Raw genomic sequence first — 144,179 nt, 5'->3', positions numbered from 1 at the left:
ATTTTGTGTGTATGGTATTGGGGATGGAACCCAAGGGCATTCTACCTCTGAGCTACACCCCCAGCCCTATCCTTTATTTTGAAACAGGGTCACACTGAGTTGCAAAGGGCTTCATGAAGCAGCTGAGGCTGTCTGCGAACCATGATCCTCCTGTCTCAGCCTCCCTAATGCTGGGATTACAAATGTGCATCACCACACCCGGCTATTCTTTATTTTGAAACAGGGTCTCACTAAGTTGCAGAGGGCCTCACTAAGTAGCTGAGGCTGGCCACGAACCTGCGATCCTCCTGTCTCAGCCTCCCGAGTACTGAGATTACAAGCATGTGCTAACCCCAGCCCTTTTAACTTTTTCTTTTTAAGCAGCATCCCCCTAAGTTACTGCGCATGGGCTAGAAGCTGAGTTCCTGCTGTCTCGGCCTCCCGAATGCTGGGCTTATAGGAATGCTCATAGCTTATCATCTTGCTCCTGTCTTCCTATAACTTAGTGCCCATCAATCGACCTTTCCTTTCTTCCCTCTCTACATCCCCAGCCTCTAGGAGCCATAATTCTACTCTCAACTTCTAAGAGATCAACTTTTAAGATTCCATTTATGAGAGGATGCAATTTTTGTCTTTCTGTGCCCGGTTTATTTCCCATAAGACAATGATTTCCAGTTCCATCCATGTTGTCTCAAATGGCAGGATTCCATCCTTTCTTCCAGCTGAAGAATAGCATTCCATTATGTATTTATAGCACATTTTCTTTATTTATTCCTCAGTTGATAGACACTTGGCTTGTTTCCAATTTTTTGGCTATTGTATATAATGCTGAAATAAATATGGGAGTACCGATGTCTCTAACAGACTGATGCCATTTTCTCTGGATATCTACCCACAGTAGGATGGCTGGATCACATGATAGTCCTATTTTTAATTTTTGAGGAACCTCCATATTGTTTTCCATAATCACTACACTAACTTACATTCCCACCGACAGGGATCAAGTGTTCCCTTTTGTTCACATTCTCTCCAGCATTTGTTAGCTTTATACATGATTTATACTCCAATTAAAAATAAAACAAGAGCTGGACATTGTAACACACAACTGTAATCTTAGTAGTTGGGAGGCTGAGACAGGAGGATTGCAAGTTTGAGGCCAGCTTCAGCAATTTAACAAGACACTGTAACCTAGGGAGAACCTGTATCAAAAATAATAAATAAAGCCAGGTGTGGTGGCGCACGCTTGTAATCCCCGCGCTTGGGAGGCTGAGATAGGAGGATTGCGCAGATTCGAAGCCAGCCTCAGCTACTTAGTGAGGCTCTCAGCAATTTAGTGAGACCCTGTTTCCAAATAAAATATAAAATGGGTCTGGGAGTATAGCCCGGAGGTAGAAAGCCTCTGGGTTCCACCCCCAGTACCACCAAAGAATAAAATAATAATAATAATAATAATAATAATAATAATAATAATAAAGAAATAAAGCTGGGTGTGGTGGCACACTCTTGTAATCCCAGCATTTGGGAGGCTGAGACAGGAGGATTACAGTTCATGGATAGTCTCAGCTATTTAGTGGGGCCCTTTGCAACTCAGTGAGACCCTGCTTCAAACTAAATAATTTAAAAAATAGGGTTGAGGGTGTAGCTTGGAGGTAGAATACCCCTGGGTTCCATCCCCAGTACTGCAAAAATAAATAAATAAGCTGGGCGTGGTGACACACACTTGTAATCCCAGCACTTGGGAGGCTGAGACAGGAGGATCACACAGGTTCGAAGCCAGCCTCAGCTACTGATTGAGGCTCTCAGCAACTTAGTGAGTCCTTGTTTCCAAATAAAGTATGAAATAGGTCTGGGAGTGTAGCCCAGAGATAGAAAAGCCCCTGGGTTTCACCCTTGGTACCACAAAAATAAATAAATGAGTAAATAGACAGACAGATGGACAGACAAATAGGCTGGGGTATAGTTCAGAGATAGAATGCCTCTGCATTCAATCCTCAGTAGCACAAAAATAAATAATACATACATACATACATACATACATACATACAATAAGGAATATTTATCAGCAGAACATTCTAGGCAGAAACTACTATTGGAATTTTCATCCTGAACTAAGTTGGAGTGTAGCTATGGGAGGAAGACAGTACTATGATAAGTCTATTATGATTTTGTATTAGGAAGAGTGGGGTTGGAGCAGGTAGAAGGAGTGAACTTAGCTGGATGTGGTGATGCACGCTTGTGATCTCAGTACTTGGGAGGCTGAGACAGTAGGACTGCAGGTTTGCAGCCAGACTCAGCACTTTGTGAGGCCCTCTGCAACTTAGTGAGACCCTATTTCAAAATAAAGAATAAAATAGGGCTAGGGGTATACCTCAGAGGTAGAATGCCCCTGAGTTCAATTTCCAGTCACACACACACACACACACACACACACACACACACACACACACACACAGTCTTGTGCTGAATGCGGTGCTGTGAATGAACTGTGTCTACAGTCAAGGTTTGGATGTTCTGAGTGATCAATGGCAGAGCCAATACTAGTGTGGGCTCCCCCTGCTAAGACCACACACAGCCAATTGTTGTGGTGGAACAGGATACCCACCAGGTCGTGGTACCTTTAGGAGCAGGCTCAGGTAGCTCAGGGCCTTAGGAGATGTGCTTCTATCTAGATGTTTGCCAGTTATCCTTTTTCAGTTCTAGAAAGATACAACTGATGGAGGATGGCTACAAAATTCCTGGGCAATAGGATGCTGGAGGTAAGATGGTTTATGCTGTCCAACACTCTAACATAGATCTTCTCTGAGGTTAGTAGCCCTGGTGGAACTTGCTGCTAACAAATGTGTGGAGAGTGTAGAAGCAACCCTGTGGAAGAAGAGACCCCATAGGCTGTTGAGCTGGAACTTCCAGATTTGCCTCCTCTGCTCTAGGCAACAATGTTCAGATTCTCCAGGCTAAACAAAGTGCTGGCTCCAGATATTCTCTTCCAACACCTGGGGGGCAGCTTGAAAACCAACAAATATTATTTCTTCCTGGAGCAAGATGACTTCAGCTAAAGCTAAGTAGAAAATGAATGAGGTGCTTAGGAGGAAATGAAGTGATTTTGTTTTTTTGGCTTCTAGAACAGCAAGGCTAATGTTAGATAAATGTATTACTTCTGACCTGCGCAGTGGCTCACGCTGGTAATCTCAGCATTCAGGAGGCTGAAACAGGAGGATTATGTTTCACAGCCAGCCTCAGCTACTTAGTGAGGCCCTTTGCAACTCATTGAGACCTGTTTCCAAATAAAGAATAAAAAATAGGGTCAGGTGTGGTGGCACACACTTTAATCCCAGAACTTGGGAGGCTGAGACAGGAGGATCATATAGGCTCGAAGTCAGCCTCAACTACTGAGTGAGGCTCTCAACAACTCAGTGAGACCCTGTTTCTGAATAAAATAAAAAATAGGTCTGGGAGTGTAGCCCGGAGGTAGAAAACCTCTGGATTCCATCCCTGGTAACACACACACACACACACACACACACACACACACACACACACACTAAGGGCTGGGGGTGTAGCTCAGAGGTAGAATGCCCCTGGGTTCCATTCTCAGTACTGGAAAAAAGAAAGAAAGAAAGAAAGAAAGAAAGAAAGAAAGAAAGAAAGAAAGAAAGAAAGAAAGAAAGAAAGGGAGAAAGAGAGAAAGGGAGAAAGAAAGAAAGAGTATTACTTCTGAAAGTCAGATATAGGTGGTCAGGCTAGTAATATGTGGGCAAACCATGATTGATTCTAAGAACCTTGGGCATACTTTTTGTGTGTGTATGTGGTACTAGGGACTGAATTCAGGGACATTTTACCTTTGAACTGTACTCCCAGCCTTATTCTATTGATTGAATGATTGATTGATTGATTGTGATACTGGGGATTGAACCTAGGGTCATTCTACCTCTAAGCTACACTGCCAGTTCTATTTTATGAAACATGGGTTATCTAGGTTGACAAAAGTCTCACTGCTTTCTTTCTTTCTCTCGTTTCCTTCCTTCCTTCCTTCCTTCCTTCCTTCCTTCCTTCCTTCCTTCCTTCCCTTCTTTCCCTCCATCCTTCCTTCCTCCCTCCCTCTTTCTTTTCTTTCTTTCTTCTTTCTTTCTTTCTTTCTTTCTTTCTTTCTTTCTTTCTTTCTTTCTTTCTTTCTCTCTTTCTTTTCTGTGGTACTAGGGATGGAACCCAAGGACTTTTCTACCTTCAGGCTCTATCCCAGACCTATTTTATACTTTATTTAGAAACAGGGTCTCACTGAGTTTCTGAGAGCCTCACTAAGTAGCTGAGGCTGGCTTCAAACCTGTGCGATCCTCCTGTCTCAGCCTCCCAAACGCTGAGATTACAAGTGTGCACCACCACGCCTGGAGAGTCTCACTGCTTTCTAAGGCTGTCCTGGAACCTGTGATCCCCTGTACTGAGATTACACGTGTGTGCCACCACGCCTTGCTGCCCTGAGGCTCAAGTGATCCTCTTGCTTCTGTTTCCTGAGTAGCTAGGACTACAAGTACAGGTACATGACTGCATCCAACATGCATACTGCACTTCTCACTTTACAGTATATTATAAACAGTTTCAACATTCTTCATACAAATCTTTTTTATTGGCTGCATAATCATCCATCATTATATGTTAGAGTCAAGCATAGTGGCGCATGCTTGTAATTCCCAGCTTTTGGGAGGCTGAGACTGGAGGATCGTGGTTCATGACAGCCTTAGCTACTTAGTGAGGCCCTCTGCAACTCAGTGAGACCCTGTTTTAAAATAAAGAATAAAAAATTGGACAGGGGATGTAGCTCGAAGGTCAAATGCCTCGGGGTTCCATCCCCAGACCCGCAAAAAAAAAAAAAAAAAAAAAAAAAAGATAGGGCTGGTGGTGTAGCTTGGAGGTATAATGGCCCTGGCTTCCAGCTCCAGTACCACACACACACTCAAAAAGTTAGAATTGATATAAGCAGCCGGGCGTGGTTGTGCACGCTTGTAATCCCCGTGCTTGGAAGGCGGAGACAGGAGGATCGCGTAGGTTTGAAGCCAGCCGTGCTGGTTTAAGAGACCCTGTTTCCAATTATATATATATATATATATATATATATATATATATATATATATTAGGTCTGGGAGTGTAGCCTGGAGGTAGAAGGGTTTACAGGAACCCCTGTACCACAAAAAAATAAAAGTAAAAAAAAATTGATATAAGCATTCTTCTATATTGGATATTTCTATTATTCCCAGCTTTTTGCTATTATAAACAATGTAGTAAGGAAACTTCTGATATTGTCATTAGGATTGATTCCTAAACCTGAAGTGCCCACATCAAGGGTTAGGAAAATTTTAAATATCTTGATAGCCAGGTGTGCGGTTCCATCCCCAGTACCACCAAATAAATAGTAATAATAATAATAATAATAATAGAATAATATATATAATATAGAATAATAATAAAATAAAGAATAATAAAGAATAAAAAATACGGCTGGGGTGTAGCTTGGAGGTAGAATGTCCCTGTGTTCCATCCCTAGTACTGCATCAATCAATAAATAAATAAATAAACCCTGGGAGTGGCCCTAGCAAAAGCATGCAGGCTCAGCCAAGAACCCGCAAGCTGGGCCCTGTGGCCTGCTGGGGGCTGGAGTCTCAAAGGCGTGCACAAGAATGAAGAGAAGGCGGGCAGGGTCTGCACATGCCCCTCAGGCACCCGTTTGCTAGGACTGGCGGAGATAAATCTGGCTTTTTTTTTTTTTTTTTTTTTTTTTGGTGCTACTGGGGTTCTTGGAAGCCTTTCTACCTCCGGGCTACACTCCCAGACCTATTTCTTATATTTTTATTTGGAAACAGGGTCTCTTAAGCCAGTGTGGCTGGCTTCAGACCTGAGTGATCCTCCTGTCTCCACCTCCCAAGCACGGGGATTACAAGCATGTGCCACCACGCCCGGCTTCATGTGGCCTTTTTAATGATTAAATAATGATGGAAATGAATCCAGAATAATAAGTGACTTCTCTACCAAAGCAGTAGAAGATTCTTCATAACCACTTTCCAGTAGCTCAATTCAGTTTTGGGAAAAGAACAGAACAAGTGAAATATAGAAAACTGAAGAGAAGAAAACCTTATTTTGGAACTGTCTTTCTTCTGGACTACCCTTCACCCCTCATCTTTCTATTTGTTTTGATTTTGCTCTGAATTTATAAATAGTGAAAATCAAAGAAATAGAATATACATTTAGGAGCTTTATACCATGCAATTTGTTTTGAAAGCTGCTATTCTATAGAGGAAAAAGAATATATCAAGTTCCTCTCTGATTCTGTTTGTTTTTAGGCAAGATTACTTTTATTTATTTAGATTTTTTTCTTTTCTTTTTTTTTTTTTTTTTTTTGGTGGCACTGGGGCTCATGGAAGCCCTTCTACTGCCGGGCTATACTCCCAGACCTATTTTATATTTTTTATTTGGAAACAGGGTCCCTTAAGCCAGTAAGGCTGGCTTTGAACTTGCACAATCCTCCTGTCTCCGCCTCCCAAGCGTGGGAATTACAAGTGTGTACTGTACCAGTATTGGGAATGGCCTAGGAAGATTTGAGAAAGCTATGATTATTAATATATTTCAAAAATTGGGTGAGGGGCAAATCTGTGCAAAGACTTGGTTTCTGCCTAAAAGCAGGCAACTATTCCAATGTAAATTAACATAGCTAAAACTAATTAACAAGTCAATAGGAGAGGAGAACTAGGCCTTTCTCTATCTAAAGACAGATCTACATGATTAGATAAGCTAGCTAAGATGGTAGGAGGGGTCGACCTTCATGAAAGGAGATACCTTGTCCCACCTTGTTGGGGGAGGTACCTTACAGAGATGTTTACTATGTCAGAATTACGCAAACAAGATGGAGGTCATGGGTATAAAAAGTCCAGTCCATGTGTGATCCCTTTGGTGTATTCATTTGAGTTACCCCTCCATGCCAGTCTGGTATGGAGCTGTACCTATCCTCTGTATTTCTATCTTTTAATAAACTTCTTTAAATCTTCAGCAACTGTCCAAGCTATGCATATTTATTCTTAGCTTAGGACAAGAACCCGCGGTAATTTTCTGTTTTTGGTCGTTTTGGGTTTTGTTGTGGTTTGAGGAAAATTGTGTCCGGGACCGTAACAGGGGTCCCCGGGACCAGTTTCCCCATAACCATATTCTCCCAAATCCGTAACAGGCATGACGGCATAAGACAGTGTAGTGAAGGTGGCACAGGGAACCATCGATCCTGGAATGGCAGCTTCCACTCCTGGAAAGGCTGTACCTTTCAGGAAACACCACCTACAGAGATTAGGGAAGAAAAGAAAGAAGAAAAGGTGGAAAAGTTGCAGTTTGAAGAGAAAGACTTTTCTTTGAATCCAGAAGCTGGCAAACAGAATCAGCTATGCAGACCTATTAGGACCCCTTTTGGAGCATGGAAAAACCCACCTAGTGCCAAGGAACTCTCCAAGATGCTAGTTATCAAAAAAAAAGTCTCCAAAGAGGATCCTGCTGCTGCCTTCTCTGCTGCGTTCACCTCACCAGGGTCTCACCGTGCAAATGGGCACAAATCATCAACCATGGATCCAAGTGTCTACAAGAAATGGCTCCTAAGCCTGCACCACCTCCTTCCAAGCCCAACGCATGGGAAGCTAACAGAATGGAACACAAATCAGGATCTTTTCTTCTAGCGGAGAGTCCGCACTTACCAATCCAGTCTCTGTTACCGCACCAGTGGTACTGACTGGTGGTGCAATTCTGCGCTCCCCTAAAGAGAGTCCCTCCAGTGCTATCCCGCCAATTGAGATCTTGTCTGACCAAGCTGACCCGCCGAACTACCGACAGGAAGAGCAAGTTCCTGAAGACGCTGAAGGATGACCAGAATGGAGACTGCTCAGAGAATAGAGACTGGCAAGCTGGAGGATTTGGAGGGCAAGAGCACACCCGAACCAAAGGAAAATGGGAAGGAAGACTGTCTCCAGAAAGGCCCCTCCATCCCTGTCGTGGAGGAACTCACACTCTTTGGAAGCAGAGCACAGGTTATTGAAAGCAATGGGATGGCAGAGATATCCAGAAAATGATGAGAACTGCCTTCCTCTCACAGAGAACGAGCTCAAAGATTCCACATGAAGACAGAGTAGCTGGGAAGAAATGGCTTTAGAAAGAATGGCTTCTTGCAGAGCCGCAATTCCAGCCTGTTCTCCCCATGGAGAATCATTTGCAAAGCAGAGTCTGAGGACTCAGACACAGAAACAAGCAGCAGAGGAACGTCAGATGATGATGCCTGGAAGTAGGCACCTCAATGCTCTGCTCACAGGTAATCAGACCCAGGGAACTCATTTGTGTGTTTAGGAAACGAACAAACAAACAAGCCTGGGAGTATAACTCAGAGCTCAATCCCTAGTACTAAAAATAAAACAAAGTATTTCGATACTGGTTATTTATCAGCAATGTTATTTGTACCAATAACTCCAGTTAGCCCACCCTCCTGGACACAGTGATTTATGTAGGTGATTTAGCCAGGCTGAAGCCAAGCACTCCTCTGGCAAGCCCCTCCCTGCTAAAGTCCCACATATTTACTGCTAATTTTTTTTTTTTTTTAGGAGCCAGGGTTGTGGCATCAGATAGACTTCAGGTCAAATATCTACTTTTCCAGGTCTTGGATGTGTATCCTTGGGTCTCAGTTGTCCTCTGCAAAGCAGGAATAATAAGGTGAAGTTATTATTACTAGATTGTTTGTAGTCTTTTTGCTGTAACATGTACAGTTACATCCATAGGAAAACAAAAAATGTTTCAGTGGTATGTGTGTGTATGTGTGTATGTGTAATATTGGAGATTGAACCCAAAGGTACTCTAACAATGGGCTATACATTTATATAAATAAATAAATATAATATAATAAAATATATTTATTTATATATTTATATTTATATTTATTTATTATTATATATTTTATTATTTATATATTTATATATATAAATATATATATAAATATATATATATATAATATATTATTATATATTTATTATTATTTATTTATTATTATATATTTATATTTATTATATAAAATATAATAAATAAATATAAATAAAGGGCTATACATTTAGCCCTTTATTTTTTTATTTTGAGACATGGTCTCCCTAAATTGTCCAGGTTGACTTAAACTTTTAATCTGCTGTCTCAACCTCCCAAGTACTGTGATTATAGGTGTGTGCCACTGGGCCCAGCTTCTTGCTGACATTCTGTCTACTTGTACTTAATTACTAAGGAATGTAGAAGGCTACAACTATAATTATGCATTTGTCCATTTCTGCTTTCAGTTCTTTTAGTTTTGCTTCCTTTTTGAAACTCTGCTGTTAGGTACATATACCATTAGAAATATTTTATCTTCTTAGTGAATTGATTTTTTTTTTTTTATCACTGTGTGAGATCCCTGTTTATACCTGATCAGGAAATTTTAGACTTTTTTTTTTTTTTTTTTTTTGCAGGTCTGGGGATGGAATCCAGGGACATTCGTCCTCTGAGCTATACCCCCTGCCCTATTTTTTATTCTTTATTTTGAATCAGGGTCTCACTAACTTATGGAGGGCCTCACTAAGTAGCTGAGGCTGTCTGCAAACTGTGATCCTTCTGTCTCAGCCTCCCAAATGCTGGGATTACAAGCATGTGCCACCAGGCCCGGCTCTAGACTATTTCATAGAGCGTAATTATTAATATATTTGGACTTAGTTCTATGATTTTACTTTTTCCCCCTTATGTATTTATTCTCCTATTTTTCCTTTCCTCGCTTCTTTATGGATTACCTAATTTGTTTTCTTTTAGAATTCCATTTTAACTAAATCCATTAAGTTTATGGCCACTTCTCTTTGTACAGTTTTTCTTTTAGTGGTTGTTTTAGGGATTGCGATATATACTTCAGTTTTAACAATCTTAAAATTAATGCTTTGTCATTTTAACCAACATGTAGAAAACTTACCATTCTCCATCTCTTTACCTCCCCACTTTGCGTTAGTTGTCATATGTAATACATTTGCGTACATAGAAAATCCTACCAATGTTAGAATTTTTGCTTTCAACCATCATACATACTTAGCAAAGAGAAGAAAATAATTTGCTATATTTACTCAGCTTTACTATTTTTGTTGCTCTTCCTCAGTTCCTGAAGTTTAAAGTTTCCATCCAGTATCATCTCACTTATACCTAAAGAACCTTTAATAATTTTTTATTTTTATTTTTATTTATTTTTATTTTTATTTTTGGTGGTACTGGGGGTGGAACCCAGAGGCTTTCTACCTCCGGGCTACACTCCCAGACCTATTTTATATTTTATTTGGAAACAGGGTCTCACTAAGTTGCTGAGAGCCTCACTAAGCAGCTGAGGCTGGCTTCGAACCTGCATGATCCTCCTGTCTCAGCCTCCCAAACGCAGGGATTACAAGCATGTGCCACCACGCCCGGCTTTATTTTTATTTTTATTTTTTAGTACTGGGGATTGAACCCAGGGGCATTCTATGTTTGAGCCACATCCCCAGCCGTGTGTGTGTGTGTGTGTGTGTGTGTGTGTGTGTGTGTGTGTGTGTGTTACTAGGGGTGGAACCCAGGGGCTTTCTACCTCTGGGCTATACTCCCAGACATACTTTATTTTGAAACAGGGTCTCACTAAGTTGCTGGGAGCCTCTAAGTAACCGAGGCTGGCTTCGAACCTGTGCGATTCTCCTGTCTCAGCCTCCCAAGTGCTGGCATTACAAGTGTGTGCCACATCGCCTGGTTTTTATTCTTTATTTTGAAACAGGGTCTCACTGAGTTGCAAAGGGCCTCACTAAGTAGTAGCTGAGGCTGTCCTCAAACCATAATCTTTCTGCCTTAGTCTCCCAAATGCTGGAATTACAAGTGTGTACCACCACGCCCAGCTCCCCAGCCATTTTTAAATTTTTATTTTTATTTTATTTTATTTTTTGTGGTACTGGAGATGGAAACCAGGGGCATTCTACCTCCGAGCCCTATTATTTATTTATTTATTTATTTATTTATTTATTTATTTATTTATTGTGAGCCTGGGGCTGGAACCCAGAGACATTTGACCTCCGAGCTACACCCCCTACCCTATTTTTTATTTTTTATTTTGAAACAGGGTCTCACTGAGTTGCAAAGGGCTTCTCTAAGTAGCTGAGGCTGTCCCTGAACCAAGATTCTCCTCTCTCAGCCTTCTAAATGCTGTGATTACAAGTGTGTGCCACCACACCCGGCTCTTCTACCTTTTAGTATCAAATATTCAATTTCAATAAAAACAGACAAAAAAACTGTTATTATCAATCTTGATTCTTCCAATCCATGAACATTGAATATTTTCCTGTTTCTTTGGGTCCTCTGACTTTTCTCAGACTTATTTTTAGGGATCAGTGTAAAGGTCTTGACATAGTTTTTTAAACTTATACCTAACTCTTTTTTCTGGTTTGGATGCTATTGTAAATGGTTTTTTTTAGGGCACTGCCTCTAAGCAGTGCTTCACCCCAGTCCTGTGCACCATGACTGGAAAGTTTCTGTTACCATGTATCCAAGTTCACTGGCCTTTCTTCTGTATGTCTAATGTGCTGTTAAAACTATCCAGTGACATTTCTAATTCATATATTTTACTTTGCGACTGTAGAATTTTCATTTAATTCATTCTTGCAGTTTCTAATTTTAACTAATATTTTCCAATTTGTTCCTCATTGTAATCGTGTTTTCCTTACAACAGTTAAACATGTTTATAACACTGGTTTAAAGTTCTTATTGACAATAACATAACTTGCATCATTTAGAAATATACATTGGAGTAATTTTCCTCCTGTTTATAGATCACACATTCCTGCTTCTTCCCTTATCTAGTGATTTTAAAATTATATACTAGACATTTTGGAGCTACTTGTTGAACATCTTTTTTGTGTGTGTGTGTGTGTGGTACTGGGGTTCCTGGAAGCCCTTCTACCTCCGGGCTACACTCCCAGACCTATTTTGTTATATATATTTTTATTTGGAAACAGGGTCTCTTAAGCCAGCGCGGCTGGCTTTGAACCTGCGCAATCCTCCTGTCTCCGCCTCCCAAGCGCGGGGATTACAAGTGTGCGCCACCATGCCCAGCGAACATCTATTTTTTAACTTTCTTTTTTTTTGTGTGTGTGTGGTACTGGGGATGAAACCCAGGGCATTCTACCTCTGAGCAACACACCCAGCCCTATTTTTTATTCTTTATTTTGAAGTAGGGTCTCACTAAATTATGGAGTGCCTCACTAAGTAGCTGAGGCTGGGCACAAACCATGATCCTCCTGTCTTAGCCTCCCAAATGCTAGGATTACAAACATGCACCACCGTGCCTTGCTTCTTTTCTTTTTCTTTTTTTCTTTTGAGACAGGGTTTCCTTATGTTTCCCAGGATGGCCTCAAAGTCTTGGGCTCAAGTGATCCTATTTTCCCAGCCTCCTGAGTAGTTGGGCCCACAGATGTGCACCTTAGCAGGCTTTATCTCTTCTAATAGAGTTTTGGACTTTGTTTTATCAGGAAGTAAGTTGCTGAGGACCTCACTGAGTAGCTGAGGCTGGCTGTGAACTCTGATTCTCCTGTCTTAGCCTGCCAAGTACTGGTATTCCTCACAGGTGTGCACCACCAGCCCTACTGAGGCTTCATATTTTGTAAAGTACTTCTACTTGTGTTGGTTGAGAATGAACCTCTCACAGTTGATTGGTGTGTGTGTGTGTGTGTGTGTGTGTGTGTGTGTGTGTGTGTGTATGTGTGTGTATGTGTAATGTGTGTGTGTGTGTGTGTGTGTGTGTGTGTTACTAGGGATTGAACCCAGGGGCCTTCTACCTCTGAGCTACATCCCAGCCCTCTTTTTTTTATTCTTTATTTTGAAATAGGGTCTCACTAAGTTGTGAGGGCCTCACTAAGTACCTGAGGCTGGCCACGAACCTGGATCCTCCAGTCTCAGCCTCCCAAGTACTGGAATTACAAGCCTGTGCCACCAAACCTAGCTTGATTGTTTTTTCTAATAGTTGTTCTTAATTGGTCCAGCCTCTTGGAGTCTTGTCTTCTGCATGTAGTTTTGTATTTAGATGGGCTCAAAGGGGCCCTAAACTGGGCATGGTGGCCCATGCTTGCAATCCCAGCATTTGGGGGCTGAGACAGGAGGATCACAGTTCACAGACAGCCTCAGATACTTAGTGTGGCCCTTTGCAACTCAGTGAGACCCTGTTTCAAAATATAGAATTAAAAATAGGGCTGGGGATGTAACTTGGAGGTAGAAGGCCCCTGGGTTCCATCCCCAGTACCACAGAAACAAAATAATAATAATAATAATAATAATAATAATAATAATAATACTAAAAAATAGGGCTGGGGGTGTAGCTCAGGGGTACAATACCCCTGGGTTCCATCCCTAGTACTGCAAAAATTAAAAAAAAAAAGAATAAAAAATAGGGCTAGGGGGCCAGACATGGTGATGCATGCCTGTAATCCCAGAATTCAGGAGGTGGAGACAAGCCTCAGCTACTTAGTGAGACCCCTTGCAACTCAGTGAGACCCTGTTTCAAAAATAAAGAATTGCCGGGCAGGTGTGGTGGTGCAGGCTTGTAATTCCCACGCTTGGGAGGCAGAGACAGGAGGATCGCGCAGGTTCGAAGCCAGCCGCGCTGGGATAAGAGACCCTGTTTCCAAATAAAAAGTATAAAATAGGTCTGGGAGTATAGCCTGGAGGTAGAAGGGCTTCCAGGAACCCCAGTATCATTACAAAAAACAATAAATAAAATAAAATAAAGAATAAAAAATTAGGGCTGGGGATGTGTCTCAGAGGTAGAAGGCCCCTGGATTCCATCCCCAGTACCCCCCCCCAAAAGGAGGGGGCGGGGCTAAGCAGTGTTCTGGAGCTTCTCCTTGGCATTATTCCTTTTTATTTGGTAATCTTCCCACAAATTGCAGAGAACTAAGTTGACCTGAGTGCTGATCTCTGTCTTGTAAAGTCAGGGAGATGGTGGCTGTTAAGGCTGTTAAGGCTGGTAAGGCTACACCACCTGACACCACAGGCCAGAAACCGGCTCCAGCTGTTACCCGGGCATATGGGCTTGCCGCATCTCTTTCCCTTTCTCAAGCCCACAGTTCTGTATTGCTGGTAGAACAATAGTTATTTAATGTATTTTATCCAATTTCATAGTTATTTACTATGAGAGCTAATTGAATATCAATTTCTATCATGACTAAAAGTACAATACCTTTAGGCTGATTTTGTTTTGTTTCTTACTTTACTGGAGATTGAACCAAGGCATATTCTACCTCTGAGCTACACCTTCAGCCATATATATATATATATGTGTGTGTGTGTGTGTGTGTGTGTGTGTGTGTGTGTATGTGTATATGTGTGTGTGTATATGTGTATGTGTATATGTATATGTGTGTGTGTGTGTGTGTGTGTGTGTGTGTGTGTGTGTGTATGTATATATTTGGTACTGGGGATTTAACTCAGAGGAGTTCTGCCTATGAGACACACCCCAGCCTTATTTTTCACAATTTCAAACAAATTCTCACTAGGTTCCTCTCACTACATTGTCGAGGCTGTCCTCGAACCTGCGATTCTCCTGTCTCAGCCTCCCAAGTACTGAGATTACAAGTGTGTGCCACCATGCCCTCCAGCCCTATTTTTTATTTTTGTCTTTTTATTTTTGAAACAGGGTCTCACTGAGTTGTGAAGGATCTCACTAATTAGCTGAGGTTCTCTGCGAAACGCAATTTTCCAGTCTCTGTCTCCCAAATCCTAGGATTACAAGCGTGCCACCACCCCCAGCCTATTTTTTATTTTGAAACAGGGTCACACTAAGTGTCAGAGGGCGTCATTATATAGCTGAGGCTGACTGTGAACCTGGGATCCTACTGTCTCAGCCTCCCACATACTGGGATTACAAGCATCTACTACCATGCCCGGCCTCAGCTAATTTTGTATTTTTAATTTTAGGGGGTGACAGAAATGTTCTAAATTACAATTTTTAATGGTACTGCCTTTTTTTTATTTTTTGCGGGTCTGGGGATGGAACCTAGAGGCATTTGACCCCTGAGCTACACCCCCCTGCCCTATTTTTTATTCTTTATTTTGAAATAGCATCTCACCAAGTTGCAAAGGGCCTCACTAGGTAGCTGAGGCTGTCTGCGAACTGCGATCCTCTGGTCTCAGCCACCACACCTGGCTCCCAGCCCTATTTTTTTATTTTTAAAAAGTTTTAGAGCCAGGCGTGGTGGCACACACTTGTAATCCCTGAGCTTGGGAGGCTGAGACAGGAGGATTGCACAGGTTCAAAGCCAGCCTCAGCTACTCAGCAACTTAGTGAGACCGTTTCCAAATAAAGTATAAGATAGGTCTGGGAGTATAGCCCGGAGGTAGAAAAGCTCCTGAGTTCCACCCCCAGTACCACACACATACAAAAAAAAATTGAAACTGGGTCTCACGAAGGTCTTCACAAAGTTGCTGCGGCTAGCTGAGAACCTATAATTCTACTGCCTCACTCTTCCAAGTACTGGGATTACAAGTATGTGCCACCATACTTGGCTTAAATTATGAATTTTAGAGGTGGTTACATGACTATACACGTGTCACGACTCTGAACTGTGTACGAAAACTCAGAACTTTGTGTGCATGTGTGTGACACCGGGAATCAAATTCAGGGATTAGTGAATGCCAGGCAAGTGCTCCACCACGTAGCCACATGCCAGTCCAAAATCAGAACATTTTATTGTGTGTAAATTATACCTCATTAAGCTTGTAAAAAAAAAAAGGCAAAGTAAAGACTTTTTGAAAGGAAGCAATAATATTAAATATTTTAAGCGCACAAAAACATATGGGGACAAATACAGGAAGTGCCTGTATGATTATCACTCAGACTATAAAATGAAACAATACAACCAGAAACTCCCTGGGCTTGCTTTTCTTCTCTGAAGACATAACCACTATCTTGGACTTTGTATTTATTACCCTTATGCTTGTTTCTATCATTTTACTCATACATATGTATCATCTTACTTTATATGTATGCATCTCAACAAATATGGTATTGTTTTCAAACTTTACATAAACCTTTCATCCATCTAGCTCTTTTTAAATGATGCGATAATAAATAGGCAAACCCACAAACATAATTATATTTATACAACTTCTAGCCTTGGGGCTGTACAGCAATGCAACATTTACCAGACTCTCTGTATTTTGAACTAACTACACTTCCCTCAGGAGAGAACGCCAAGGAAATCACTGTCATTTATTCCTCTGCCCAAGGGAAAAAAATTAGCGAACACTCGCTCTTGGCAAGTGGCATGAAAGGCAATCTGCAAGCCTGGCCCTGCTCCAGCGGCTGCAGTGGAGACTCCTGCATGGGAGTCGGCAAAGGTTCGATGTGCCCGTCAGCCTGAGTCGGTGGGTCAACCAGTGCTTGGCCTTAACAGTTTCTGGCAGGAGAGTAACTTGCTGGTCACCCTCTTAGCATCTGGATGGAAGTGTGTCAGGAAAGTTGCTTCCAGCTTTCATATCCATGCTAGACTATTATTAACTCTGTACATCACATAGGAAGTGTCAGACACATCTGTAATTCCTTTTCTGTGGGCTCTTTTTAACTGAGGTCTAAGCCGGGCGTGGTGGCTCATGCTTGTAATCCCAGTGCTTGGGAGTCTGAGACAGGAGGATCGTGCAGTTTGAAGCCAGCCTCAGCTGATTTAAAAGACCCTGATTCCAAATAAAATATAAAATAGGTCTGGGAGTGTAGCCCGGAAGTAGAAGGCCCCTGGGTTCCATTCCCAGTACCACTGGAAAAAAATTTTTTTTTAAATTGAGGTCCAGCCTGATAAGTTGGGTCCTGCACTCCTGTGACTTTGTGTCACGTGACCTCTGCAGGGCAAGGGAGGGGCCGAAACCCCTTCGAGAATTGGGCTTTCCCGTGAGTAAAACCCCCATCTCCCGAGACGCATACCTTGAAAAGGAGAGCCGCGTCCTCCACGCGGGCCCCACGGTGCCTCGCCCTGATCCCCCGGAGAGCCGTGCCATTAAAACTTTACATGCCACGTGTACTGGACCTCTCGTGTTTTTCACATTCCGCCGTACTCACATTATTTTTTATTTTACTCGCATAATTTTTCATTTTACTTAACACAGCCCACACTCGCTGCCCATTCCCCAACATACAAGCTAAGTCACATCCTGATACTAGCGCTGATCCCCCCAATTCAAAATGATGGCTGCCGCTGTTTTTTTCCTTTCTTTCTTTCTTTCTTTCTTTCTTTCTTTCTTTCTTTCTTTTGTTTTGTTTGTGGTACTGGGGTTTGTTTATTTGTTTGTTTGTTTGTTTTGGTGGTACTGGAGGTGAAACCTAGAGGCTTTCTACCTCCGGGCTATACTCCCAGACCTGTTTTATACTTTTTTTGGAAACAGGGTCTCACTAAGTTGCTGAGAGCCTCACTAAGTAGCTGAGGCTGGCTTTGAACCTGTGTGATCCTCCTGTCTCACTTCCCAAGTGCAGGGATTACAAGCATGTGCCACCACGCCCGGCTGTGGTACTGGGGTTTGAACCCAGGGGCATTCTACCTCCAAGCCACATCCCCAGCCCTATTTTTTGGTTTTAATCCGAAACACAGTTTTGCTAGATTGATGAGAGTCTTCCTACTTGTTGAGGCTGTCCTTGAACATGCCATCGTCTTGTCTCAGCCTCCCAAGTACTGAGATTACAGGTGTGCATCGCCGCGCCCGGCTATGGCTGCTTCTTTTGACTTTTACCTGTGTGGCTTTTGTCATTTTTTGTTTGTTTTAGAGGGAGTAGTACTGGGGATTGAACCCAGGAATGTTCTATCTCCGAGCTATGCTACACGCTTAGCCCTATTTATTTATTTTGGTTCTGGGGACTGAAGCTAGGGGCATTTTACCTCTAAGCCACACCCTTACCCCCATTTGTTGTTGTTTGAAACGGGCCTCACAATGTTGCTGACAGCCTTGATAACTACTGAGGCTGGCCCCTACCCTGCACTACTGCTCAGGCTCCCAAGGACTGGTATTATATGTGGGAGCCCATGCCTTGCTTGTACTGTCTTTGATGTAGTACCTGCTTTGTCCCTGCATTAGGTAGAATACGCGCCTGTAAAGCTGGGCACTGTACATGCCAGTTTTGTTTTGTATCCTTCTGGCCTCTCCTCTTACTCTTGGCCTCAGTACCTAGCAAAATGTCTAACACGTAACCAAGTGCTTATTGAATAAATGAGTGAACGATTCTGAAAGATACTGATTTTTGTTTCACCAAATTTGAAACAATAGAAATATTCTGCTCATAGAACTAATATGTAAATAGTATAAAATGTGTATTCCCCCGTTTTTAATTCCAGCCTGGAGGTCTCAACTTTTGGTTCATGTAAATTCTAGAGGGCGAGCCAGGCGTAGCGTCACTAGCACACCACGAGCAGCTTGCAAACAGAGCGGGTCCTTCAGACTCCGTTGTGTTTTCTCAGATCCTTTGCTTATTCTAAGTAGAGTTTCGTTTTCTTTCCATTGTTCTTCTGAGCTCTGAGAAGCCCCTCCTCTGTTCCTTTCTTGATTTCCCAACAGGTCACTTTTGATTACGAGGCTGGTAAATTTCCTGAAATGCCCTGTGGCTGAGCCAAAAGGCACGTAAAGTTCTTAAGCAGAAACAAGAGGGACATCAAACAAAAGAGAGTGTTTTCAAAGTTCACAGACCATGTGAAATTAAGAAATAGTCCCTCAGCCTCCCCCCTTTTTTTTCAATGCTGGAGATTTAAGTGAGGACCCCACCCTGGCTAGGCAGATGCTCTGCACTGAGCAATGCCCTCAGCCCTTTAACTAGCTCCTTCTAAGTCCAGGAGAAAACTTTAAGCAAAATAGGTGATGGGAAGCATACCGACGTCAGCAAACACTCACACGCTTTGTTTTGCATACTGTTCTTTTTATCTCAAGTCAAGCGTAATAAATTTCTGTATCTTTCAGTGAAATCAGTTTCTTCTGTTGGAATCTATGACATTCGCATTAATAAGCAAAGAAGAGAAACATGGTTAATTTGTTTATAATTTCCTTTTTTTAGTATGGGAAATTGAACCCAGAGGTGTTCTACACCCAGCTATACTCCTAGCCTTATTTATTTATTTATTTATTTATTTATTTATTTATTTATTTATTTATGGCACTGGGGATGGAACCCAGGGGCATTCTACCTCCGAGTTACACCCCTAGCCCAATTTTTATTCTTTTATTCTTTATTTTATTTTATTTTATTGCGGATCTAGGGATGAAACCCAGGGATATTCAACCTCTGAGCTACAACCCCTCCCCTATCTTTTATTCTTTATTTTGAAACAGGGTCTCACTAAGTTGCAGAGGGTCTCACTAAGTAGCTGAGGCTGTCTGTGAACCGTGATCCTCTGGTCTCAGCCTCCCAAAATGCTGGGATTACAGGCGTGGTCACCATGACCAGCTTTTATTATTATTGTTGTTGTTGTTGTTGCTGTTGTTGTTGTTGTTGTTGCTGTTGTTGTTATTTGCAGTACCGGGAGTGGAACCAAGGAGAATCCTACCTTGCAGCTACACCCCAGCCCATTTTTTATTCTTTATTTTGAAACACGGTCTCACTGAGTTGCAAAGAGCCTTTTTTTTTTTTTTTTTTTTTGGTGGTACTGGGGGTGGAACCCAGAGGCTTTCTACCTCTGGGCTATACTCCCAGACATTTTTTATATTTTATTTGGAAGCAGGTTCTCACTAAGTTGCTGAAAGCCTCACTAAGTAGCTGAGGCTGGCTTCAAACCCGTGAGATTCTCCTGTCTCAGCCTCCCAAGCGCAGAGATTACAAACGTGCGCCACCACACCCAGCTAACAAAGAGCCTTCTAAGTAGCTGATACTGGCCGTGAACCACAATCCTCCTGTCTCAGCCTCCCAAATTCTGGGATTACAAGCATGAGCCACTATGCCCGCCATAAATTGAGTTTTTCCAAATAAATATTTTATAAGGTATAAAAGATAAATTGATTATATACTTGATGATATACATGATGATTTATGTATAAAGATGATCTCTTCAAATTCTTCAAATTTTGTTTACAGAAGGAGGAAGATTCCAGCCGGGCGTGGTGGCACAGGCTTGTAATCCCAGCATTCGGGAGGCTGAGACCAGAGGATCATGGTTCGCAGACAGCCTCAGCTACTTAGTGAGGCCCTTTGCAACTCAGTGAGACTGGTTTCAAAATAAAGAATAAAAAATAGGGTAGGTCCCCTTTGCAACTCAGTGAGACTGGTTTCTAAATAAAGAATAAAAAATAGGCTGGGTTCTGGGCGGGGGTCGCGGGCTGGGCACGCCAGATGGGGCCCGGGTCGCGGGACTCTGGGCTCCGGCCGAACTGTGCATAGCACGCCAGACCCCTGGAGAAACCAGACCCAGTAAGACGCTGGGTTCTGGGCGGGGGTCACGGGCTGGGCACGCCAGATGGGGCCCGGGTCGTGGGACTCTGGGCCCCAGGCAGAACTGCGAGTAGCACGCCAGACCCCTGGAGAAACCAGGCCAAGTAAGATGCTGGGTTCTGGGCGGGGGTCTAGCACAGGGCACGCCAGCTGGGGCCCGGATCGCGGGACTCTGGGTCCCGGCTGAACTGCGAGTAGCACGTCAGACCCCTGGAGAAACCGGGCCCAGAACAGAAAAAGATAAAGAAAAACATCGGAGAGGTGGTAAGAAAGCCGTCATGGATGCCAGGACACTGGAGATGCAGAAAAAACTTATCTAAATGCACTGGAACTTATGGAAAAATTCGCCATGAAAGAGGACTGCTATTTCTCTATATTGTTAAGAATCTCAGACATCACATATAAGGAGAGAGTTTAGCGGAGACCAAGGAGAAATGCGGTGTTGAAAGAGTTCTTCGCTATGGTGGTGGAGACTTGTATTCAGGAGAAGCAGAAACCGGATCTTACCAACTTTATTTTTTTGGAGAAATTACACCAAATGTCGAATGCTACCATCACGCATGCTTAGGAACACTGGACAACATTCAGAGTGGAAAAAGAGCCTGGGAAGGATTTGAAACGGTGGAGGCAGTGGCAATGCCAGTGGCCAATACTCAGGGGAGGCAGAGATCTGATACATTACACCTGGAACCTTTGAAATAATAACCACAGAGACAGTGATCGGAACCTGCTGAGGGGTTAGGCGGGCGCCGGGGCCAGTGGCCGACATCGGAGCTTGCTGTGAGGCAAGGCCACTACTGAGGCCTCCGTGGCCGGGATTGGAACCTGCAGAGGGGTTAGACCGATGCTGGGGCCAGCGAGGCCGGCATTGGAGCCTGCCATGATGCAAGGCTTGTGCTAGGGCCTCCGAGGTCGGGTCCGGAACTTGCTGAGGGGTTAGGCCGGTGCTGGGGTCAGCGAGGCCGGCATCGGAGCCTGCCGTGAGGCAAGGCCAGTGTTGGGGCCCCCGAGGACGGGACCGGAGCCTGCTGAGGGGTTAGGCCGGTGCTGGGGCCAGCGAGGCTGGCATCAGAGCCTGCCATGAGGCAAGGCTGGTACTTGGGCCTCTGAGGCCAGGATAAGAGCCTGCCGAGGGGTTAGGCCGGTGCTGGGGCTACCAAGGCCGGCATCGGAGCCTGCCTTGAGGCAAGGCCGGTACTGGGGCCTCCGAGGCCAGGATAAGAGCCTGCCGAGGGGTTAGGCTGGTGCTGGGGCTAGCGAGGCCGGCATCGGAGCCTGCCATGAGGCAAGGCCGGTACTGGGACCTCCGAGGCCGGGATAAGAGCCTGCCAAGGGGTTAGGCCGGTGCTGGGGCCAGCGAGGCCGGCATCGGAGCCTGCCGAGGGATTAGGCCGGTCCTGGGGCCAGCGAGGCCGGCATCGGAGTCTGCCGTGAGGCAAGGCCGGTACTGGGGCCTCCGAGGCCAGGATAAGAGCCTGCTGAGGGGTTAGGCCGGTGCTGGGGCCAGCGAGGCAGGCATCGGAGCCTGCCTTGATGCAAAGCCAGTGCTGGGGCCTCCAAATCCGGGATCGGAGCCTGCCAAGGGGTTAGGCCGGTGCTGGGGCCAGCGAGGCCGGCATCGGAGCCTGCCTTGAGGCAAGGCTGTACTGGGGCCTCTGAGGCCGGGATCGGAGCCTGCCGAGGGGTTAGGCCGCTGCTGGGGCCAGTGAGGCCGGCATCGGAGCCTGCCGTGAGGCAAGGCCGGTACTGGGGCCTCCGAGGCCAGGATAAGAGCCTGCCGAGGGGTTAGGCCGGTGCTGGGGCCAGCGAGGCCGGCATCGGAGCCTGCCTTGAGGCAAGGCCGGTACTGGGGCCTCGAGGCCAGGATAAGAGCCTGCCGAGGGGTTAGGCCGGTGCTGGGGCCAGCGAGGCCGGCATCGGAGCCTGCCTTGAGGCAAGGCCGGTACTGGGGCCTCGAGGCCAGGATAAGAGCCTGCCGAGGGGTTAGGCCGGTGCTGGGGCCAGCGAGGCCGGCATCGGAGCCTGCCGTGAGGCAAGGCCAGTACTGGGGCCTCCAAGGCCAGGATAAGAGCTTGCCGAGGGGTTAGGCTGGTGCTGGGGCCAGCGAGGCCGGCATCGGAGCCTGCCGTGAGGCATGACCAGTGCTGGGGCCTCGAGGCTGGAATCGGAGCATGCCGAGGGGTTAGGCCGGTGCTGGGGCCAGCGAGGCCGGCATCGGAGCCTGCCGTGAGGCAAGGCCGGTACTGGGGCCTCCGAGGCCAGGATAAGAGCCTGCTGAGGGGTTAGGCCGGTGCTGGGGCCAGCGAGGCCGGCATCGGAGCCTGCCTTGAGGCATGACCAGTGCTGGGGCCTCTGAGGCCGGGATCGGAGCCTGCCGAGGGGTTAGGCCGGTGCTGGGGCCAGCGAGGCCGGCATCGGAGCCTGCCTTGAGGCAAGGCCGGTACTGGGGCCTCAGAGGCCGGGATCGGAGCCTGCCGAGGGGTTAGGCCGCTGCTGGGGCCAGTGAGGCCGGCATTGGAGCCTGCCGTGAGGCAAGGCCGGTACTGGGGCCTCCGAGGCCAGGATAAGAGCCTGCCGAGGGGTTAGGCCGGTGCTGGGGCCAGCGAGGCCGGCATCGGAGCCTGCCTTGAGGCAAGGCCGGTACTGGGGCCTCGAGGCCAGGATAAGAGCCTGCCAAGGGGTTAGGCCGCTGCTGGGGCCAGCGAGGCTGGCATCGTAGCCTGCCGTGAGGCAAGGCCGGTACTGGGGCCGCCAAGGCCAGGATAAGAGCTTGCCGAGGGGTTAGGCCGGTGCTGGGGCCAGCGAGGCCGGCATCGGAGCCTGCCGTGAGGCAAGGCCGGGACTGGGGCCTCCGAGGCCAGGATAAGAGCCTGCTGAGGGGTTAGGCCAGTGCTGGGGCCAGCGAGGCCGGCATCGGAGCCTGCCTTGAGGCATGACCAGTGCTGGGGCCTCCGAGGCCGGGATCGGAGCCTGCCAAGGGGTTAGGCTGGTGCTGGGACCAGCGAGGCCGGCATCGGAGCCTGCCGTGGGGCAAGGCCGGTACTGGGGCCTCCGAGGCCAGGATAAGAGCCTGCCGAGGGGTTAGGCCAGTGCTGGGGCCAGTGAGGCCGGCATCGGAGCCTGCCTTGAGGCAAGGCCGGTACTGGGGCCTCTAGGCCAGGATAAGAGCCTGCCGAGGGGTTAGGCCGGTGCTGGGGCCAGCGAGGCCGGCAGCGGAGCCTGCCATGAGGCATGACCAGTGCTGGGGCCTCCGAGGCCGGGATCGGAGCATGCCGAGGGGTTAGGCCGGTGCTGGGGCCAGCGAGGCCGGCATCGGAGCCTGCCGTGAGGCAAGGCCGGTACTGGGGCCTCTGAGGCCAGGATATGAGCCTGCCTAGGGGTTAGGCCGGTGCTGGGGCCAGCGAGGCCGGCATCGGAGCCTGCCTTGAGGCATGACCAGTGCTGGGGCCTCCGAGGCCGGGATCGGAGCCTGCCGAGGGATTAGGCTGGTGCTGGGGCCAGCTAGGCCGGCATCGGAGCCTGCCTTTAGGCAAGGCCGGTACTGGGGCCTCTGAGGCCAGGATAAGAGCCTGCCAAGGGGTTAAGCCGGTGCTGGGGCCAGTGAGGCCGTCATCGGAGCCTGCTGTGAGACATTACCAGTGTTGGGGCCTCCAAGGTCGGGACCAAAGCCAGCTTAGGGGTTTGACCGGTTCAGGGGCCAGCGAGACCAGAACTGGGTCCTCCCATGAGGCAAGGCCGCTGCTTGAGCCAGCGAGGTCTGGATCAGTCCACTGAGTAGCCAGGCCACTACTGGGACCATCAAGAGTGGGATTGGTACTTGCAACGCAGCATGCACAGAGAAATATCGCAGAAAATATAAATCAGACGCTTCTCTTAATCAGCAATAACTAGGAGGAAAAGGGCAACAGGAAGAGGTTGAGCTATAGAAAGGGCCCTATAGTGAAGCAACTAATGTGACCAATCAGAGGGTATGTAATACTGGAGGACGGAGCCTCTTTAAAACGCAGGAGGTACATAAACGAATGTATCAAAGTAAATCACCAAAGAAGTGTGGGACGGAGGGAGGGGGAGGGAATGGGACGGGGGCTGGAGGAGGGCTAATTGGATGATGTGTGCTTGTATATCCTCTCAAGTCTTGTACTCCAATGTGATTGATATATGACTACAATGCACCAATTTAAAAAATAAATTAATTAAAAAAAAAGAAAAAAAAAACAAAATAAAGAATAAAAAACAGGTCTTGGGGTGTCACTCAGAGGTAGAATGCCCCTGGGTTCTATCCCCTGTACTGCAAAAAAAAAAAAAATAGATATTGAATAAATAGGTAAAATGGGACATATTATTACAATTTTAATGCTATCACCAATTATAATGTTAATAATATAAGACTTGTATAAAATAAACTATGTATACTAAAGTATTTAATATAAATTGTAGCCCACAAAAAAAAAAAAAAAGAAGAATAAAAAATAGTCAGGGCGCATATCTCGGAGGTCGAATGCCCAGAAAAGTTTCCTCACTTTTTCTGATTGACAGATGATTTCTACTTATCGGAATTGAGATAACTTCTCTCTCTCTCTCTCTCTCTCTCTCTCTCTCTCTCTCTCTCTCTCTCTCTCTCTCTCTCTCTCTCTCTTGCGGTACTGGGAATGGAACCCAGGGGCATTGTACCTCTGAGCTATACCCCCAGCTCTATTTTTTATTCTTTATTTTGAGACAGGGTCTCACTGAGTTGCAGAGGGCCTCACTAAGTAGCTGAGGCTGGCTGTGAACCACAATCCTCCTGTCTCAGTCTCCCAAATTCTGGGATTACAAGGGTGCACCACCATGCCGGGCAGACTTGAGATGATTTGATTCACTTAAATTATATGTCAAGTATACATTCTTTAAGTCTACCAGTTCTTTCTTCATTCTCTGACATATATAATGACTTTATTTGCACTAATACAAATGGATTTTGAATGCAATACAAATTTTCATGACAAGTATTTCAAAATTCTTAGTAAGGTGGCACATGCTTATAATCCCAGTACTTGGGTGACTCAGATAGAAGGATTGAAGATTCGAAGCCAGCCTCAGCTACTTAGTGAGGCTCTCAGCAACTTAGTGAGACCTTGTTTCCAAATAAAATATAAAATAGGTCTGGGAGTATAGCCCAGAGGTAGAAAGCCCCTGGGTTCCACCCACAGTACAAAAAAAAAAAAAAAAAAAAAAAGGAATAAAGTATGGCTTAGGGTATAGCTCTAAGGTAGAATGCCCCTGGGTTCAATCCCCAGTACCACAGGGAGGAAAAAAATCTGTAGGAGCTGAGGTTGGTGGACATACTTGTAACCTCAGAATTTGGAGGTTGAGAAAGGGAGGATCACAGGTTTGTGGGTAGTCTTAGCAATTTAATGAGGCCCTCAGCAACTTAGTAAGACCCTGTTTCAGAATAAAAAATTAAAAGGCTGGGAGCAGGACATGGTTGGGCTAGTACTTGAGAGGCTAAGTTAGGAAGATCATGGTTCGCGGACAGCCTCAGCTACTTAGTGAGGCCCTCTGCAACTTACCTTGTTTCAAAATAAATAACAAAAAGTAAAAGTTGGGCATGGTGGTGCACACTTGTAATCCCTGCATTGGGAGGCTGAGACAGGTTTGAAGCCATCCTCAGCTACTTAGTGAGGCTGTCAGCAACTTAGTGAGACCCTGTTTCCAAATAAAATAGAAAATAGGTCTGGGAGTATAGCCTGGAGTTAGATAGTCCCTGGGTTCCACCCCCAGTACCACCAAAAAAAAAAAAAAAAAAAAAAATAGGGCTGAGGTGCAATGGACCAGCTTGGCCGGAGCAACGGGACCGTTGGGACTGGGTCTTGGAAAGTAGGCAAAGATTCGTTTTTTTCTGTTGCTTCTGCGGCGGACCCCTCTGCTTGTTTTCTGGATTCTCCTCTAAGGGAGATCCGTCTTTATGAAACTTTGATCTACATTCATTTTTCCAATGATTTCCCTTTTTACAGTGAGGGCATAATCCTGGTGCTCTCTCAGCACTACGATTATTAGTTTTCTTATGATTATCTTCACAATCTTTACTCATGTGTCCTGATTGGCTACATGGGAAACACACACCTTTTCCGGCCCGAGGTGTTCCTTTATGAATCTGCTTTATATATGAATTAAATGTTTGTCCCTTCATGACTGCAGCATATGCCATTCCCTGAATGACCACTGGTGAGGCATCTGAAGAATGCCCCATGACTATCTAGTCCTTCTCGCCTTCTTAACCTGGTGAGCCTTTACCAGTGAGTCTGCAGCGCTCTGGCGAGGACCTATCTTTTGCCTGAAAATTAAAGAAATTAAGAAGAGAGATAGCTTACCTTCCAATACTCAGTCTGAGAAGACCACCGGGGGGTCTCGAGCCACCACGTTTGGGCGCCACTTGTGACGGACCAGCTCGGCCAGAGCAACGGGACCGTTGGGACTAGATCTTGGAAAGTGGGCAAGGATTCGGTTTTTTCTGCTGCTTCTGCAGCGGACCTCTCCCTCTTTTGTACAGGGTTTGCTTCAAGTCCCTGTTTACGGTGCTAATGTGGAGATTCATCTCTGGGACTTGGGAGGGAGAGACCTGAAATGATGGACTCAGACAATTGCCTCTCGTGCAACTGACAGTTTATTCTCTAAAACCAAAATCTATACCATTTACCAGTGAAATTCCTAGTAGAAAAGTGTAAACACCAAAGAACCATAGTGGGGTATTAAGTGAAGGACATGTAAATCACCAATCATAAGCAAGACAAAGGAAGGCCTGTGACATAACTGGTCTTGTGATTAAGATCAGCCCCAGATCTTGTGATTAAGGTCAGCCCCCTGGCCTTGTAACTTCCTGACACCTGCCAGGACAAAGGTGAACATAGAAAATACATTTTGACTTTTACAATTTTACGAACAGTTAGCATGAGCTAATTTCTCCTCAATTTTCTCCCATTACCATTACATACATGTACCCATAGCAAAGGAATAAGGGCGATGAATCCATCTTCATCAAATATACAAACAAAATACCACAAACATTCTGCAATTTGCTTTAACCCTCTGATTTTTATCCTGGTCCTTTCTTTTCCATTTGTGATAATCTTAGGATAAACCTTACTTCATACAAAATACTTTCTTATTCTCTCAAGATTTCCTTTCTTTATATCTATCAAAACTTTATACCTGCACACTTATTATATCTGCCTTTTGTTTTGACCTACTAGCTAAACAAAAAAATACCATTTTATAATGTACCAGCAATTAAAAAACCCATTTAAAAAGACTTAAGTATTACTTTAAACCTTATGAAGTTAAGAGCACTTTAAAGCATTGCATTCTGCATTTCCCCAATTTAATAATTGAATTATAAGACATTAGGTAAATATCACTAGCACCTTAAAACCTTAGTTCTGCAAAAGGAATAAAATTTATTTTTTTTATTTATTTTTTTTGGATATTTTTTTTATTGGTGCACTGTATTCATATATCATAGTAGGATACATACTTTTGTAGACATACATGCACACTTTTCCCAGTCAGCCTCCACCCAATCCCCACCCCATTCTCTCTCTATCCCTCCCTCCCATGCTTGGCTTAGTAGTTGACATCTAGTATTATGGCAGTTTATCTAAAATTAAAAATGATAATCTCACATAACAGTTTCATTTGTCTGATACCAAGCTTTTGATGACTTAAAGATAACATTTCAATATTTCTTTTTGCTTTCTTTCTTACCAGAGAATATTTTTTTCTATTTTTTAGGTGAAACTATCATGTATTTATATATTTATTTTTCAGAAAAAAATCTATCCTAATATGGAATATGGACTCTAGATACCCAAAACGATCTTGAAAAAGAACAAAGCTAGAAGATGTATATTTTCTGATTTCAAACCATATAAAGCTACAATAATTGAAACAGTGTAGTACTGTTCTAAAGGCAGATATATAAACAGTTGGAGTTAAATAAAAGCCTAGAGCTAAATTCTTCCATATATTGTCAAGTTATTTTTGACAAAGTTTCCACGAACATTTGGTGGAGGAAATAATAATCTTTTAACTAAATATTGTTAAAAAATAATAATTACATGAAAAAGAATAAAATTGGACCCTTACCTAATCCCATATACAAATATTCACTCAAAATAGATAATAGACCTAAATACAACTCTTAAGACTATAAACTTTTAGGAGAAAATCTGGATCATAAAACCTCACAACATTGAAATTGGCAGTGATTTCTTGGTTATGATTTCAATGACACAGGCAACAGAGGAGTATACAGACTCCCTAAAAAATAAAACAATAAAAAAATTGTATATCCAAAGACAATGTAAACAGAGTTAACAGTTACTAATAGAATGGGATAAAATATTTCCAATTGCTATATCTGAAGGTATATTAATATTCCAACTAGAAATCCTAAAAATTAACAACAATAAAGGCAAACAATACCATTTAGAGATAGGTAAAAGACTAACATAAATAATGAATCTCCACAGATAACCAATCTTAATTGTCTGTTGGATGGAAACTCTTGTTTCTCTGGTTCTGGTGTGTGTTACCTATTTCTTCTTTGTAGTTAATCTCTTTGAGTATTTTCTCTAGTGCTGGTTTTGAAGACATAAATTCCTTCAGTTTCTGTTTGTCATGGAAGCTTCTTATTTCTCCATCTAATTTGATAGAAAGTTTTGCTGGGTAGGAGATTTTTGGCTGGAAGTTGTTTTCTTTCAGAGTTTGGAATATGTTACTCCAAGCCCTTCTGGCTCTCATAACTTGGTTTGGGAAGTCTGGAGTGATTCTAATTGGTTTGCCTCTGAATGTCACTTGGCCCTTTGCTTTTGTTGCCTTTAAGATTCTCTGCTTGGCTTCCACATTGGTCATTTTGACAATTATGTGGCGTGGGGATCCTTTTCTCCGATCCTGTCTAAAGGGAGTTCTATAAGTTTCCTGGACCTTTGTATCAACCTCTTGCTCTATGTTTGGAAAATTTTCTGCTATTACTTCCTTGAAGAGATTGTTGATCCCTTTGGTTTCACTTTCTTTTCCCTCCTCTATTCCAATTATTCTTAGGTTAGCTCTCTTAAAATGGGCCAATATTTCTTCAATATCAGATTCCTGCTGTCGGATATTTTTTTCTAGATTAGAAACTATGAGTTCATTTTTGGATTGCTCATCTTCTAAGAGCGAGATTCTGTTCTCCATGTGTTCTAATCGGTTGTTTGTGCTTTGAATTGAGGCCTTTACTTCATTAATTGCATCCTTTATCTCTTTTTGGCTCTCTCTGAGTTCTTTTCGAAGCACCTCTATTATTTCTACAGTTATTTTCCTGATTTGATCTTCTAGAAATCTCTGATTTTCTGTTTTATCGGGTTCTGATGTTGTGGGGTTGTGAGCATTAATTGCTCCAGTATTATTCCTCTTTCCCATGATTTCCGATGTTTGTGCCTTCTCTGGGTTCTTCCCTTGGGTCACTATGACTTCCCTTAAGGTGTTCTGGATCTCGAGTCAATAGTATCTCAGACCCCACTACTCCTTTACTGGGTTTTATCACAGAGTCTCCGACCCAGAGAGTCGATAGAGGCTGCTTTAGACTGTGGGGGGTGCCAGGTTGCACGTTCTCCTATAGTGTGATATCTCTGCCACCGCCCCTCCCCCACTGGGTCAAGTCCCAGTGAGTACAGTACTGGGATTTCTCCTCTGTGGCCCGCAATTTGACTCACTGTTCTTGAGTACGCAGATGTAGCTGTACCGGCCTCGCTGAATTCTCTGCTGCTGCCGCCCGTGGCAATATAGTGCCGCTGCTACGCCCCCGGCTATGGGGCTGGCGTTTTTCTTCTTGATTTTGATTTCTACTCTGAATCCCTGCAGCGTGTGCTGAGCTCGACCACTGGGAGCTTTAGATGCTCTCTGCGCAGAGAAATCCCGCCTAGCTGTTCCGCAGTGGCTCACCTCGGCTTGCTGTAGTCGTCCCGTGAATTTGCCGGTGCCTCCGGCAGTATGGCGCTGCTGCCGCGTCTGCCGCGTCCTCGGGCGCGAGGCCGGTGTATCTCCTCTGTGGCTCTGTTCTCAGTCTGCTTTCTCTCTGGAGCCTGGTGATTTTTTGTTTCACTGGTGATGGTGTTTTCTGGCTATGAGAGGCGCTGATTTTGTGGTAATGGAAATTTGTTGTTAGCGGGGCTCTTAAGCCCCGCTTTTCTCGGTCGCCATCTTCCCGGAAGTCCAATAAAATTTAAAAGACAATGTATATCACATTTGATCATAACTTAATAAATGTATAATAGATTACTACAGAAATCCACAACATCATAAGCATCACGAGTGTCTTAAAACATTCATTTTGTCAAAGGAAAAAGAACTTTAAAAGCAATGTATATTGTATTTAATCACATCTCATATAGGTCTAATAAAGAAATCTGGGTGGTCTCTGAAGTTAAAGAACAGCTGAAAATAAGCTACTTAAAACCTCCCTGATCTTGCTAACCAAGTACAATATTCTCATAATTAATCTAAAACAAGAAGCAAAAATGATTGGCGGGTTTGCCTGCCATAGTAATTGGTAAAAGAAAAACTATTTGCCAATCAGGATGGGAAAGGGGAGTTAATTTTATTATAGCATGGAGCAAGGCAGGGGCATCTGAGAGCTCAAACATATTACCAGAAAATTTTTCTTCCATGGAATCAGTTTCGCCCACAGTCCTGACTGGGACCTCATTCTACATCACCGGAGCCATTTGTGTGAAAAGTTAATAGAATCATTACCAAAAGAACAATAGCTATGAAAGAACATCCAAGAACAGGGATTAGTCTGACCAGGAACCATCCTTCCTCAGGGCTGCTTTCCTTGAAGCGTGCCACGTCATGCGTGCAGGGTCACGCAGACTCCAAAGGAGGCAAGGTTGTGGCACTGAGGGTGTACCTCGGAGGTAGAATGTCCATGGGTTCAATCTCCACTACCTCAATAATAAATAAATAAATAAATAAATTTAATTAATTAAAATTAAACCGGGCATGGCAGTGCACGCTTGTAATCCCAGCATTTGGGAGGCTGAGACTGGAGGATTGCAGTTCGCAGACAGCCTCACCTACTTAGTGAGGCCCTTTGCAACTCAGTGAGACCCGGTTTCAAAATAAAGAATAAAATATAAGGCAGGGGGTGTAGCTCGGAGGTCAAATGCCCCTGGGCTCCATCCCCAGACCCGCAAAAAAAAAAAAAAAAAAAAAACTGGGCGTATAACTCAGACATAGAATACCATTGGGTTCAATCCCTAGTATCACACAAATATATATACACATACACACCTATAGGATTTAAATTATAACACTGACTTGACATCCTATTAATACATTTTTTTTTCAGTTAAAACTTTTTTACACGATTTCCGGGAAGATGGTGGTGGTCATGGTCACATTGGCGACCCCGGCCGCAGCAACAATAGCTGGCAGTGGCCAAATAGGACAGGTATTCCTCTAAGAAAACCCGGACATCAAATTTTGGTTTAATATCTGGTTGGGACAATATAGAGAGACATTTATAGCTATGACTTCCTAACTAAAATAGAAGAAAGAAGAGGCGGACCAAGATGGTGGAGCCAGCGGCGGCAGTGGCCAGCATTCAGGAGAGGTAGATAAAACCAATCCAACCCGCCTTGAACTGTTGGAGAAATCTCCCCCCAAAAAGACTGCTCCTGCCCCACATGGTCAGGAATTCTGGACATCATACTATGTAAGAAAAATGCTTGGGAGGAGGGCCAAGATGGCAGCGGCGGCAGCGGCCAGTATTGGGGAGAGGCAGGTAGATTCATTCTAATCCACCCTGAACTTTTGAGAAAATCTCCCTGAAAGTAGATTATATCTGCCCTGCATGCTCAGGAACTCTGGACAACATACTATGTGAATGGTTGAAAATAGAATTAAGGAGTTTAGGAGGGAGGTAAAAACACCAACCGGGGTATCAGAGACCGCTGCTTTATTTGGACCCGGCCCCTCTGGAGAGTCAGCCGGCCGTGGGGGAAGGGACTGATGGGCCATGAGTCTGGAGAGTTGCGCATAGTCCTGATCATGTGGTGGATCGGAGGCACCGATGTTTTATAGGCATGCCGATTCTCTCGTGACACCTGTAGTCTCGTGATGTTTGGAGTCTCGAGGCACCTGGATTCTCACAATATCTCCACCTCTGGCTTCTGGGGTTCTGCTTCCTGTTGCCACTGGGAGATCACTTGTGGGGGGGACCCAACTTATCACTATGTAAGAAAAAATGTTCGGGGCATGTTAGATGGAGCCCCTCATAGTTGGGTCAGCTGGCGCCTCAAGTCCCGGGAGCCAAGGGCGCTCCTGGCTGCCATGCTCCTCTGTGTAGCGCTGGGGCTGGGTGTGCTCGGAGCAACAGAACCCGCTCTCTGTGGTGAAGCTGTGGGCCTCTGCTCTTGGAGGGGAGATAAAACACATTACTACTAAGTACTTGGGCCCCCAACTCCTGCAAAAGACACGGACTATTTTCTTTTCTTTTCTTTTTTTTTGGTGGTACTGGTGTTCTTGGAAACCCTTCTACCTCCGGGCTACAGTCCCAGACCTATTTTTATACTTTTTATTTGGAAACAGGGTCTCTTAAGCCAGTATGGCTGGCTTCGAACCTGTGCGATCCTCCTGTCTCCACCTTCCAAGCACGGGGATTACAAGCGTGTGCCACCACGCCCAGCAACTGTTTTCTTTTATTAAAAAATATTAAAGAGGGAGGAAGATGACGGCGGGTGGAGTTGCAGCTGCAGCGGCAACCACGACCACAGGGGTGATGGTTAGCAGCAGCTGAATAGGATATGCATCCTCCTGAGAAACCCTGGACAACAGATTTTTATTTAATAGCTGATTGGGGCAACACACAGAAACATTTCCAGTCATGACTTCCTATTTGAAATATAGGAGATAGAGTGGAAAATGGCGGAATTAGAGGCAAGGCTGCAGCACGGCACGCGCCACCGCAAGAAGTGATTTTTGGAGGGATATCCCAGAAGAGATCAGAAAGCAGACTGCTCCTGCCACCCATGCACAGGAATACTTAACAACAACATACTCTAGAAGAGACCAAGAAGGTAGCAGCTGCGGCCAGTATTCAGGAGAGGCAGACAGATCCAACCAAATCCACCTTGAATTTTTGAAGAAATCTTTCCAAAAGTAGACTGTTCCTGCCCCACATGCTCAAGAACTCTGAACAACATACTATGTAAGAAAAAGGTTTGCAGAGATGAACCAAAATGGTGTTAGCGGCGGCAGCCAGTATTCGGGAGAGGCAGACAGATCCAATCCACCTTAAATTTTTGAAAATATCTCCCCAAAAGTAGACCGCTCTTGCAGCACATATGCAGGAATTCTAGACCACACACTATGTAAGAAAAATGTCCAGGGCAAGTCGGAGGGAGCCCTGCCCGTATTGCCTGGCCGATTCGCTGCGCCGAGGTCTCTGCCCCCAGTTCCTGGCACAAAGGTCCTAAAACACTTCAATTTCTAAGTGTCAGTGATAGGAACATCATTTGTTATAATACTGAGTCTTAGTCTACAGTTTCAGACACCAGACCTCCTAAGGTCCTAAGGCTCCTAAGTTCCTTCAGAGCTCCTAAGATCTCAGAAATCTCCAGAGTAATAAGAATGCCGCTTTGTTTTTTGTTTTTGTTTTTGCAGTACTGGGGATGGAACCCAGGGGCATTCTACCTCTGAGATACACCCCCCAGGTCTATTTTTTATTTTTTATTTTGAAACAGGGTCTAACTGAGTTGCAAAGGGCCTCACTGAGTAGCTGAGGCTGTCTGTGAACCGTGATCCTCTTGTCTCAATCTCCCAAATGCTGGGATTACAAGCGTGCACCACCACGCCTGGCTAAGAATGCCTCTTTGTATACTGATGAGGTGACTGGTGGCTTGCCCCTAGGTACCCAGAATAGCCAAAGCAATTCTCAGCAATAAGAACCATGCAGGAGGCATCACCATTCCTGACTTCAAATTATACTGCTGAGCTATATAGTAACAATGACAGCATGGTATTGACACAAAAACCGGCATATAGATGAGTGGAATTGAATAAAAGATACAGAAACAAATTCACCACACTTACAGCCAACTGATTTTTAACAAAGGTGTGAAACATATACGTTGGGGGAAAAGACAGCCTTTTCAACAAATGATGTCGGGAAAACTGGTTATCCATTTGTAGAAAAATGGAACTAAATTATTGCTTCTCATCCTGCTTAGGAGTCAACTCGAGATGAATCAAAGACCTGGAAGTTAGACCAGAGACTTTGAAGCTGTGAGAGACCTATCACCAACATATAGGTGATAGGTCATGTCCCTCCCTTTCCCCATGGGACCCTTTCAACATGGACAGGAGACAGAACCCCGGAAGTCAGAGTGGAGATGCCGCAAGGCTCCCAACATCATCGTGGGGCAGACTCCAGATGTTGCGAGACTCCAGACATTGAGAGAGGATGGGCATCTCCATGCTGCTAGCTCTACCCCAAGACCCCCTACTGCTGTAAATACCCTTACCTCCTCTCTGCTGAGCGACTCTGCAGACCAGTTGCAATATTAGTCTCCAGGCTTCAACCAGGAAAGACATTTTCTTTTAATAAAGAGGCCTAATCCCACACTCCTTTGCTGGATTTATCTCCTTTGTGACCCCTGACTCAATTTCAACATTACAATAGGCACAGGTAGAAACTTCCTCAATAAGACTCCTGAAGCTCAAAAAATTAAAATATGAATTAATAAGTGAGATGACATTAAACTAAAAAGTTTCTGTTCATCAAAGGAAATCATCAAGAAATGGGATACAGGGGCGGGGCACACCTAATGGGGCCCGGGTCGCGGGACTCTGGGCCCCGGCCGAACTGCGCGTAGCACGCCAGACCCCTGGAGAAACCAGACCCAGTAAGACGCTGGGTTCTGGGCGGGGGTCGCGGGCTGGGCACGCCAGATGGGGCCCGGGTCGCGGGACTCTGGGCCCCAGACCGAACTGCGCATAGCACGCCAGACCCCTGGAGAAACCAGGCCCAGTAAGACGCTGGGTTCTGGGCTGGGGTCGCGGGCTGGGCACGCCAGATGGGGCCCAGGTCGCGGGACTCTGGGCCCCAGGCAGAACTGCGAGTAGCACGCCAGATCCCTGGAGAAACCAGGCCCAGTAAGACGCTGGGTTCTGGGCAGGGGTCGCGCACAGCGCACAAAAGCCGGGGCCTGGGTCGCGGGACCCTGGGCCCCGGGCCGAACTGCGCGTAGCACGCCAGACCCCTGGAGAAACCAGGCCCAGTAAGACGCTGGGTTCTGGGCGGGGGTCGCGGGCGGGGCACGCCTAATGGGGCCCGGGTCGCGGGACTCTGGGCCCCTGCCGAACTGCGCGTAGCACGCCAGACCCCTGGAGAAACCAGACCCAGTAAGACGCTGGGTTCTGGGCAGGGGTTGCGGGCTGGGCACGCCAGATGGGGCCCGGGTCGCGGGACTCTGGGCCCCAGGCCGAACTGCGAGTAGCACGCCAGACCCCTGGAGAAACAAGGCCCAGTAAGACGCTGGGTTCTGGGCGGGGGTCGAGCACAGGGCACGCCAGCTGGGGCCCGGATCGCGGGACTCTGGGTCCCGGCCGAACTGCGAGTAGCACGCCAGACCCCTGGAGAAACCGGGCCCAGAACAGAAAAAGATAAAGAAAAATATCGGAGAGGTGGTAAGAAAGCCGTTATGGATGCCAGGACACTGGAGATGCAGAAAAAACTTATCTAAATGCACTGGAACTTATGGAAAAATTCGCCGTGAAAGAGGACTGCTATTTCTCTATATTGTTAAGAATCTCAGACATCACATATAAGGAGAGAGTTTAGCGGAGACCAAGGAAAAATGCGGTGTTGAAAGAGTTCTTCGCGATGGTGGTAGAGACTTGTATTCAGGAGAAGCAGAAACCGGATCTTACCAACTTTATTTTTTTGGAGAAATTACACCAAATGTCGAATGCTACCATCACGCATGCTTAGGAACACTGGACAACATTCAGAGTGGAAAAAGAGCCTGGGAAGGATTTGAAACGGTGGAGGCAGTGGCAATGCCAGTAGCCAATATTCGGGGGAGGCAGAGATCTGATACATTACAACTGGAACCTTTGAAATACTAACCACAGAGACAGTGATCGGAACCTGCTGAGGGGTTAGGCGGGCGCCGGGGCCAGTGGCCGACATCGGAGCTTGCTGTGAGGCAAGGCCACTACTGAGGCCTCCGTGGCCGGGATTGGAACCTGCAGAGGGGTTAGACCGATGCTGGGGCCAGCGAGGCCGGCATTGGAGCCTGCCATGATGCAAGGCTTGTGCTAGGGCCTCCGAAGTCGGGTCCGAAACTTGCTGAGGGGTTAGGCCGGTGCTGGGGTCAGCGAGGCCGGCATCGGAGCCTGCCGTGAGGCAAGGCCGGTACTGGGGCCTCCAAGGCCAGGATAAGAGCTTGCCGAGGGGTTAGGCCGGTGCTGGGGCCAACGAGGCCGGCAGCGGAGCCTGCCGTGAGGCATGACCAGTGCTGGGGCCTCCGAGGCCGGGATCGGAGCATGTCGAGGGGTTAGGCCAGTGCTGGGGCCAGCGAGGCCGGCATCAGAGCCTGCCTTGAGGCAAGGCCGGTACTTGGGCCTCCGAGGCCAGGATAAGAGCCTGCCGAGGGGTTAGGCCGGTGCTGGGGCCTCCGAGGCCAGGATAAGAGCCTGCTGAGGGGTTAGGCCGGTGCTGGGGCCAGCGAGGCCGGCATCGGAGCCTGCCTTGAGGCATGACCAGTGCTGGGGCCTCCTAGGCCAGGATCGGAGCATGCCGAGGGGTTAGGCCGCTGCTGGGGCCAGCGAGGCCGGCATCGGAGCCTGCCTTGAGGCAAGGCCGGTACTGGGGCCTCCGAGGCCAGGACAAGAGCCTGCCGAGGGGTTAGGCCGGTGCTGGGGCCAGCGAGGCCGGCATCGGAGCCTGCCTTGAGGCAAGGCCGGTACTGGGGCCTCCGAGGCCAGGACAAGAGCCTGCCGAGGGGTTAGGCCGGTGCTGGGGCCAGCGAGGCCGGCATCGGAGCCTGCCTTGAGACATGACCAGTGCTGCGGCCTCCGAGGCCGGGATCGGAGCCTGCCGAGGGGTTAGGCCGCTGCTGGGGCCAGCGAGGCCAGCATCGGAGCCTGCCTTGAGGCAAGGCCGGTACTGGGGCCTCTGAGGCCGGGATCGGAGCCTGCCGAGGGGTTAGGCCGCTGCTGGGGCCAGTGAGGCCGGCATCGGAGCCTGCCGTGAGGCAAGGCCGGTACTGGGGCCTCCGAGGCCAGGATAAGAGCCTGCTGAGGGGTTAGGCCGGTGCTGGGGCCAGCGAGGCTGGCATCGGAGCCTGCCTTGAGGCATGACCAGTGCTGGGGCCTCCGAGGCCAGGATCGGAGCATGCCGAGGGGTTAGGCCGCTGCTGGGGCCAGCGAGGCCGGCATCGGAGCCTGCCTTGAGGCAAGGCCGGTACTGGGGCCTCCGAGGCCAGGACAAGAGCCTGCCGAGGGGTTAGGCCGGTGCTGGGGCCAGCGAGGCCGGCATCGGAGCCTACCAAGGGGTTAGGCCGCTGCTGGGGCCAGTGAGGCCGGCATCGGAGCCTGCCGTGAGGCAAGGCCGGTGCTGGGGCCTCCGAGGCCAGGATAAGAGCCTGCTGAGGGGTTAGGCCGGTGCTGGGGCCAGCGAGGCCGGCATCGGAGCCTGCCTTGAGGCATGACCAGTGCTGGGGCCTCCGAGGCCAGGATCGGAGCATGCCGAGGGGTTAGGCCGCTGCTGGGGCCAGCGAGGCCGGCATCGGAGCCTGCCTTGAGGCAAGGCCGGTACTGGGGCCTCCGAGGCCAGGACAAGAGCCTGCCGAGGGGTTAGGCCGGTGCTGGGGCCAGCGAGGCCGGCATCGGAGCCTGCCTTGAGGCATGACCAGTGCTGCGGCCTCCGAGGCCGGGATCGGAGCCTGCCGAGGGGTTAGGCTGCTGCTGGGGCCAGCGAGGCCAGCATCGGAGCCTGCCTTGAGGCAAGGCCGGTACTGGGGCCTCTGAGGCCGGGATCGGAGCCTGCCGAGGGGTTAGGCCGCTGCTGGGGCCAGTGAGGCCGGCATCGGAGCCTGCCGTGAGGCAAGGCCGGTACTGGGGCCTCCGAGGCCAGGATAAGAGCCTGCTGAGGGGTTAGGCCGGTGCTGGGGCCAGCGAGGCCGGCATCGGAGCCTGCCTTGAGGCAAGGCCGGTACTGGGGCCTCGAGGCCAGGATAAGAGCCTGCCGAGGGGTTAGGCCGGTGCTGGGGCCAGCGAGGCCGGCATCGGAGCCTGCTGTGAGGCAAGGCCGGTACTGGGGCCTCCGAGGCCAGGATAAGAGTTTGCCGAGGGGTTAGGCCGGTGCTGGGGCCAACGAGGCCGGCAGCGGAGCCTGCCGTGAGGCATTACCAGTGTTGGGGCCTCCGAGGCCAGGATTGGAATCCTGCCAAGGGGTTAGACCGGTGCAGGGGCCAATGGCCAGCATCGGAGCCTGGCGTGAGGCAAGTTCACTCCTGCGGCCTCCAAGGTCGGGACCAAAGTCAGCTTAGGGGTTTGACCAGTTCAGGGGCCAGCGAGACCAGAACTGGGTCCTCCCATGAGGCAAGGCCGCTGCGTGAGCCAGCGAGGTCTGGATCAGTCCACTGAGTAGCCAGGCCACTACTGGGACCATCAAGAGTGGGATTGGTACTTGCAACGCAGCATGCACAGAGAAATATCGCAGAAAATATAAATCAGACGCTTTTCTTAATCAGCAATAACTAGGAGGAAAAGGGCAACAGGAAGAGGTTGAGCTATAGAAAGGGCCTTATAGTGAAGCAACTAATGTGACCAATCAGAGGGTATGTAATACTGGAGGACGGAGCCTCTTTAAAATGCAGGAGGTACATAAACAAATGTATCAAAGTAAATCACCAAAGAAGTGTGGGATGGAGGGAGGGGGAGGGAATGGGACGGGGGCTGGAGGAGGGCTAATTGGATGATGTGTGCTTGTATATCCTCTCAAGTCTTGTACTCCAATGTGATTGATATATGACTACAATGCACCAATTTAAAAAATAAATTAATTAAAAAAAAAAGAAATGGGATACACACACACAATGAAATTCTACTCATCAATAAAAAAGAACAAAAGTATTCACATACAGAAAAATGGGAGACATAAGGTTAAGTAAGATTAGCCAATCACAGAAAGTAAAGGGTCATTTTTTTCTCTAATATGGAGAAGCTAAGAGAGTAATTGGGATACAAGAGAGACTCCAGATAATGGAAGAGAAACCTCAGTGATTGGCTGATCTCACTTAACATAGTATTCTCCAGGTCCTTCCATTTTCTTGCAAATGACATAATTTTGTTCTTCTTTATTGATGAGTAGAATTCCATTGTATGTATTTCCCATAATTTTGTAATCCATTCATTTGTTGATGAACACTTAGGTTGGTTCCATAATTTGTCTATTGTCCTGTACACATGTTGAATGTCATTTTCCTCAGGATAACTTCTCTTTCTACACAATCTCTGAGTTCTCTCATTTTTCCTTTATTTGACTATGGACTGATGATTCCTAGTCTCTTTTCTCCAACTGTGGAATCTGACTAGACAAACAGATGTTGCCTGTATACAGAGATCATGGATTCAGTGGACATCTCTGATGCAGTATTCTTGGGCTGAGTTCACACAGCATTGCCTGGTTGATCTCATAAACTTGTATTATTTCTCATTAATCATAAACTCAGGGAATGATCTACTGTCTTTTACCACATTTTTGTCAATCTTAATTATTTTAATTAATGCTGATAAGTGTATTAATGCCTGTAAATTACATGGAAATGTATTGAAAAATGAGGAAGACTGGTTAATTTTTGGAGAGCGGACAAAGGGATAGATCGAAGATAACACAAGTGTAATAAAATGCTAACTGTAGAGTTGAAGGAAAGTGTTCCATAGAAAAGTCTTTACAGTTTTTATATCTTTCTTTTCTTTTTTTATTAAAATATTTGGAATAAAGAACTTTTTTTTCAATTTGTTCCCAAAGAATCTTTAACTGCTGTCACTGTTTTGACTGATCTTTCACATATGCTGCTGCAATAGTCTCTTTGATGTCCTGCCATTTTGTCTGTCCCTACTGGACATTTTCAAAGGAAATCTTCCTAAAATGTCACTACTCAAGGTATGCCCACAGCCCAGTAAGGAGCAAGTAGCAAGCATCACCAGGGATGCTGTTGCAAATTTAGACCTCCACCAGGTGTACTCAATCAGAATTCACAGTTCAGGAGATCTCTAGGCTGAGACAGGTGGATGGCAGGTTCAAGGCCAGCCTCAGCAACTTAGCAAGACCTTGATTCAAAATAAAAAATAAATAAAAAGGCCTGGGATATAGCTCAGAGGTAGAATGGCCTTGGGTTCAATCCTCAGTGTCTAATAATAATAATAATAATAATAATAAGAAGAAGAAGAAGAAGGAGGAGGAGGAGGAGGAGGAGGAGGAAGAGGAGGAGGAGGAGGAAGAGGAGAGGGAGAATTTAAAAATCAAAGAAGAAATAAAAAGAAAGAAGACCCCCAAGTAACTTGTATGGAGATAAGCTTAAGAAGATATCTCTTCTCTATATCAGACATCTCTGTGCTGCACCATTCTCTTGGTTAAAAACCTTGATGAATCCCCTTCTATGGCTGAAGATTAAAGGTCTCTATGCCTTGGCTGTTTGCATAGAAAGCCTTATGTCTAGCTGAGTGTGGTAGCCCTCACTTGTAGTCCCAGCTACTCATGAGGCTGAGGCAAGATCACAAGTTCAAGGACAGTCTGGGCAACTTAGTGAGACACTATCTCAAAACAAAAAGGACTAGGATGTGATTCAGTAGTAGAGCTCTTGCCTGGTATGTGTGAGGCTCTAGATTCAATGCCTAGTACTACCGAAGAAATAAAAGAAATAAAGAAATAAAAACGAGCCTCATATCTTAGCACTGTTTCTATTCTTCCCCCACCCAAGTAATATACTGAAAGATCATGGTTGTGAGTCTTGAACATGTGCGCCTTTCTCATTATGTTTCCTTCCCCTCACCCCTTAACTCTTCACCTAACTCAGTCTTATTTGCCCAAGATAATTTAGCCCACATCACTCTCATGTTATTTGTTATATTCTTATTGCATCCTTGTATTGTAATTTTGTTGAAATAACAATTCATTAGTTTTCTCACTTGGCTCCAAGCCTCAGACAACAGGAAATGTGTCTTATTTGAAGTTTGTCTTTACTGAATTTAACCCAAAATGAGGCAATAATTCTGAAGTTGTTTGATTCAATGTGAAGTGTTACTTTGGAAAGAAATTGCTATAATATAAACAAATAAGTAAGAACAAATTTTATTATGACCTCTCCAATTTAACTATATCCACCAACATACCAATATACACTTAGTTCTTATATCTGCTTCCCAGCTGAGTTTATTCATAATAAAACAGCTATTTCATTCAATGTGTGTATCCCAAATTACAAATATAAAAGTCTTGCAAATCCATTCATTGTATACTTACTGAGCATCTAGTAGAACCAGCCTAGCCCTAATGGGATGCAATATTGTTCTGTTGTACTTAAAGAGGTTTTTAAACTACTTGTTTCCCAAAAGTCATAGTAGCTAGATTTTTATCAATTTTTATGCATTATAGATAAAAGTATGTCATCATATTTATCAACAGAGGCAACAAAATCTCATTTAGATACCCACAGAGCAATCAATCATTTGTCGATAATCAACTCTCATTTTTATTTTTGCCTGTGAAATTATGATGATGAAAGGGAAAATTACATATTTGTCTATGTACATTTTTATGGAGTTGATCAGATCTGAAAGTGAAAGAACAAGATTGAAATTTATATTCTAATCCTATTTGTTGTCCAATGAAAACAGTTTTTATATGTACTATTAGAATAATAAGATGTGCTGCTCTTATTAAGTCAAGTATGTTGAGAGAATTTATTTAACTTTAAAATAATACAGTAGATTCTGATCACATAAAATTACATTAACAAATTACTGAGAGGGACGATTCTTCCAACCCTATTTCTTTGTTGAGAAGTTACATAGCTCACAGCCTTGTGCTTTCAGGGAAACAGGACAAGGTGCTATAGTAGCCAGAGCGCACAGGAAAGACCTCTCTGGGATGATATTTAAACAGAAAATAGAATAACCTGAAAGACTGAGCAATTTGAAGATTGGGGGGGGTAAGAAAAGAGTACAGAAAGGACAAGCATGAAGACCCTGGGATGAGACTGAGTTCAGGATGTTTTATGCAAAGAAGATGGCAAAGAAGAAGCTTGGGAGATCAGGTGGCATATAGAAGGAGCTGAGGTCGTTATCCAAGGGCTTTTCAGACCATGTTGGCAAGTCTAGATTTTATTCAAAAGGTTCGCAGAAGCCATTAAAGAGACTTAAGCAGGGAAAGTTTGTGAAATGATTTACCTTAGAAAGATCACTCTAGCTGCTATATGGAGAAAGAATCATAGAGACCAGGAGGCTCGCTTGGAGGCCATCAGAGAAATCTAGGCAACAAGCAATTGTAGGTCTAGAGAAACGGCATTAGGGATCAATTGTAAAGGCAAAGATGAAGAGAGGTGTGTTTGGATTAGAGCTAGGATTGAAGAAGAATAAACAAATGAGACCTATATTTAAGTGATGGTGTGAAGCGTATGCTCAGCTGACGAGGAGAGGCAAAATGTTGTGGGGGAAATTGAGAGTTAGGTGTAAGATACTCTTATGCATCAAAGTGGAAAAGATAAACACGTCAATATGTATGACTGGAGTTTAGAGGATAGATCAGGACAGAAAGTACAACTTTAAGCGTGGTCAGCACGCTTTAAATCTTAGAAACTGAAAGAGATCACTAAGAAATGATATTCTTTTTCTTTTCTTTCTGGTTTTATTCCCCCCTCCCCTCTATTGTTGGAGATGCCTACATTTATAGAGAGTAAATTATTATTAGATAGAATTTGACATTAAAATAATAGTTTTTAAAATAAATATCTATATCTCCTACTTTTTAGAAAAAATGGGGAATAAAGGAAATAAAGTACAATGGCCAAAACTTTGTCATACCCTCCTGTTATTTACCACACATAAAAATATTTGAAGTTCATCCTGCAGTTGCTTAAGGGAGACACTAGATGGCAACTGTTACCATATTTAAAAAATCCTTTCTGAAAAGAAGCTGGTTAGCTGTTACAACCACAAGTTACAGAAACAAAATTTGATGGACTGATCCTCTCTGTCCGCCTGTCCTTCCTGCTCTTGAGGAATTTATTTTGAGAGGCTGACTTCTATGATGTTTTGAACTTTTTTGTTTTGTTTTGCATAAGGATGGAAGGATTTTAAGCTTCTTTCTATTTATAAGATGTGTGATTCTGAAAGTAATTCTGGAGACTTTTCACCTCCATAGAATAGAAAGTAGAACAACAAAACTGGATGACAAATTGCACTTAAATGACTATGAAGATGAGTGGCATTTTTTCAGCCGAGGCCAGATGGGTAACCTTATTGATCTTGCATCTTAGATGGGAAGAAATGACATACAGCTCACCGAGCCAAGCCAGTATATTTACTGCTATCGAACTAGGGTATACAGCATTAAAAAAAAAAAAAAAACTTGACATAGTGTTTATTCATTCAATCAGGATATTGGTTACTTATTCCTTATATGGCAATTGAAATTTAAGAGTACAGTAAGAAAGAGCAAACGTGAGCTAATAGAATTGCCTCATTCAATTATAAAAATTTAATTTCAGAACCTGCTAGAGATTAGTATTCTAATGGATCCATCCCTTTAATGGAATTGCAGATTTTTTGTTATTTGACCAGTCTTAAGGTAACACGGGTTTATAAAATGTAGATCATTTTGCTTATAAAGTCCCTGTAATATTTCATGCCAGATACCTTATTTAGGAGAGAAATAGGGTTAAAAAATAAAATAACAAGAACTGATTGGCATTGGGAAATTTTGGGACTAAAACATAGAGAATGGAAGCAACCTCAAATTCCCCACCTGTTGCCTCCATTCTCCTGAGAGTGTCTCTTCCCTCCCTCCAGGACATCTCTGTCTTAGTTTCCTCCTCTCTCTCTTCCTGCCCCTGGACCCTCCTCCCAGCTTCTTCTTCTCCTTGCTTCCTAAATTTTTTTGCTCTCAGACTTTTTTCTCATCAATCTTCACTATCACTCTATCCATCCTTGAAGGATAAATTAATTCATTCCCAATACTCCAACTACAATGAATACAGGGTTCCTCTCTAAATCTCAAGAGTCATACAGCATGGAAGTTGAACACAGGTTTCAGCATTAACTACCTGGGTTTTAATACTGGGTCTACCAGTATACAAGGTCAGGTGATCTTGATAAGTTGCTTAAGTTCATTGTCTTAGTTGTCTATCCTGTAATTTGAGAATTATAATAGTCCTACTGTCTTGTTATGCGTTAGAATAAAGCAATTCTTATCATGCATTTGCCAGGGTACCTGGGAAAAAGTTTTTAAAAAAAGAATAAAATTTTTTTCCTTTATGGCTCGTTCTTAGAAAATAGAACCACACCTACCGGATTTCTCCAATTAAGTCTCTTATAGAAACCTCAAGATGTTATATCCAAGTCTTGCAAATCAATATGTTTTCTATTCCAAATCACTTCTCTGTCTTAAATTTCTAAGTTTATGGCAATAATGTCTCACCCATTTTGTCTAATTTCTCACATTGATTCAGTTTCTATGTAAATATCACCTGGATTTCCTTCTTACAGCTAGCCCTATTTATATATTGGTATTTCTGCTCAATCCCTTCATTGACTGTGTCTTCAACTATAAAGGTGTCTGGAGACATGGGAATGAAGGAGGCAACCAGGCCCTGCTCTTCTTGGCCTTGCAGGATACTGAGGAGGCTGACGTAAAGAAGCCTCACAGAAAAGTTACAAAGTCCTGTCTTCATTTTTCTCCTCAGCAATTTCTCACCTAGATTGCTATGATCACCCTTTAGCATCTCCTTCTCAGGCGCATAGGCCAAAAATTGACAGGATTTTCTGTTTAAAATACAAATCTAAGTGGGGTATGGTGCCACACGGCTGTAATCCCAGTGCTTGGGACGGGAGGATTGCAGGCTTAAGATCAGCCTCAGTAACATAGTGAGACTCTCAGTAACCTAGGGAGATTCTTACTCAAAACAAAAAATAAAAAATTCTGGGGGTGTAGCTAGAAGGTAGAATGTCCTTCGATTCAATTATTAGTACCAAAACAAACAAATAAAACACAAATCTAAATCTTAGAATACTGAGCAGATATTCCAAAAACACAGTTTTAAGCAATGGATATGACTGAGTCAGTTTTATTTTAGGATTACAAGCGTCCGACTTTGGGAAATCTGTTATTGCAATTAATTGAATTAATGAAGTAGGAAGAAAAAACATGATTATCCATACTAATTTAGTACATATATTAGATAAAATGCAATGCTTAGTATACATGGCAATATATGCATGCACCCCATCCCAGAAGCTGGGAAAACTTTAATGTTTAATATTTAACATCATGATTTAGCTTTTTTAAAGACAGGAACAAAGCAAAGATGCCTACTCTACCTCTACCATCAAACATGATATTATATGATACTAACTATATTACTCTGATAGGGCTGCCATATCAAATAAAGTACCTTAGGCCAGGTGGTTTAAACAATGAAAATTTATTTCCTCACAGTTCTGGGGACTGAAAATCCAAAATCAAGGTGCCAGCATGATTTCTGTCTGTTGTGAGCTCTCTTGTGGAGTACACACGTCTTTCTGTGGGCCCCTGTGGCCTCATCTTTGTGTGTACATGGGGTGGGAAGTAGAGAGAGGAGAAAGGGTATGAGCCACTATAAGTACACCAATCTTATCAAATCAGAGCCCTATCCTTATTGCCTCATGTAACTGAGTTACTTCCTTACTTCTTAGAGCTCCACACTGAGACTTAGGCTTCAATGTATGAATCTTAGGAGAGCACAAACGTTCAATACATAACATTAACCAAAGCAACTATCAGATGTGAGAAAGCACTTACTACACTAGCATAAGAATAGGAATTTAAGAGGTAAAAGTGTATTAAGATATAATTATATATCTGTAAAACTCAAAAGAGTCCATAGAAAAATATAATAATAAGAGAATCTGGTAAAAACAAATTTTAATTGGGGATATAAAAATCAATGACAGCCAGGTGTGGCGGCGCACGCTTGTAATCCCTGCACTTGGGAGGCGGAGACAGGAGGATCCCGCTGGTTCGGAGCCAGCTGTGCTGGCTTAAGAGACCCTGTTTCGAAATTTAAAAAAGTATAAAATAGGTCTGGGAGTGTAGCCCAGGGGGAGAAGGGCTTCCAAGAACCCCAGTACCACCAAAAAAAAATCAATGACATATATTGTGTATGTGTATATGTATGCGTATATATATCTACATACGCATACATATGCAAAAAACCAATGAGAATGTGTAATTGAAGAGAAGCTTATATTTGTGACAGAAAACACAGAAAAGAGAATAAAGTTTCTTGAAATAAACTTAACAAAAATTTCTAATAGTTTCTAATACTTATACAAGCCATACTATAAAGTGCTTTGGAAAGAATTAAACCTAAATGAATGTAAAAACAGACCACAATCTGTGAAAGAAAAAGAGAGAGCAGTAGCATAAAGATGTCACTTATTTCTCAGCCAAGTGTGGAGCACAGGTCTATAATCCCAGTACTTGGGAAGCTGAGACAGGAGGATGGCAGGTTGGAGGCCAGTATCAGCAACTCTGTGAGACCCTGTTTCAAAAAAAAAAAAAAAAAAAAAAAAAAAATATATATATATATATATATATATATATATATATATATATGGAGAGAGAGAGAGAGAGAGAGAGAGAGAGAGAGAGAGAGAGAGAGAGACTGGGAGTTTAGCTCAGAGGTAAAAAGTTCTAGCTTGATATAGAAATTTCACTTGATCTTAATTAAATACCTATAAAGCTTTTAAGTTGAGCAAATTAATTATAAAATTAATTAGGAACAACAAAAACAACAAAAAAGTAAGAATAGATACATAAGCCCTGAAAATGGAAACAATATTGAAGACAGGGGCCAAGAGGAAAAGTATTATAAAGCCTCCATAATTCAAACAGTTTTATATTAGCACATGAATAATCATATAAAACAAGAAAAACATGGAATTCATAAGTAGATACCACTGCATATGGATACTGAAGTTGAAATATAGGTGCCATTTTAAGCCATTGGGCAGAATATGGACTTTTAAGTAACTGTTGTGATAACAGGATAGCCATATGGAGAAAGATAAAATTGGATTCCCTTCTTACGCCATAAGCCAAGATATATTCCCAATGGATCAGATGTTTATATCAAGGGTTAAAAATGGAATCACACATATATTGGGAAAAAACACTTTTGAATTTATTTATCATCTGAGAGAAGGAAAATATTCCTCAGTATGACAAAACTAGAAGTAATGGGAGAAATGACTGCTAAATTAGATTATATATTTTTAAAAAATGCAGTAAAAACATGTCAAAGCAAAGTAAGAAAAAAAGTATAAACAGTAGACTAGGAACAAATATTTTCAAAGTATACCACCAAAAGTATTCTAATACACAATACAAAACTATCTGTAAAACATATGGGTCTTCTAAAAATAAGGACAAGAACTTTATAGTAAAATGGACTTATTTACATAAAATTCATTGGAAAATAAATGAAAATCTCTCTTAACCATCTGAAAAGTTGTACAACCTCACCTAAGAGGCAGTATTTACTGTCTCAGTGGGTTTATTCCATAAATCTGATTGTGTCAACTATCCAGTTTAAAGCCTCAGATATCTTTTCATAGTATGTAGGATAAAGTCCTAGCTACTTACCATGGCAGTTGGAACTTTTTTTTTTTTTTTTTGGTGGTACTGGGGTTCCTGGAAGCCCTTCTATATCCGGGCTACACTCCCAGACCTATTTTATAAGTTTTATTTGGAAACAGGGTCTCCTAAACCAGCGCGGCTGGCTTTGAACCTGCGCGATCCTCCTGTTTCGCCTCCCAAGCCCGGGGATTACAAGCATGTGCCACCACGCCCGGCAGTTGGGACTTTTTAAAATTGGTGTTTGAGCTGGGCATGGTGGCACGCACTTGTAATTTCAGCATTTGGGAGACCAAGACAGGAGGATCAGGGTTCACCGACAGACTCAGCTACTGGAGGATCAAGGTTCACCAACAGATGACAGACTCAGCCACTTAGTGAAGCTCTTTGCAACTCAGTGAGACTTTGTTTCAAAATAAAGAATAAATTAGTCCTCTATAGGATATGTAGGTGGCAAAAATCTTCTCCCATTCTGTTGACTCTGGATTGAGGTTCTTGACAGTTTCCTTTGCTGAACAGAAGCTCTTCAGTTTCATGCAATCCCACATATTGATTCGCCTTTTAATTTGTTGTGCCTTTGGGGTCTTGTTGAGAAAGTGTTTATCTGTGCCTATGTGTTGCAGTGTTTATACAGAGAACTCAAGAAACTCAGTAAGAAAACAAAGCATCCAATAACAAAATGGGCAAGAGAACTAAATAGACACTTCACGAAAGAAGAAATTCAAATGGCCAATAAATGCATAAAAAAATGCTCAACAGCATTGGCAATTAGAGAGATGCAAATCAAAACTACCCTGAGATTTCACCTAACTCCAACTAGAATGGCAATCATTCAAAACACAAACAACAACAGATGCTGGCGAGGATGTGGAGAAGTGGGAACTCTAAAACATTGTTGGTGGGACTGCAAATTAGTGCAACCACTTTGGAAAACAGTATGGAGGATCCTCAGAAGAATGGGAACAATCTACCATTTGATCCAGCAATACCACTTCTGGGTATCTACCCAAAAGAAAGGAAACCACACTACCAAACTAATGCATGTGTATCTATGTTCATAGCTGCACAATTCACCATAGCCAAATATGGAACCAGCCAAGATGTCCATCAACAGATGAATGGATTACAAAACTGTGGGATATGTACACAATGGAATTTTACTCAGCCATTAAAAAAAACCTCAATTAGGCCAGGCGTGGTGACACATGCTTGTAATCCCTGCGCTTGGGAGGCGGAGACAGGAGGATCGCGCAGGTTCGAAGCCAGCCGCACGCGCTGGCTTAAAAGACCCTGTTTCCAAATAAAAATGTAAAAATAGGTCTGGGAGTGTAGCCCGGAGGTAGAAGGGCTTCCAGGAATCCCAGTTCCACCAAAAAAAAAAAAAACCTCAATTACATCATTTTCAGGAAATGGATGGAACTGGAGGACATCATGCTAAGTGAGATTAGTCAGTCACAAAAAATAAGAAATCAGATGCTTTCCCTAATATGTGAAAGCTAAGGAGAAATGGGTCATAGGAAGAACTCTAGATGAAAAAGGAAATCCTATAGAGGAGCAAACAAGACAACCTAAAGGAGGAGAAAGGAGGAGGGAAGAAATAAAATCTCTAAAACACACAATGTACTTAAGCATATCGAAGTCAACCACTAAGCCAAGCAAGGGAAGGAGGGTTGGGGAGGGAATGGGGTGAGAATTGGGTAGGGGTTAAATCAGTGATATGTACATGTATGTACACACAATTTTTTTACCCTAATATGATGTATGAATATAATGCACCAATAAAAAATTTTAAAAAAGTAAACATGTTCTACTGTAAAAAAAAAAAAAGAATAAAAAATAGGGCTGGGGGTATAGGTCAGAGGTACAATGCCCCTGGGTTGCATGCCCAGGACTGCTAAAAGAAAAAAAAGAAAAGAAAAATGGGATTTGACCTGTCCTTTAGCCTCAGTCCTCATGATTATCCAACTTCACAATGTTCAGGTGTTTGTCACATTAAAAGTTTTGTTATTCCACAAATTTTTTACAAACCCCTTTTTGTACATACATGCATTTACTAACTCTATCCATAATGCCCTTCTCTTTCTTCTCTGCTTGAAAAAAATCCTGTAATTCTTCAAGACTCAGGTGTTGAACTTTCCTTTGAGTTCTGGCAACAGTCTACAGGCCTCAACTGAAACACCTTTCACAGGGTTCTGTAGTCATTGGCCTTGACGCTCTCCTCCACCATGGAGAGGGACACTTTCTTATGCCAGTCTCCTTAGCATTCCCAGTGCTCAGCACAATGTCTAGCCCCAAAGCAGCGCACTCAATTTATTGAACACTATTACTACACACTTGCAAAAAGACTTCGCATTTAAATCTTCTTTCAGTACTGATATACTGATTCAAGGGAAATGGAAGCTGGAAAATAGCTTCTTACACATTGCATATGCTTAACACTGTGTTCTGGCTTTTAATGGACTCTTGGTTAAGTGATGAGGATCCTACTTGAACTGGCTATGCAGATGGACAATTAGTTTATCTTAGAAGCCAACCTCAGGTTTGGTCTCAGAAACAGTTAATCTCTCTCTCTCTCTCTCTCTCTCTCTCTCTCTCTCTCTCTCTCTCTCTCACACACACACACACACACACACCTTTGCTTATTGCTTAATTATTTAAGCCTTTATTATTTTAAGCCTATGATCTCTAAGAGGAAACTCATGGAAACAGATAATTCAGTCTCACCTACCTCCTTGCAACTAGCAAGGAGGAGAGTTATTTGCTGCCATCTCTATATTTTTTAAACCACAGGAAAGTGCTTTTGACTGAGTCACAAAACTATTCCTCTGCTGATTTTCACCATAGAAAGGTAGGGTTTGTGATTGACCCTTGTCTGGAACCATGCCCGGCCTGGGAGTGGGATAATATGATTGACACCTTCCAGCACAGCTGTATTTTGGAATTCAAAAGGAGTAGCTCCCTAAAAGAATCAAGATTGCTGGGCACACAGAGATAACTCCCTACCATAGATAAGAAAATAAGAACAAGATCAAATGGTAGAAGAAATGTTGTATAGTTTTTATAATCAATATCTTTTGCCAGGCGTGGTGGTGCACGCTTGTAATCCCCGAGCTTGGCAGGCAGAGACAGGAGGATCGCGCAGTTTCGAAGCCAGCTGTGCTGGCTTAAGAGCCCCTGTTTCCAAATAAAAAATATGAAATAGATCTGGGAGTGTAGCCTGGAGGTAGAAGGGCCGCCAGGAACCCCAGTACCACACACACACACACAAAATCTTTTATTCCTGATATATAAATATTGCAGTTCAAAGATGTGATAAAAGTATTTTAATCATGCTTACCCTGATTTGAACTTTACACAAGGATACTAGGTTTGAAACACTATATGATACCCCCATGAATATCTTTTATATGTGTCAATTAAATTTTAAAGATAGTAAACAAATAAATATAAAAATAAAAATAAAAAGCATATAAGAAATCTTACTGGCATGCTTTCGTATTTTCTTTTCCTTCTTTGTAATTAGTCATTTTTGGTACTGGGGATTGAATTCAAGGGTGTTCTATCTCTGAGTATACATCCAGCCATATTTTTATTTTTTAATTTTGAAATAGGGTCTTGCTAGGTTGCTGAGGGACTTACTAAGTTGTTGAGGCTGGTCTTGAATTTGTGATCTTCCTTTCTCAAGTACTGGGATTACAGGTGTGTGCCACCATGCCTGACGCTAATTATACTTTAAATAAGGATCTACGTAAAGAGCAAAATTCCCTAACTTAAAATTTCTTCATTTAATACTTTTTGTGTTTTTTCTACCACATGTAATCTTGTCATTCCTCTTTTTTTTATTTGATATTCTTTTTTATTTTTACTTTTTATTTTTATTTTTTTCATTTTTTTCCTTTTATTTATTTATTTATTTTTTATTGGTGCACTGTATTCATACATCATAGTGGGATACAAAAAAACTTTTGTAGATATACATGCACACATCGCCCAGTCAGCCCCCACCCGATCCCCATCCCATTCCCTCCCCATCCCTCCTTCCCATGCTTGGCTTAGTGGTTGACATCTAGTATTATAGCAATTTATCCAAAATTAAAAATGATAATCTCACATAACAGTTTCATTTGTCTGATACAAGTTTTGATAACTTAAAGATAACATTTCAATATTTCTTTTTGCTTTCTTTCTTACCAGAGAATATTTTTTTCTTTTTTTCTTTTTTTTTAGGTGAAACTATCATATATTTATATATTTATTTTTCAGAAAAAAATCTATCCTAATATGGAATATGGACTCTAGATACCCAAAACGATCTTGAAAAAGAACAAAGCTAGAAGATGTATATTTTCTGATTTCAAACCATATAAAGCTACAATAATTGAAACAGTGTAGTACTGTTCTAAAGGCAGATATATAAACCGTTGGAGTTAAATAAAAGCCTAGAGCTAAATTCTTCCATATATTGTCAAGTTATTTTTGACAAAGTTTCCATGAACATTTGGTAGAGGAAATAATAATCTTTTAACTAAATATTGTTGAAAAATAATAATTACATGAAAAAGAATAAATTTGGACCCTTACCTAATCCCATATACAAATATTAACTCAAAATAGATAAAAGACCTAAATATAAATCTTAAGACTATAAACTTTTAGAAGAAAATCTGGGTCATAAAACCTCACAACATTGAAATTGGCAGTGATTTCTTGGATATGATTTCAATGGCACAGGCAACAGAAGGGTAAACAAACTCCCTAAAAAATAAAAAAAATATATTGAATATCCAAAGACAATGTAAACAGAGTTAAAAGTTACTGATAGAATGGGATAAAATATTTCCAAATGCTATCTCTGAAGGTATATTAATATTCCAACTAGAAATCCTAAAAATTAACAACAATAAAAGCAAACAATACAATTCAGACATAGGTAAAAGACTAACATAAATAATGAATCTCCACAGATAACCAATCTTAGTTGTCTGTTGGATGGAAAATCTTGTTTCTCCGTTTCTGGTGTGTGTTACCTATTTCTTCTTTGTAGTTAATCTCTTTGAGTATTTTCTCTAGCGCTGGTTTTGAAGACATAAATTTCTTCAGTTTCTGTTTGTCATGGAAGCTTCTTATTTCCCCATCTAATTTGATAGAAAGTTTTGCTGGGTAGGAAATTTTTGGCTGGAAGTTGTTTTCTTTCAGAATTGGGAATATGTTACTCCAAGCCCTTCTGGTTCTCATGACTTGGTTTGGGAAGTCTGGAGTGATTCTAATTGGTTTGCCTCTGAATGTCACTTGGCCCTTTGTTTTTGTTGCCTTTAAGATTCTCTGCTTGGCTTCCACATTGGTCATTTTGACAATTATGTGGCGTGGGGATCCTCTACTCCGATCCTGTCTAAAGGGAGTTCTATAAGTTTCCCGGACCTGTGTATCGACCTCTTGCTCTATGTTTGGAAAATTTTCTGCTATTACTTCCTTGAAGAGATTGTTGATCCCTTTGGTTTCACCTTCTTTTCCCTCCTCTATTCCAATTATTCTTAGGTTAGTTCTCTTAAAATGGACCCATATTTCTTCAATGTCAGATTCATGCTGTCGGATATTTTTTTCTAGATTATAAACTATGCGTTCATTTTTGGATTGATCATCTTCTAGGAGCGAGATTCTATTCTCCATGTGGTCTAATTGGTTGTTTGTACTTTGAATTGAGGCCTTTACTTCGTTAATTGCATCCTCTATTTCTTTTTGGCTCTCTCTGAATTCTTTTCGAAACAGCTCTATTATTTCTACAGTTATTTTCCTGATTTGATCTTCTAGAAATCTCTGAATTTCTGTTTTATAGGGTTCTGATTTTGTGGGGTTGTGGGCATTCATTGCTCCATTGTTATTTCTCTTTCCCATGATTTTGGAAGTTTGTGCCTTCTCTGGGTTCTTCCCTTTGGTCACTATGACTTCACTTAATGTGCTCTGGATCTCGAGTCTGTGGTATCTCAGACCCCACTACTCCTTTACTGGGTTGTATCACAGAGTTTCAGACCCAGGGAGTCTCTAGAGGCTACTTAGACTGTGGGGGGTGCCAAGTTGGGTGTTCTCCAGTGGGGAGTTGTGACTATGATATGATATCTCTGCCACCGCCACTCCCCCACTGGGTTGCACTGCTAAAATCTCCGACCCAGGGAGACTATCTGCGCAAGTCCCTGGGAGTGCAGTACTGGGATTTCTCCCCTAGGGGCCGCAATTTGACTCATGGTTGTTGAGTGCGCTGATGGAGCTGTAGTGTACTTGGTGGATTCGCTGCTGCCGCCAATGGCAGTATGGCACCACTGCCACGCCCTTGGCCGTGATGCGGCGTATTTCTTCTCTGGTTTTGAGCTCCGCTCTGAGTTCCTGCCAGGTGTGCTGTGCCCAGCCACTGGGAGCTTTCGATGTTCCCTGCGTTGACAAAACTGCTGACTGCCGCCCGGCTGTTCAGTACTTGCTCACCTCGGCTCGCTGTCTACCCCACCTCTCTGGAGCCTGGTGGCTGGTTGAGTGCGTTGGTCTTCAGCCGTCCAGTGAACTCGCCGCTGCTGCTGGCAGTAAGGCGCTGCTGTTGCGTCCTTGGCCGTGAGGTTGGTGTAGTTCTTCTCTGGTTTTGAGCTCCACTGAGTCCCTGCGGGGTGTGCTGATCCCGGCCATTGGGAGCTTTAGATGCTCCCTGAGCCAAAAAAACTGCTGACTGCCGCCGGGCTGTTCAGCAGCGGCTCACCTCGGCTCGCTGTCCACCCCTCCTCTCTGGCACCTGGTGGCTGGTTTAGTGCGTTGGTCTAGGGCCGTCGGGTGAACTCGCCGCTGCCGCCAGCAGTAAGGCGCTGCTGCTACATCCTAGGCTGCGAGGCCGGCGTACCTCCGGCGTACCGCCGGAGCCTGGTGAGTTTTTTAGCTCCTTTCTGAGTTTCCCTCCTCTCTGGAGCCTTTTGCTGCTAGGGAAGATGTAGGCCGTGCCGCTCTTCGCCGCGGCTCCGGCCGCTCCAGCTGCTTTGCGCTGCGGCTCCGGCTGCTCCGCACCGCAGCTCTGGCCGCTCCGGCCGCTTCGCGCCGCGGCTCCGGCCGCTCCAGCCCCTTTGTTCCGCGGCTCCGGCTGCTCCGCGCCGCGGCGTGCGCGGCACTTTGGGCTGTTTCTTTCTGGTGTCTTGTTTTTCCAGCCCTTTTTCTCTGTCCCTTGTATTTACAGTTTTTATTTCTTTGCTGGTGGTGTTTTCTGGCTCTGAAAGGTGCTGGTTTTGTGGTAATAGAGTTCGATTGTTAGCAGAACTTGTAAGTGCCACTTTCCTCTGTCACCATCTTCCTGGAAGTCTCCTAAAAAAACATTTTTGAAATTTTGAAACAGTGTCTCTCTAGGTTGCAGAGAGTCTCACTAAGTTGCTGTGGCTGGCCTTGACTCTGAGATCCTTCTGTCTTGGTCTCCCCAGTATTGGGATTACAGGCATGTGCCACTATGCCTGGCTTTAGTTAAAACATTTTCTCATTTTAGTTTTTCCTCTGAATCCAAAATCACTGTCAGTAAGCGTTTACTGTATCCTTTCAATTTTCAACTAAGGTCATTTTGCTTCGCAAAAATCTCAGTTACACAGGGACTTTTTCTTTGAAGCCAATAGCTATCCTTCAACAAATGTGCAAGGTGAGATCTATTCACATGCACAAACACACATTTCATTTATTCCTTAAGCAAGTTCATCAACTTTTGACAAAATTGATATCTTATTTTGGAAAAACATCTATTTCTATCCTTGAGTGTGAAACAGTAGATAATGTTATTCTGACCCCCTTCTTTCTATAAAGCTGAAAACAGAACTGTGGAGGCTTAGATTTTGATGATATAACATACAATTCAAATCTATATGTAAAATTTTTGTTCTTATTCAGATTTTCCCAGTACTCATTTGTGTGTGTGTATGTGTGTGCTTTTATTTCCATTTTGTGTGTTTGTGTCTAACTGGGGGTGGAACCCAGGGGCTTTTCTACCTATGGGCTACACTCCCAGACCTATTTTATCCTTTTTTGGAAACAGAGTCTCACTAAGTTGCTGAGAGCCTCACTCCGTAACTGAGGCTGGCTTTGAACCTGCGTGATCCTCCTGTCTCAGCCTCCCAAGTGCTGGGATTACAAGCATGCGCCACCACGCCTGGCTATTTCCATATTATTTTAATACATGTGGGAATCTGCTATCTACCACCTCAGTCAAGATATACAACAGTTTACAGGCAAATTTTATATATAGGAGTTTCTCCTGATTCATATGATGTAATACATGAACTTTAGGGTTTTCAGAATGAACTAACTATAACTAGAGTATAACTAAAAGCCTTTACTCTTTTCTGGCCTAATTTTTTTTTCCCTGGTACTAGGGATTGAACCCAAAGACATTTTGCCTCCAACTTATACTCCCTTTTTAATTTTTACTTTTTTTTTGTAGTACTGTGGATGGAAACTAAGGGCGTTCCACCTCTAAGCAATATTTTTTATTCTTTTATTTTGAAATAGGGTCTCACTGAGTTGCAAAGGGCCTCACAAAGTATTAGCTGAGGCTGTCTGCAAACTGTGATCCTCAAGTCTCAGCCTCCCAAATGCTGGGATTACAAGTGTGTGCCACCAGGCCCAGCCCTTTCTTTACTTTTTAAATTTATTTTTTGCAGTACTGGGGATGGAATCCTGGGGCATTCTATTTCCAAGCTACATCCCCAGCCCTATTTTTTATTCTTTATTTTGAAACTGGGTCTCAGTAAGTTGTAAAGGATCTCACTAAGTAGCTGAGACTGGCCAGAAACTCAGATCCTTCTGTCTCAGCCTCCCAAATGCTGGGACCTTTTTATTTTTATTTTAAAACAGGGTCTCACTAGGTTACTGAAAATCTCACTACTTCCTGTGGCTGTCCTCAAATCTGTGATCCTCCTGTTTGAGCCTCCCAACTACTGGTATTACAAGTGTGTGCCACCATACCTGGCTTCCTAAATCTTTAATATACAAATTTATACAGTTTCCACAATATCTCATTTGCTTAAAATATTCATTCACTTCAAACATTTCATTACAAGGTACTCATTTTGATTTTTTTTTTGGTGGTACTGGGGTTCCTGGAAACCCTTCTACCTCTGGGCCTAATATATATACTTCCAGGTATATATATCCTAATATATATCCTTATATAGAGGTATATATATCCTAATATATCCTTATATAGAGGTGTATATATATATATATACTAATATATCTATATATATATATCCTAATATATATAGGTATATATATACCTATATATGTGTGTATATATATACCTATATATGTATATGTATATATGTATATGTATATATATGTGTATATGTATATGTATGTATATATGTATATGTATATATATGTATATGTATATGTATATATGTATATGTATATATGTATATGTATATATGTATGTATAATAGGTATATATAGGTATATATAGGTATATATAGGTATATATAGGTATATATAGGTATATATATATATACCTATATATATCCTAATATATAAGGTATATATATATCCTAATATATATCCTAATATATCCTTATATAGAGGTATATATATCCTAATATATATACCTCTATATAATATATACACCTAATATATATACCTAATATATATACCTCCCAGACCTAATATATATATACACACACATATCATATATATATATATATATATATATATATATATATAATTTTTTTTTTAATTGAAGACAGGGTCTCTTAAGCCAGCGCAGCTGGCTTCGAACCTGCGCGATCCTCCTGTCTCCACTTTCCAAGCGCGGGGATTACAAGGGTGCACCACCGCGCCCAGCTCATTTTGATTTTTTTTAAAGGTGCTTCATAGTAATATTGTCAGAGATTCAAACTAGTGGCATTAACTGAAACTCCATCTCATCAGTTTGCAAAGAAAACATTTTGAATTTAATAGTCCCCTGTGTTTTATAATCTATTTATTATCTGGCAGTCCAACACATCTGCTTTACTACCTATACCACAGCGGAATGCTTCCTCTTGCCTTTGTTTCATTGGCTCAAACACTGAGTGGCCAACTTCCGTGAGGGCTTGTAAAATGAGCTGTTCAGCAAATGTGTGAGGCATCTAATATTTAGTAATTTTTTTGGTAGTGGGGGTGGAACCCAGGGGCTTTCTACCTCCGGGCTACACTCCCAGACCATTTTATATTTTTATTTGAAAACAGGGTCTCAGTTGTTGAGAGCCTCACTAAGTAGCTGAGGCCTGCTTCGAACTTGCACGATCCTCCTGTCTCAGCCTCCCAAGTGCTGGGATTACAAGTGTGCACCTCCACACCCAGCTAATATTTAGTAATTAATTGCAAGACCATACAACTATATTTGCACTCAGACTTATCCCATTACATATAATCCATAAAATAACTCATGAAGAATGCTTACAAGAATGGTGTATGAGCCGGGCATGGTGATGCACGCTTGTAATACCCACGCTTGGGAGGCTGAGACAGGAGGATCACACAGGTTCAAAGCCAGCCTCAGCTACTTAGTGAGGCTCTCAGCAACTTAGTGAGCCCCCGTTTCCAAATTTAAAAAAATATAAAATAGGTCTGGGAGTATAGCCCGGAGGTAGGAAGCCTCTGGGTTCCACCCCCAGTACCACAAAGAAAAAAAAAAAGAGTGGTGTATGAGTAAAGGAATAGATGATTAGATCCACTGAATGGAATATAAAACTAGATATAAATCTACACTTGTATGGTCAAATAATTTTCAAGAGGTCCAAAGCAATTCAATGGGTAAAGTCTCTTGAACAAATGGTATTGGATCAACTGGATAATCAAATGAATGGTAAAATAGAACTTTGACTTGTATTTCACACCAAACATATGAGTTCAACATAGAAGCCAGGTGTGGTGGCCCATGCCTGTAATCACAGTACTTGAGGCTGAGTCAGGAGGATCACCCATTGGAAGATAGCCTCAGCAAGTAGTGAGACTCTCATCAACAGTCTTTTTCAAGACTGTTTCAAAAAGAGAAAAGAAAAAAATAGGGTTAGGGGTGTAGCTTGGATGTAGAATGTACCTAGGCTTAAAACACACACGAGCGCACGCGCGTGCGCGCGCACATACACGCACACACACACACACACACACACACACACACACACACACACACACACAACGTGGACCATAGGCCTAAAACAAAATGGTAAAATGGTAAAACTTCTTGAAAAAAAAAATGAGAGAATATTTTTGCAGCCTTAGGGCTGGCAAAGGTATCTTAGAACAGAAAGCACTAACCATAGAAACCTAAAAGCTAACAAATTGGATTAAATGAAAGTTGAAATATTATTTTTGAAATGTACTAATAAGAAAATGAAAAGTCAACCTATATGAATAGGTAAAAATAGTCGTAATACATGCATCTGACAGAGGACACATAAGCAGAACTCCTACAACTCAGTAAGGAAAAGGAAAAGAACCTACTTGTGATGAGCAAAAGGCCGGGTGTGGTGGCACACGCTTGTAATCCCCGTGCTTGGGAGACGGAGACAGGAGGATCGCCCAGGTTTGGAGCCAGCCGCGCTGGCTTAAGAGACCCTGTTTCCAAATTTAAAACAGTTTAAAATAGGTCTGGGAGTGTAGCCTGGAGGTTGAAGGGTTTCCAGGAACCCCAGTACCACCACACACACACACAAAAAAAAGTATAAAATGGGTCTGGGAGTATAGCCCAGAGGTAGAAAAGCCCCTGGGTTCCACCCCCAGTACCACCAATAAAATAATAAATAAATAAATAAATAAATAAATAAATAAATAAAATGAGCAATAGACTTGAAGAGACACTTTTATTTGTTTATTTATTTTTTGGTGGTACTGGGGTTTCTGGAAGCCTTTCTACCTCCGGGCTACACTCCCAGACCTATTTATATATATATTTTTGGAAACAGGGTCTCTTAAGCCAGCGCGGCTGGCTTCGAACCTGTGCAATCCTCCTGTCTCCCCCTCCCAAGCGCGGGGATTACAAGCGTGCGCCACCACGCCCGGCTATTTTTTTTATTATATTATTATTATTTTTTTGGTGGTACTGGGGTTCCTGGAAGCCCTTCTACCTCCGGGCTACACTCCCAGACCTATTTTTTACATTTTTATTTGGAAACAGGGTCTCCAAAGCCAGCGCGCGGGGCTGGCTTCGAACCTGCGTGATCCTCCTGTCTCTGCCTCCCAAGCGTGGGGATTACAAGCGTGCGCCACCACGCCCAGCTGAACAGACACTTTTAAAAGACACTTTTAAAAGATATATGAATGGCCAAGCACATGAAAGTATGTGAAACATCAATAGTCAACAAAATGCAAACTAAATTCATAAAATAGAACCAGATGTGGTGGTGCATGCTTGTAATCCCTGCATTTGGGAGGCTGAGACCGGAGGATCGCAGTTTGTGGACAGCCTCAACTGCTTAGTGAGGCCCTCTGCAACTCAGTGAGAACCTGTTTCACAATTAAAGAATAAAAAATAGGGCAGGGGGTATAGCCTGGAGGTCAAATGCCCCTGGGTTCCATCCCCAAACCCACACACACACAAAAACAAAACAAACAAAAAAACAAACAAAAGAAGCCCAAAAGACTGACAATAAACAGGAACAATTGGATCTTTTTCTCTTTCTTTCTTTCTTTCTTTATATATATATATATATATATATATATATATATATATATATATATATATTTTTTTTTTTTTTAATTGGTGCACTGTATTCATACATCATAGTGGGATACAAAAAAACTTTTGTAGACATACATGCACACATCGCCCAGTCAGCCCCCACCCGATCCCCATCCCATTCCCTCCCCATCCCTCCTTCCCATGCTTGGCTTAGTGGTTGACATCTAGTATTATAGCAATTTATCCAAAATTAAAAATGATAATCTCACATAACAGTTTCATTTGTCTGATACCAAGTTTTGATAACTTAAAGATAACATTTCAATATTTCTTTTTGCTTTCTTTCTTACCAGAGAATATTTTTTTCTTTTTTTCTTTTTTTTAGGTGAAACTATCATATATTTATATATTTATTTTTCAGAAAAAAATCTATCCTAATATGGAATATGGACTCTAGATACCCAAAATGATCTCGAAAAAGAACAAAGCTAGAAGATGTATATTTTCTGATTTCAAACCATATAAAGCTACAATAATTGAAACAGTGTAGTACTGTTCTAAAGGCAGATATATAAACCATTGGAGTTAAATAAAAGCTCACCTCGGCTCGCTGTCCGCCGCTCCTCTCTGGAGTCTGGTGGGCTGTTAAGTGCGTTGGTCTGGTGCCGTCTCGTGAGCTCGCCGCTGCTGCCGGCAGTAAGGCGCTGCTGCCGCGTCCTCTGGCTTGATGCTGGCGTATCTCCTCTGTGGCTCTGAGCTCCATTCTGAGTCCCCCGCCTCTCTGGGGCCTGGTGCTGCAATAAAAGATGGTGCCTGCCGCTCCGCACCGCGGCTCCGGCAGCAGCACTGCAGCCTGGTTTCTTTCTGGTGTCCCGTTTTTCCAGCCCTCTTTTTTTCTGTCCCTTGTAGTTACATTTTTTTGTTTCTCTGGTGATGGTGTTTTCTGGCTATGAAAGGCGTTCATTTTGTGGTAATAGAGATTGGTTGTTAGCGGGGCTCTAAAGCCCCACTTTTCTCGGTCACCATCTTCCCGGGAGCCTCCTCTTTCTTTCTTTCTTTCATTTCTTTTTTGGTAATACTAGAGATTGAACCCAGGTGCATTGTACCTCTGAGCTATATACACTCCCAGCCCTATTATTTATTTATTTATTTATTTATTTATTTATTTATTTATTGGCCATACTGGGGATGGAACCCAGGGGCATTCTACCTGTAAGCTATGCTCCCTGCCCTATTTTTTATTCATTATTTTGAAACAGGGTCTCATTAAGTTGCAGAGGGCCTCACTAAGTAGCTGAGGCTGGCCATGAACCTGCAATCCTCTATCTGAGCCTCTCAAATGCTGGGATTACAAGCATGTGCCACTATGCCTGGCTCTTGTTATGCTGAATCAGTCTCATTAAGTTGCAGAGAGCCCCACTAAGTTGTTGAGGCTGGCCTTGACCTGCAACCCTCCAGTCTCAGTTTAGCTTCCCAAGTATAGACATATGCCACAATGCCCAGCTGCAGCTGATTCTTTCTTTCCCTCCCTTCTCTCTCTCTCTCTCTCTCTCTCTCTCTCTCTCTCTCTCTCTCTCTCTCTCTTTCTCTCTCTCTCTCTCTCTCTCAGTGGTACTGGGAATGGAACCCTGAGGCATTTTACCACCAGCTTTTAATTTTTTGTTTGTTTGTTTTTTGTTTTTTGGTGGTACTGGGGTTCCTGGAAACCCTTCTACCTCCGGGCTACACTCCCAGACCTATTTTTTTATATTTTTATTTGGAAACAGGGTCTCTTAGGTCAGCGAGGCTGGCTTTGAACCTGCGTGATCCTCCTGTCTCCGCCTCTCAAGTGTGGGGGATTACAAGCATGAGCCACCATGCCAAGCTAATTATTTTTTTTTTTAATTGAAACAGAATCTCACTAAATTGCTGAGGCTGGCTTGAACCTTTGGTCCTCCACTCTCACTGGAGCTCTTATAATTTGGCAATGAGAATATAAAATGGTACGAACACTTTTGAAAATTGGAGTTCTCTTTAAAAGTTAAACATACTTTGCCAGATATGGTGGCGCATGCTTGTAATCCCAGCATTTGGAAGGCTGAGACATGAGTATCTGTGGTTCAAGGACAGCCTCAGCTACTACTTAGTAAAACCCTTTAGAATTCAATGAGACCTTGTTTCAAAATAAAGAATAAAAAATAGGGCTTGGAGTGTAGCTCGGAGGTAGAATGCCCCCATGTTCCATTCCCAGTACCACACACACATACACACACACACACAAGTTAAACATACTTCTACTTTATAACCCATTAATTCTACTTCTATTTTTTTTTTTTTCAATACTGGGGATGAAACCCAGGGGCATTCCACCTCCAAGCTATACTCTCAGTCCTATTTTTATGCTTTATTTTGAAACAGGATATCACTGAGTTCCAAAGGGCCTAAGTTCCTGAGGCTGTGAACCGTGATCCTCCCGTCTCAGCCTCCTAAAGACTGGGATTACAAGTGTGCACCACCATGCCCTGCTCTCTTATTTAAAATTTTATTTTATTTATTTATTTGTGGTACTGGGGATGGAACCCAAAGGCATTCCACTGAGCTACACCCCCAGCCCTATTTTTTATTCTTTATTTGGAAACAGGGTTTCACTGAGTTGCAAAGGGCCTCAGAAAGGATTAGCTGAGACTGGTGGCAAACTGTGATTCTCCTGTCTCAACCTCCCAGATGCTGGGATTACCAGTGTGCGACACCACGCCTGGCTCTCTCCTATGTATTTATTAAGGAGAAATGAGTATATTCACAAAAAGACCTGAACAAGAATATTTATAGCAAATTTTATTAATAATGCCTTAAAACTAAACAGTTAAGTATTCATCAGCTGAAGAATAGATTAAACTGCCATGATATATTTATATGATGGAATATTGATAATAATAAAGACCAAACCACTGATTTGTACAACTGTATAAACAAATAACAAAAATATATTTAAAAAAAGGCAGAGTATACCAGATGAATTTACTTATATGAAGATTCAGAATAGGCAAACATAATTTTTTTTTGTATGTGTGTGGTACTGGAGATTGAATCTAGAGGCATTTTACCTATTTTATTTTTTTATTTTGAAACTCCCTTCAAGTACTAGAATTACAGGTGCACAACATCATGCCTAATCTTTTTTATATGTAATGTAAATTACAAAATAAACAACTTGCAGAGGAAAGTAAAAAATGCTTTCAATCAAGTTCAATTTATTTTTTCGGTACTAGGCATGGAACTCAGGGGCATTCTTCCTCCAAGCTGTATCCCTAGCCCGAATTTTTATTTTTATTTATTTATTTATTTTTGTGGTGGTGGTACTGGGGATGGATCCCTTCTACCTCCGGGCTACACTCCCAAACCTATTTTATATTTTTGTTTGGAAACGGGTTCTCTTAAGCCAGCAAGGCTGGCTTCGAACCTGCGTGATCTTCCTGTCTCCCCTCCCAAGCGTGGGGATTACAAGCATGTGCCATCACACCCGACTTATTCTTTATATTTTGAAACAGGGTCTCACTGAGTTGCAAAGAGCCTCACTAAATAATAGCTGAGGCTGTCTGCAAACTGCAATCCTCTGGTCTCAGCCTCCCAAATGCTGGGATTACAAGCGTGAGCTACCACGCCCGGCTTCAGAAAATCTGTTTAATCTAGATGGATGTTGGTTGTATGATGCCAGTGGTTTGATTGCTATCATTACTTTTGATTTAGATTGATGAAAAAAAATTTTTTTGCGATAGTTACCGGGGATGGAACCCAGGGTCTTTCTACCTCCGAGTGACACCCCCAGTCCTATTTTTTATTCGTTATTTTTTTATTTTTTATTTTTTATTTTTTTTTGGTGGTACTGGGAATGGAACCCAGGGGCCTTCTACCTCCGGGCTACACTCCCAGACCTATTTTATATTTTATTTGGAAACAGGGTCTCTTTTTTTTTTTTTTTTTGGTAGTACTGGGGTTCCTGGAAGCCCTTCTACCTCCGGGCTACACTCCCAGACCTCTTTTTACATTTTATATTTGGAAACAGGGTCTCCTAAGCCAGCGCGCGCGGCTGGCTTCAAACCTGCGCGATCCTCCTGTCTCTGCCTCTCAAGCGCGAGGATTACAAGTGTGTGCCACCATGCCTGGCTGTGCCTGGCTGTTATTCGTTATTTTGAAACAGGGTCTCACTAAATTGTAGAGGATCTAAGTAGATGAGTCTGTCTGCGAACCCTGACCCGCCTGCCTCAGCCTCCCAAATGCTGGGATTACAAACTGATGTAGTAAATTCTAATATGAATAGTTGTACTTTTTTTTTTGAGGTACCAGAGATTGAACCCAGGGGCATTCTACTTCAGAGCTACGCCCTCAGCCCTATTTTTTATTTTACTATTTATTTATTATATTTATTTATTCATTTATTTATTTATTTGGCAGTACTGGGGTTCCTGGAAACCCTTCTACCTCCGGGCTACACTCCCAGACCCATTTTTATATTTTTATTTGGAAACAGGGGCTCTTAAGCCAGAGAGGCTGGCTCTGAACCTGCATGATCCTCCTGTTTCCCCTCCCAAGCGCGGGGATTACAAGCGTGCGCCACCACGCCCGGCTATTTTTTTATTTTTATTTTTGGCTCTGGGGGTGGAACTCAGGGCATTCGACCTCCAAGCCACACCCCCTGCCCTATTTTTTCTTTATTTTCATTTTGAAACAGGGTCTCAATAAGTTGCAGAAGGCCTCACTGAGTAGTTGAGGCTGTCTGTGAACTGTATTTCTCTGGCCTCAGCCTCCTTAATGCTGGGATTACAAACTACACCACCATGCCTGGCCCTGTTTTTTATTCTTTATTTTGAAACAGGGTCTCAATAAATTGTGGAGGGCCTCACAAATTGCTAAGGCTGATCGTGAACCTACAATCCTCCTGTCTCAGCCTCCCAAGTACTGGTATTACAAGTGTGTGGCACACACACACACACACACACACACACACACACACACACACACACACACACACACACAGTTGGGGAGACATTCTACCTTTGAGCTACACTCCTAGCCTTATTTTATTGTTTTATTTTGCAGCACTGGGGATGGAACCCAGGGGCATTCTACCTCCAAGCTACACCCCTATCCCTATCTTTTATTCTTTGTTTTGAAACAGGGTCTCACCAAGTTGCAAAGAGCCTCACTAAGTAGCTGAGGCTGGCCTTGAACCTAAAGCCTTCCAAATGCTGGGATTACAAGTATGAGCCACCATGCCCAGCTTAATGTTTTATTTTGAAACAGGGTCTCACTAAGCTGTGGAGGGCCTAAGTTGCTGAGGCTTGCTATGACCCTTCAATTAATCCTCCTTGTCTCAGCTCCCCAAGTACTGGGATTGCAAGCATGGGCCACCATGCCCTGCTGAAAAACAAATTTCAAGCATTAAGTAATTGGGAAGACTATAAGCTGTGTGTTTGTATATGTGGTTCTAGGGATTGAACCTGGGGACATTCTATCTTTGAGCTACACCCAATTCTATTGGTGAATTTCAAAGCTAAGGACAAGACATTCACTTCCTCCATGTGAAGAATGGGTTGGAAAGGACAGGAATGAAGAATAAAAAGATGGCTACCAACCCGCATCATGACACCAGGTCCTGTGTCAGGATTCTTGGTTAAAAACAATAAAAAGGCTGGGCGCAGTGGCACATACTGTAAACCTAGTATTTAGAAGGCTGAGACACAAGGATTCCAAGTTCAACACCAGTCTCAGCAATTTGGTGAGATTCTTACCTAGTGACCCTGTTCTGAAGTAAAACAGGGCTCAGAGGTAGAATGCCTCAGAGTTCAATCCCTAATACCAAAGCCAGCTGATTTAAGCAGAAAAATGTGTTGCTGGGGATTGAGTCCAAGGGTATATATGTCTTAGCTATACCCCCAGGCACGCACACAAACACATACATATATAAAAGTTTGCCACCAACCTGCGATTGTGTCTTGCCTGGCTTCCATACTGCCGTTTTTTTTTTTTTTTTTTTTTTGTTTTTTTTTTGTGGTACTGGGGGTGGAACTCAGGGGCTTTCTACCTCTGGGCTATATTACCACACCTATTTTATACTTTATTTGGAAACAGGGTCTCACTAAGTTGCTGAGAGCCTCACTAAGTAGCTGAGGCTGGCTTCGAACCTGTGCGATCTTCCTGTCTCAGCCACCCAAGTGTGGGGATAACAAGCATGCGCCACCACGACCGCAATACTGCCATTTTAATTTATTTTTAATTAACTAATTTATTTTTGCGGGCTTGGGGTTGGAACCCAGGGGCATTCGACCTCCAAACTACACCCGCTGCCCAATTTTTTATTCCTTATTTTGAAACAGGGTCTCACTGAGTTGTGTAGGGCCTAAGTAGCTGAGGCTGTCCACAAACAGGGATCCTCCTGTCTCAGCCTCCCAAATGCTGGGATTGCAAGTGTGCGCCACCAGCCCAGATTGGAATACTGCCCGCCCTTTTTTTGGTGGTACTGGGGTTCCTAGAAGCCCTTCTACTTCCGGGTTACACCCTCAGACCCATTTTATATTTTTTTTTATTTGGAAACAGGGTCTCTTAAACCAGCGAGGCTGGCTTCGAACCACGTGATCTTCCTGTCCCCACCACCCAACCACGGAGATTACAAGCGTGCGCCACCACGCATGGCGAATACTGCCCTTTTTAAAGCATCCTAATCATCTACTTGACTGAAATAGATTTGCATTACCCCTATTTCTTAGTCACTGGCTGATTTATTTGGGATTCAGCTGAATGACCAAGTCTAAGTCACATGAATATGCTCTAGATGCAGGGGTGGCCATGTATACACATTATCTGAGATTTTTGGCTTCTGTTGCATTAAGTGAACTCATCTGAGTGTTAATTTCTTAAAGGCAAGAGACCTTGATGCCGGCCATCTGAAAAAATGACATTTCTGGTACCAGCATGGAAGTGATCTTTGTTTTTGTTGCTAACTGGGGATTGAAATCAGTATGAATCCCATGTGCCTTCTTCCTCTGGGCTACACTCCCAGACCTATTTTATATTTTTTATTTAGAAACAGGGTCTTACTAAGTAGCTGAGGCTGGCTTCAAACCTGTGTGATCCTTCTGTGTCAGCCTCCTAAGTACTGGGATTACAAGGGTGCACCACACCTGCCTTAGATTGAATTTTTGTGTGATATTGGGGATGGAACCCAGAAGCATTCTACCTGAGTTACACCCTTAGCTCCTTTATTTATATACTTACTTGTGGTACAAGTAAGTAAATATATAAATAAGTAAGAGGCTTTCTACCTCCAGGCTACACTTCCAGACCTATTTTATACTTTATTTGGAAACAGGGTCTTACTAAGTAGCTGAGGCTAGCTTTGAACTTGTGTGATGCTCCTCAGCCTCACAAGTGCAGGGATTACATGCGTGCTCCACCACTCCTGGCTTCATTTCTTTTTATTTTGAAACAGGGTGCGAGTTGCAAAGGGCCTAAGTAGCTGAGGTTGTCCATGAACCGGGACTCCTGTCTCAGCCTCCCAAATGCTGGGATTTCAAGTGTGTGCCACCACACCCAGCTTTATATTGAATTCCTGAACCCTCTTTATCTAGGCCCTTTGCAATCTTCCAACCCAAAAGCATTTCCTCATTCTTTGACTTTTGTCTTAGCCCTTAGGAAGTTAGGATAAAATTGCAGAGGCCTGAAGTGAACTGGTGCTTGGAGTTTTGTCTCTGCTGTCACCATGAGGAACATGTGAGTTTTCTACTCATTCAAGGAGGCTGAGGCAGAGATACACTGCAGCCCTGTAGTCCAACCCTGAACCATGGTGTGGATGAGAGTCCTGCTGAAATCAGGAAGGCCATCCCTGAGTCCTAGGAGATGCTTGATGCATGCCGGAGATTATATGGTTGGTTCATTAAGGATCCTATGCTTGTAATATTTAATTGGGCAGGACTACAAAAAATTTAGTAACTTTTAAACAGTTCTTGGTGAAAGGATAAATTAGTAGTCCTTCTGGAAAGTCAGTCACAAATTTGTTGGACTGAAGAGCCTTCAAAGTGTTCAAACACTTTGGGAACTCTACTACATTGTTGGTGGGACGGCAAATTAGTGCAAGTACTTTGGAAAACTGTATGGTCTGCAGAAGAATGGGAATAAATTTACCATATGATCCAGCAATACCACTTCTAGGTATCTACCCCAAAGCATGGAAACCAAACTACCAAACTAATGTATGTGTATTTACGTTCATAGCTGCACAATTCACAATTGCCAAACAATGGAATCAGTCAAGAAGTCCATCAACAGATGAATGGAACACAAAACTATGGGATATGTACACAATGGAATTTTACTCAGCCATAAAGAAAAACAATTACATCATTTACAGGGAAATGGATGGAACTGGAGAACATTATGCTAAGTGGTACTAGTTACAAAAAATAAATTGGGTGTTCTCCCTAATATGTGAAAGCTAGGGAGAAAATGGGTCATAGGAGGAACTCTGGACAAAGGAAATACTATATGAGCAAATAAGGCAACCTGAGGGGATGGGGGGGGGAGGAAAATTCTCTAATGTTCATGCTGTACATTAACAAACATGGTAAAACCAATCACAAAGCCAAACATGAGAAGCAGGGAAGGGGAGGGAATGGGGCAGGAATTGGGTAAGGGCTGATTGGATGACGTGTGCATGTGTGCCTCCACCATCTTGTACTCCATTAAAACGTATGACTACAATGCACCAATAAAGTTAAAAATAATGCCGGGTGCAGTGGAGCACTCTTGTATTCCCTGCACTTGGGATAGAGACAAGGGGATTGCGCAGGTTTGAAGCCAGCCTTGTTGGCTTAAGAGACCTTGTTTCCAAATACAAATATAAAATCGGTCTGGGAGTGTTTCAAAATACTTGTGGACCTCTTAGAACCTGGATTGTTGAGGCAAGGTAGAAAAGCAAACTGTTACTCTCATATGTGCACATCACTTCCAATATTAAGGCTGATCAAAATGGCACATACCAAGTGCTAGGGACTACTTGTACCAATAAAAACCTAATCTGAATCAAGATCCATGTGTAAAACCACCATTTATAATACCCCTAACCAACCATTTTCCAAACTGGTGAACATTGCAAAGTATTTATTGGAGCTATTACTTTGCAAACCCCTATGGATTGAATTTTTTTTTTTTATGGTACTGGGGTTCCTGGAAGCCATTCTACCTCCGGGCTACACTCCTAGACCCATTTTTACATTTTTATTTGGAAACAGGGTCTCCTAAGCCAGCGCGCGCGGCTGGCTTCGAACCTGCGCGATCCTCCTGTCTCTGCCTCCCAAGGGCAGGGATTACAAGGGTGCACCACCACGCCTGGCTGGATTGCATTTTTATAAGTTACTGTAACTTATGATTTACCTTACCTTGGGGTTACAAAATTTAACACTATTTTCACATCCAAAAATGTATATTTCTGTGGTATTAAGGATTGAATCCAAGGGCATTTTATATTGCAACTACACCCCCAGCCCTATTTTTTCATTATGTTAAAAATCTCACTAAATTACAGGCCTAAGTAGCCAACATGGCTGAACCCAGAAAAATGGGGAAAGATTGAGTGAAAACCCACTTCAAAGAATTATACAGCTTAAATAAGACCTAAAGTAGTAACAGCTCAGTCACAACAACCTTTTGGGACTGCATCAGTAAGTCAGCTATTCTCAAAGGTATGTTAGATCCTAGGCCAATTAGAAGCCTAGGCAATTGTTCTGTCTCACTCCACTAACACTAATGGAGTGAGAAAATGGCTTCTTTTACAGTGTAGTTAGGTTAGTGGATACTAGTATCAGATGCCCAACTTTCCACAATGCTTCGGTATGAACCCACTTCTTTTTCTCTCAACAAAAGAAAAACATGTTCCATCACATAAACTGTCACTATGAAACTAGGCTTGTTAGCCTTTAATTCTATCCCATTATCACCCATCCTCATTCAGACCAAATTATAAAATTTAACTTAATCCATCAAGGCGTACAAGTTGAGATATAGTCCCATGGAGTTACTAAAACACGCAGCTTCAGAACTCTGTATTAGACACTTTATCAGAGACATTTAATAGCATTTTGCCTATTAAGTTTTTACAAATAAATGAACTGAAAAGTACTGCCTAGCTGCAACATGAAGGAAGCTAGGAGAATTACAAGTTTAGGCCAGCCTTGAGAAATTATTGGAATCTTTCTCAAAATTAGAAGCGGGGATAAAGCAGTTTGCTTAGCATGTGAGAGGCCATCATCCCTAAAGGTAAGTGAATATTTAAAAGTACTTTACAAAATACCTGGGGCATGCTAAATGACATTTGGATACATTTAGGTATTAAAAGGGCAGCAGGCTACTACAACCACCAGCCTATGATATCCCTAGAATTGGTAAGGAAAACAAATTGAATGGAAAGTAACTGATACTAAAAACATGTTTCAGGTATCCGTAGGATATATGTGCAGGCTACTTACATAACTCCAGCTCCAAATGCATATCCTTCTAGCATTTACTACCCAGTCCCATTGTACTTTCAAGGAATTAAAAAAAAATCGTCCTTTCAAAAAAGGACACAAAGCATAACTCTTTATCCAGAAACATTGCATAAAGTAGAGTCTAATTACAGTAAAAACAAAAAACCCAAAACTTCTTTATATATGAAGTTGCACCAGCAAGTTTTCTCTTCAATGCATTTATTTAAACACAGTTCTCAAAACATTTGAGTGAAATTGGGGCCTCCTTTGGTAAGCAAAGGACCTGAAAATAATATTTAAAAAATGAACAGGCAAGTCTTCAGTTCACTCACGACATAGGTGTAGTGTTCCCTTCTCTTATCCCACATTTTGAAGCACCCAGTTTTTCCCGTATAGTCTAAAAACTAGAAGAAAAAGAGTACATTTGTGGTGGAATGTATTGTTACTTGCTGATAACTGGTTGAAATACTGTTATCTCCTTGTAACAGCTTTAAGAAACAGCCTTAAGGCATACTTTGTGTGTAACTCTTTTCTTATTCCCTGCTATAATACAGATTATATAAGAGCTGACAAATCCACGTTTATATAAGCACTAAGCATTTGCTGTATTGATTTTTAGTTCTAATATTAGCAGTACAGAGTTACAGAGAATATTTTTAAACACTTAGTTGCAGGTATATTAAATACGTATGTTTCATGGACTGGAGGAAAAATGGGCATTTTTGCTTCTAAATTTACTATTGGCAACTTAGATCTGAGTTATGCTAAGCATTGATGTTAGAAAGGAAAGTAAAAATCAAACTGTTTATTGTTGCTTTTTGCCATTTGGTAGCATTTTACACACAGGCTTCGATCTTCAGAATACCCTGGATTCAGTAGAAAAACCTTTTAAATGAAGTTTTGTACAATAGAAACTTCTCAGCAGTCAAAATTTAGACTGTAAAAAAATACATGCAAAACATACTTTTCTGAAAACACTTAACTTTGAACAAAGCACCGAACTACACAAATGCAGAATTAAACAGCATTTCAACTCCACCAAAAGTAGTCATCATAAAAGGTGTTTAAGTCACCTAACTTCACTAGGCACTGTTCACTTTTTAAACAGGAGACAATAAAAAATATTGTCCACAAACAATATCCCAGCTCTATGGCAGGTTTCAGAAAGTCTTCAACTTCATGCTTCAATAGCGACCTAGGAAGAAAATAAAGAACACACATGCTTTAATGCTAGAGAATTGAATATCAAGTGTATTTTAATGCTGAAAATTTTAGACTGTTCTATCATTTAAGGAATTCTTATGTGTCAGATTGTGATAACAGAGGAAGACTTTCTAGAAATGAAAAACAGGTTAAATATATAAACAAATTATTTAAAAACACAAAAACTTACGAGGTGAATAGGATCGAGATCTGGAACGTGACCTATATCCTCCACGGCTATAGTAAGGAGAAGGTGAACGCCTTCTGTAAACAAATGGCCGAGATTGTCTTATTAGACTAAATGACACAAAAATAATGAACCTTATTTTTTATAAAAAGCACAGGGGAGCCAGGCGTGGTGTCATATGCTTTTAATCCAGCATTTGGGAGGCTGACACAGGAGGATCCTCAGTTAGTTAGTGAGGCCCTTTGCAGCTCAGTGAGACCCTGTATAAAAGGGGGGGGCTGGGGTGTATAGCTTGGAGGTAGAATGCCCCCCAGGTTCTACTCTTAGAACTGCAAAAAGTAAAAAGAAACCACATGGTTGGCCTAAGCGTGGGGATTACAAGCGTGCGCCACCAAGCCCGGCTATACTTGGGGTCTGTATAAAATCCTAGAACCAAATAAACAGCCTCTTAAAAAAATTAAATGTCATCAATCAACAGTCTGCTTGCACATTATTTTTGGTAGTAGGTATTAAATCCAGGGGCATTCTACCCCCAAACCATATCCCCAGCCAGATTTTATTTTGAAACAGGGTCCAGAGTCTCACTAAGTTGCTGAGGCTGACCTCAAATCTACAATCCTTTGTCTCAGCCTCCTCAGTACTAGGATTACAGGTGCCAAACATCATGCCTGGCTCCATCTTTTTTGTGAGGAATTGGGGATTGAACTCAGGAGCATTCTACCTCCAAGTTATACCCCGAATCCTAATTACTATATTCTTTATTTTGAAACAGACCCTCACTAAGTAGCTAAGTCTGGTTGTGAACCTGCTATCCTCCTATTTCAGGAGTATAATCCCAAAGTACTGGGATTACAAGTGTGTCCCAACATATCTAACTTAACCCCCCACCCCAGTACTGGGGATGGAACCCAGGGGGGCACTCTACCTCTGAGCTACAGCCCCAGCCACATTTCTTATTATTTTGAAACACTGAGTTGCAAAGAGCCTAAGTAGCTGAGGCTGTCTGTGAACCACAATCACCCTGTCTCAGCCTCCCAAATGCTGGCATTGAAAGCATGCACCACCATGCCCAGCCCAGCTTAAAAATTTTAAATGTCAATGGGGGAAAATTCCCTTAACATTAATTCCAATCACACTTCATGGACTAACACCCAAAACAAATTTCAATGCTTCAAATAGGTCTTATATGTTTACTGGATTATTCTGAGATGTCTATTAAAAAAAAAAAATTTAAGAATGTAAGAGCAAAAGAATCAGGTTCAAATGACTAAAAATTTGCAGTCATATCCATTTTAATTTATAAAATAGCACCAAACAATTATCCTCAAGTCCAAATACATCATCATTTAACTTTAAAATTACCAACTTTAAGAAATCCAATTTTGTGTTGGCAACTACTGTAACTACCAAAATTAATAATAAGCAATCAGCCGGGCATGGTGGTGCACATTTGTAATACCAGCATTTGGGAGGCTGAGACCGGAGGATCGTGGTTCACGGACTGCCTCAGCTACTTAGTGAGGCCCTCTGCAACTCAGTGAGATCCTGCTTCAAAATAAAGAAAAAATATTGGGCAGGGGGGTAGCTTGGAGGACAAATGCCTCTGGGTTCCATTCCCAGACCTACAAACAAACAAACAAACAAAAAGGGCAAGCAATCCAATCATCTTTATGTGAAACTTTTGTTATCCAGGTTTTCAATCCATTCCTGGCATACCTGTAAATCTGATCCCTGTCTTGAGCAGCTCTCCATCCACCACCTCCTCCACCTCCTCCTCTGCAGACAGAAAATGGACATTTCAGTTTTGTTAACATAAAATTAAAGCTCCCACATAAATGTCCAATTTTACCATCTTATAAAAGGGCACAATGTTCTCTCTGGTGGCTAAAATGAGTATCATCAGAATGACATTTCTAAGTAAAACCACCAGTTAATTTAAAAGTAAAGAACTTAATCCCTTCAGCCTTTATAAATAAATGCTACTTAATTTGATAATGCTCACATAATTTTTATAGGGGTGGGCAAAATGTTGGACAATATAAAAAGCACTTAAAAACTCAAAACTTCCAGTGATATGTAGACATCTGCCAATTTCTTAAACTTGTGGCCAAATCATTAATCCATAAATTTACATTCTCTAAGGTAGGAATATAAATTGCCCACCACTGCTAAAATAGAACTTTACACTTTTATCTTTGACAGTATTCTTAATGGCATTTTTTGTTTTTAAAGCCTAACAGGCACCAAACTCTACTAAATATCCACTATTTTGCAATAAACCCTAACATTAGAATTCTAGCTCTTATATCTTAGCATAAAAAGCTGTGTGCGCGCGCATGCACGCACGCTAAGGATCAAACCCAGGGATCATAAACAGGCTAGGCAAATGCTTTACCACTGAGCTATACACCCTCAGCAGTGAATTTTTTATTGAAGTCTAAAACTTTATGCTGCTTTAAATTGTCTGGTAAACCTGATTCAGAAAAATCAACATTTCTATATCACTTACCTATATGATCTGCTATAGTAGTCCCGATCATCATAGCCTCGATCATATCCTCTGTCATAGTAATCCCGACGGCGTGAACTGCCACTATAAACAACAGTATGCCTTTTAAAACCACTGAAGTGGTCTTCCCTATCTTCTTGAATTCTACTATTAAATACTGGTTCAGATATTCAGCAGGGTGACACCATGCAGCATGGCTCATTTGGTTTCTAGCATTATCATACCAACAGCCAAGTTCCAGGGACAAAAACAAGCAAAATCTTTGTGTTTTCCTCCCCCTAAGCAAAAATCGAGACTCTACTTTGCAGGTCTTTTCTGCTGTAACTGGAAATGAGTACTTTTTATTATAATCTTCACCAGTATTTGACTAGCCTTTACTCTTTGGATAGAACACAGGGGGCATTCTACTTCCGAGCTACAACCCAGCCCTATTTTTTATTCTTTATTTTGAAAAAGGGTCTGAGTTTGCAGAGGGCCTAAGTAAGTAGCTAAGGCTGTCCACGAACCTGTGACACTCTCAGCTTCCCGAATGCTGGGATTACAAGCGCATACAACCATGCCCAGCTACTCTTCCTTTTTAAACAGTATATAAATTGCTATTATGGAAAAATATCCTTAACAGAACATATAAATCAGCAAAGTCAAAATTTATGACAATGTTTTCGTTGAGGGTTTCACTGAATATGGCTTTAACTAGTTAAAAAGATCAGGAAAAATAATTTGTTTTAGGGTTAGAGTTCGCCTGAACTTTTTAAAAGAATATGAACAAACTGAAATCGCACATCACATTTATCTTAAAGGAAACTTACTAGGTAGGTCTCCCCATGTAAATTCCTGGTGTAGGAGTATGTGGTCTTTTTGTTATAGAGAAATCGACTCTAATTCTACGTCCATCAAGCTCCATTCCATTGGCACGTTCTTTAGCCTTCAAAAGATAAATTAATTTGTCATATACGTCCTAGACAAAACAATAACCTATAGCTATAAGTAATGACCAATCGAGTATTCCACTTAAATGCACTGAAATTACTTAATGCTGGCTAGAACATAAGGTCTATAAACTTATAAATGGGTTGTTCCCTCTATTAATATTCACTTGTCAAAGCTAAGTCATAAAAAGTTCACTTAATTTATGCCCTGCTCTGGAAAAAAGGACCAAGAAAGCTTGAAATTCCCACATTCCTTTCACCTAGAATATATACTACTGATAAATATGCATTCAGAAACAAAAATCTCAAAGTCACTAAAGCTTGTTTACAACTTAAGGAAACAGCCTTTATCCTAAACACAAAATTTCTTTTCTAGTGTTATTTTCCTTTAGTTTGTATATTCAGGCTAGTGTGTGTGTGTGTGTGTGTGTGTGCGTGTGTGCGTGTGTGTGTGTGTGTGTGTGTGTGTCTTAGTTTCTGGCACTATAAAGTCAGATAAACTAGTTTTTTGGGGGGAACTAAGTTCAGCAAAAGTGAACTATGAATCAAGAACCCTATACTGTTTGGCAAATATGCTGTGTCTCTTAGTACCTTATTTCTCAAAGAACTGTGAAGGGCAACTTAACAAATTGCAAAATAGGACTTTTGTTCTCTAGACCAGGTTACTCTCCCTCCCTCCTTCCTTATTTTTTTTTTTTAATGGTAATAGAGATAAAACCCAGGGGCATTCTAACTCAGTGCTTCACCCCAGCCCTATTTTCAATTCTCTATTTTGAAACAGGGTCTCACTGAGTTGCAAAGTGCCCAAGTAGTAGGTGAGGCTGTCTTCAAACCACAATCCTGCTGTCTCAGCCTCCCAAATGCTGGGATTATAAGCGTGCACTACCACGCCCTGCTCAGGTTATTCTTTTTCAATCACTTTTATTTGGGCGGGTCTGGAACCCAGAGGAAGCATTTTGACCTCTGAGCTATACCCCCTGCCCAATATTTTATTCTTAATTGTGTGTGTGTGTGTGGGGGGGGGAGACTGGGGTTCCTGGAAGCCCTTCTACCTCTGGGCTACACTCCCAGACCTATTTTATATTTTTATTTGGAAACAGGGTCTCCTAAGCCAGCGCGCGCGGCTGGCTTCGAACCTGCGGGTTCCTCCTGTCTCTGCCTCCCAAGCGCGGGGATTACAAGCGTGTACCACCACGCCTGGCTTTTATTTATTTATTTATTTTTTATTATTTTGAAACAGGGTTTAACTGAGTTGCGGTAGGCCTTACTAAGTAGCTGAAGCTGTCCGCGAACCTCCAGTCTCAGCCTCCCAAATGCTGGGATTACAAGCGTGAGCCACTATGCCCAGCTTCAAGCACTTTTTATAGAGGCACATGTCCATGTTTACTTACTTCCTTGGCATCATCTACATTTTCAAAATACACAAAGGCAAATCCTCTTGAACGCCTAGATTGCTGGTCATAGACAATAGACACATCGGCAATGGGGCCATATTTAGAGAATACTTCTCTTAGATCTCTTTCTGTGGTATATAAGCTCAACCCAAACACTCCAAGACAACAGTTGGGGTCAGGATTCGCCTAGAAATAAAGAAAAAGAAAAAAAGAGTTTAAACTTTGAAACAAAGGGGAGGATGTTGACTGGTGAAGTGTGTGTGTTTGTGTAAGGCAGGGATCAGACAATAACAAAGCCACTCACAATAAAAATACTTAACATACCAGACAAGGCAAAGTTTTAAGAATGGCTAGACAAGCCCACAATCGATTGAAATCAACCTTACCTTAGTATTAAATGGGGGGGGGGGGAGGAAAGAGACTTACATGGGTAAAATCTTATTTGTAGCTTTAAGGGGCATCTTCCATGACCCTCATTTTATACTCTAAGCCAAAACCATGGATATCATCCCAACCTATACCTGTCTTTTTTGTGCATTGAGAATTGGCTCTAGGACACTTTAAATCATCATTACAGGGGTTAGAGAGCATGGCTCAGCAGCTCTGTGCTTAGCATGTTTAATGCTCTGGGTTCAATCAGCAACTGAAACAGCACCAAAAAAACCCCAATATGAATGCATTATTTCAATGCCTACTACAATGTCAATGTTATAAAAAACAACAAAGAAGTTAATATGCTAAGGAATGAGTGGGACTTCAATGGCTGGAAAAGGGAAATAAAATAGGATGATGCAGCCACCTCTATGGGGTTTCCACCTGAAGAATTCAACTGATCTCACCAAACATGTACAGATTTTTCTGTAATTATTCCTTAATACTCTATGCGCAACCATTTACATAGCATTTGCATTGCATGAAGTGTTTTAACACTACCTATGATAGCTGGGCGTGGTGGCGCACGCTTATAATCTCTGCGCTTGGGAAGTGGAGACAGGAGGATTGCTACCGTGCTTGGCTTAAGAGACCCTGTTTCTAAATTTAAAAAAGTATAAAAATAGGTCTGGAAGTGTAGCCCAGAGGTAGAAGAGTTTCCAGTACCACAAAAACAAAACAAAACAAAAAAACTACCTATGATATAAAACAACTCATTAATAGTAACAACAGTATTTAAATGTGGTCTTGTTTGTCCTGTAATATAGCTCTTAAATGGCTGACTGGTATAGGTAGCACATTACAGTATAAAAATCCTAGGCAAAAGGGTGATGCATGTCTTGCCTGAAGAGTGAGAGATTTCATCATAACACTGCTAAGGGAGCCAGGCGTGGTAACACACGCTTGTAATCAGTATTTGGGAGGCTGAGACAAGAGGATCGCAGTAAGCAAACCTCAGCAACTTAGTGAAGTCCTGCTTCAAAATAAAGAATATAAAATAGGGATGGGGGTGAAGCACGGAGGTAGAATGGCCCTGGATTCCATCCCCAGTGCTGGGGGGGGGTGTGGAGGGGGAGAAGAGGGAGTTCTAAGGGAAGGAGTGAAACTTAAAACCCATATAGACAGCCTCGGCTACTTAGAGTGAGACCATTTGCAACTTAGTGAGACTTGTTTCAAAAAAAGTAAAAACTGGGCTGGGGGCGTAGCTTAGAGGTACAAGGGCCCTGGGTTCCAACCCCAGTACTGCCAAGAAAAAGGAGGAAAAAAAAGAAGAAAAAATTTGAACTATGTGCTTCTAATATTTTAGTTTTTATGATGAATTTATCTAAGGGTTCCATTCCTTTCATACACTAACATTTTTTGGTACTGAAGAGTGAACCTGGGACATTCTACCTAGTTACATATACTCCTATTCCTTCTATTTTGATATAGGTCTAAGTTGCTGAGGGTAGCCTTGAACCTGTAGTTTCCCTGTCTCAGCCTCCCGAGCAGAGATTACAGGCATGCACCACACCCAGCCATACATTAACAACTTAACTAGAGAAAATTCCATTCTATTTCAAAACATCCCTTTACCTCCATAAAACTGCTTGGCCTAAAAACCATAACACAAAGAAATCAAGTGCCATTTCATCCGGAGTCTCTCATGGAACAAAGAAAGCCTTAATGCCCCCTCCAATTTGCTTCAGATTAAAAAGAGCATCTTGTATATATTTTAAGAACTCACCCCCAAAAACAGGTCTATTGTTACTATGGAGCTATATAGATGAAACACCAACCTAACAATAAGGAGTAGGGAATTTTTTTTTTTTAGTATGATGAGCTGTTATACCAGTTTCTCAATACCAAGTCCAACTGATAGCTCAGATGTAGACAGGAAACTAGCTTTTGAAGGGATTATCTAAAAACATGAAAGATCCTCTTTAAAGATTTACTGGTAAAGTTCCACTGTCAAACGAAGCCAGTTCTGAATTTAAAAGGTAAATGAATTAAGCGGGGAGGGGAAGTTTAGGTATCCCACTGTCCTCAACATTTTTTTTTGGTGGTACAGGGGTTCCTGGAAGCCCTTCTACCTCTGGGCTACACTCCCAGACCTATTTTTACATTTTTAGTTGGAAACAGGATCTCCTAAGCCAGCGCGCGGCTGGCTTCGAACCTGCGCAATCCTCCCGAGCTTAACCTTTACACCAGGTATACTTGATTCCTACCCTTACCTATGTTTTCTCATCTTTGGAAGAGGATTGCTCTCCCTCACCATTTATCTCACAGCAGCTTATTTGTTTTTTAAAGTTGCCCAAAAAGTATACAAATAAAACTTTTGACATCTACGTGTAGGAATCCCGTTCTGCTTCCAGAAGTGGAAGTGCTCACGGATCGGGGAAATCTGCAAGGCATATGCTATGCTATGTTATGATGAAATCTCTCACTCTGCCTCCCGAGCGCGGGGATTACAAGCGTGTGCCACCATGCCCGGCCTGTCCTCAACATTTTGAACCATACCCGATTGCCAACATGACGCCTTCGAGTAGACATCGGAGAATGACTGTGGCTGTGTCGTCTGCGATAGTCTCGACTGTAAGACCTGCTCCGGGAACGTCTATGGGAGCGGGATCGAGATCGCGACCTTGTATAATGCCTTCGAGAGCTTCTTCTGGATCTAGACCTGTTAAGACAAAGAATTCTACGTTATGACTAAACTCAAATAGGCATGCCTTTCAATTCTTTCATTACATTTAAACTCCAAAAGAAGGATATAATCTAGGCATATGCTAACATGGTCACCAAGTTATTGGCTATATTTTTGTCTATAGCCGTTTAACATTGCCAGTAAACACTGCCAAAACCACAAGTTTTCCCCCTAAGAGTTCTTTAAAGTAACATAAAGGGAGATCGCAGCACTTAACTAGCTTGATTTATGTCCATCTTTCCCTCAGAATATCCTCTATTTTGGTCCCCCCCTCCACTCTGCCCACCATTCACTCATTTAACATATTATAAAATCACCACGATAGATAGTTTCACCCAACAAATTAAACAAAAAAGACATGGCTCTTGACCAGTGACATCTAAACCAGGACATGCATAAGGAAAGAGGTGGTATTAATTATGCCCAACAGCAGGCATAAACTGGGACTATCCCAGGCAAATCAGGATGTTTAGCCCTTCGCCCAACATAAAAAGTACACCATAGTTATTACTTGTTCAATACACACATATACAATATACTAGGCTATACCTATTTATCAGGAGTTATAGTTACTGAAAGCTAATTCTGAATTATACTTGCCATACTAATAAACAGTTTATTTAACATTCATAGTGAACTCTGAAGAATTGGTACCAACTTGCTTTTTATATAGATTAGAAGCTAAAGTTGAAAAGGTTAAGCAATCTGCACAAGCCAGCAAAAAAAAAAAAAATTTTTTTTTTTTTGGTGGTACTGGGGTTCCTGGAAGCCCTGCTACCTCCGGGCTACACTCCCAGACCTATTTTTACATTTTTATTTGGAAACAGGGTCTCTTAAGCCAGTGCGCGCAGCTGGCTTCGAACCTGCGCGATCCTCCTGTCTCTGCCTCCCAAGCGCGGGGATTACAAGCGTGCGCCACCACGCCCGGCAAAAATAAGGATAAGATGTGAACCCTGACTCCAAAAGCCCAGCTCTTTAAACTAATTAAATTTCTCTCCCACAACTTATGCTCATTTCCGGTACCAATATTAAATAGAACAACAAATGATCTAACCCTATCTTCCTAATTTACAAAGCACATACCAATTTCAGAGCTAAGAGAAACAGAAGAAAATCTCAAGACAGTCTTTCTTACCTAGATTCAGATCTGGACCTGGACTTTGATCTGGAACGCCTGGAATCTTCCTTGGAGCGAGACCTTGCAGGGGTATGCCTTGCAGATTTCCCCGATCCGTGAGCACTTCCACTTCTGGAAGCAGAACGGGATTCCTACACGTAGATGTCAAAAGTTTTATTTGTATACTTTTTGGGCAACTTTAAAAAACAAATAAGCTGCTGTGAGATAAATGGTGAGGGAGAGCAATCCTCTTCCAAAGATGAGAAAACATAGGTAAGGGTAGGAATCAAGTATACCTGGTGTAAGTTTCATTGCTCCAACTGATATATTAACTTGTTTTTTCTTCTTCCTTTCTGAAGCAGGAATAAGAATTACCTGACCCCACTTCCTTAAGAAAGGGGTACCAAAGTCAAGTGGTCAAGGGACTGTCCAAGGATTTGTATTTGGGGACGGTTATTCCATAAAGACCAGGGTAAGAACTTTAAACTACAAGGAAAACTTTATTAACTATGAAACCTATACTTTTATTTCAGTCAAGTTGCAACCCACAAAACAAAACCCTACAAAATTTATAAAGCTTATTTTCAAAATGACTTTTTTCTCATAAGACCTCAGAATTTCAAGTTGTATTTACTGTTGATTGAGAAGAGGAGGACAATGGTCAAAGTTAAGTCCCAGTGGTAAAAGAGAAACCTAGTGGAAAGCAAAGATCAGCCAGACAGACACTAAATCCTATTAAGACCTCATTCTCATCTAACCATGTTGGGAGGCTCCTAAGAAATTCAAAAGAATCAGCTGAAGCTACGGCAGAAAAGCAGTGAACCATGTAGAGATAAGGAGGAGTACACACAGCGCCAAAGATTCGGATTCCTTTATTAAATAGAGATGGGTCAGGGTAAACTTCTAGAGAACTGAGAATAAACGAACTTAGAAATGTTATGTAAAGGACACATTAAAAAATCAGGACAAGGGCCCAGGAAGAAAAGGAGGGCAGGAACTATAATGTAAAACCCAAATGTAGGTAAATACTTTGCATTCACAGCATTCCAATCAAACTAGATGGCTTAGTAGAACAAAAAAGATCTAGAAAGAAACCAACAGAGGAATGCCTAAATGGGGTAACTAGATACTTAATGAGCTAACAGCACACATTCAATTAGCAGAAAAGGCACATGTATACATTAGGTAATCGAATCAGAGAAAAGGCATGAAAAAGTAGATCAGGACAGTAGCCTAACACTCCAGTCTAACTGGGTAGCTAAGCTTTCACAAAGCACATTAATTTTCATTATATGACATCTGAATTAGGGATAAAGCCTTGTGAAACATTACAATATTAAGTCACTGTAGAGTATGAATCAAAGCTGAAGATTCTAAGTTACTACAAGAAATAGGTCTCTGCAGAACCCCAGAATATTTTTGGCCTTCCTTGAAAGATACAGATTTCAAATTAGTCTAGAATATCTTAAAATACAGACTTGGGTTTACAAAATAGAGGAAATTTAGAAGATCCTTCCTATGATGCTTAGGAGAAATTTGTATATGAGAGTAAACTAAAATTTGAAATTCAAAACAGAAAATTTAAATAGCTAAAAAATAAAAAACAAAACAAAACAACAACAACAAAAAACAAATTCAGGTTTCTAGGCCCCAAAACATAGAAAGCAACATGAAATGTGATAGCCCTTCCTCTCTTCCCAATGAATGACTGTAAAGACATAATAAAAAGCAACTTTTTATTAGTGAGAATTGCTGCCTTTAATGCCAAGAAATACTTAAAAAAAGATGTAATACCCTCTGCTTCACAGAACTAACAAGACCTCAGATTTCTCTTAAAAATGTTCTGAACATGTTTATAAAGACTTATCTCCCATCTCTCCTTAAAGGTCTCAAAATGAGAGTGTAGCCCCCCTACCATTTTTATTACGGGCAAAGCTAATCTAAAAGACAAACAAAGGACTAAATGATTTTAGTCCAGTGCTAGAAAGATAGCCCAATGGGACAACTTTAAAAAAGTAAAAACAATTCAAATAGGAAGACTATCAGTGTCTCAAGCTGATAGTTAAAATACTAGCAAACTCTAGTCAACAGAAAATAACCTATGAATTTGAATATAAAGAAACAATCAAGATCTCATTTAAAGGTTCTGCTGTGTTTAACAGGAAGAGCTTTATTCTAAAAAGCTGAGCTGCTTCACCAACAGTAGTCTAGAAAATGAGGTTTCTTCTCAAATCCTAAGAGTTCACTCTGCCTTTATTTAACAAGCTATTGTAGATATATTTTGTGAGCAATTATTTTAAACCAGAGGTAGGGGGAACAGTGGCACATTCCCCATTTACTGCCACCTGGACGGGCTAACACCTAAATACCCCCCCCACCATCTTTCCTGTCAAGGGTATAACCCTTCTATAGTTGTGCTGGCCACTTAACTTGCATGAGAAAATATATGCAAGGAATTAGTTTCTAAGAAATATGACCTAAAATGACTGGCTGAACTAAAAATATAACATTAACTTTATGCCTTAATACATAGGCAAATCTATAAATCTGTCCAAGAAAGCTATACATAATACTTAAAAAAAAAAAACCCCACTCTCAGAGCTGACAGAAGCAGGTGTCAATACAATGAAAACCTACACCAGAAGTACTCAGGCCACCAAAACCTCAAGGACATTTCATAAGATAAAGCAAAAAAAATTTCCAGAAAAAATGCTCAGGGGAAAAAAAATCTTATTGATTGGATCCTAGTCACACACTAACACACAATCTACAAGGATCACATCCAGTTAAAAATAAAGTACCAGTCTTTTACCAAAATATCTTAATCAACAGCTCCCTAATTTTCAGAACAGGGATAATATCAGAATTATTTGAAGGAGATGCTAAAAGTAGCAATAACCATCAAATCCCTGCATCATTTAAACTTAATAGATGTAATATATTAATCATAGCCCATAGATTTATGTACCCATGGCATTTCAGAATGCAGGGCCCTAACTACTTATTAGGTCTGGAGTCAGGCACTTGCCCATTACTGAAAATCAAAGTACATGGGTACGATGCTAGTTTAAGTCTCACTGACTCAATTCCACAAGTTATGCTTCTTATTTGACAGCCTTTTCCTGGACTGTTTCTGTCTTCTCTCCCTGTTCTGCCTTATCATCCCTCCTGATTAATTCATTCTTCCCTGGTACATCTGCCCCAGGACAAAAGGCCAGTCTTCAAGCCCTTACCTCCTGCCACCAAGGTTCAGGGGGGAGGAGGAGTAAGTGAATGGATGAGATGTTCCATTATTGTCAACTTTACTTTTATCCTTAAGACTATCCAGCTTGAGCCATATAATTAGATTCTATATTGCTTTCTATAAGCTTAGGGGACTAACAGGTCCTTTTCTCTTTTGGATCTCAAAGGACCTTTCAAGTCTCTTGATAGAAGAATCCACTGGCTTTAAGAGAAATATCCAGCCGGGTGTGGAGGCGCACGCTTGTAATCCCAGCATTCAGGAGGCTGAGACAGGAGGATCATGGTTCTCAGCCTCAGCTACTTAGTGAGGCCCTTTGCAACTCAGTGAGACGTTTCCAAAAAAAAAAAAAAAAAAAAAAAAAAAAAAAAAAAAAAAAAAATCGAGCGCGTGGGGAGGGGGTGTAGCTCGGAGGTAGAATGCCCCTGGGTTCCATTACCAGTACTGCAAAAATAAATAAATAATAAAATTTAAAAAATAAAATAAAAAACCATTACTTCAACTTTGTGGCCTGCTTTTTAGTAAGTCAACATTATTCATATTACTATTGGTTTATCAGTGACAATTTGTTTCACAAAGCAACTGAGGCAGAGCAAACACAAAACCATCTTCTGTACACAGGAATAATTATTTGCTTCGAAGATATATAGAAACAATATAAAAAGCTTATATTCCACTGTGGTAACAGGCTCTAAGTATCAAGAAATAGATTTTTCAAGCAAGGTCATTTGTCATTTTCTCTAAGAGTCATAAGACCTGATAATTCTCAGAAAGCACTCTCTATCCCCGCAAGTTGTTTTAGGATGATACTCAACTAAGGCAGAAAATGACTGCTGCTTGCTAACTCCTGGATATTATTTTGATGTGTATCTAACTACCCACACAGGGTAGCAACATTACATCAACCTGACTCTTCTTAGCTAAAATATATGGTGAGAAGGCAGAACTTTGGGGATTTCTCAGTAAATAGTAAGGGTGGCAAACCAGAATAAAGCTATTTTATAATCTATTTTAACACTATAATAGCTAAATGTTAATAGCAGAAAGAGAACAAATGGAAAAAAGGACCCATTAATGCTGTTGCCCTTTGACTTAGCTACCTCTTTCAATTCTCCCAATTCTTCTAAAGAAACCTACCGTATTTTACTGGAAATCTTGGCCACCCAGTGAGGACAGGCATTAAACAATTTGAAGAACTGTCCCATCTGGCACACAGGTATCTGAATATTAGTACTTAAATGGTCACAACTTTCCACTAATGCCATGTGAAAACAGTTACAAACTATTCTAGTTCAATGCTTTGTGCTGGGATTTTGGGGGTGACATTCATTTGAAAACTTGTAACAGAAACCATCCTAACTACATTGTTCAGTACTGAAGAAGGTCAATGCATTCTAAGAGCCCCCCCAGGGGGGGTGGCAAAGACCACCAGTTCTAACTTGTAGTCAGGAAAAATCTAAGTAGGAGACAACAGAGGCCAACTGTTACCCATGCTAGAAAGCTCATAGCTGCCTGGTATTGACTACAAATAGTTATTTTTAAAGAATTGCATTTCAATAATGACTAAGCAGTTAAAATTAGAATTACCTAATTTAAACGTTTCCCTCGGAAGGCACTTCTTTACCCTGTATATATTTTCTTCTATTAAACAAATAATGCATGCATGTTTAGCAAAATATACAGGGACACATAAACAGACTAGTAATTACTTAGCGTAGTGCTTTCTGATTCCAGATTACTTCTTATCTTAACTTCATTTTTATTTCTTTTCTTCATTCTTCCGTTTCAAATTCTGACTTCTTTCATCTTCCCCACTTCACACAAATTGCTCTCAATATTCTACAAGTGGGACTTCTGGTCTGATAATTAGCATGCATTCTTTCTTTTATTTTTTCAAATTTCAGCTTCACTTATTCCTGAGCTTCAAATACTCATTTATAAAACTTGTCAAATGACGACTTCCGCATTTTCCTTCTTCAACATTAACCTTAATAGAAAAAGAACAGGATGAAGAATATTTTAAAACTCCAGGATTAAATCCAGTGCCAAAACTGAAACTAGAAAAAAAAAATCCCTTTTGTAGTTTTGGATTTTTAAAAAACGAGAATATGCAGCTAAAAAAAAAAAAAAAAAAACAGAAAAAACAGAAACTACAGTTTTCTGTTGGTTCTACTATGGTAAATCTCACGGATCTACTCCAAATAGACTTATCAAGTGTAACTTGAATGTGAAGTGCGCCACTGAACATTTACTGTTCATTTAACGTTTTAAGAACTGTAATTACATTTCACACTTCTTATTGTATTCATTGATAGAAAATGTTAAGTGTCAAAAGCACATATCTAGTCAAAAAGTGACACATTAATACAAAAGTGCAAGAAAGGAAAGCACGGACAATTCATTTGTACAATAATGACAAAGGCTCAGGGTTGAAGAGGTTTACAATAATGTGACTTGTCTGGGTAGAATAAAGAAACACATGTCACACATTTTTGTACTGTGTACTTAAAGCATTGTTAAACAATGTTCGGGAACCTGACAATTTGGAACTCTAGCACTCAACCCACCCCTGGCAAAGCTGCTCTAATAAAATTTTATATTATGAATGGCCCAATTACTAAATTTAAATCTAAATCCATAGACATAATCAAGCCAACCAAATACTATAAGCCAGCAACTTAAGAAAAGAAAGCTTGAATCTAACAGATGTATTTTCAACCAATTCTGTTGTAAAAATTTCCCCTCAAACAAAATATCAGTCTTCCAGGTATAGGGGGGTCATGCTTTTTAAGATGACAGTATTTGGAGAAATTTTTTTTTACAGCTCATCTCAAATTATGAAAAAAACCAAACCAACATGGCAGTTCACTAAAGTTTGTGTGTTAAACACTGTAAGCAAAATAAATACTAATAATGTCTGCATAAAACATTCTAGTTTTCAATGTTATTCTGCACTTTACTGTCAATTTCTACATTTTCTTTGCAGGGGCAGGATGAAAGAGTTTTCTTTAAAAAACTAGGAGAGAAGTGCTATATTTTTATGGGCACAAAAACAGCCATGGCTGTCCTGAAAGGTGTCTTCTAAAAAAGACATAAGTCTATTATTGTATCTATTTAATTTGGGAATTTTTTTAATTTAAGGGAGCCACAATAATTTTATAAAATATCCATCACTAAAATGTAATGGAAAAAGCTTGTTGGTAGCACAAATGTAATCGTGGAATCAGAATGCCCAAGCAGGTTTAAATTTAGGGCCTCCTAAAGGTTATATCTAGGTAGGGACTAAAGGAAGGGACTGAAATAGAGGCTAAAGCTCTAGGTATCACAACTGTTTTCAATATGGGACACTTTCCCTGTCATTTCATTACTCTTTTCCCCTATTAAAAAAAAACAAAGCCACTACTACATAATATGAGTGCTAGGCTTACTTCAATTCTGCTAAGCTCAAGTGGCCACTTTATAAAATGCGAAGACCAACTTTTTTTTTTTTTTTGCTGGTCTGGGGATGGAACCCAGGGGCATTTGACCTCCAAGCTATACCCCCTGCCCTGTTTTTTTCCCCCCTTTATTTTTAAAACCGGGTCTCACTGAGTTGCAGAGAGCCTAAGTAGCCGAGGCTATCTGCGAACCGTGATCCTCCTGTCTCAGCCTCCCGAATGCTAGGATTACAAGCATGCTCCACCATGCCCGGCTGAGAAAACCAACTTCTAAAGGCTAATGCTATTACACACATTTGTTAAATGTCCCTGTCTAGACCTTGCTATAAAAAGTTCAATTATCACTCATTAAGGACGATTTTATTTTTTCTGCAATCAAACCATCTACCAGTGAACAGAAAAACCCTTAAAGACGGAGAAGTCTCTGACGGAGGGAAAAAAACCCACCCTACTTGCCTAAATCAGTTATAAACAGTTTAGAAGTTTATTAAAAAAAAAAAGACTCTTAAGATTTACATTGACAATACTTTCAGTACTTCCTAACAAAAGCAAATATAAACATTCTTTTGGATGTCTTCAGGACTTTTTTTTTTAAAAAACTATTGTTCTGACACAAAAGTTTTTTAAAACAAAAATGGGGCCTCATCCAAGCTGTCACATACCACAGTGTTAATAAATACACAGTGTTAATAAAACAATCTGAAAATAACCTCCAAAACCCAACTCAAAGCAAAGATTTTGGGGGGAATTTGAAGACTATTATTTGCTACAATGGAATTTTTTTGGCCTAGCAGCTTAAAATCAATAAAGTGACAATACCTAATTCTAGGACTCATTCCCTAAGCTATTACCTGTATAAACACTTCAAATTTCTAAATGCCAATCACCATGCCTTGTTAAAAAAAAAAAAAAAGGAAACCAAGCTAAGGCTCTAAAGGTAACACAACTGTAGCTCTGTTCTTGAGGGAAATATGAACTCAACTAAAAAGCATTAACGTCAGTCAGGTTTGGAATTTTACTAGAAAGAGGGGAAAGGCTATACAAACAAAAATCACATTAACACTTTTCTAACCATATGAACTCCTCTCGCAACTTCTGACAAGATCAGCAATACTTACCTTGTAAAATCACTTGTAATCAGTTTGAAAATGCAGCCTTAGATCTTGCTTCAAGTAATACTCCCAATATTAAAACATTAAAGCCAAGAAAAAATGCCAACCTGATTTCAAGAGACTCAAACCTAACTAGCTTGTATTATCAATCCAATCCTTTGTTCAAGGAATTTGGAGTGATGGTTCCAATTCTTTATCTACACAAACTATTCAAAATCTCAAAGGGAAGAATACTAAAAAGTGCTAGACCAGACAAAGCACTAACCTCACACCCTACACACTATGACTACTGGGTTTTAAAGGTTAACCTCAATATTACCTTATAATCTAAAATCACTGCCAACTAGTCACCTCTTTACAAAATGTATGCAATTTCTGCAAAGTACTGGAAGAAACTTGAACCTGGGGATGGAAGTGAGGGTTTATTTTTTATATGGTATGGCCAGATCAGGGAATTCAACGGACTTTGACAAACAGTAGTTCCAGGTGTCAATATATTCCTAGTAAATAACTCTATTGGTGACCAAATTAAGGATAATTTATTCTACACCCCACCCAACCTAGACTTACTAGGGACCCAGTGATCCCTGAGTGTGGAACTGCCTATATTAGACAAATATGGAGATTTTCAATTAAAGACATTAGTACTAAGTACTAATACTAATACTACTTACACCAAGCACTATCCAAAAGTATTAATGTTAAATATATAAGTGATCAGACCTGACTGCTCTCCTCTGCAAGTAATGCACACACCGGGTGTATATAAGAAACTTAAGTGTGGTGGAGATATTTCCTCGAACTTTATGGTTTTGCCAAGCATTCTTCAGTAGTCCAAGACAGGAACTGGGGCGCTTTCCCAATCATTTAAAGGTTTCAATTGGAAAAGGAAACACAAACTCCCAACAAAAATGCTGAAGCATTTCACATCTTCAAAACTTAGAAAATTTAATGTAATAAGAGTGTCAACTTCTCTCAGCTGTCTCAAACCGGGACCTCCTTCATTCCATTATTTCCTTCCTCATGTAATATGTAAACTAGTTAATTCTTTGAGCAATTTGCCACCGTGGAAGCATGCTATATTTAATCTCACTTGTTTTCAAATGAGAAAGATGTCAGAAACCAGTCATTTAAGCTGGGAGTGGTGTCATATGCTTGTAATCCCAGTATTTGGGAGGCTGAGACCGAAGGACAGCCTCAAAACTTAGTGAGACCCTGTTTCAAAATAAAGAATAAAAAATAGGGCAGGAAGTGTAGCTTGGAGGTCGAATACCCCTGGGTTCCATCCCCAGATGGAAAAAAATAATAATAATTTAGTACTTCCTAAATAGAAGTAGCCAATAATTAGCTTAGTAACTGAAGACCTTTTTTTTTTAATCCTCAGAAAGCAAGAGCTTTAAAAACAAAATTATAAACCGGGGGTGGTGACGCACGCCTGTGAGACTGGAGGATCTCGGTTCCCGAACAGCCTCCACTACTTATGCCTTCTGCAACTGTGAGACCCTGTTTCAAAGTAAGTAAGTAAATAAATAAATAAATAAAATAATAGGGCTTGGGGTGTAGCTCGGAGATCGAATGCCCCTGGGTTTCATCCCCAGACCCGCAAAAACAAAAAATATATATACGTAAATACCCAACATTCTCCTGAATATATAAAGGCAAGGTTTGATTAGTTCAATAAAAATAATCGGATTTAGTTCCAAGTTCAATAGGGTACAGAAACAGAAGTTTCTAAAAACGCTAAGAGCCTGCTATAACGTTCGAAAACCAATTTTCCTGAAAAAAAAAAAAAAAAACTCACAATGGATAGTTATTCCCCTAACAGCCTCAAAAATAATTTCCATGGTGCTTTTTATTTCCTCTCTCCTAATAACCCCTCCAAATACGTTAAGATTTTAGCAAGCCCTTCTGTATCTTCATTCGATGTTTTTCGAATCTTAAGAGCCCCACAGCCAAGTTATGCTTTTGTTCAGCATAGAAAGTGCCCCATGGTCCCGCAGTGTATGTAATCTAACCCCATCGAACTCCACCATACGAGGTGGAAACTTAAGTGCGTACCGACACACGTTGTGGTTCTCAAAACAAAGACAGTAACGGCGCCATAAATCGCTGCCCGCCAATTTCTCCTTCACAAAACCGAGGGGAAAATACCTCGGTAGAACAATTTTAGCGACCTTGCACGGCATCCTAACAGGATGCTGACAAGGATAATTTCGTCTGAAAAGCCCCGTCGGTACGTAGGAAGAGAAAGACACTTCGTTCGGGCCAAACACAAAGACCAGACCAAAAAGCTAACGGGCGATTTTACAAGTTCCATCTACAGGGGCCTCGTAATTACCCAGATCCTGTCCCTTCTGGGGCGGATGTTAACCCCACACCCGGCCAGACTCCCCCAAACGCCGACTCCCACACCCGTCACGCAGCTCCGAGGCGCGGCGCGCGGCCCCGCCGCCATTTTGTGCCTCTGGCAGCGCGCCCAGCCGGCCAGCCCAAGATGGCTGCGTGAGACTTCGCGGGAGAGCAACGGCGAAACCAGACACCGCTCCCCTCCCCCAACGCCGAGGGGACGCCGCGGCCATTTTTAATCTCTTCCCTCCTTATAACGGAAAAAAACGGCCGTCGGTGGAATGAAGCCACCGAAACTGTGGCAGGCCCCTTCGCGGCTACGGACACCGCCTCCCTTGAAGCCCGGTCTCCTGCCCTTCCTGCCTCAGCCTGCGGGGCCCAGGCCGCCAGCCCCGGCCCAGCCCGGCCCGGGGTGGAAGGGCCGCGGAAGCTGGGCCCGCACCGCCCGGCTCCACCTCTACGTACCCGCTCGCCGTAGTTCTGCTCGCCGCTGTCGCTCATGACTCCGGGCTGACGTCGCCGCTCGCTGGGCTTCGATCGAAGCTGCCAATCTCTCGCGCCTTGTGTAGAGAGGCTCCTCCGCAGCCACAGGACCCACGGGCTCCGGAGCCGCTCAGAGCCGACACGCTCCGCTCCACAGCCACACCGGCTCTAACGCCGCCGGACGTGACGCGGCGCTCCTTAACCGGCCCCGCCCCCCGCGGAACGCGCGCTTTCCCGGCCCCGCCCCCGCGCGGCCCAGGCCGGACGTGACGTCAGCCCGCCCTGCGCTGCCCCACCCCCGCCCCGCCTCCGGGCCTCCGCAAGGCGGGAAGGAGCGTGTGGCGGTTGGCCTCGGGGAGTCCGCGGTGATGTCACCACCACGCCTGAGCCCCTTCTGGAACTTTCCAGGGGAACCGTCAGGACCGGGAGGAGGAGGGAGATGGCTTCCGTTTGCCCCTTCCTTGATTCCTTTTTAACCTGTCTCGTGTTGTGCCTTCCTTGATTACTCTGCATTTATTCAGTCTTAGTTGTAAATCTTTCCATCCTGTGGTTTTATTTTTCTTGAATAAACCTTCATTATTTTTAAATCAGATCTATATACACAGGAATTAGACACAATCTCTGTACTGACAATGGTAGAACTGTTAAACACCTTTACAAACCATGCTTTTAAATGCCTTGTGACAACAGTGTCACAAGGAAGGAAATTTTTGCATCACTTAGAAAAATGTATTTAGGTGTAGTGGGGAGAAAACAAATTTGGAAGTAAGTACCTTTGTCCCTCTGCAATTCAGTAATTCTTATCCATCTTAAAAATAATGGTACCTGATTGGTGAGGCACTTTGATACTTTTTTGTGTGTGGTACTGAGAATGGAACCCGGGGCTACCTACCTCCGAGCTACATCCCAGTCCTATTTTTTATTCTTTATTTGGAAATGGTTTTAGTAAATTGCAGAGGGCCTCACTAAGTTGCTGAGGCTGGCCATGAAACTGTGATCCTCCTGTTACAGTCTCCCAAGTACTGGAATTACAAGCGTGAGCCACCACAGATAGCTACTGGATACTTGAACATTTGATTAAAAAAAAAAAAAACTTTATGAGATTAAGGCTGGGTGTGGTGGTATAATCCCAGTACTTCTGAGGCTGAGACAGGAGGATCTCACTTCGCAGACTGCCTCAGCTACTTAGTGAGGCATTCTGCGATTTAGTGAGATTCTGTTTCAAAATAAAGAATAAAAAATGGGCTGGGAGTGTTATCTGGGAGGTAGAATGCCTTGGGGGTTCCATCCACAGTACCTTAAAAAAAAGTGTATTTGATTAACAAAAGAAACATTTAAAAGGCAAAACTTATGGTTTGGACTGTTATGGTTTGGGAAACTGTCCCGGGGACCTTTGTTAGGCTCCCAGAAACTATTTTCATAAAACCACAGGTTCTTGTCCTGAGCTGAAGATAAATAGGCAATAGCCCGGACTCTGGCTGAAGATTTAAAGGACTTAATTAAAAAGATAGAAATAAGCCTGGGCGTGGTGGCGCACGCTTGTAATCCCAGCATTTGGGAGGCTGAGACTAGAGGATTGGGGTTTGCGGACAGAATCAGCTAATTAGTGAGGCCCTCTGCAACTCAGTGAGACCCGGTTTCAAAATAAAGAATAAAAAAACAGGGCAGGGGGTATAGCTCAGAGGTCAAATGCCCCTGGGTTCCATCCCCGGACCCGCAAAATAAATAAATAAATAAATATAAAAAGATAGAAATATAGAAGATAGTCACAGCCCCATGCCATTCAGGAGTGGCATGGGGAGGGGGGTTCAAACGAATTCACCAAAGATTTCTGGACCCAGAGTATTCTTATAGCCACTCTTCTAACCCACAAAGATCTGCCCCCTCTAGGGCTAGCCCTTTTGATGTGGGGGATTCCTTTCTCCTGGTCTGTCCTGTTTCTGATACAGACCCCAAGTCTCTTGTTACACCCCAAAATGTTATTTGATCATCAGATTCTGGTATCTCTTGAAAGCTTAGGGCATCCTCCCATGATTATCAAAGTCTGGGATCTCCTGAAGGTTTATGGTATCCTACATCCTTGGGAAATCTTATCTTTATCATGGGAAAGGCCCTGAAGCTACCTCTGTTGTTCTGCTAATCTCCCTTAGTGCCTGGAATCCTGCAGCCCATTTCTCTGAAGCTCCTGGCTTCTTTACTATCAAAGATATATTTGAAAAATTGAAAATCTTCCCAATACTGATACATTAATACATTTTGAAGCCTCTTCCCAATACTGGTACAAAAGGAAATTCACCTCGCTGTTTCAAACACTTAAAATATACAATTTAAAGCAGGGCGAGGTGGCACACACTTGTAATCCCAGCATTCGGGAGGCTGAGACAGAGGACAGCCTCAGCTACTTAGTGAGGTTCTCTGCAACTTACTGAGACCCTGTTTCAAAATAAAGAATAAAAATAGGGCAGGGGTGTAGCTGGGAGGTCAAATGCCCCTGGGTTCCATCCCCAGATTGCAAAAAAAAAAAAAAAAAAAAAAAAGACAATTTAAATTGTTTTAGCAGGGCATGTGGCGCGTGCCTCCCAGCTCTTTGGGAGGCTGAGACAGGAGGATTACAGGTTCATGTACTAGCATTGGGAATGGCTTAGGAAGATTTGAGAAAGCTCTGATTATTAATATATTTCAAAAATAATTGTGTCAAAATGGTGGCAGACCTGGAGAGATAAAGGATTGGCTTTGGTTGGTCAGGAAGCAAACAGCTATTGAAACTTAGATTGACTTAGCTAAATGTAATTGGCAAGTCAATAGGAGAGGAGAACTAGGCCTTTATCCAAAGACAGACCTACATGATTAGATAAGGTAGCTAATATGGTAGGAGGGGTCAACCTTCATGAAAGAAGACACCTTGCCACACCTTGCTGGGGGAGGTACCTTACAGGGACATTCACTAGTCAGAATTATGTAAACAAGATGGAAGTCATGGGTATAAAAAAGGTCAAGTCCACGTGTGATCTTTTGGTGTATTCATTCGAGTCACCCCTCCATGCCACTCTGGCATGGGGCTGTATTTCTATTTTCTGTATTTCTATCTTTCTAATAAACTTCTTTAAATCTTCAGCAACTGTCCAAGCTATGCATATTTATTCTTAGCTTAGGACAAGAACCCGCTTTTTTTTTTTTTTTTTTGGTTGTTTTGGGTTTTGTTGTGGTTTGTGGGAAAGTGTGTCCGGGACCCTACCAGGGGTCCCTGGGAACAGTTTCCCCACACCATACTCTCCCTCGATCCGTAACAGTTCAGGACTAGCCTCAGCAACTTAGTGAGGTCTTTTGCAAATACAAAAAACTAAAATAAGACTGGGAGTGTAGCTCAGAGGTAAAATGCCCAGAACCAATCTCCAGTACCACACACACAAAAAAAATGTTTTTAGTATACTCACAAAATTATATAACCGTCACAATTTTAGAAGATGTCATCATATGGAAAAGAAATCTATACTCATTAATAGTAATTTTCCAGCTGGGCGTGGTGGCACACGCTAATAATTCCAGCATTCAGGAGGCTGAGACCGGAGGATCATGGTTCATGGACAGCCTCAGCTACTTAGTGAGGCCCTCTGCAACTCAGTGAGACCGGTTTCAAAACAAAGAATAAAAAAAAGGACTTGGGGTGTAGCTCGGAGGCCAAATGCCCCTGGGTTTCATCCCCAGACCTGCAAAAAAAAAAAAAAAAAGTAATTTCTCATCCTTTTCAACATTTCCATCCCTAGGCAATGACCTCTACAGATTGTCTCTATAGATTTGCTTATTCTAGATATTTCCTATAAATGCAATCATCAATTTATATTTATTTGTAACTGGCTTTCTTGGCATATGTTGAAGGTTCGTCTATGTTGTAAAATGTACTGGTATGTCATTTCCTTATTTTTCTCAAATTTTATTTCAGTATGTGGATATATCACATTTTATTTATCCATTCATCAACTGATAGACTTGTGGGTAGTTTCCACTTTTTTATAAATAATGTTGCTATGAACATTTCACATACAAGTTTTTGCATGAGCATGTGTTTTTACTTTGGGTTTATACCTAGGAGTGGAATTGTTAGTGTAACCAAACACAATGAGTTTTCTCTTTGGTGAGTGCAAAGCCAGTTAAGTACAAGCACAAGATAAAAGAAAAGAAAAAGTTATTCCTTGCAACAGGTAAGGAGAGCAATGGGGATATTTCCCAAAGTGATGTTTCTCTGAACAATAAATGGAAAAGAATTTTATTGGGGAGGCTTATGCATATTTAAACTAGAGAGGTTCATGGTATGTAGAAACAGTACACATTCCTGCACAGATCATGCTTCTTCATAAATTGATTTTTGTGTGTATGTGTGTGTGGTACTGGGGATGGAACCCAGGGGCATTCTACCCCCGAGCTACACCCCCAGCCCTATTTATTTATTTTTCTACATTTATTTATTTTGTGTGGTACTGGGGATGGAGCCCAGGGGCATTCTTCCTCTGAGCTACACCCCTTGCCCTTTTTTTATTCTTGATTTTGAAACAGGGTCTCACTTAAGTTGTGGAGGACCTCACTAAGTAGCTGAGGCTGTCAGTGAACCGTGATCCTCCTGTCTCAGCTCTGGAATGCTGAGATTACAAGCTTGTGCCACCACACCCGGCTCATACTTTTTTTCTTTTTTCTTTTTTTCTTTTTTTTTCTTTTTTTTTTTTTTTTTTGGTGGTGGTACTGAGGGTGGCACCCAGGGGCTTTTTTTTTTTATTTTTTAACCTCTGGACTATATTCCCAGACCTATTTTTTATACTTGGCCAACTTTTGTGTGTGTGTGTGTGTGGTACTGGGGGTGGAACCCAGGGGCTTTTCTACCTCCGGGCTATACTCCCAGACCTATTTTTTATATTTTATTTGAAAACAGGGTCTCACTAAGTTTCTGAGAGTCTCACTAAGTAACAGAGGCTGGCTTCGAACCTGTACGATCCTCCTGTCTCAGCCTCCAAGAGCGGGGATTACAAGCTTGCACCCAGCTTGGCTATACCTTTTTTTTTTTTTTATACTTGGGGTCTCACTATGTTTCTGAGAGCCTCGCTCAGTAGCTGAGTCTGGCTTCGAACCTGTGCGATCCTCCTGTCTCACCCTCACAAGCACTGGGATTACAAGCATGCACCACTGCCGGAGCCAGCCGGCAAAAATACGGGTTCTGAAGAGAGGCGTGAGGATGAAAAGAATTCAATTATAAGAATTTTATTCAAAGAATATTTAATTCTGTCATGGAAGGATCTCCAGTACACTCCCGGGTCGATACCTCTACTGACCGATCCCAGGTTTATCACTCTTGTCCTATTTATACAGCTCTAGGTCAATCCACCCTCATGACGTCAACACCTGTGTGCATAATGATCAAACCAATCAACCCTCCGTGCCATCACCACCTGTACGAATAACGGTCAAGTCAACCAATCTCACCTGAGCTTCTCTCAGACCTTGAACTTTCCATGACCCCAAACCTTATTGGCTCTGGACAAAGGACAGTCAGAAGTATTCTTAAAGGGGAAGACCTTAATGGCTCCCCACAGTTCCCCCTTTCTTATTATATTCAAAAGAAGACTGGAGACTTCCGGGAAGATGGCGACCGAGAAAAGCAGGGCTTAAGAGCCCTGCTAACAACCAATCTCCATTACCACAAAATCAGCGCCTTTCATAGCCAGAAAACACCATCACCAGAGAAACAAAAAAATCACCAGGCTCCAGAGAGAAAGCAGACTGAGAACAGAGCCACAGACGCGGCAGCAGCGCTTTACTGCCGACGGCAGCGGGGAGTTCACAGGACGGCTACAGCAAGCCGAGGTGAGCCGCTGCGGAACAGCCAGGCGGGATTTCTCCGCGCAGAGAGCATCTAAAGCTCCCAGTGCCTGAGCACACGCTGCAGGGATTCAGAGTGGAAATCAAAACCAAGAAGAAAAACACCAGCCCCACGGCCGAGGGCATAGCAGCGGCGCCATATTGCCACTGGCGGCAGCAGCAGCAAATTCAGCGAGTCCAGTACAGCTACATCTGCGTACTCAAGAACAGTGAGTCAAATTGCGGGCCACAGAGGAGAAATCCCAGTACTGTACTCCCTGGGACTTGACCCAGTGGAGGAGGGGCGGTGGCAGAGATATCACACCATAGGAGAACGTGCAACCTGGCACACCCCACAGTCTAAAGCAGCCTCTATCGACTCTCTGGGTCAGAGACTCTGTGATAAAACCCAGTAAAGGAGTAGTGGGGTCTGAGATACTACTGACTCGAGATCCAGAACACCTTAAGTGAAGTCATAGTGACCCAAGGGAAGAACCCAGAGAAGGCACAAACTTCCAAAATCATGGGAAAGAGGAATAATACTGGAGCAATGAATGCCCACAACCCCACAACATCAGAACTCAATAAAACAGAAAATCAGAGATTTCTAGAAGATCAAATCAGGAAAATAACTGTAGAAATAATAGAGGTGCTTCGAAAAGAACTCAGAGAGAGCCAAAAAGAGATAAAGGATGCAATTAATGAAGTAAAGGCCTCAATTCAAAGCACAAACAACCGATTAGACCACATGGAGAACAGAATCTCGCTCTTAGAAGATGATCGTTCCAAAAATGAACGCATAGTTTCTAATCTAGAAAAAAATATCCGACAGCAGGAATCTGATATTGAAGAAATATGGGCCCATTTTAAGAGAGCTAACCTAAGAATAATTGGAATAGAGGAGGGAAAAGAAAGTGAAACCAAAGGGATCAACAATCTCTTCAAGGAAGTAATAGCAGAAAATTTTCCAGACATAAAGCAAGAGGTTGATACACAGGTCCAGGAAACTTATAGAACTCCCTTTAGACAGGATCGGAGAAGAGGATCCCCATGCCACATAATTGTCAAAATGACCAATGTGGAAGCCAAGCAGAGAATCTTAAAGGCAACAAAAGCAAAGGGCCAAGTGACATTCAGAGGCAAACCAATTAGAATCACTCCAGACTTCCCAAACCAAGTCATGAGAGCCAGAAGAGCTTGGAGTAACATATTCCCAATTCTGAAAGAAAACAACTTCCAGCCAAAAATTTCCTACCCAGCAAAACTTTCTATCAAATTAGATGGAGAAATAAGAAGCTTCCATGACAAACAGAAACTGAAGGAATTTATGTCTTCAAAACCAGCACTAGAGAAAATACTCAAAGAGATTAACTACAAAGAAGAAATAGGTAACACACACCAGAACTAGAGAAACAAGAGTTTCCATCCAACAGACAACTAAGATTGATTATCTGTGGAGATTCATTATTTATGTTAGTCTTTTACCTATCTCTAAATTGTATTGTTTGCCTTTATCGTTGTTAATTTTTAGGATTTCTAGTTGGAATATTAATATACCTTCAGATATAGCATTTGTGAAATATTTTATCCCATTCTATTAGTAACTGTTAACTCTGTTTACATTGTCTTTGGATATACAATATTTTTTAGGGAGTTTGTATACGCTTCTGTTGCCTATGCCATTGAAATCATATCCAAGAAATCACTGCCAATTTCAATGTTGTAAGGTTTTATGACCCAGATTTTCTCCTAAAAGTTTATAGTCTTAAGATTTATATTTAGGTCTATTATCTATTTTGAGTTAATATTTGTATATGGGATTAGGTAAGGGTCCAATTTTATTCTTTTCCATGTAATTATAATTTTTCAACAATATTTAGTTAAAAGATTATTTTTTCCACCACCAAATGTTCGTGGAAACCTTGTCAAAAATAACTTGACAATATAGGGAAGAATTTAGCTCTAGGCTTTTATTTAACTCCAATGGTTTATATATCTGCCTTTAGAATAGTACTACACTGTTTCAATTATTGTAGCTTTATATGGTTTGAAATCAGAAAATATATATATCTTCTAGCTTTGTTCTTTTTCAAGATCGTTTTGGGTATCTAGAGTCCATATTCCATATTAGGATAGATTTTTTTCTGAAAAATAAATATATAAATATATGATAGTTTCACCTAAAAAAATAGAAAAAAATATTCTCTGGTAAGAAAGAAAGTAAAAAGAAATATTGAAATGTTATCTTTAAGTCATCAAAAGCTTGGTATCCGACAAATGAAACTGTTATGTGAGATTATCATTTTTAATTTTGGATAAATTGCTATAATACTAGATGTCAACCACTAAGCCAAGCATGGGAGGGATGATGGGGAGAGAATGGCGTGGGGATCGGGTGGGGGCTGACTGGGCGATGTGTGCATGTATGTCTACAAAAGTTTGTATCCCACTATGATGTATGAATACAGTGCACCAATAAAAAAAAAAAAAGGAAGTAAAAAAAAAAAAGAAGACTGTGCCTTTCTTAGGTTGTTTCCTTCAGGTATCAAGGATTACCCATCTTTGGACAATACAGAGCTATAAGCTGTATATCCTGTCTTAGGTTTCCTTGTCCCAAGGAAATCTTACCCGTCATTGACTACCAGCCTCTTAAATGGGGGTACTTTTTAGGTGTAGATCATGTACTTCTGCTGAATAAAAATGTTCTCACTTTGTCTGAGGACACACTTTGTCCCAAGTCTCTAATAAACAAGGTATTGGGAATATCATGAAAAATAGGTATTTCAGTAAGACATTTCTTCCAATTTACACTAGGATTTCTACATGTTAAATCAGTTTAACAGGGTAAACAAGTTATTGGTGGGCTAACATTTTTATCTTCTTTCCTTGTGTAACCAGGGTCCCACAAGACCACACCTTTAATAGCACAATTACTCTCAGTCTTTGTACTTGTCTGCAATACCACGGGCATCAACTGCAGACATCCCATCTTTTTGACATTTTTAGAAAAACATAAGAGTGTACCAATTCTTTGTCCAAAATAATTAAAAGTTTCTGTAATGGATATAAAGTTCAAAGCAAAAAGTCCCAGCAATCTTGAGTTGTCACTGAAGACAGTGATCTCCTGTTGTTCCCAAACAGCTGGATGAAATATGGGATGATCTGGAATGTAAATCCATGTTTCAGTCATCACTGAAGCTAGGAGCATCAGCAGCATTAATCTGAGATTCTTCCATTTTTGCTTGATTCATATGTCGCACCAGCCGCTCAGGTATCCACCAGCATTATCTTCATCCTGTGAGAAAGCACAAACATGTCCTCTTCCCCATATTAGTACAGGGTTGGAACCTTTACAAATTCCTGTGCAAGGATCTTTCCATTTAAGTAAAGCAAAATTGTTTTTGGAGGATGGATGCCAATATCTATCTGCTGCTGTGCGACTAGTTTTGTCAGCATTCAAGAAATTAAGAATAAAAAGAGCATGATTTAAAGAGTTCTGTGGTGAATGGGGATATAACTCCCCCTTTTTATTTATTTTCAAAAGTGTTGCTTTTAAAGAATTGTGGGCACGTTCTACAATACCCTGTCCTTGAGGATTATAGGGTATACCTGTAATATGCTGAATATTGTATGTATTGCAAAATCATTTAAAAGCCATACTTGTATATCCTGAACCATTATCAGTTTTAATGTAGGTAGGAAGGCCTGAGAAAGCAAAACATTTCAAACAATGGGAAATAACATGTTTAGCGGCCTCCCCAGTTTGGGCTGTAGCCATAATAAATCCTGAAAAAGTATCAATAGACACATGAACATACTTTTGTTTACCAAAGGCAGAAATGTGTGTAACATCCATTTGCCATAAATTATTGGAAACCAATCCCTGTGGATTTACACCTAAATGATGAACAGGTAAATACTCTGGACATATAGGACATTGTTTAACAATTTGTTGTGCTGCTTCTTGAGTAATTTGAAACTGTTTACGCAGACCAGCACTATTTTGATGATGTAAAGAATGTGATCGTTGAGCTTGTTCCAATTGAGAGGGGCAGACAAATTTTGGAGCATCATCAGCAATTTGATTACCTTCTGCCAAAGGACCAGGTAAAGCAGAATGTGCTCTTATGTGCCCAATAAAACAAGGATGTTGGCGTGATAAGATCTGAGTTTGAATTTGAAAAAATAAATTACCTATCAATTTATTATATGTATCAATATATGGTACAGTTTCTAATGTTTGAAGGGCATTAGCTATATATAAACTATCAGTATATAAATTAAAAGGCGTATCAGATAGATGTTGAAAAACAGCCGCTACTGCATGTAATTCTACAACTAGAGCAGATGTAAAAGATGTTTGAATTATAGTACTATGTTTATTAATTACATAAGATGTCTTACCATTTGAGGAGCCATCAGTAAATACCAAGACTGCTTGAGATATGGGAGTAGCATGAATTATCTTAGGAAATATAAGAGCATGTTTATTAACAAACTGTAATAATTTATCATGAGGTAAATGATTGTCAATTTCTCCAATAAAGGATGCAAAAGCAATAGCCCATGAATCAGCATTTTGAAAAATCCAATGTACTTGTTGTTTAGTAAAAGAAACACTAGTAAGTGAAGGCTCTTTACCAAAATATTTTATAGATTCTGATCTGACAGAACATACCAAGCAGGCAACTAATTCCAAGTATGGCATTAAAACTCTACTTGGAGTAGTGGGTAAATGTATCCACATTAATGGACCATCCTGCCATAAAACAGCAGTGGGTGTATGTGCTGATGTTAATATATAATCAGCCCATTCTTTAGCATAGTCAATGTACTGTTTTCTTTGACATTCAATAGCCAATTCAACTTTTTTAAGAGCAGCACGTCCTTCCTCTGTTAAGATCCAAGAGGAAGTTGGGTCTGAGTCACCTTTTAAAATATCAAATAAAGGTTTTAATTCTCCAGTAGTAATATTAAAGATGGTCTTAGCCAATTAATATCTCCTAAAAGTTTTTGAAAATAATTTAAGGTTTTTAAATTATCTTTACGTAATTGAATTTTTTGTGGCTTAATAGTCTTGGGATAAAGAATGTTTCTCAAGTAAGTATATGGTGGCTCTCTTTATACTTTTTCTGGAGCTATAATCAAACCATTATTTTGTAATGCAGTTTGTAAGCTAGCATAAGCTGACAACAAAATTCCTTCATTTGTATGTGCTAATAAAATATCATTCATATAATGTATCATATATACAGATTTATAGGATCTTCTGACAGTAGCTATAGCCTTTGCAACAAATTTTTTTTTTAATGGTTTTATTTTTTGGTGGTACTGGGGGTGGAACCCAGAGGCTTTCTACCTCCGGACTATACTCCCAGACCTTTTTTATATTTTATTTGGAAACAGGGTCTCACTAAGTTGTTGAGAGCCTCACTAAGTAGCTGAGGCTGGCTTTGAACCCATGCGATCCTCCTGTCTCAGCCTCCCAAGTGCGGGGATTACAAGCGTGCGCCACCACGCCCGGCTTGCAACAAATTTTTGATACAGAGTTGGACTACTTTCCACTGATATCTTTGCATAGGAGCTCTATAATTTGTAGATGGAACACTAAAGACAAATCTCTTACAATCTTGTCGTGCTAAAGGTATAGTATAAAAGCAGTCTTTTAAATCTAAAATTATTTTATAAGTGTCTTTGGGGATAGCTGATGGATTGGGTAGTCCAGACTGTAAAGCTCCCATTAATTCCATAGTTTTATTAACTTGCCTTAAATCCTGTAACAGTCTCCACTTACCAGATTTTTTTTTAATGACAAATATGGGTGAATTCCACGGGGAGTTAGAACTTTCTATATGGCCGTAGTCACGCTGTTCCTGTACTAACTGCTCTGCGGCCTTTATTTTTTCTAATGTTAGGGGCCATTGATCAATTCAAACCAGTTCCTCGTTTTTAATTCTTTTAATTGTTTGAAAGGAAAGGGTCTATGTCCTCTAATAATACCTCCTTGACCATCAGGGTCTTCAGTAACCGGGAAAACTCTAAATCCTCTAGTATCTTCTCCATTTTCTGCAGTCCGATTTATAGCCGCTTGAAGTGGTGATATTAAAGATGAAGGTCGGTGTTTTTCAATGCTTTCTTTAGCAAATGCTACAGCGGGAGAATTTTGAAGGTTCGTATTGCTGATAATAGGAGAATATTATTGAGGTCCTTTTTTACTATTTGAAGAAGCTATCTGATCTAATCATTTTGTTAAAGTCTCTACAGCTACTTGTAATTGTTTTATACAAAAATTGGGCTCCGGAGTTTCTGGGATATCTGGATAAGCCCCTAACTCATTTCTATGGAACCGAGCAGCAGTTTTCTCAAGCTGCTCCTCTCCTTCAGTTTCCTCATCTTCCTTTAGGAAGTGAAGGCAAAGCGCCTTTGTGTTCTTAGTTTTCCTAACACCAAGCATATCTCTTAACATCTATATAAAAAAAGAAGACTAATTTTTTGACCCATTGTATTTACAACTTCCACCTTATTCACCACCACCACGAGTCTTTGAGTGCGCTCCTTTTTTATTCAGTGGTGTCCTTCACTGAATCCTCAGTTTCAGAATCTCCCCGTATGGGCCACCACCTGTCGGAGCCAGCCAGCAAAAGTACAGGTTCTGAAGAGAGGCATGAGAATGAAAAGAATTCAATTCTAAGAATTTTACTTAAAAAATATTTAATTCTGTCACGGAAGGATCGCCAGTACACTCCCGGGATATCTCTACTGACCAATCCCAGGTTTATCACTCTTGTCCTATTTATACAGTTCCAGGTCAATCAACCCTCATGACGTCACCACCTGTGCGCATAACGTCAAACCAATCAATCCCACCTGAGCTTCTCTCAGACCTTGAACTTTCCATGACCCCAAACCTTATTGGCTCTGGACAAAGGACAGTCAGAAGTATTCTTAAAGGGGAAAACCTTAATGGCTCCCCACACACCACCACGCCTGGCCATTGTATGTTTTTTTAAAGACAGGAATGAGCTGGGTGTGGTGCTTGCACGCCTATAATCCCAGTTTTTGGGTGGCTGAGACAATTGTACCTCCAAGCTACATGGCAGTCCTATTTTTTTTCTTCTTCTTTTTTGAAACAAGGTCTCACTGAATTGTGAAGGACCTCACTAAGTACCTGAGGCTGTCCGCAAATCACAATAAAAAATAAAATAAACCCTGGCATGGTGGCACACGCTTATAATCCCAGCATTTGGGAGGCTGAGACAGAAGGATCACGGTTTGCAGCCAGCCTCAGCTACTACTTAGGCCTTTTGCAAATAGGGAGACCCTGTTTCAAAATAAAGAATAAAAAATAGGGCTGGGAGTGTAGCTCGGAGTTAGAATGCCCCAGTACCGCAAAAAAAAAAAAAAAAAAAAAAAAAAACCCCAAAACAAAGTTCATTCTAGGTTACCCAGAAACAAGAACTAGGGCAGTTTGGGCTGGTTTAAGCTGGTTCTTGCAGTCTTCTCAGAAGGGCCTTATCAGGTTTGTTTTTTTGGTGGGGTGCTATTTTTGTTGTTTGTTGTTTGTTGTTGTTGTTTTGTAGTACTTGGAATTGGACCAAGGGGCGCTACATCTAGCTCTAGCTCTTTTTTTTTTTTTTTTTTTTTTTTGGTGGTACTGGGGATGGAACCTGTACCAGTATTGGGAATTGCCTAGGTAGATTTGAGAAAGCTATGATTATTAATATATTTCAAAAATTGGGTGAGGGTCAAATGTGTGCAAGGACTTGGTTTCTGCCTAAAAGCAGGCAACTATTCCAATGTAAATTAAATTAACATAGCTAAAAGTAATTAACAAGTCAATAGGAGAGGAGAACTAGGCCTTTTTCTATCTAAAGACAGATCTACATGATAATCTAGAGAGGATGGAGCAGGGTTGGGCCTTCTTCCTTCATGAAAGGAGATACACCTTGGCACACCTTGCTGGGGGAGGTACCTTACAGGGTTAAGGGGAGGTACCTTACAGGGATGTTCACTAAGTCAGAATTACATAAACAAGATGGAGGTTATGGGTATAAAAAGGTCGAGTCCACGTGTGATCCCTTTGGTGTATTCATTCGAGTCACTCCTCCATGCCAGTCTGGTATGGAGCTGTACCTATCCTCTGTATTTCTATCTTTTAATAAACTTTAAGTCTTCAGCAACTGTCCAAGCTATGCATATTTATTTTTAGCTTAGGACAAGAACCCGCAGCTAATTTTCTCTTTTGGGTTTTGTTGTGGTTTGAGGGAAATTGTGTCTGGGACCCTAACAGGGGTCCCGGGGACCAGTTTCCCCACAACCATATTCTTTCAATCCGTAACAGAACCCAGGTGCCTTTTACCTCCAGGCTACACTCCCAGACCTATTTTATATTTTTTATTTGGAAACAGGGTGTCTTAAGGCAGCAGAGACTGGCTCCTAACCTTCACGACCCTCCTGTCTCAGCCTCCCAAGGGCGAGGATTACAAGCATGCGCCACCACGCCGTCAAGCCCTTTTTATTTGTTTATTTTTATTTTATGACAGTGCCTCACTAAACTCCCCAGGCTGGCTTTGAACACCAATTCTCCCACCTTAGTCTCCAGAGCCACTGAGATTGCAGGTGTGCAGTGACAGCACCTGGCTGAAAGGCCTTACATGAATCAAAGAAACAACTTGGAGGGATGTTAGCAGTAAGCAGACTCCCCCCTCCCCCACTCGCAACCCTCCACCCCCCAAACACAAATGCTAAATGCTGTACCCTGCAAGTTCCTACCAGCAGGGAACTTCAAAGCGGTGTAGCAGCTCTACGGTTAATTTTGTGAGGAACTGGCAAGCTTTCCTACAGCGGTGGCATTCATTTACATCTTTCCAATACTAGTGATTTTGTACTTAATATATGCATGTGTGTCTATCCATGCCAGACCACAGAACCATGGTTTTAATTTGCATTCTCTGATGATAGTGATGACCTCTGCTTATGCTTATTGGCCACGTGAAGGTTTACTTACTTATTTACTGATCGAAACAGGGTCTCACTAAGTTGCTGAGAAATGCTAAGTGGCTTCAAACAAACCTGAATCCTCCTGTCTATCTCCCAAGACTGGGATAATAGGTTTGTGCCATCATGCCAGGCTTTTAAAAATTTTTTGAGATCTTTTCACTAAGCAATTTAGGTTGGCCTTGAATTTGCAATTCTCTTGCCTTAGCCTCCCAAATTGCTTGGGATTACAGTTGTATGCCACTACACCTGGCCATTTGTAGGTCTTTTTTGAAGAGATTTTTTTCCTGATGCTTGCCTAACTTTTAATTTGGGTTATTTATTTTTTTTATTATTGAGTTGCAAGAGCTGGCCATCTGATTTTTTTTTTTTTTTTTTTTTTTTGTTGTTGTTGCAGTGCTGGGGATTGAAACCAGGGCATTCTATCTCCAAGCTACAAACCAGCCCTATTTTTTATTCTTTATTTTTCAAAACAGGGAATCACTAAGTTGCAGAGAGACTTACCAAGTAGCTGAGGCTGGGCATGAACCTGTGATCCTCCTGTCTCAGCTCCCAAGTACTAGGATTATAAGCATGCATCACCATGGCTGGCTATTGATTCTTACTTGGTATGAAATTTTCATCTGGAACAGAATCAGTATTTAAGGTACTTGAGACCCAGAGATTTTGTAATTGCTCAAGGTGACAACTGTCCTTTCTCTTACATGTTCTCCAGAACGGACCTCACCTACTCTCAAAGTTTCGGTCAGGGACCTGTATCCTTATGGTTTGTATTTATATTCACAACTTGTTGTTGTTGTTGTTGTTTGCAGTACTGGGGATGGAACCCAGGGGCATTCTACCTCTGAGCAAAACCCCATCCCTAATTTTTTTTATTCTTTATTTTGAAACAGGGTCTCCCTGAGTTGCAGAGGGCCTAAATAGCTGAGGCTGTCCGCGAACCATGATCCTCCCATCTCAGCCTTCCAAGTACAGGAAAACAAATGTGTGCTACCACACCCAGCTAGTTGCATGGTTAAATTTCAGTTCTTTTTTGGAATATTTACCTGGATGTTTCAGAGACTTCTAAAAATTAACTTCTTAAAATTAAACTCATGATTTTATTTTATTTTATTTTATTGTGGTACTGGGGATAGAACCCAGGGGCTTTCTACCCCTGGACTACACTCTCAGACCTGTTTTATATTTTATTTGTAAACAGGATCTCACTAAGTTGCCGAGAGCCTCCATAAGTAGCTGAGGCTGACTTGATCCTGTGTGATTCTCTTGTCTCCGCCTCCCAGGGGCTGGGATTATAAGCGTGCGCCACCACGCCTGGATAAATTATTTGCTTGTTTGTTTGTTTGTTTGTTTATTTATCTGTTTATAGTATTGGAGACAGAACCAGGGGCATTTGTACCTCCAAGCTACAGCCTCCTTTTTCAAAATGCTGTGATGCCATTCTTTAGGCTGTGATAGCGAGAGTACTGGATGAGTTTCTAGGCACTTTCAATGGACTAGATAAGGAATAAAAAGAGGGTCTTAAGATGGGTGTTATGGTATATATCTATAATTCCAGTTTTAAGTGTTATGATTTGTAATGGCCGCTATGAGTGGGTTTTTCCCTCAGTTCAAAAAGATATGTTGAATTGGGAAAATTGAGGAACTGATAGACAGCTTGGTTACAGCTTAAACAAGTCTATTACAAAGCAAGAAGGAAAAGAGAAAAAGCAGTGTGTGGAGAAACACACTGGAGAGTTAGAAAATGGAGGCCAGTGTGGTGGCGCACGCTTGTAATCCCAGCATTCGGAAGGCTGAGACCGGAGGATCTCAGTTTGCAGACAGCCTCAGCTACTTAGTGAAGCCCCCTGTAACTTAGTGAGGTCCTGTTTTAAAATAAATAATAAAAAAGGGCAGTGGGTATAGCTCGGAGGTCAAATGCCCCCAGGTTCCATCCTCAGACCCATTAAAAAAAAAAAGAAAGATACAAGAGTCTCTTGAGATCAGCCACTAAGTGGGGACCAAAGGTGCCACTGACACAGACTACCTATTTGCTAAGAATGGCAGTGAAGCTGAGTATGTGCAAACCAGCAGGAGGATCTGATGGTGCTGTTTACTACCAGGAGCCTTTTCATTTTGCTATTTGTCTTTTGCTAAAACTAAAAAAATCTTTTGGCCCAGACACAGAAAGATAAATGCCATATGATCTCACTTACATATAAAATCTGAAAAAAGTTGAATTCACAGAAGCAGAAAGTAGAGAAATGGTTGCCAGGGTTTGGGTTGGGAGAATTGGGGAGGAGCTGGTCAAAGGATACAGACTTTTAATTATAAAAGGAACAAATTCAGAGGATCTAATGTACATCATGGGGCAAGAGATGTGTCAATTTGATTTGATTGTGGTAATCATACAATGTTTATGTATATCAAGTCATCATGTTGGACACCTTGCATATATATAATCTTTATTTGCCTATTAAATATTTTGAAATAAAATGTATAAATTAAAAGTCTCTTTGTAAATTTAAAAAATCCCATGTGCCAATAAATGTATAAATGTATTGGAAAAAGAAAAGAAAAGAAAGAAAGAAAGAAAGAAAGAAAGAAAAGAAAAAGAGAAAATGGAACTTTCCCTCCTCTCAGAACCCTGGCCCTTAAATATAGTTTTTGTCTGCTATTCTCTTATTGGCATTACTATGTCAATCAAGTTAGCAACTCATTTTCCCAGACAGGTGGTATTATCTTGTCTCCAGACAATTGACCCAATGAGTGCAGGTGTCAATGATCTTTCTCTCTTTCTCTCTCTCTCTTCCTCTGCCCACCAATTATGAGTGCTCTGAAGTAGCATGTGGATTTTACATATGTGTATCAAGGCCAGGTCACAGAGAAAAAGGGAGACAGGAGCACTGATTGTAGCTGGTGCAGCTGCATATAATCTCCAAGGGCAAGGTATTAAGGCTCTTGCTATCCTAACAGGTATTTTTTTGTTTGTTTGTTTGTTTGTTTGTTTGTTTGTTTGTTTGTTTTTGCGGTACTGGGGTTCCTGGAAACCCTTCTACCTCCGGGCTACACTTCCAGACCTATTTTACACTTTTAAAAATTGGAAACAGGGTCCCTTAAGCCAGCATGGCTGGCTTTGAACCTGCACGATCCTCCTGTCTCTGCTTCCCAAGCACGGAAATTACAAGCGTGCGCCACCACGCCCGGCTATCTTAACAGTTTAGATGTGCCAGGCAGAGCTACATGTGACCTCAGGTCTTTTAATTACTTTTACATTCTTAAGGCTCTAACTGCTTCTACATTTTTACTATGTGTTAACATGGGGGAAAGGAGAGGGAAGGGAAGTTTTGTTTTTTGTGCTATTGTGAATTAAACCCGGGAACATTCTATCTCCTAGATTCACACTCAGCCCTATTTTTTATTCTTTATTTTGAATTAGGGTCTCACTAAGTTGCAGAGGGCCTCACTAAGTAGCTGAGGCCGGTCATGAACCTGTGATCCTCCTGTCTCAGGCTCCCAAGTACTGGGATTACAAGTGTGCGCCACCACACCCGGCAAGGAAGGGGAAGCTCTCAAGTATAACAGGCAGAACTGCGGTCTTCTCTTGCTTGAGTGTTTGCACAGCACCCAGGCTCTGACCACCTTTTACATTCTTATTGGAAATCAATACTGGGCAATTTCCCGATAATGAGACACTCCGGAGGCTGCCACAGGAGGATCGCAGGTTTAAAGCAAGCCTCAGCAACTTAGCAAGACCCAGACTCTTAGCAATTTAGTGAGATCCTGTTTCATAATAAAAAGAAAAACAACAGGGCGGGCGGTGCATCTCAGAGGTAGACTGCCCCGGTAACCCGGCACCTGCCACAGAGTTCCAAAAAGTGAGCACAGTTGAGTGAAAGCATCTGCAATGGGGTCAGAGAAATGGAATGAACAGCCTTGTGTTATGTACTGGTATTGGGAAGAGGGTTTGAAATGTATTAAGGTATAAGTATTGGGAAAAGAGTTCCAATTTTAAAAATATATCCTTTATACTAAGAAGGCCAGGGCTAGCAGAAAGGAGGGACTTGTAATTTACATTTCTAAAGGGAAGGAAAGAAAGCCTGAGAGGCTCCTTTACATTTCTGAAAGAGAAACAAATGGCCTAAGGGAAATCTGAAGAAATCCCAGATGCCTGAGAGAAACAAATGGCCTAAGGGAAATCTGAAGAAATCCCAGATGCTGGAGAAACAATTTCACACTAGAGATAGGGCTAGCATATCTACAGATCAAAGGACCTTCCTCGGACTTAGACAGGATAAAAACTCAGTAAACTGGAGGTCTTTGGCATTTTCATTCGAATTGCCCCCCTGTGCCTGCTCCGGCACAGGGCTGTAACTACCTCTATATTTCTACCTTCTAATAAACTTCTTTAAATCTGCAGCAGCTGTCCAAGCGATGAATACTTATTCTTAGCTTAGGACAAGAATCCACGGTTTTTCTGTTTGTCTCTGTGTGTCTGGTGGTGGTGGGGGTTATTTCACACCACACACCTTCCCCCCCCCTCCCAACTTATCCCCTGCAACATGTTAGTTGCTCCAAATTCATACTTTTTGCCTGCTCCATGAAAATGGATCTGGGCCCTTTAAATATTTTTCTTTATGCCGGGCGTGGTGGCACATGCTTGTAATCCCCATGCTTGGGAGGCTGAGACAGGAGGATCGCACAGGTTCGAAATCAGCCTCAGCTACTGAAAGCCTCTGGGTTCCACCCCCAGTGCCACACACACACACACACACACACACACACAAATTATAAATAAATAAATAATATTTTTCTTTACCAGATGGCACAGAAACTTTGTCAGTATATGGCTTTGGACAGGTATTACAAAAATTCTTGGTTCTAGTGTAATACTGGGGATTGATCCCAGGGGCATTCTACCTCTAAGCTACAACTCAGCCCTATTTTTTTTTTTTTTTTTTTTGGTGGTACTGGGGTTCCTGGAAGCCCTTCTACCTCCAGGCTACACTCCCAGACCTATTTTATACTTTTTAAATTTGGAAACAGGGTCTCTTAAGCCAGCTCAGCTGGTTTCAAACCTGTGCGATCCTCCTGTCTCTGCCTCCCAAGCGCGGGGATTACAAGCGTGCGCCACCACGCCCGGCTCTAAACAGAGTCTCACTAAGTTGCTAAGGCTTTTCCTAAATCTTTAATAGATTAATGATTAAAATATTTTTCACACATAAAATTATGCTATACATATTTTTATCTTAACCTGTTATTCTGCAACTTGTTTTCTTAACTAAGCCATCTAAAACATGCTACATATCTTTGCATATCAGTGTATATAGATGTATCTTTTTTTTGTGTGTCTGGTACTGGGGATGAAACCCAGGCTTTCTACCTCCAGGCTATACTCCCAGACCTATTTTATATTTTATTTGGAAACAGGGTCTAAGTTGCTGAGACCTCACTAAAACCTGAGGCTGGCTTTGAACCTGTGCGATCCTCCTGTCTCAGCCTCCCAAGCGCGGGGATTGCAAGCGTGCACCACCACGTCTGGCTATATGTATCTTACCCTTTAAAACAGTGGTATGAGCCAGGTATGGTGGTGTATACCTGTAATCCCAGTAACTGGTAGGCTGAAAAAGGAGGATCACAGGTTCACCAGCCTAAGCAATTTAACAAGACCATCAGCAGCCTAGCCAGATGAGACCTTATTTCAAAACAAAAAACAAAAAGGGCTGGGAGTATAGCTTGGAGATAGAATGCCTCTGGGTTCAATCCCCAGTACCACAAACAAACAAACAAGCAAACATTGTATGAATGAGGCACAGTGGTGCATGCATGTAATCTCAGTACTTGGGAGGCTGAGACAGGAGGACTGCAGGTTTGAGGCCAGCCTTAGCAACTTAGAGAGACTCTCGGCAACTTAGTAAGGCCTTTTTTTTTTTTTAAAGGTACCCAAACAAACAAAATAAAACCAATTGCAGGGTATTTTGTTGCAAACATATACCTTTACTTATTTTACCATTTCCTATTTATGAAGATCAGGAGAGTGAGAAGTCAGCCATTTAGAACAGGGACCCGATGTGCTTCAGGCGGGGATTGGTGAGGTCACAAAGGCACAGAGGTGAGAAAGTTTGGCAGTTTCCAGAACAGAGAGCCCAGCCCCTGGGTCTGTAGTGAGCACAGCTGGGTGTTGGAAGGGACTGTGGCCCAGAGCTCAGGGTCTGTGATACCTGCGGTTGGACCCTGCCTGCTCAGGCTAACTGAGAGGCCCTGGGCAACTCCAAGCTCTGTACCTTTGAGGCCTTCTTTGTAAAATAGGAATGATAATAACACCTACTTCCTAGGCTGGTGGTCAGGATTCAAAGACTTAGTAAAGCACTGACAACAGTTTCTCTCCCATAACCAGGTAGCAATTACCATATGGACTATAGGAAGGACCTCAGATGTAAGCGCAGTGGGAAGCTACTGAAATGTTCTGAGCAGCGAAATGACTGGACTCAGCTTTTATTTTTACAAGATTAGACTCCCCATTGGATGAAGATAAAATTGAGGCGCCCAGTGCAGAAGCTACTGCATTTGGCCCAAGGGACCACTGCGGTATAGTGAGAAAAGAGTTTAGATCTGCATCGGAGATGGGAATTGGACAGTTTTCATTACAACACAGAACAGGGTTCGGTGCAGGGACAGTGTGTGTGTGTGTGTGTGTGTGTGTGTGTGTGTGTGTGTGTGTGGTGCTGGAGACTGAATCCGGGGCATTCTACTCCTGAACTAGACACTTCCAGCCATATTTTATCTTTGATTTGGAAGCAGAGCTTTGCTAAGTTGCCGAAGGCCTTGGTAAATTGCTGAGCCTGGCTTTGGATTTGCAGTCCTTCCACTTTAGTCTCCCAAGTACTGGGATTACAGGTGTGTGGCACCATGCCCGGTTAGGTACATATGTTTTGAACAAAAGAGAAAGAGAAGGTAACGAATCTGATAAGACTTTAAAATCACCCAGTCAACATTTAAACCAAAATAGATTATCTCCACCAGGTGGTGCCAAGCCTCAACCAGAATAGATAGTTGAACCTGAATCTCTCAGTTCATACTGACTGATATCTTGAAATACACTTATTGCTGAGGTTTTAGCCATTAGAATTTTAACATATTTAGCAAGTAGCATAATCCCATTATTGTTTTTCTGATCTATAGAGTAAGGGTTATGGTAGAAAGAACCTCTGGAGCGAGGCACACACTTGTAATCCCAGTATTTGGGAGGCTGAGACAGGAGGATTGCAGGTTTGAGGCCAGCCTCAGCTACTTAGTGAGGCCTTTGCAAGTCAGTGAGACTCTGTTTCAAAATAACAAACAAAAAATAGGGCTGGGCGTGTAGCTTAGAGGTAGGATATCCCTGGACTCAATCCCCACTAACACACACACACACACACACACACACACACACACACACACACAATCCCTGGAACTCTCCTGTTTTATTAAAACAGTGAAATTTTAGAGAATCATAGTGCTAGCATCAAGGCCTTCTGTAGTACAAAAATGGTGCGCTCTATATTAGATCCATTTGACTCACTAGTCTGATAGTACAAAAGACAGAGCGGTCTTAGAGAATGACAGCGATTGTATTTGTTATTTCAGATGCAGTCTCCTCTTTTGGGGAATTCAGCATACCCCCTGGTAAGTGGAACATAGCTCTTTATCTAGAAAGTCATATTTATACTTGATTTTAATAAACTGAGAATTTCTTTATCACAGAGGGGACAGCAATAGCCTTTCTGTGCTTCCCATTAAGGTTAGGGCAAATCTCTGGTTCTATGTGTGGAACCTTTATTATTCCACCAGTCCACATGTTATCATGCACTCGTCTACTCTACTCGCAGTATTATGCTGCAAGGGCCTGCAGATCAGAAATCAGGTAAGCTAGGAGCCTTGGTTTAAAAAAAATAATGATTCAGCCAGGCCTGGGGGAGCACACTTGTGATCCCAGTACTTGGGAAGCTGAGGTAGGAGGATCATGGGTTCACAGCCAGACTCAGCTATTTAATGAGGCCCTCTGCAACTTAGTGAGACCCGGTTTCTAAGTAAAAGCATAAAATAGGGCTGAGGATGTAGCTCAAAGGCAGAATGCCCCTGGGTTCCATCTTCAGTACCACTGGGTGGGGGAGGGGAGTCCAGGAGGTAGGAGAAGAACATGAATCACAAGGGAGTGACATCTCAATGAAGTTCCTGGGGAACTGCTGGTTCCTCTTCAAGTCTAAGGAATAATTGTTACACCACAAAGAAAGAGGTGTAATTCTTGGTGGGTCATTGACAAGTCTGCTGTATCTCGTGGTAAAAGCTCATGAAAGACTACAGTATCCTTACATACACAGATATAATTCTTTTTTTTTTTTTCTTTCTTTTTTGTGGGTCTGGGGATGGAACCCAGGGGCATTCTACCTCAGAGGTATACCATCAGCCCTATTTTTATTCTTTATTTTGAAATGGTCTCACTGAGTTGTAAAGGGCCTCACTAAGCAGCTGAGGCTGTCCACCAACTGTGATCCTCCTGTCTCAGCCTTCCAAATGCTGGGATTACAAGTGTGCACTACCATTCCCAGCTTCACAGATATAATTCTTTCTTTTTTCTTTTTTTTCTTTTTTTGTGGGTCTGGAGATGGAACCCGGAGGCATTTGACCTCCGAGCTATACCCACTGCCCAATTTTTTATTCTTTATTTTTGAAACAGGGTCTCACTGAGTTGTGGAGGGCCTCACTAAATAGCTGAGGCTGTCTGTGAACCGCTATCCTCCTGTCTCAGCCTCCCAAATGCTGGGATTACAAGCATGCGCCACCACGCCCGGCTTCACAGATATAATTCTCTTTTTTTGTTTTTTTTACCGGGTCTGGGGATGGGACCCAGGGGCATTTGACCTCTGAGCTACACTCCCTGCCCTATTTTTTATTCTTTCTTTTTTTATGTGAGTTTTATTTTTATTTATTTATTTTTGTAATCATACATCACTTTGGAATACAAGACTTGAGAGGATATACAAGCACATATCATCCAAGAAGCTCTCATCCAATCCTCATCACATTCTCTCCCCCTCCTTCAATCCCATGCTTAATTGGTGATTATCTTTGATATAATTGTTTACGCACCTCATGAGTTTTAAAGAGATTCTATCCTCCCCCATCCCCTCCCCTCTGATTGGTCACCTTAATTGCTTCTCAATAGGGCCCTTTCTACTACTCGACCTCCTCCTGTTACTCCTTTCCTCCTAGTTCATGCTAATTAGGGGAAGCATCTGGATTTTATTTTCTGTGCTACTTCTCTGTGCATGCCGCATTGCAAGTTCTGATCCCACTCTTGATGGCCCCAGTAGTGGCCTGGCCACTGGAGGACTCTGATCCTGACCTTGCTGGTTCCAGCACCAGCCTTGCCTCTTGGGAGGCCCCGATCCTGGCCTTGCTGGCCCCCCGCACCGAACTAACCCCTTGGCTGGCTCCTCTCCCAGCCTCAGAGGCCCCAGCACTGGCTTAGCCTCACAACAGGCTCTGATCCCGGCCTTGCTGACCCTGGCACCGGCCTAACCCCTCGGCAGGCTCCTATCCTGGTCTGGCAAGTCCCAGCTCTGTCCTTGCCTTACAGCAGTTTCTGATCCCGGCCTCGGTGGCCCTGGCACTGGCCTTACCCCTCGGCAGAGTTCGATCCTGGCTTGTAGGTCCCAGCACCGGTCTTGCCTCACGGCAGGCTCTGATCCCAACCTTGCTGGCCCTGGCACTGGCCTAACCCCTTGGCTGGTGCCGATTCCTGCCTCGGAGGCCTCAGTAGCAGCCTTGCCTCATGGCAGGCTCTGATCCTGTCCTCGTTGGCCTCGGCATTGACCTCACCCCTCGGCAGGCTCCGATCCCGGCCTCAGAGGCCCCAGCACCGGCCATACCTTAAGACAGGTTCCCATCCCGGCCTCGCTGGCACCGGCACCGACCTAACCCTTCGGCAAGCTCCTATCCAGGCCTTGGAGGCCCCAGCACCGGCCTTGCCTCTTGGCAGGCTCCGATCCTGGCCTCGTTGGCCCCGGCACTGGCCTAACCCCTTAGCAGGCTCCAATCCCAGCCTCGGAGGTCCCAGCACCGACCTTGCCTCACAGCTGGCTCCAATCCCAGTCTCACTGACCTCGACATCGGCCTAACCCCTCGGCAGGCTCCAAATCTGGCCTCGGAGGCCCCAGCACCGGCCTTGCCTCTCGGCAGGCTCCTATCCCGGCCTCATTGGCCCCGGCACTGGTCTAACCCCTTGGCAGGCTCCGATCCCAGCCTTGCTGACCCCGGCACCGGCCTAAACCCTCGGCAGGCTCCGATCCCAGCCTCGGAGGCCCCAGCACCGGCCTTGCCTCACGGCAGGCTCCAATCCCAGCCTCACTGACCCCGGGACTGGTCTAACTCGTCAGCAGGCTCCGATCCCAGCCTTGGAAGCCTCAGTAGCGGCCTTGCCTCACAGCAGGCTCCAATCCCGGCCTCGCTGGCCCCGGCACCGACCTAACCCCTAGGCAGGCTCCGATCCCGGCCTTGGAGGCCCCATCACCTGCCTTTTTTATTCTTTTTTTTGAAATATGGTCTCACTGAGTTGCAGAGAGCCTCACTAAGTAGTTGAGGCTGTCCATGAACCACGATCCTCCAGTCTCAGCCTCCCAAATACTGGGATTACAAGCGTGCACCACCACGCCCAGCTTCACAGATATAATTCTAATATGAAAATTTTGCTAAGAATTCAAATGTTTCAGGAAGAGTTTTGATTAGCTGAGGTACTGAAGACTATAGACAAAGATAACAATGGAGAAGGTTAAGTTATAAATACTAAGCTCATGAGTTTAGTTGTACAAATGAGGACAATAGCTACTGATCTTATCATGTATTTATTTATAGGTTGAATCAAAGGGAGTTCTATCCAGAGCTATATCCCCTACCCTTTTGATTTTTAATTTTGAGACAGTCTTACTAAATTGCCCAGGTTGGCCTCAGACTTGCAATCCTCCTGCCTTAGCCTCTTGAGTAGATAGGATAACAGGCATGTGCCACCACACCCAGCAAACAAACAGTATTTTTGATGGGCTGCTACTTGTCCTGGAAGAGATTCAGCTAGTTAAAAAGCCGCATCTTTTTGCTTCTACTCCATATTCATATTTTTAGGTTGGTACTTGCCCACTGTTGCTTTTTTTGTTCAGTGACTTAAATGTATTTTTCATTAAATATTATCCATAAAGTAAACTTTTTGTAAGCCGGGCATGGTGGTATATGCTTCTAATCCCAGTACTTGGGAGGCTGAGACAAGGGGACCACAGGTTTGCAGCCAGCTTCAATTACTTAATGAGGCCCTTGGCAACTTAGTGAGGTCCTGTTTCAAAATAAAGAATAAAAACAAATAGGGCTGGAGGTATAGCTCAGAGATAGAATGTCCCTGGGTTCCATCCACAGTACCACAAAAGAGTAAAGTTTTTGTTGACATTTTATTTATCTTTTTATTTATCTATCTATATCAGTATCTATGTATATATATATCCTAATTGTTCAGCTTGAAGATTTTTCACAAAATGAACTAACACTGGCAATCAAGATCTGATTAAGAAATAGACCATAAAGGAATAAAATAGACCATAGAGGAGTAAAAAGGACTGGGGTATAGCTCAGATTCAATCATCCCCAGTAATGCAAACAAACAAACAAAAAGAAAGAAATAGAATATCACTAGTACCAAAGAGGCCCCCTTAAATTCCTCCAATTTCTCCCTACCAAAGAAAGCACTATTCCAATGTCTATTACCATGATTAGTTTCTCCTGCTTTTGAGTTTTCCATAAATTAAATAGTATGTTTTATATTCTTTTACTCTTTTGCTTAGTAATATACATCATGTGTCACTCAGTGATAGAACTATGTTCTTTTTTTTTTTTTTTGCAGTGCTGGAATAAAACCCAGGGGCATTCTAACTCCGAGCTACACCCCTTGACCTATTATTTTATTTATTATTTTGAAACAGGGACTCACTGAGTTGCAAAGGGCCTCACTAAGTCATTGAGGCTGTTCTTAAACCACAATCCTCCTGTCTCAGCCTCTCAAATGCTGGGATTACAAGAGTGTAGCACCACACCCAGCTGATAGGACTATTATCTGAGAAATGTGTGTCATTAATTGATTTCATTTGTGTAAAATCATAGAGTATATTTACACAAACCTAGATGTATAGGCTAATCACTCCAATTGCCTTGTGATGTAATCAAAAATTAGCCGGGCGTGGTGGCACACTTGTAATCCCAGCATTTGGGAGGCTGAGATAGGAGGATCGCAGTTTGTGAACAGCCTCAGCTACTTCGTGGGGCCCTTTGCAACTCAGTGAGACCCTGTTTCAAAATAAAAAATAAAAGCCCGGTGTGGTGGTGCTCGCTTTTGATCCCAGCGTTTGGGAGGCTGAGAAAGGAGGATCGCACAGGTTCGAAGCCAGCCTCAGCTACTTAGTGAAGCTCTCAGCAACTTAGTGAGACCCTCCAAATAAAGTATAAAATAGGTCTGGGAGTATAGCCCAGAGGTAGAAAGCCCCTGGGTTCCACCCCAGTACCACACACACACACACAAAACCCCTCACAAAAAACTCCCAACAATAACAACAACAAAAAATCAAGAATAAAAAATAGGACTGGGGTATAGCTCGGAGGTAGAATGCCCCTGGGTTCCATCCTCGGAACCGCATAAAAAAAATAGAGTGAGATCCTGTTTCCAAATAAAATATTAAAAAAAAAAGGTCTGGGAGTGTGGCCTGGGGGTAGAAAGCCCCTGGGTTCCATTCTCAATACCACAAAGATAGATAGATAGATAGATAGATAGATAGATAGATAGATAGATAGATAAGAGATAGAGATAGAGATAGAGATAGAGATAGAGATAGAGAGAGAGAGAGAGAGAGAGAGAGAGAGAGAGAGAGAGAGATGCAATGCACATGAGGCTACTGGCCATAAACTGTAAACCGTTTTACAGTAAATTCTTTCTTTTTTTGTGTGATACTGGGGACAGAACCCAGGGGCATTCTACCTCTGAGATACACCCTCTAACCCTATTTTTTCCCCTTTATTTTGAAACAGGATCTCACTAGTTGCAAAGGACCTCACTAAGTAGCTGAGGCTGGCTATGAACTACAATCCTCCTGTCTCAGTCTCCCAAATGCTGGGGTTATAAGTGTGCGCCACCATGCCCGGCTAGTAAATTATTTCTTTATAAGTGTAAGAAATACACTGAAATAATAATAAAAGTATTATATAGTAAATACATAACCAGTAACATAGTTTTTTTGTTTTTTTTTTTTACTTTTTGGTGGTACCAGGGATTGACCTCAGGGGCATTCTATCTCTGAGCTACACCCTCAGCCCTATTTTTATTTTGAAATAGAGTCTTGCTAGTTGATGAAAGTTTTGCTACTTGCCGAGACTGTCCATGAACCTGCCATTCTCTTGTCTTAGCCTCCCAAGTACTGGGATTACAAGCATGTACCACTATGGCTGGCTGTAACATAGTTATTTATTATCAAGTATTATATGCTGTGTATAACTATATAATATAGTGTTTTGGGTGTGGTAGTGTGGATTGAACCCAGGGGCATTCTACCTCTGAGCTACATCCCCAGCTCTATTTTTATTTATTTTTAAGTATACCATTGAGTTTTAAAAAAAATTTTATTGATGCAATGTACTCATACCTCTTAATGTGATAAAAGATAGTTCCAGCTTTTTTGCTTTTTTTTTTTTTTTTTTTGCTGGTCTGGGATGGAACCCAGGGCATTCAACCTCCGAGCTACATACACCCCCTGCCCTATTTTTTTATTCTTTATTTTGAAACAGGGTCTCACTAAGTTGCAGAGAGCCTCACTAAATAGCTGAGGCTGTCTGAGAACTGCCATCCTCTGGTCTCAGCCTCTCGAATGCTGGGATTACAAGCGTGCGCCACTACACCCGGCTCCCATCTCTATTTTTAAATTTTTATTTTAAAACAGGGTCTCCTTCTGGGCGTGGTGGCGCACGCTTGTAATCCCCACACTTGGGAGGCAGAGACAGGAGGATGGCCCAGGTTCTAAGCCAGCCACACTGGCTTAAGAGACCCTGTTTCCAAAAACAAAAATGTATAAAATAGGTTTGGGAGTGTAGCCCTGAGGTAGAAGGATTTCCAGGAACCCCAGTAACACACACACACACACACACACACACACACACACACACACACACACAATAAATAAATAAATAAATAAATAAATAAATAAATAAATAAAACAGGGTCTCCCTAGGTTGATAAGAGTCTCACTACTTGCTGAGGTTGTCCTCGAACCTGTGATCCTCCTGCCTTAGCCTCCTATGTACTGGTATTACAGGTGAGTGCCATCACACCAAGCTTGTGCTGTAGCTTTATAGAACTGACAGCACAGCAGGTTTGTTTGTATCACTATCAAGAAGAATACATTGTGTTAAGACCTAGGTGGTAGGAACTTTTTGGTTCCATTATAATCTTATGGAATCACCATTGTAGATGTAGCCTGTCATTGACTGAAATGTCATGGGGTGATATATGACCATATTTGTGAGATTCTCTCAGGTTGTTGCATATTGCAAAAGCTCATTTATTACTGTTCTTGTATGTTATGCCATCATATGAATAGGCACTCTTTATCTATTCTGTCTTAATGGATGCATGATAACTATGAGGAACACTGTTATGTCCTAATTGGTTTTAATTGTTTTTCAGTCAACTCTTGAGTGAAAAAGGGTGCACAGTATAGCTGTAGTCAAAGTATGACACTGATAATTTTATTATCATGTCCAGTCCTCTGTCTCTACCATCAGTGTATTGAAAAAAATCACTCAACTACCATCAGACAATATATGTGTGGACATGCCTCTGTGTGTGTGTGTGTGTGTGTGTGTGTGTGTGTGTGTGTGTGTGTAAACATGTATGTATACATTTTCTTTACAGCTTGGTATCACATTATATATGCATTTCTCTATTCTGCTGATTTCAGAAATATTTACATTTGAGCATTTTCCCACATTATGAAAACTTTTGGAAAATGTGAATTTTCATGGAGATATATCACTTTGTCTTATGTGTATGCCATAATTTAGGTTACTAATACCCAATGGTGGGCACTTAGATTATCTTGCTTTTTTTGTGGTACTAGGAATAAGACCCATGGTTTATACTCCCAGATCTATTTTATATTTTATTTGGAAACAGGGTCTCACTAAGTTGCTGAGAGTCTCACTTAAGTAGCTGAGGCTGGCTTTGAACCTTTGCGATCCTCCTGTCTCAGCCTCCCAAGTACTGGGATTATAAACGTGCACCACCAAACCTGGTTTATTTTGCTGTGTGTGTGTGTGTGTGTGTGTGTGTGTGTGTGTGTGTGTGTGAGTACTAGGGATGGAACCCAGGGGCATTCTACCTCTAAGATACATCCCCTAGCCCTATTTTTTTATTCTTTATTTGAAACAGGGTCTCAATGAGTTGCAGAAGGCCTCACTAAGTAGTAGCAGAGGCTGTCCTCGAAATGTGATCCTCTTGTCTCAGCTTCCTGAATGCTGGGATTACAAGCATGTGCTACCATGCCCAGTATATCTTGTTTATTTATTTATTTATATATATTTTTGTGTGGCACTGGGGGTGGAACCCAGGGGCTTTTTCTACTTCTGGTCTATACTCCCAGACCTTTATTTTTTGTGGCAAATATTTATTATTATTATTTTTTGTAAATTAATCATACATCACTTTGGAATACAAGACTTGAGAGGATATTCAAGCATATATCATCCAAGAAGCTCTCATCCAATCCCCATCCCATTCCCTCCACCTCCTTCAATCCCATGCTTAATTGGTGATTATCTTTGATATAATTGTTTATGCACCTCATGAGTTTTAAAGAGATTCTATCCTCCCCCATCCCCTCCCCTCTGATAGGTCACCTTAATTGCTTCTCAATAGGGCCCTTTCTACTACTCGACCTCCTCCTGTTACTCCTTTCCTCCTAGTTCATGCTAATTAGGGGAAACATCTGGATTTTATTTTCTGTGCTACTTCTCTGTGCATGTCGCATTGCAAGTTCTGATCCCACTCTTGATAACCCTAGTAGTGGCCTGGCCACCCAGAGGCTCTGATCCTGACCTCGCTGGCTCCAGCACCGGCCTTGCCTCATGGGAGGCCCCGATCCTGGCCTCGCTGGCCCCTGCACCAAACTAACCCCTCGGCTGGCTCCTCTCCCAGCCTCAGAGGTCCCAGCACCGGTCTTGTCTCATTGCAAGCTCCGATCCCAACCTTGTTGGCCCTGGCACCAGCCTAACCCCTGGCTGGTGCCGATCCCTGCCTCGGAGGCCTCAGTAGCGGTCTTGCCTTACAGCAGGCTTTGATCCTGGCCTCATTGGCCCTGGCACTGACCTCACCCCCCCCGCAGGCTCTGATCCCAGCCTCGGAGGCCCCAGCACCGGCCATACCTCAAGGCAGGCTCTGCTCCCAGCCTTGCTGGCCCAAGCACTGGCCTAACCCCTCGGCAGGCTCCTATCCAGGCCTCGGAGGCCCCAGCGCTGGCCTTGCCTCATGGCAGGCTCCGATCCCGGCCTCGCTGGCTCTGGCATTGGCCTAACGCATCAGCTGGCTCCGATCCCAACCTCAGAGGCCCCAACACCGGCCTTGCCTCATGGCTGGCTCCGATCCCGGTCTCACTGACCCTGGCACTGGCCTAACCCCTTGGCAGGCTCCGATTCCGGCCTCAGAGGCCCCAGCACCAGCCTTGCCTCATGGCAGGCTCTAATCCCGGCCTAATCCCGGCCTTGTTAGCCCCAGCACTGGCCTAAACCCTCGGCAGTCTCCAATCCTGGCCTCAGAGGCCCCAGCACCGGCCTTGTCTCATGGGAGGCTCCGATCTCGGCCTCGTTGACCCCGGGACCAGTCTAACCCCTCAGCAGGCTCCGATCCCAGCCTCGGAAGCCTCAGTAGCAGCCTTGCCTCACAGCAGGCTCCGATCCCGGCCTCGCTGGCCCCAGCATTGGCCTCACCCCTCAGCAGGCTCCGATCTGAGCACCTTCTTCACCCAGCAGGTTGTCCCACGTTCCCAAGGGTGCGTGGTGGTAGTATTCTACCTCTGAGGTAATTTCTTCAAAAGTTCCAGGTGTATTACGTCAGATCTCTGCCTCCTCTAAGTACTTGCCACTGCCAATGCGACTGCCTCCACCATTTCATATCTTTCCCAAGCTCTTTTCCCATACCGCATAATGTCCAGTGTTCCTAAGCATGCACGACAGTAGCATTCAATCTTTGGGGTAATTTCTTCAGAGGATCAGGTTGGGTTGGATCAGATGTCTCCTCTCCCAAATCCAAATCTCCACCGCCATCTTGGCCACTGCGCCTTCCTCCTAGGTCTCCGCTAGACTCTCTCCTTACAGGTGATGTCCAGGATTATTAACAATGTAGAGAAACAGCAGTCCTCCTTCGTGGGGAATTTTTCCAAAAGTTCCAGTTCAGATGGATATGTTTTGTCTGCATCTCCAATATTCTAGCTGTCGCCAGGGCCATCTTAACCCCTCTTATTTTTCTTTTTTTGTTTCCCTTTAAAAAAAAAAAATAAGAGAAGAGAGTATGTGTGGTTTGGGGAGGATGTGGGATCAGGCACTCGGTAGTGATGAAATATTTTTTTTCTTTCCAGGTGGGAGGGGGATCTCCTAAGGGTGCACCGCCCACACCCGCCCACCCGCCCGGGGTCGTGGCCTTGTGGCCAGGACCTCCGGGACCTTCTGGGTGTGGGGGGTCACCTAAGGGAGCCCCGCCTGTGCCTGCCCACCCTCCTGGGGTTGGGGCCATGCGGCCCAGACCTCTGGGGCCTCCCTTTTTTTTATACTTTATTTGGAAACAACGTCTCACTGAGTTGCTGAGAGCCTCACTAAGTAGCTGAAGCTGGCTTTGAACCTCTGTGATCCTCCTGTCTCAGCCTCTCAAGCTCTGGGATTACAAGCATAGGCTACCACTGCCTGACTATTTTGCTTTTTTAACACAAAAGTGCTACATATAAGCTACTTTGAATATGAATATTTGTCTTTTTGCTTCTCTGCTTGGAATGGTACTGATAGTTCTCAGTATGGGACACTGTATATATTTCCTTTGATATATTTGGTTTTCCTTATTAGTATCTTTATTTTAGAAATCAAAGCATAGTTTCCCCCTTACCTGGGTCCTCAGGTAGTAGCTCATTCAGCTCAGCCACAGTGTCTTTGCCTCAAGAAATGAAGAGATGTACAAAAATGGCTTCTCTATTCTTAAAATTTCAGAATTTATGTCTCAGTTACACTGTGGATTGGACTCTGGAGTGGGTCAGTTAGGAGAATGGCTTCTTTATTTAAGGACAACCAGGCCGGCCAGGAGCAGGCAAAGAGTGGAAGCGTCCATGGTCACCCCCTATTTGGGGTCTTTCTTTCCTTTATTTGTGGTACTGGGGATTGAGCCTAGGGGCATTGTACCTCCAAGCTACACCTCCAGCCCACTTTTATTTTTATTTTGAACCAGGGTTTTGCTAAATTGATGAGAGTCTCACTACCTGCTAAAGCTGTCCTAATGCCTGTGAATCTCCTTTCTCAGCCTCCCAAGTCTTGGATTAGAGACGGGCCCCACCACTCCTGGCTCTATGTTTACTTCTGGTGGACAGAGAGGTCCAGGTATTATTTCAGTAAACACCGTGTTTAGCATCCCTCCATCTGTGCAGCCGAGTCCTTACCCTTATGCTCTCCTAAGAGTCTATTACTCATTCATTCATTCAAAAAAGATTGACTGTGTACCTACCATGTGCCAGACACAGCTGGAGGCACCAAGAAGATAAATTAGGAAATTTGAAAAAGTCAGCCAGGCGTGGGAAAGCACACCTGTAATTCTAGTCCTTGGGAGGAGACAGAACATAAATATATGAGCAGTAAACATGCAATAACATGCCACGTTGTAAGTGCTAGGAAGAAAGAAAAACCAGAGTACGGGGACAAGGAGGGACACCTTAACCCACAGATTCTTTTAGGTGTTTCTTTGTAGAAAAAAGTTCATTTAATCTCTGACTATGGCCCCTCACCTTCCCTTCACCCCAGGCCTCCTTACAGACACCTACACTGGCTTTTGCTTCCTTACCTCCCGAGCTCTCAGTAAGCTCAAAGCCAACAGCTCCAACTCTGAGCTCACTTCTCCCTGAGCTCTGCTCCTGCCCTGGCCTCCCCTACCTGCTTGGCAGAGTCATTTGTTGTTGTTCGAGGGATGGAAGCTAGGGCTTTGTGCATGCGGGTAAGTGCTGTACCACTAGTTGTATCTCCAGCCTTCTTATGTTTTATTTTATTTTGAGACAGGGTCTGGCCGAGTAGCCCAGGCTGGCCTTGAACGTGTGATCTCTGCCTCAGCCTCCGGAGTCGCTGGGTTGCCAGGCGTGCGCCATCGCTCCCTCCAGGTGTCTGCTCACCTGGTCTAGCTTAGGCTTACGGGTCCTGTGGCATGGTGGCCCTGGCTGCGCAGGGGTTCTCCTGCCTGCAATGCTGCCCTTCTCTACTCTTCTCCTGGGCTCTTCAGGCCAGCTCTGGTGTTCCCCCCTCTGAAAATCCTTCCCTAAGATCCTGTCTGGGCTTTTGCCTCTCCTCCAAGACCTAGGTTCCCTCAAGATTCCTCTGCCATTCCTCTGTACTGTCAGTTCGTTTATTTTTGGGTGTAGCTTTTTAACAAGATTCACTCACCAGGACCTGTCCTTCAAACCTAATATGTGGAAAGCGCTCAGCGCACATTTGCCTAGTGAACGAGTGAGTAAAGGAATAAATATTCATTTGGCAAGCTGCAGTGTCATGACGAGTAAGTAAACTAGTTGGTGTAAGAACAACTTACAAAGGAGGGGCTGTGTAAGGGCTTGCCAATCATATCTGGTTTATGATTTTTGCGCAAGAAAAACTGGTCAGTCTGTTTAATTAATATATACCAATTAAACAAATAGAGAGAGAAAAAATTGCAGTGTCACAGTGAGAAAAGCCTAAAGAGGGAGGTATAGTGTGAGGGTGTGGCCCTCAGCCATGATATATAATTCTCAGGGAAGAAGAAAAACTGCATTTCAGCTGGTGCTGCCCTGAGGAAAGTTCTGCTACTTCATCAAGTCTCTCTTCACCCAGTGCCATGGCCAACAGGAAAGTCATTGCAGTGTTTGGAGCAACAGGTAAACGTCTTTATTTTTTGGTGCAGGCTGCCTTTGCTCATTCTCCTGTCTTTCTGATTTTAATTTCAGAGGCTGCTAGTGTGAGCTGAACAAAGAGCCCTTTGGAGGAAATTAAAAGAGGTATCCCATTGTTGTGTGTGTGTGTGTGTGTGTGTGTGTGTGTGTGTGTTCAGGGATTTTTTTCTTCTGTACATATCTTGTTCTATTGGAAAAATTTCATCTTTTTTTATTTATCATTGTAAAACCAAGGAAAATTTTATACTTTTTGTATGTAGCTGTTGCATGTAGGGCAGTCTGTCCTTAAGTAGGAATATATTACCATTAAAATCATAATTTTTTCTTCAAGTGTTTTTTTGTTTAAGTAAACTTTATGTTTAAAATTAAAAAAAAAATAGCCGGATGTAGTGGCGCATGCTTGTAATCCCAGCATTCAGGAGGCTGAGACTGGAGGATGGCGGTTTGCCGACAGCCTCAGCTACTTAGTGAGGCCCTCTGCAACTCAGTGAGACCCGTTTTCAATATAAAGAATAAAAAATAGGGCAGGGGGTGTAGCTCGGAGGTCAAATGCCCCTGGGTTTCATCCCCAGACCCACAAAAAAAGAATAAATAAATAAAATTTAAAAATACTTCTCCATTAGGCACGGTGGTACATGCCTGCAAACCCATTCTAGGGAAGCTGAAACAGGAGGATTGTAGGTTCAGGCTAGCCTCAGCAATTTAGCAAAACTCTATTTCAATACAAAAAGTTAAAAGGCCTGGAGTGTACCTTGGAATTAGATCCCTGGCACCTGTTGGCTTCAATTCCTAGTACCAGAACCAAAAATAAACAAAAGAATCTGATGCTGCTTTTATACCACATTTTTTTTTTTTTTGGTACTGGAGATTGAATTTAGGGGCTTTCCACCTCTGAGATATACTCCCAGCCCAATTTTATTTTAAAATGGGGTCTTACTGTGTTGCTGTGATCCTCCTATCTCAGCCTCTCAAGTCCTGGGGTCACAGGCATGGGGCCCACGCCCAGCTGGCTTTATCTCACATTATAGAATTGACCTTCTCCCTCCCCAGAAGTTACCATCCCTTTAACTCCGGGATTCTGAGGTCTCACACTGATGCCGAGTGTGGACCTTGGTCATTGTGTTGGGCACAAGGTGACCCCTCAGTCTGGAGCTCAGTCCATACCCTTGGCCTCTGAGAATTAGTCGGTCCTTAATAATCTCCTCACCTCCAGTTTCTGTTATCTCATTTGAAATTCCCTTGGCTTCATCATCTCATTATTTTCAATCTCTAGTTTTTACTTTTTCCTTCTAATTCTGGGAGATTTTCCTGACTATTGAAATTATAGTTTTGCTATAATATTTTAATATTCAGAAAGCTTCCTGTGAATGCTCTTCTTTTCTCATGCTTTATACCTAGGTAGGTTTTTGTTTTTTTGTTTTTTGCAGATGTAGTGTTTGGAATGCAAAATCTTCTCTCATCTTAGAGAATACTCATTCTTTTTAAGGTTTCCCTCCTTTTCTTGCATCGTTTCTTTCTCTTTTTTGTTTATTGTGGTTTTTCTTAACCTTTTAAAATAGTATTGGGGATTGAATACATCCCAGCCTCATTTTATTTTATTTCATTATACTTTATTTTGTGGTATGCAGGGGCATTCTATTTCTGTGCTACACTCCCAGCCCTAGTTTTATTCTTTATTTTGAAACTGGATCTCATTGAATTGCAAGGGACCTCACTAAGTAGCTGAGGCTGGCCGCGAACTGTGATCCTCTGGTCTCAGCCTCCCAAATGCTGGGATTACAAGCGGGCACCACCTCGCCCAGCCTTGCAGCCCTATTTTAGATTTTTAAAAATGTTTTTATTGGTGCATTATATTCATACATCCTATTGGGGTAAAAAAACTTGTGTGTACATACATGTACACATCACTGATTTAACCCCTACCCAATTCCTACCCCATTCCCTCCCCATCCCTCCTTACCTTGCTTGGCTTAGTAGTTGACTTTGATATGTTTAAGTACATTGTGTGTTTTAGAGAGTTTCCTTCTTCCCCCCTTCCATCCCTTCATTTAGGTTGTCTTGTTTGCTCCTCTATAGGATTTCCTTTTTCATCTAGAGTCCCTCCTATGACCCATTTCTCCTTAGCTTTCACATCTGATTTCTTATTTTTTGTGACTGACTAATCTCACTTAACATATGTCCTCCAGTTCCATCCATTTCCCTGAAAATGATGTAATTGAGTTTTTTTAAATGGCTGAGTAAAATTTCATTGTGTACATATCCCACAGTTTTGTAATCCATTCATCTGTTGATGGACATCTTGGCTGGTTCCATAGTTTGGCTATGGTGAATTGTGCAGCTATGAACATAGATACACATGCATTAGTTTGGTAGTTTGTTTTCCTTTCTTTTGGGTAGATACCCAGAAGTGGTATTGCTGGATCTAATGGTAGATTTGTTCCCATTCTTCTGAAGATCCTCCATGCTGTTTTCCAAAGTGGTTGCACTAATTTGCAATCCCACCAACAATGTTTTAGAGTTCCCACTTCTCCATATCCTCGCTAGCATTTGTTGTTGTTTGTGTTTTGAATGATTGCTATTCTAGTTGGAGTTGGGTGAAATCTCAGGGTAGTTTTGATTTGCCAATGATGCTGAATATTTTTTCATGCATTTATTGGCCATTTGAATTTCTTCTTTTGTGACGTGTCTATTTAGTTCACTTCCCCATTTTGTTATTGATTTGTTTTTTTTTTAGTGTTGAGTTTCTTGAGTTCTCTGTATATTCTAGATATTAGTCTTCTATTAGAGGGGTTGTGGCAAAAATATCCCATTCTGTTGGCTCTCGGTTGAGGTTCTTGACAGTTTCCTTTGCTGAACAGAAGCTCTTCAATTTCATGCAATCCCACTATTTTAGTTTTATTTTTGAACAGGATCTTGCTAATTGATGAGAGTTTCACTATGTCTTGAGCTAGTTAGTCCTCAAACTTCTGGTCCTCCTTTCTCAGCCTCTCAAGTACTGGGATTACAGGGTGTGCCACCAGGTCCAGCTTTTATTTTTGAATTTGAAACAGGGTCTGGGTAGGTTGCTGAAGCTAGCTAGCCCTGAAGCAGAATTCTCCTGACTCAGCCTCCCAAGTACTGGGATGAAACTGGTGCATACCACACCCACCTGGGTTTCCCTCTAACATGGAGGCTTGGCTCAAACACCAGCTGAACTTTGCCTACCTGCTCCTGTTTGCTGCTAGACAACTTACTTCTTAACATAGACTTAAACTATGTATGCCCATCAGAGCTCATGGAATGGTAGCCCTTCCTTTAGGCTTATCAAAGGTGTATCTGCTGGGGTCCCACAAGAAACAGGTGCCACACACCTTCAGAGAAGCTGCAAAAATTTGAGCAAGGTGGGCAGGGAAGTACAGAAGGAAGGAGTAAAGGTCAAGAGAGATGGCCAGAGCACAGTGACATGGAGAGGGCCATCTCTCCTCCCGCCCTGGGCATCCTGTTGACCTCCCCCTTGCCCAGACCTACCGTGGGGGCAGGAGCATACACTGAGAAGAGCCCATTAAGGGCAGCCTCCCAGGCACTAAGCAGGATGGAGAAAGAGAATGTGGGTCAGCAAGTGTAATAAACTATCCAGGACAGGCAACGGGATGGTGCCACGTACCCAGCACAGTACCTGGTGTGTATCTTAGGGCTCTCAATTATAGAGTCGATAAATTTGGCATGTGATGATCACATTATGACTGGCATCGAATACCATAAAAGGAAACTTGTGCACATTTTCAAATGTTCAAAACATATAGACAAACTGAGGATGTAGCTCAATGGTCAAGTTCTTGCTTAGCATGTGTGAAGGCCTGGGTTCCATCTGTGTGTGTGTGTGTGTGTGTGTGTGTGTGTGTGTGTGTGTGTGTGTGAATTTACTGGGAACCTCTTTTGGATAAAAAATTATTTTAAGAATGCCCATAGAAAGCCTGTAACTGGGTAAGAGTCCAATTGCCCCCGTTGAATCTGGGTTGTGGAGTCTGGCACCCTGTTCACACGGCCTCTCGGTGCCTCCAGCCTCTCCCACTCTTCTGTTCTTTCATGGCTTCCTCCAAGGCAGCCCCACAGAGGCTGCAGGCAGCCTGTCTGAGAGCCAGGTGGACACATGAAGTACCACAAGGGCCTGGTGCTTTCCTGTGCGCAGTGGCCTGCTGGACTACTGATGAACTCTCTCCCTGTGTTTCCTCTTCCCCACCCCGCAGGAGCTCAGGGTGGCTCTGTGGCCAGGGCCCTTTTGGAGAGCCAGCATTTCTCAGTGAGAGCACTGACCAGGGATGTGAGCAAACCAGCAGCCCTAGCGCTCCGGGACCTGGGCGCTGAGGTGGTACGATGTGACCTGGGTGACGCGGGCTCTGTGGAGGCCGCCTTCACAGGGGCCTATGGGGCCTTTCTGGTGACCAACTTCTGGGACCATCTCAGCAAAGACAAGGAAGTGTGTCAGGTGGGAACTATGTGTTATCTCTCTCCCTTGGGAGCCCTTGCTGTCTCTCCCTGCTTCTGTCCTCCCTGGCAGAGGACAGGCCTTCAATCTAGGCAGAATGGTAAGCTGCATTTTGCAATGTCCTCTGGATTTTTTTTTTTTTATTGTGTGTTTTTGGAATTGAACCCTGGGGCATTCTACCTTTGAGCTACACGCCCAGAACTATTTTTATTTCTTATTTTATTTTATTTTCATTTATTTATTTTTTTGGTGGTACTGGGGTTCCTGGAAGCCCTTCTACCTCCGGGCTACACTCCCAGACCTATTTTTACATTTTTATTTGGAAACAGGGTCTCCTAAGCCAGCGCGAGCAGCTAGCTTCGAACCTGCGTGATCCTCCTGTCTCTGCTTCCCAAGCGCGGGGATTACAAGCGTGCGCCACCATGCCCGGCTTATTTCTTATTTTAAAACATGGTCAGCTGGCCGTGGTGGCACACGGTTGTAATTCCAGCGATTGGGAGGCTGAGACAGGAGGATCGCACAGGTTCAAAGCCAGCCTCAGCTACTTAGTGAGGCTCTCAGCAACTTAGTGAGACCCTGTTACCAAATAAAGTATACAATAGGTCTGGGAGTATAGCCCGGAGATTAAAAGCCCCTGTGTTCCACCCCGAGTCCCACAACAAACAAACAAACAAACAAACAAACAAACAAACAAAACAGGGTTTCACTTGGCTGCTGAGATTGTGCTGGAACCTGCGATCCTCTTATTTCATCCTCCCAAGTCCTGGGATTACAGCTGTGTGCACAATGCCCGGCTTCCTCTGACATTTATGAACACCTGTACTGTGGGCACTGGCTAAGGTGCCTTTATTGTGAAATGAGTGGCATATAGCACCGAGTGATGCTTGAGATGTCGGGCCAGTCATTAGATTCTCCACTCCTCACTTCTCACTCGGTGCTTCTAGGTGGCAAACGGATGGCAGCAAGGTTACCCCACGGAAGTCCAGGTTACTCTGAGAGTGAAATGGGGAGAATAAAATGTACTGAGTAGGGGCTGGCTGGGTGATGTGTGCATTTATGTCTACACAAGTTTTTTGCTTCATCATGATGTATAAATTCAATGCACCAACAAAAAATTAAAAAATGTACTGAGTATATTTATACTTGAAGCAGAAAATTTGAGGATGAAATAGTAATGGGTATGTAGAGAAAAAATAAACAAGCAAATAAACCACAGTGATAACTTTAGGAAAAATGAAAACATATATAAAAAGTAGGTATAACCATAGATGGTCCCACGGCTCATCTTCAGCTGTGCATAAGCATAAATATTATTTGGCCAAAGCAATGGTATTGGAATGAACAAATGAAAGTAATTGTGTAGCCGGGCGTGGTGGCGCACGCTTGTAATCCCCGCACTTGGGAGGCAGAGACAGGAGGATCGCGCAGGTTCGAAGCCAGCCGCGCGCTGGCTTAGGAGATCCTGTTTCCAAATAAAAATGTAAAAATAGGTCTGGGAGTGTAGCCCGGAGGTAGAAGGGCTTCCAGGAACCCTAGTACCACCAAAAAAATAAATAAATAAAAAAAATAAAAAATTGTGTATATGTGTGATGGTGGTGGTGAAAGAGGACTCTTTGGGGGCAAGCTGTGTGTGTGTGTGTGGAGGGAGAAGTTAGAAGGTCCTTTGGAAATCAAACTAAAAACATAAAACAGAGAATATATATACATTTGTGTTTGTGTGTATTTATTTACTATGTCTTCAGTATCCAAATAATATTCATATATAGCCTATTATCAGAAGAAATTAGTGTATGTGTGTGTGTGTGTGTGTGTGTGTGTGTGTGTGTATGCGTGTGCATGCGTGTGTGGTAGCAAGTGAGCACAAAGATACTGAGAGGCCAGAGGAAGTGTCTAGCTGTCCCTTGGCTGTTCTGCCGGGTTGCCTCTCAGCTCCAGATGGTTGCTGGGATTCCTTTCTAACCCTCTTTCCTGTTCTACCCCCACCCCCAGTGTCCCTGGTCTTCCTGCCCCTGTGGGAGCAGGCTGAGGAGTCCTTATGGCTCCTCACAACCTAACTGGGATGTATTTTGATGCTGGAAGTTTCCTCTACACAGGGATGAGAAGATGTACAGGGGGTGGAGGAGACCGGGCACCTCCCCTCTAGTCTATATGCAAAGAGAGCAGTCCATCCAAAGGATTTCCCTTTGTCCCTCAGGGAAAGATGGTGGCAGACATTGCCAAGCGCCTGGGGCTGAAGCACGTGGTGTTCAGCGGCCTGGAAAACGTCCATCGTTTGACTGGGGGCAAGCTGCAGGTGCCGCACTTCGACGGGAAGGGAGAGGTGGAGGAGTATTTCTGGTCCATTGGCGTTCCCATGACTAGTGTCCGCTTGGCAGCTTACTTTGAAAACTTTCTCACGCTTTGGAAGCCGGTGAAAGTCCCTGATGGAGATTACTACACCTTAGGTGAGTGGAAGGTTATGGTGACAGGTAACCAGACACCTGGCCGCCTTCCCCTCCCTCTCTCCCACCGCCCTTTCCTGCTCCTCCTCACTTTGCCCATCCTCTGAGCACCTCTATGTGCTTAGCTTTGTGTGAAGAGCTAAGAGGATACCAGCTTGTCCTAGAGTGCCTCTAGAGAGGGCGCAGAACTGGAACTGTGACCAGAAGCAGAAAGGGTCACCTGCCGGTCTTACCATGCTGGCCCTCCTTATGTAAGTAGGTGGATTTTGATCCCAAGCCTTGGTTTCCGAAGATCCCTTCTAGCTCATCTCCTGACTTTCATTAGAAGGACTTGGATTCACTGGTCAGAATTAGAGCTTCAAGTGACTAGCAGCCCCCAGGAGACAGGCCCCAAGATCCTCCATACATAGAATCTATAGAGTCTATAATCTGTGGATTAGAATAGCCCTGGGTGAAGAGGTGATGCCTTACTTTTCATTTGATACCGAGTCCATATGGGGCTACCAGATGTGAGAAACCAGGTCTTAGGTGTCCCTGAGCCTTATTCTCCACTATAGGAAGAGCTCGTATTTGCTGAGTGACTACTAGGTGCCAAGAGAAAATTAAGAGTGAATTGGGTGGGATCAGTTTGCTCTTTTTTAAATTTTTAAAATTTTTTTTGGGTGGTACTGGGGTTCTTGGAAGCCCTTCTACCTCCAGGCTACACTCCCAGACCTATTTTATATTTTTATTTGGAAACAGGGTCTCCTAAACCAGCACGCGCGGCTGGCTTCGAACCTGTGCGATCCTCCTGTTTCCGCCTCCGAAGCGCGGGGATTACAAGCGTGCGCCACCATGCCCGGCCTCAGTTTGCTCTTTTTATAACAGCCCCAGGTAGCCTCTGGTGCCCACAAGACCTTTATTGCTTCCAACAGCAAAGAACTGCCACTAAGCTCCATTTATTAATCGTCACCTCTTATTATTGTCATATTGGAACCAAATTCCAACACATGGATGTTCAGGTTACAAACCAAAGCAATTTTCTCCCATACCCTGTGTTCAAGTAGTGATTGATTCACTTTGGTGGACCTACCCAAGGATATTATATAATTAGTTGTTTCTATCCTTTTTTTTTTTTTTTTTTTAACTAGCATTGCCCATGGAAGATGTACCAATGGATGGCTTCTCTGTTGCTGATACTGGAGCAGTTGTCTCCAGCATTTTCAATTCTCCAGAGGAGTTTATAGGCAAGGCCATAGGCCTCAGTGCAGAAGCACTAACAATACAACAATATGCTGATATTTTGTCCAGGATTCTGGGGAAAGATGTTCGAGATGGAAAGGTGAGTTCTTAGGAGGCACGGTGTGATCCCAACACACCACCTTGGCTAACATCTCACAAACTTCAAATTACATTAGACTCTGCGACTTTTAGACAAGGTTGAGCTTAGACGGTCAGGAGAAATGGAAAAGGATTCCAATCCTATGAATCTCTCTTTATTGGTTAATGCAGCCAAATCCCTCCCACATGGATTTATTTCTTTGGCTTAAGGTGAATTCGTTGGTTAGAGTAAAATTACTTTTGGGTGGAAGAACTTAGAATCTGAAGACAGAGGGTCAACTTGTCACATATACCATCCTGACTCCTTGGTGGCTCATGCTGTAATTCTGGTACTTGGGAGGCTGAGACAGGAGGACCGTTGGCTTCCGGTCAGTCTCAAAACCTAGTGAGGCCCTCAGCACCTTGGTGAAAACTTGTTTCAAAATAAGAAATAAAACAGAGCTGGGGGTATAGCTCAGAGGAAAATTGCCCCTGGGTTCTATCACCAGTACCGTAGCAAACAAACAAACTGTGGATGTGGACCATTATTAAGGTGACTATCACCTTTTTTTCTTTTCTTTCTTTCTTTTTTTTTTTTTGTCCTGCTAGAGGTGGAACCCAGAGGCATTCTACCTCCAAGCTACACCATTAGCACTATTTTTTATTCTTTAATTTTGAAATAGGGTCTCACTGAGTTGCAAAGGGCCTCACTAAGTAGCTGAGGCTGTCTGTAAACTGTAATCCTCCTGTCTCAGCCTCCCAAATGCTGGGATTACAAGCGTGCACCACCATACTAGGCTGAATATCACCTTTTCAAGCTATATAAAATGTGTGCTATAGTGGTGGCACACGCTTATAATCCCCACGCTTGGGAGCCGGAGACAGGAGGATCGCGCTGGCTTAAGAGACCCTGTTTCCAAATTTAAATGTATAAAAATAGGTCTGGGAGTGTAGCCCGGAGGTAGAAGGGCTTCCAGGAACCCCAGTACCACCAAAAAAAAAAAATGTGGGCTATAGTATTTTCTGATTTTCTACTTGTTCATCAAAGATCACTCCAGAAGCTTATGAGAAGCTGGGATTCCCTGCAGCAAAAGAATTGGCTGATATGTGTCGTTTCCTTCAAATGAAGCCGGATCGTGATGTGAAGCTCACTCATTGTCTAAACCCCAAAGTCAAAAGCTTCAGCCAGTTTATTTTGGAGAGCAAAGGGGCCTTTAAAGACTTGTAGAAAAATCAGTGGCTGAGACAGGCCCTGACCACATAGTCTCTCTGATCCTGCTCATCTTTGTGATATAGCCCCCACAGCTACAGAACAAACATGTCAGAATGCAATTATTTCCACTATTATTTTAGTTCTCTCTTTAGCAGGAAACATTGCATTGGTGATTTGACATAATACTTTGATTCTCATATTTTTTTAGCTAGTAATAATGATGGCCCAGCTATTTGGTTAAGTAAGAAGAGCCAAACTTATTTCCTTCCTTCCTTCCTTCCTTCCTTCCTTCCTTCCTTCCTTCCTTCCTTCCTCCCTTCCCTCCTTCCCTCCTTTCCTCTTCCTCTTCTTCTCCTCTCCTCCTTTCCTCCTCTTCCTTCCTGTTGGGATCAAACCAAGGGACTTGTCCATGCTGAGCACATACTGTACCTCTGAATGGCATCTCTAGCCTCTTCTGTCACCTTCTATAGCTCTCTCCCCAACAACCATGTCCCCTCAAAAGGCTCTGGCCTGAGGAACTCAGAGCATCCTTCCTAACGTGAATGGAAGGCCACTCAGCTTTCTCCTCTTTCTCCTGGGTGAGTGATCTAAAGTCCCACTTCTGCAGTTCCCTTAGGCAGATTCATTTTCTCAAGTGCATTGAAATATTGTCAGTGAAGTTTTAAACAACTTGATTTTAAACAAATATCTCTGCAGAGCACTTTCTGGAGAACATGGTGTTCAATGAATGAACAATCATTGGAAACTGTCAAACTCAATTTTGCTTCAAGGTTGAGAGTTTACTCTGATTCATTCATTAAATAATCTGGTGAATCACCACTCAGTGACCCATACATGCATTCATCTATTCTTCCTTTATGCATTCCATAAGCGTTTTCTTAGCACCCACATGTGGGCACCTCTGTGGATGTCTCTGGCCACCTAGTGTTTTCTTACTGGTGTGGTGCCTTCACCAAGGATGCCATGGTCCTCCCAGCCTGTGGTTGGGTTTGTGCCATGCCAGGGCTGGAGGAGCCATCCGTCTGTTCAGCTCCACATGCAATGCAGAGGTGCTGCAGTGGGTGAAGAGCAGGAAGCTGGAGGCCAGGCCTGGGTGGTGGGAAGTGAAAAGGCGAGGCCACAGATGACCTCGAGGGGGTGTGGTGATGGAATCCCTGCCCACTGCCAAGAAATGTCAAATGTCTTGGACAAACTTTGGAAGTTCTTTTCATCTTTTTTGTTATGTAAGATTGAGGTCCTTAAAATGCACAATCTCTTGAGCTGGGCATGGTGGTGTGCACTTGTAATCCAGCATTTGGGAGGCTGACACAAGAGGATCACGGTTCGCGGCCAGCCTTAGCTACTTAGTGAGGTCCTCAGCAGCTCAGAGACCGTGTTTCAAAATAAAGAATAAAAAACAGGGCTGGGGATGTAGCTTGGAGGTAGAATGCCCCTGGGTTCCATCTCCAGTACTGCAAAAAATTAATTAATTAAAAAAGCACAGTCTAATTTCAGAGAACCATGGTACCTTAGACTAGCTCTGCCTTAACATTTTTTTATAACATATTTTCATTGTTTTACTTACTGGTGTTGTTCCTGGCTGTAAGTGATCTGTATTTCTCTTTATCCCAGTGCCTGGTACATAATAGGTAATCAATAAATGCTAACTAATAGATAGGGGACAGAGAGCTAGATGTAGAGTCCCCAAAATAAAAATATAACCTATTACAGATGTCTGTTATTTGATACAATGAATAATAGATTATAGAATAGAGGACATAAACGTGCAAGCCCATGTAGTAGGGAGTGTAGAGCAGGGACTGCCAATCATGGCTTACACTGAAACAGAGAGTTCAGGTGGTCACTGTCACCATGTGGCAGATCTGCATCAAACATCACAATATGTTCTTCAGGTGGAAAACCCAAATATGTAGAACTCTGCCCATTTTCCTTCCCACTGAACAGAACAAGCCTCCATTTTCTAATTTACATTAGGGCTAAGCCAGGTTATAAAAAACAAGTTTTCTCTGATTTTTTTTTTTGTGTGTGTGTGTGTGTGTGTGTGTGTGTGTGGTACCAGGGATGGAACCCAGGGGCATTGCACCTCTGAGCTACACCCCCAGCTCTATTTTACAGTCTTTTTATTTTTGAAACGGGTTCTCACTAAGTTGAATTGAGAAGGATAAGTAAGTAGCTGAGGCTGTCCACCAACCACAATCCTCAGGTCTCCACTACCCGAATGCTGGGATTGGGATTACAAGTGTGCACTACCATGCCCAGCCTGATTTATTCTTTTTTTGGGGGAGGGTGGTACTGGGGTTCTGGAAACCCTTCTACCTCTGGGCTACACTCCCAGACCTATTTTATATTTTTATTTGGAAACAGGGTCTCTTAAGCCCCCGAGGCTGGCTTCGAACCTGCGTGATCCTCCTGTCTTCACCTCCCAAGTGCGGGGATTATAAGCATGCGCCACCACGCCCGGCTGATTTATTCTTAATATTTTGCCTTTCACTTATTTAATATGCACTCAAGGGGGAAGTTCTCAGGGATAGCTACTGAATTAACCATGATCTTGTAATTTTGCATGATTTAAGGGGTTTCTTGTGTTATTTTGAAAAGAAAAAAAAGACACAAAGAGGAGAAGGAGGAGGAGGAAGGGGTTGGCAGGAGGAGGAGGAGGAGGAGGAGGAGGAGGAGGAGACTTTCTACCAGACTCAGACTTTTGGTCTGTCTACACTGACAATCTACCTGTGGCTAGGCATCACTGCCATGGAGTTGCAGGCCAATCTGAATGAATATTCCTTGGTCATTCCATCTGCAAATTATTAGTGATTCGAGAATTCTTGACTCCAATATGTAGTTCCCAAGGTGCTCTGTTAGCCCTTATGTTTCAGGGTGCTTCCCTACCAGATCCTTCAAGCTAGCTTGGGGTTCATGGAAAAGAAAAAGAGAATCCTTAAAGAGAAAATGCCTGAGATCCACACCCCAGCTATGAGTGTTCTTAAAATTTATAACCTTATACATAGAAGCACGCCAGCAAATAATTCATAAGAGAATAAACGAAAGTAGCAAAAGTTTTTCTTTGAGGACTTGAGGACATTTCCTAGATAAGACAAAATTAGATGTTAATAAGATATTTTATTAACCTGGTGTTTCTTGTTCTTGACTAGGAAGGATGAATGCCTTTTGGCAAGGTCTGTTGTAAAAAAAAGCACATTTTAAGTAAAAAAGTTTTTTTCCTCCTAGAGGTGGAGCTGTTCCCGTTTAATTAAACAGTATAAGCAGGGTAATTTTTCTTTAATTGAGGTAAGTGATCAAAGAAAAACATTTTTTCTATACCCAATTAAAAAACAAAATTGCACCCACTTATTTTCTCAAATATCATGAACAAGCATACTTTAGTCAAGGCAAAATCTGGAGAGTGCCCCCTTCCTGACAATAACTACATAGGCAGACCAGCTTAGCTAGAGCACAAGACAAAACAATTCCCCAAAGACAGTTTAGAGCTCTCATTTAAGCCAGGCATGGTGCCTCACTCTCATAATTCCAGTACTTGGGAAGCTGAGACAGGAGGATCACAGTTTTGCAGCCAGCCACAGCTACTTAGTGAGGCCCTCTGATACTTAGTGAGACCATTTCAAAATAAAGAATTAAAAATAGGGCTGGAGCCGGGTGTGGTGGCACACGCTTGTAATCTCAGCATTTGGGAGGCTGAGACAGGAAGATCGCACAAGATTGAAGCCAGCCTCAGCTACTTAGTGAGGCCCTTTGCAACTCAGTGAGACCCTGTTTAAAAAAAAAGAATAAACCAGGCGTGGTGGCGCACGCTTGTAATCCCTGTGCTTGGGAGGCAGAGACAGGGGGATCGCGCAGGTTCGAAGCCAGCCTTGTTGGCTTAAGAGACCCTGTTTCCAAATAAAATATAAAATAGGTCTGGGAGTGTAGCCTGGAGGTAGAAGGGTTTCATCCCAAGTAACACACACACACACACACACACACACACACACACAGAATAAAAAATAGGGCTGGGGGTGTTGCTTGGAGGTAGAATGCACCTGGGTTCCATTCCTAGTACTGAGAAAAAAAAAAAGGCTGGATATGTATATCTCAGAGGTAGAATATTCCTAGATTCAATCCCCAGTAAAACACACACATACACACACACACACACACACACACACACACACACAAGTTCACATTTATAACAAAAGCTAGTATTGTCACAGACTGGCCAGTAAAATGTATCAGGTCTGAATATGTGGTGTTTTTTTTCCTTCAGTACATCTGTTTCTTTTCAACTCATGAAATTGGAGCAATGTACAATACCAGATGATAGTCACCAAGAGTGATCAAAACTGCAAACTACCATGCAGTTGAAAATACCACAGTTATCCAGCTATACCACTCCTGGGTATCTTTCCAAAGGGATTGAAATCAGAGAATTACAGCAATATATGCATATCCATGTTCATAGCACAATTCAGAGTAGCTAAATTATGGAACCAACCTAGGTGTCCATCAACAGATGAATGGATTTATAAAATTGTGGGGTATACACACAATAGAATTCTATTCAGTAATAAAGAAGAGCCAAATTATATCCCCTGCAGGAAAATGGATGGACCTGGACAACATTATGTTAAGTGAGATTAGCCAGTCACAGAAAGTGAAGGGTCATGCTGGGCTTGGTGGCTCACGCTTGTAATTCCTGCTCTTGGAAGGTTGAGACAGGAGGATCGCACAGGTTCAAAGGCAGCCTCAGCTACTTAATGAGGCTCTCAGCAACTTAGTGAGACCCTGTTTCCAAATAAAAATATAAAATAGGTCTGGAGTATAGCCCAAAGGTAGAAAGCCTCTGGGTTCTACCCCCAGTACCACACACACACACACACACACACACACACACGAAAGTGAAGGGTTATATGTTTTCTTTAATATGCAGAAGCTAGGGAGTAATTGGGATACCAGGGAGACTTTAGAAAATGGAGGAGAAACTTCGGTGGAGCCAGAGAGGTGGTTTAGGGAGGGGGAGAGGGAGGATCGATGAAGAAATTACTTCCATCTACATTATGACCATATGTGAGAATACTGGTGTCCATCTCAATGCCCTGTATGGGTAAGGGCAGGAAGAAAGTCCAGGGAAAGCCTACCAAGAGCTGTGTGCATGTATACCACCATCAATATGATTTACATTATGATGTGAGACTATAATGCACCAATGAGAGTATAAAAGTAAAAAAAATAATACCACTATATATAATATACTGAAAAATGTAACAGTACTAAGAAGAATGGACATTAAAAACTTACTTGTTATAAGGCAAATCTCATAAGTTATGTTTAAAATTATCCATTTTTAACATCTGCAAAAAAGTTGAATTTATTATTTTATATAAACATTATGTAAGTTAAAAATAAAGAGAAAAATCAAGTTGTCTCATGGACTGGAATACAACTTTTTTTTATTGTTGCACTGTATTCATACATCATAATGGGATAAAAAAAAAACTATCGTCCCCTAAGACTCTGACCCGCAGGGGCTTAGAGAATGACACAGACACCTCTTCAGCTGAAACATGAATTCTTCTTTAATGGATCCTTAATATGTCTCTTAATATGTCCTAATATGTCTCCTAATATGTCTGTCACTGCGTACAGCAAGCACAATATATATCAGCATCATAATCCCTCCCTCTATTCCCTACCAACCCCAAGCTTCCCACGGCTAGGGCAAGCACATTTCTGACTCTCTCATAGGCAGGCTGGTGGTAGCATGAGGTGCTGTGTCACTGATCATTCTGCAGGCACGTAGCATGGCACACTGCGCATGCTCAAGGAGACGTCCATCTTGTGAGTCTCATGACTTGGCTGCAAGCCTAGGCGCCATCTTGAGTCCACGCTGGCAGCAAGCCTGGGTGCCGTCTCGGTCCAGCCGAGTGGGCCCCGATGAAAAACTTTTGTAGACATACATGCACACATCACCCAATTAGCCCCTACCCGATTCCCACCCTGTTCCTTCCCCATCCCACCTTCCCATGCTTGGCTTAGTGGTTATAGCAATTTATCCAAAATTAACAATGATAATCTCACAGAACAGTTTCATTTGTCTGATACCAAGCTTTTGATGACTTAAAGATAACATTTCAATATTTCTTTTTGCTTTCTTTCTTACCAGAGAATATTTTTTTTTAGGTGAAACTATCATACATTTATTTATTTTTCAGAAAAAAAATCTATCCTAATATCGAATATGGACTCTAGATACCCAAAACAATCTCGAAAAAGAACAAAGCTAGAAGATATATATTTTCTGATTTCAAACCATATAAAGCTACAATAATTGAAACAGTGTAGTACTGTTCTAAAGGCAGATATATAAACCATTGGAGTTAAATAAAAGCCTAGAGATAAATCCTTCCATATATTGTCAAGTTATTTTTGACAAGGTTTCCACGAACATTTGGTGGAGGAAATAATAATCTTTTAACTAAATATTGTTGAAAAATAATAATTACATGAAAAAGAATAAAATTGGACCCTTACCTAATCCCATATACAAATATTAACTCAAAATACATAAAAGACCTAAATATAAATCTAAAGACTATAAACTTTTAGAAGAAAATCTGGGTCATTAAACCTCACAACACTGAACTTGGCAGTGATTTCTTGGATATGATTTCAATGGCACAGGCAACAGAAGGGTAAACAAACTCCCTAAAAATTAAAAAAATATTGTATATCCAAAGCCAATGTAAACAGAGTTAAAAGTTACTGATAGAATGGGATAAAATATTTCCAAATGAAGGTATATTAATATTCCAACTAGAAATCCTAAAAATTAGCAATAATAAAAGCAAACAATACAATTTAGAGATATGTAAAAGACTAACATAAATAATGAATCTCCACAGATAACCAATCTTAGTTGTCTGTTGGCTGGAAAATCTTGTTTCTCTGGTTCTGGTGTGTGTTACCTATTTCTTCTTGTAGTTAATCTCTTTGAGTATTTTCTCTAGTGCTGGTTTTGAAGACATAAATTTCTTCAGTTTCTGTTTGTCATGGAAGCTTCTTATTTCCCCATCTAATTTGATAGAAAGTTTTGCTGGGTAGGAAATTTTTGGCTGGAAGTTGTTTTCTTTCAGAGTTTG

At 42.5% G+C, this 144,179-nt stretch overlaps 2 protein-coding genes and 1 pseudogene across 3 annotated transcripts in view; 2 read left to right on the top strand and 1 right to left on the bottom strand.

Moving 5' to 3' along the window:
* LOC308263556 (vasculin-like protein 1) overlaps positions 1-8,279 on the top strand; it is a 20,820-nt pseudogene extending 12,541 nt beyond the window's left edge. The window contains exon 2 of the transcript in view: positions 7,132-8,279. The product of the transcript in view is annotated as a vasculin-like protein 1 (transcript). The remainder of the gene's footprint in view (positions 1-7,131) is intronic.
* Positions 8,280-26,797: 18,518 nt separating this feature from the next.
* On the bottom strand, positions 26,798-92,607 carry TRA2B (transformer 2 beta homolog; the record flags this gene model as incomplete). The annotated part of the gene is made up of 10 exons (XM_080696558.1): positions 26,798-26,897; positions 31,818-31,881; positions 72,895-72,980; positions 74,620-74,679; positions 75,413-75,496; positions 76,222-76,337; positions 77,733-77,921; positions 80,667-80,829; positions 81,989-82,122; positions 92,572-92,607. 10 exons carry the CDS (start codon positions 92,605-92,607, stop codon positions 26,798-26,800), a joined length of 1,032 nt encoding a protein of 343 aa, XP_080552684.1.
* A 34,969-nt stretch (positions 92,608-127,576) lies between these two features.
* On the top strand, positions 127,577-137,064 carry LOC308262837 (nmrA-like family domain-containing protein 1; the record flags this gene model as incomplete). Its single annotated transcript, XM_080695533.1, has 5 exons — positions 127,577-127,616; positions 131,858-132,096; positions 134,291-134,540; positions 135,668-135,858; positions 136,885-137,064. The coding sequence occupies 5 exons, from the start codon at positions 127,577-127,579 to the stop codon at positions 137,062-137,064; spliced, it is 900 nt and encodes a 299-aa protein (XP_080551659.1).
* Positions 137,065-144,179: the final 7,115 nt, after the last annotated feature.

This window comes from Muscardinus avellanarius (assembly GCF_963383645.1).
Source record: "Muscardinus avellanarius genome assembly, chromosome: 5".
Lineage (NCBI taxonomy): Eukaryota > Metazoa > Chordata > Mammalia > Rodentia > Gliridae > Muscardinus > Muscardinus avellanarius.
The sequence above is the reverse complement of the archived record's forward strand: the minus strand, read 5'-3'. Positions and strand labels throughout refer to the sequence as shown.